At 44.3% G+C, this 144179-nt stretch overlaps 1 protein-coding gene across 2 annotated transcripts in view; it reads right to left on the reverse strand.

Moving 5' to 3' along the window:
• The window catches only part of LOC137411513 (3',5'-cyclic-AMP phosphodiesterase 4D), a 626580-nt gene extending 623005 nt beyond the window's left edge, over positions 1-3575 (reverse strand). The window contains exon 1 of one of the 2 annotated variants that reach the window (XM_078769745.1): positions 3438-3575. The gene's annotated coding sequence lies outside the window, so the exon portion shown is untranslated. The remainder of the gene's footprint in view (positions 1-3437) is intronic. The other variant, XM_078769746.1, reaches the window with a different exon arrangement.
• Positions 3576-144179: the final 140604 nt, after the last annotated feature.

Consider the following 144179-nt stretch of genomic DNA (forward strand, 5'->3'; position numbering starts at 1 on the left):
GCTTAATAGACATTTTTGTGATGCACCCAGCTTAATGTACATTTCTGTGATGCACCCAGCTTAATGTAGAATTTCTGTGATGCACCCAGCTTAATGTACATTTTTGAGATGCACCCAGCTCAATGTACATTTTTGTGATGCACACAGCTTAATAGACATTTTTGTGATGCACCGAGCTTTATGTACATTTCTGTGATGCACCCAGCTTAATGTACATTTCTGTGATGCACCCAGCTTAATGTACATTTCTGTGATGCACCCAGCTTAATGAACATTTCTGTGATGCACCCAGCTTAATGTACATTTTTGTGATGCACCCACCTTAATGTACATTTTTGTGATGCACCCGGCTTAATGTACATTTTTGTGATGCACCCGGCTTAATGTACATTTTTGTGATGCACCCGGCTTAATGTACATTTTTGTGATGCACCCGGCTTAATGTACATTTTTGTGATACACCCGGCTTAATGTACATTTTTGTGATGCACCCGGCTTAATGTACATTTCTGTGATGCACCCAACTCAATGTACATTTTTGTGATGCACCCAGCTTAATGTACATTTCTGTGATGCACCCAGCTCAATGTACATTTCTGTGATGCACCCAGCTTAATGTACATTTCTGTGATGCACCCAGCTTAATGTACATTTCTGTGATGCACCCAGCTTAATGTACATTTTTGTGATGCACCCAGCTTAATGTACATTTCTGTGATGCACCCAGCTTAATGTACATTTCTGTGATGCACACAGCTTAATGTACATTTCTGTGATGCACCCAGCTTAATGTACATTTCTGTGATGCACCCGGCTTAATGTACATTTTTGTGATGCACCCGGCTTAATGTACATTTTTGTGATACACCCGGCTTAATGTACATTTTTGTGATGCACCCGGCTTAATGTACATTTCTGTGATGCACCCAGCTCAATGTACATTTTTGTGATGCACCCAGCTTAATGTTCATTTCTGTGATGCACCCAGCTTAATGTACATTTCTGTGATGCACCCAGCTTAATGCACATTTCTGTGATGCACCCAGCTTAATGTACATTTCTGTGATGCACCCAGCTTAATGTACATTTCTGTGATGCACACAGCTTAATGTACATTTCTGTGATGCACCCAGCTTAATGTACATTTCTGTGATGCACCCAGCTTATTGTACATTTTTGCGATGCACCCAGCTTAATGTACATTTTTGTGATGCACCCAGCTTAATGTACATTTTTGTGATGCACCCAGCTTAATGTACATTTTTGTGATGCACCCAGTTTAGTGTACATTTTTGTGATGCACCCAGTTTAATGTACATTTCTGTGATGCACCCAGCTTAATGTACAATTTTGTGATGCGCCCAGCTTAATGTACATTTCTGTGATGCACCCGGCTTAATGTACATTTTTGTGATGCACCCAGCTTAATGTACATTTTTGTGATGCACCCAGCTTAATGTACATTTCTGTGATGCACCCAGCTTATTGTACATTTTTGCGATGCACCCAGCTTAATGTACATTTTTGTGATGCACCCAGCTTAATGTACATTTTTGTGATGCACCCAGCTTAATGTACATTTTTGTGATGCACCCAGTTTAGTGTACATTTTTGTGATGCACCCAGTTTAATGTACATTTCTGTGATGCACCCAGCTTAATGTACATTTTTGTGATGCACCCAGCTTAATGTACGTTTTTGTGATGCACCCAGCTTAATGTACATTTTTGTGATGCACCCAGCTTAATGTACATTTTTGTGATGCACCCAGCTTAATGTACATTTTTGTGATGCACCCAGCTTAATGTATATTTTTGTGATGCATCCACCTTAATGTACATTTTTGTGATGCACCCAGCTTAATGTACATTTTTGTGATGCATCCAGCTTAATGTACATTTTTGTGATGCACCCAGCTTAATGTACATTTTTGTGATGCATCCAGCTTAATGTACATTTCTGTGATGCACCCAGCTTAATGTACATTTCTGTGATGCACCCAGCTTAATGTACATTTCTGTGATGCACCCAGCTTAATGTACATTTTTGTGATGCACCCAGCTTAATGTACATTTTTGTGATGCACCCAGCTTAATGCCACAGTTCATCGCCGGGTCGGGAATCAAACCCAAACAAGGCAGCTCAAGGGTAAGTGCACCACCCGATATGCACTATCCCGTCCGACCTATTGTCATGCAGCGATAGCAGCTCAATTATTTATGTCCTGTATATATAAACACGACGAGGCCTTGCGACCAGCGAGCCGACATATGTAGCACAGCGATGGGAACAATATTCCGAAGGGAGAGACCATCAAAACAAAAGCTCTCTCCGAACAAGTACAGCAGAGAAACCAAACGGAGAGGGGAAGTGAAAACTGTGACGAGTTACAAAAAGATCAGTACTTTGGTGGTGGTGGTGGTGATGCTGGTAATGATGCTAATGGTGGTGCTGGTGGTGGTGCTGCTGGTTGTGGTGGTGCTGGTCCTGGTGGTAGTGGTGGTTGTGGTGGTGGTGATGCTGGTGATGGTGCTGGTGGTGCTGGTTGTGGTGATGCTGGTGGTGGTGGTGTTGGTGCTGGTCTTGCTGGTGGTGGTGCTGGTGGTAGTGGTGGTGGTAGTGGTGGTGTAGGTGGTGGTGATGCTGGTGATGGTGCTGGTGGTGATGCTGGTTGTGGTGATGCTGGTGGTGGTGCTGCTGGTGGTGGTGGTGCTGGTGGTGGTTGAGGTGGTGTAGGTGGTGGTCCTGCTGGTGGTGGTGGTGCTGCTACTGCTGGTCGTGGTGGTGCTGGTGGTGGTGCTGGTGGTGGGGGTGATGCTGGTGGTGGGGGTGATGCTGGTGGTGGTGGTGCTGCTGCTGGTGGTGGTGGTGTTGCTGGTGGTGGTGGTGCTGGTGGTACTCCTGGTGGTGGTGCTGGTTCGTATGCGGCCTGTGGCTGCATCATTTTTCTGGAGGTGCAGTTGTGCTGATGCAGTGCTCTCTGTTACCAGTAACCTGGCCCTCATTTTGCCGACATCGGAAAAGATGACAGGCTGAGTCAACCCATCTGGTGTTAATTCAACTCATCAGGTGCTTAAACTCAAGACCCGAGGATCTCAAGCCAGGCACCTTAACCGTTAAGCCAACAACAAGTTTTGACTTGGTGGTGTTGCAAAGGGGTGCACTTGCACCACTCCGACTGAAGGTCTCTTCTAAAGGGGATCGATAGGTCGGTATATGGAGACACTTGCTGAGCATGACGGTTGTTTTGGGACATCGAAAGGTAAACGGAGAAAAGGGAGGAATATCGCGAGTTCGGACGGGACAGAACAGGAGAAAAGGAAACGCGTGGGCTGAGAGATAAAGAGAGCAATTGTCCCCTTTCCACGTCCGAGAAGCCGAATGTCAATGTTCAACACCGCCCTACCCGAGGCACGATCTTCATCGGTCTTACTTACCCACGCTGGAGGAAGCGCTCTCAGTGGGCAAAACTTTTACAGCCAAGTGGGAAGTTTGCAGTTTGAGTGAACGCCGTTCCGCGCGCTCCACCTGTCCTCGCCGAGGCTGCCTGCTTTGCTTCCAGGTTGACCGCGAATGGGGGAGGAGTGGATTGGAGGACCGGGGGGGCTGGCTGTGTTTGGGGGAGGAGACACTGCGAGCCCGCACAAGTCGTACCGCGGTGGGAGTCGTCAGTCGTGCGCGCCAACTCTCGCGTTCACGAAGCGGCGCACGAGGAGAGCCAGGGCGCAAGTGCACCGCAACCGCAACCGCAACCGCAATCGCGTCCACCCGCAGCAAATTCAGCCCGAATGCTGGCCCTCTTCATGGCTTGCAGGTATCAATGACCCAAACCCGATTGACTAAGGAAATCCTGAGGTTCAGTACAGTACATATAGGTGTAGTTTGACTTTTCTTTTTGGGGGGGGGGGGGGGTGGGGCAGGGGATTAATATTAATAATGGGTCTGACTTCCAAAATCACCGTTTGTTAGTGAAGTTACAGTGAAGGTGAAATCACAAATACAGTTTACATTCATTATTTGATCATCCTTGTTTTTTGTTTTAGCCTAATTTAGCCCGTCCCCTGCACAGCGTGTGTGTGTGTGTGTGTGTGTGTGTGTGTGTGTGTGTGTGTGTGTGTGTGTGTGTATGTTTGTGTATGTGTGCTTATGTTTGTTTGTGTGTGTGTGTGTATGTGTATATGTGTTTATGTGTATATTTGTTTTTTGTGCGTGTGTGTGTGTGCGCGTGTATATGTTTGTTTGTGTGTATGTGTATGTGTATGTGTATTTGTTTTTTGTGCGTGTGTATATGTGTATGTGTGCTTATGTTTGTTTGTGTGTGTGTGTGTATGTGTATATGTGTTTATGTGTATATTTGTTTTTTGTGCGTGTGTGTGTGTGTGTGTGTGCGTGTATATGTTTGTTTGTGTGTATGTGTATGTGTATGTGTATTTGTTTTTTGTGCGTGTGTGTGTGTGTGCGTGTATATGTTTGTTTGTGTGTGTGTGTGTTTGTTTGTGTATATGTGTATGTGTGCTTATGTTTGTTTGTGTGTGTGTGTGTGTGTGTGTTTATGTGTATGTGTATTTATGTGTGTATGTGTATTTGTGTGTGTGTGTGTGTGTGTGTGTGTGTGTGTGTGTGTGTGTGTGTGTGTGTGTGTGTGTGTGTGTGTGTGTGTGTGTGTGTGTGTGTGTGCAGACCGTAACTTTTTTTACCATTTGAGTTTTGTCATCAAATTTTCAACAAAGCTTTATTGTGAGAATATGGAGAAGGCAAATTTATAATGTTGGTCAAAAGGTCAAAAGTTAGTATCACATAAAATTGTCAATTTTCATCTGATCCACCTGAAATTTTAAGAATTTGCATATTGGGTCACAGAATTGGTTCACCAATTGAAAGCAGAAACTGAATATTTTTTTAGATCCAAAGAAGAAAGGTCAAAGCTGCATAAAATCATCAATTTTCATTTTGTATTTTTTTTAAACTATTTTCATTATTGTGAGGTTCCGGAAGAAGAAGAGGACGTCGTCCGAATACAAGCGGATGGGACAGGCTTTGCAGTTTCAGATGCTTTCTCGTTTGACATGTTTACCAGCTACCACCCATATTACTATTAACAACAGATTCTTAGATTAAAAAAGAAATCAAGCACTTTATGGATCATGTCTCCCCGGTGATTCACATACATAAACATTGTCTTAATATAAATACTGTTCTTACCTTAATGACTAAAGTAGGGACAATCGTTTTTTCCCTTCGGTTAGTGTAAACGTCCACAATGTCCTCTGGAATCAGCTTCACAGGTAAATCACCTACTATGTGAATAAGGGTCAATGAAGAAAACCTCTCTTCAGCCATGGTTGAGCACAAAAAATTTCTAATCCGTCTCATTGCAGAAAAGCTTCGTTCCAAAGTGGCTTCATTTGTGAAAATCCTTCATTTGTGAAAAATCACAGTTTTCAAAGTTGTTAATCCGATTTGAAAAAGAATGCAGCCAATCACGTCACTCTACGGCTCTATGCAAATACCGCGATATCTGCTGTGGCTGGGGGAAGAAATCCACGCACTTGGGTTCCGTTTCGCTTTGTTACTCACGTTTAAATACGGGATGTATTTATCTTAATTGTAAACTACTGAAAAAAATTAGGGTAGGGGCATTCCTCCTCCCCCCCCTCCCCCCCCACCCCCCCCCCCCCTCCACCCCCACAAAACTCCACCAATGGTTCAGTACCTTCGCTCATTATCAATAGTCTCAAACTCGAAGTCCCAATTAACTTAGCAATGCACGGATTGCTGAGAATATCTTTGCAACATTTGTCAGCACTTATTTACTAATCATAGACAAGATTTTAAAAAGTAATGCTTGTTGAAGCAAAGCCAAGCTAAGATTATCAGTCAAATTGTTTTTGCCATTTAAGAGAATTGTTCAAAAAGTTTTCGGAACGCGATTATCCCATAAAAGACGCACGCACGCACACACGCACACACACACACACGGATGATTTAAAGCTCTTCTCGTCAAATGACGAAAAATTGACAGAACTAAAACTAGTAAAACCGTTCTCAGAGGACATTCAAATGGAATTTGGACTAGACAAGTGTGCCGAGTGCACATTTGTTCAAGGTGAACCAACAAAAACAGACAACACAAAAATTGACCTTGAAACAACAATACAACAGTTAGAAGACGAAGGATCGATCATACACATACCTCGGAATAGAAGACGGCCACCAAATATGTCACAAACAAATGCATAAAACAACCGTCAAAGAATACCTACGTAGAACGAAGCTGATACTGAAAACATACCTATCGCAAAGAAACGAAATCAAAGCCATAAACCAGCTCGCAGTACTAGTGTTCAATATAGCTGTCGAATAATAATCTGGCCCCAATCAGAAATCAACAAGTTAGACATCAAAACAAAAAAACTCCTTACCATCCACAAAATGTTTTACAAAAACCAGTGCATCCAGAGAATGTACCTGCCAAGACTAGAGGGAGGGAATGGCCTAATAGAACTCAACCAGGTGCACAGAGCGACGAGTGTAGGACTAGCTTAGTATTTGAAATACACAGACTATCAGATGCAATTTGTAAACAAATATGAACACAACAAACCTGAAAAAGTATCCCTAACTCACCTTGTAAATAATTTCCAAAAACAAGTGCGAATAGAAGATGCCGCACAGGAAAATGAAACAGCAAAAAAATAGTCCCAAATATTGCAAAAAAGACAAACTAGATATATTAAAAAGAAATATCAAGAAATATACACCAACAACTGGGAGATTGACAAAAGAGCAGGAAAATACAAAAAAAAGAATTGGACAGAGTGAGGATAGACAAAGAAGGCTCATTGGAATGGCTAAGAAGAGGTCAGCTCAACTGGGACGGCGAACAAATCATAATACAGTAAATGCCCAAGATCAAGGACACCACACCAATGGATTTTAAAAAATGGCGGAATTGAGCCAGACGGACAAGTGTAGATTCTGCAAGACAGAAACAGAAAGTACTAGTCACCTGCTCTAGGGATGCAAAAAACTCGTGTCAAAACAACTTTGCACGCAACAGCACAACAAAGTATGCAAAGTGATTCACTGGCATATCTGCAAAAATGTAAACATCCCAGCACCAGAAAACTCATGGAAACACAAACCAAGAGCAATCATTGAAAATGAGGAAGTCGTGCTCATGTACGACCTGATGATTCCATCGAGCGTGAACACGTCTTCCACCGAATCCTCTATGACAGTGTCTTCTACCGAATCCTCTCTGGCCTAGCCCCCGCAGCGCTGTCTGTGCTCTGTCCCCCAAATATTCCTACAGGTCGCACAAGATCTGCCTGCAACCCTCTTCTGGTTAAACTGCCAAAATCAAGACTCTCTGCTCACCTTCACTCTTTCATTCATCTTTTCTCCCGCCTCTGGAACAAACTCCCTCACTCTCTTCAATCTCACTCATCCCTCCAGGTCTTTAAAACGGCTGTTCACCACCATCTCTTATCTCCCCCCATCCAAAGCCTTGATCTTTTCTACCCCCGTTAATTCACCCCAGATCCACTTTTCTGAAAAACCGACTTCTTTCCTGGAAGTCCTTGCAGTGTCCATGTGTTTTTGTTTTTTTACCTCTCCCACCCCCCAACCCCCTTCCCACGCCTCCTCCCCCCACCTCCCTTCCCATGCCTCCTCTCCCCAAGCCCTCTCCCTCCCACAGATCTCCCGATGTCCCTGCTCTCAAATGTTGTACTTGTGTGCTTCCCCCTCTCTCCCCATCTTGTCTCCCGCTCCCAATATTTCGTCTCATGTGTCCGTTTTCTGTTTGTTTGTTTTTGTCATTAATGTTAGCTCTTACACGAGCTTCGATCTTGTACAAAAAAAAAACCAAAAAAAAAAAAACAGAAAACAAAGCATTGCGTCCGGACATTGTACTCAGCAACAAGAAGGAAAAGACAGCATCGACGATTGAGATATCAGTACCCAGCGATTTTGGCCGAAACACCCCAGAAAATAATAAAATGATCAAACACCAGGACATCAAAAATGAGATCAAGAGATCTTGGAAGCTGAAGAGCATCGAAATTGTGCCAGTGATAATTGGAGCAACAGGAATGATAAAGAAGAACCTCACTGACATTTTGAAAACCTTCCCCGGGAATATTACCACAAATTAACTACAACTGGAGGCAATCTGGGGTTTGGTGACGATCTTGAAGAGAGCCCTTGGAACAAAACTCTGAAAAAGTTGAACATCTTGGTCCATGAACCGTGATCCCTCATTGAGATGGAGATGGATCCTATGGGTCCTGGGAGGACTCCGTTTCACCTCCTGAAACTCGCAAATGAAGACAGCAACCAAACACACACACATCTTACTATAATTCACCAAAAGTCTGTCTGTCCGTCTGTTCCCAGGTACCCCAAAAACGGCTGAACCGATCGCAATGATATTTTGGGTGGGTAATCCTGGGACCCCCTGGAGTAAAATAGGCTGTAGTTTTTCCAATTTTCCAGTTTTTCCAAACACGATGGAATATTTTCCGATATGAACAGTGATGTGGCTTTTATTGAAATTCTACAAATACTGTTTAGATTTTGATGACTTGTGTGTGATATGATTTAACGGATGTTTATATAAATCGTTTAAAATAAAAAAAGCCTTCAATTTCTGATATTTTGCCTTTTCATTTGGGCCTCCCAATTGAAGCCCCACCCATAGGGTGGGTACCGTTGCTAGTATAAATAAATGTAAACACACACATACATAAATAAATATACACACACACACACTATAAGTTATTGGGGAAACTTATCCCAAAGTGCAGAATTCAAAACAAACCTATCTCGCATTAAAATGTGGAAATGAGTCAAATGTGGAAATGTGAGATCCGTAATAAAGTGGTAAGTTTGCCAATAATTACGACCCAATTGCATTCCTTTCGTAACGGCAGCGGCTCTCTCGCCGGACTGCCTGGGTTTGATGTGCGTTTACAATGACGTCACGCGCAGTGATGACGCAACTCCCATTTGAACAGAAGCCACCGCAGTCTGGCTGAAGTGCGTCTCTGCGAGATGGGCCACGAGTCCACGTAAAGCCTCGAAAATTCTTGCACAACACTCGACAGTCTAGTTACCAGAACGTAATCGAGTAACTAATTAACAACTTGTCATAATCAGTACCTGGCTTGACCTTTCGAGAAACCTCCTTCATCTGACCCGATAGGGCTTTGAAAGTATCGGTGAACCCCCTGATACCCCAGAGGCAGAAGCACCACACACAAAATAACAGAGCCAGCATGACGTATGAACATATTTTATTTCCATTCTTCAAAAAGACCGTCTTCAGACTTGATAACACATGCAAACGAATGACGCACGAAAGTAGCGCGGTTGGTTTGAAGCCCACGGGCGTGTGTGTGTGTGTGTGTGTGTGTGTGTGTGTGTGTGTGTGTGTGTGTGTGTGTGTGTGTGTGTGTGTGTGTGTGTGTGTGTTTCCCACGCGTTTCAACCTAACCCGAAAGTCAAAGCCGGGGTCACGCGCTCCAGCTGCTAACGACGTTCCGAGCACGTCGTGCACCACCCGAACGGACGAACGAACAAAACGAATTTGGTTCCGCAACTTGGGTTCTTGCGGCGGAATGTACGAGCCTGGATAATCACGTGTCTGTTTTCGCGCGCTCGCTGTCGACCACGTGCGTGGCTCGCCACGTGGACCGCACCAAGAGGAAACGAGCAGACGTTGAACTTGGTCCAGAGAGAGACCCACATCGACCTCGATACAAGTCAAAGTTTACTCATGGACGTGCTACCGGCATGTCTGGATATTGTCAATTTACTACGACTAGCAACGGCACCCGCCCTATGGACGGGGCTTCAATTGGGAGGCCCAAATGAAAAGGCAAAATATCAGAAATTGAAGGCTTTTTTATTTTCAAACGATTTATATAAACATCTGTTAAATCATATCACACGCAAATCATCAAAATCTAAACAGTATTTGTAGAATTTCAATAAAAGCCACATCACTGTTCATATCGGAAAATATTATTCCATCATGTTGGGAAAAACTGGAAAATTGGAAAAATAATATAGCCTATTTTACTCCAGGGGGTCCCAGGATTACCCACCCAAAATTTCGTTGCGATCGGTTCAGCCGTTTTTGGGGTACCAGGGAACAGACGGACGGACAGACAGACGGACAGACATTTGGTGAATTATAGTAAAGATTAATACGTTGACAGAAAACATAACATTTATTGCAACAATGTAGTTGAGAACATCCATTAAATGAAGGCATCAACAACTACACCGTTTAACTGCCCAGCAAGTAAGGTTGATAGGCTGAGGTCCACCGTTTTGACCATCGAGTGGTCTTCATCAGGCACTGCTGAGGCAGCGTCTGTCAGATGCTCAAAATATCCTCTCAAGTACAAGGGGACATCATGTGGCTACGTTCTGCAGCTGTATCTAACATCTTGCACAGGTCATACCTGCACAGGCCCAATCCTTGCTTGCTGGACAGCTGTACAAGTTAGGGGTTTATTTTTGGAATGACATTTAACATAATCATCAATGTGTATTAAGCCTGGTCCTGGGTCCTGGGTGTCCTGGGTTCGACCCCCGTCATCCCGTTGAATTAACACCAGGTGGGTTGACTCAGCCTGTCATCCTTCTAAGGTCGGCGAAATGAGTACCACTAGCTTACTGGGAGCAGGGGGGCACTGCATCAGTGGCAGCCACGCCCCCATAAAATGATGCAACCGGCAGCTTCAGGCTGCACACGAACCAAAAAAGCAATGCATTAACTGAAGAGTTCATAGAACACGATACCTTGGAAAGTTACGACATTTTTCAAATCATAATGATTTTAACAACAGTTTGAAAAATCCAAACGTTTAATGCTACTGAAGTCCCAAAAGCCACCCTTATACACCACCCCGAAAGCAGTCCCAAAAACCACCCTTATACACCAGCTGAAAGCATTCCAAAAAACCACCCTTATACACCACCCCAAAAGCAGTCCTGAAAAGAACCCATACATACCACCCCAAAAGCAGTCCTGAAAACATCACTTACACACCACCCCAAAAGCAGTCCCAAAAACCACCCATATACACCACCCAAAAAACACTCCTGAAAACCATCCTTAGTTATACACCACCCCAATGAACCTTAATTATTCCTCTACCGCCGTGGTTCCCAACCTGGGGGCCATGGTGTATTTCTCTGGGGGCCATGGGGTAATTTGAACCATACTAAAAATTCAATATTGTTTTGTTTTGTTTTTGATATTGTTTTGACTTTGATATTGTTTTGTTTTTTCCCATTACAGATTTGACGTTATGGCTTCTTGGCGTAAAAAAAAAAGAAAGTATCTTGACGAATACATAAAGCTTGGATTCACGTCCATTACCGTGTCTGGCCAAGAGAATCCACAATGTGTGCTGTGTCACAAGGTTTTGAGTACTGAATCCATGAGGCCATCCAAGTTGAAGTTGCACCTCGAGACGAATCACACACAACATGCAAAGCAGGATCCCAAATTTTTCAAGCGGCATGAAAGAAATTTAAAGCGACAGAAGTTGGATGAGGGAGGAGCTTTTCAACAACAAAATGTAGCAACTGTCCAGGCTTCTTATGAAGTTTCTCTTGAAATTGCAAAGAAGAAAAAACGCCCACTCGATTGGGGAGACACTCATCAAGCCTTGTACCCTCCTCATTGTCGAACGGGTTCTCGGCAAGGCAGAGGCTCGCAAAGTTGAACAGGTGTCTTTATCGAATAACACAGTGCAGCGTTGTATCCATGACATGTCGGAAGATGTGAAACAACAGATCATCAATGAGATTAAGGCGGCGCCTTTCGGCTTGTTTTCTTTTCAACTTGATGAATCGACCGATGTTAGTTCCTGCTTCCAGCTACTGGCATTCATTCGCTATGTCAAAGGAGATGATATCAAGGAAGAATTCTTGTTCTGCAGTGCCCTGGAAACAACGACAAAAGCTAACGACGTCATGGAAAAAATGAAGTTGTTCTTTGATGCGGGAGGAATTCAGTGGGAGAATGTATGCGGTGTCTGTACTGACGGTGCTCCTGCCATGCTTGGTTCCAAATCCAGATTCCAAGCAAATGTGAAGATACTGGCACCACAAGCGAAAGGAACCCACTGTATGATTCATCGCTACGCCCTGGCTTATAAGACTCTCCCTCTCTCATTGAAGAAAGTTCTTAAAGTCGTAATCAAGATTGTTAACTACATCAAGGCAGGGGCTCTCAACACCCGAATGTTCAAGAAGCTGTGCAAAGACATGAACGCGGAACATGAAACGTTGCTGTACTATACTGCTGTACGCTGGCTTTCGAAAGGGAATGTTCTGAACCGCGTCTTTGAACTTCGTGCGGAAGTCAAACATTTCTTGAATCTGCAAGGGAAACATGACCTCCTGCAGCATTACGACGAAGAATTGTGGAACGAACGACTTGCTTATCTTGGACATTTTCGAGCAGCAGAACCAGCTGAACCTCAAGCTCCAAGGAAGAGCGACTAATATTATTCTTTTCCACGATCATGTCAGAGGATTTGTTGCCAAGCTCCAAAACTGGTGCAGGAAAGTGAACACAGGAAACTGCTATGTTCGAAAGAATGTCTGAATTGCAAGACAGCATGGGAAAAGAGCTTGATCCCGTACTGAAAAATGACATTTTTGAGCATCTGCAGTCACTGGAGCGAGAATTTCATAAGTATTTTCCTGATTTAGATGACAATGAGGCAAAAATTGTGAGGATTCCTTTTTCCGTCAACCTTTGCGTGGAGAGCATGCCAGAGGCAATGCAAGATGAATTCCAGATCTCCGAAACGATTCATTTGCCAAAGACACATTCGAAGAGAAGAGCTTGACGGAGTTTTGGGTGGGAATGGGTCGCCACCCTAATATCAGCCAGATAGCTATCCGGGTGCTTCTGCCATTCTCGTCTACCTATCTCTGCGAAGCGGGGTTTTCCACGCCGTTGAATATCAAATCGAAACAGCGTAATCGGCTCCACGTGGAAGATGACCTCCGCTGTGCCCTGACTGTGACTCAACCACGGATACCTCAATTGGGAGCTAAAATGCAATTTCAGCCATCCCACTGAGTTTTTAATTCACTTTTACGGCGCATGCACCGCGTCCCTAGTTTTGATTACCTGAGTTGTTTTCGAATTGAGTTTCTTTTTGTGAGATTATAACACATTGCGTTAAATACAGACACAACAGAGGTTTTTAGTTTTCACATATTCTTGAATTGGAACCTTTTCATACTGTTTTCTTGTGTGACAGTTATATTTTATGCTGTCCATACGGTTGCAACTGATAATATTAAAATCTCATATCAAACATGCATCATTCGAGTGACGTTGCTTTGTTTGCTTCTTCCAAAAACGATGTAGTTGGGAGCCAGTAAGGCACAGAAAAAAACTATGGAACTAAATGTTCATGTTGGCTACTTGGAATTCCTCATTTTCTGTGTAATAATTTACCAATTTTCATACAAACAAAATAGCCAATTAAAGGAAAAAACACCTCTTAGAATGCACCACAGAGCATCTAGAAATCAAAATTTTTCTGGGGAAAATGCCCCCAGACCCCCCCTAGCCTGCTTACACGCGCTCCGCCGCTTGACCCTCACGAAAGGGAGGGGGGTGCTGGGGATGTGCTCTGGGAGCCAAGGGGGCCATAAAACAAAGAAGGTTGGGAACCCCTGCTCTAGCGGTTTCACCAGAGGGGATTATAGGTTTGCTCTCCAGCTGTCTGTCCATCCCACCTGCGGTATTTCAAACTTTTTTTCGATACCCTTTAACATATTGAACTGAAACTTGATAGAGTACATGGCTTTATTATGATAAGTTACAGAACAAGTTCGAAATTCAGGGCGTTTCGTCAATTTTTCAGTTATGCCCTTTTTGGACTTAGAAAATACAACAACAACAGGCATTTTAAGGCCATTTTACCTGCAAGAGCAGGGGTATCCTTGCAGTCCCCATTTGTTTTTGTTTTTTTTTTGTTTTTTTTGTTTTTTGTATACAGAGTCGAGGCTCGTGAAAGAGCGAACATTTATCAAACAAACAAATCAAACAAACAAGCAAACAAAGTATATAAAAAGGGGAGCGGTCGACAAGATGGGGAGAGAAGGGGAGGAAGCACACAAACACAACATTTGAGAGCAGGGACATCGGGAGATGTTTTTGGAGGGAGAGGGCCTGGGGGGAGGCAGGATAGGTATCAAACGCAAGGACACCAAGGACTTTCAGGAAAGAAGTCAAAAGTCACCTCAAAAAAGTGGATTTGGGGTGAAATTAGCAGGGGTAGAAAAGATCAAGGTTTTGGATTGGGGAAGATAAGAGATGGTGGTGAACAGCCGTTTTAAAGACCTGGAGGGAGGAGTGGGATTGAAGAGAGTGAGGGAGTTTGTTCCAGAGGCAGGAGAAAAGAGGAGTGAAGGAGTGAAGGTGAGCAGAGAGTCTTGATTTTGGCATGACAATCTTCTCCATTTTGCCCTATTTTCTGCATCTCCCCTTAACCCCCTTGCCCGCATTTCTTCTTCGACCATCTTTAGCCAAGTCTTTCTCAGTCTTCCCCGTCCTCTACTTCCTTCTACATTCATTTCCATCACTCTTTTCAACCAGTCACTTTCATCCTTCCTCAACACATGACCAAACCATCTCAAACTGTTTCTCTTCACAGCATCCATCACAGGCTCTATTCCCATCATCTTTCACAATTCATCATTTGTCCTCCCCTCTCTCAACGATACTCCGCACATCCACCGAACCATTTGCACATCCACCCTTTCCAGCCTTTGTTGCTGCTCTACGTTCATTACCCATGTCTCGCTCCCATAAATCATAACACTTCTCACACATGCATCATACACCTTTCACTTCAGCTTCAACGACACTCCCCTCCTCGTCAGCACGCCACTCAGTTCCCGAAACTTCTTCCATGCACATCTCACTCTAGCAACCGTTGCAGAGTCTGATCCACCTTCTCCATTCAGCATGTCTCCGAAGTCGAATCCCGGTCGATCGCTGAATTTACGCCAGGGGGTTGACTCAGCCTGTCATCCTTCCGAGGTCGGCAAATTGAGTACCAGTTCACTGGTAATTCCCTGTGTGTCGCAAGAGTCGACTAACAGGGTTGGTGGCAGGAAGGGCATCCGACCGCAAAACATTGCTTCAAAAAGGGGACCATGGTGCCCGAAAAAGGCCAACCCCTGCTCTGCAGGGAAAAATGGCCTCCAAAGGTGGTTCATAGGTCACGAGGTTTGGCCGCTATCTTGGAAAAACCTAAAAAAGTTGCACCTCTATATCTCTGAAAGTGCTGCATTGAAAAAATTGAGGCATGGCTCATTGCAAAGAACTCTCTGTGGGGAATAAAATATGTTAATGATGATGTCATAGGTAGCTCCATTATGACGTCATAATTCGACAAGTACAAAACTTCATCCGATCAAGATGAAATGTATTGAGCGTCATGTAGGGATGAATTGGCGGGCAAAAAAAATTTGAAGAAGATTTTAAAGAAGACAGCAGAAAGAATTGTCTGGAGGTGAGTAAAATGTTTTTCATTTGAAATTTGTGAAAATATTAATTTAGTTTTCATGTTTTATTTTTTTCAGGGTGATCAACAAAAGTTGAAGATAAAGGTAACAAGAATTACGCCTAGGTCCCCCATCGTTGAAGTGATGCGAGTTGACAAAGTGGAAGACGCAAGGCGGCCATCTTAGATTTTGACGTGGCGACCCAATTTTCAAAATCGTTCTTCCTTATGCCTGGATACACCCACACACCAGATTAGAAGTTGGTACTTCGCTTATTTTCCAAGATATTCCGCTCACAAGGTTCAGACATACATGGCGGCGGCCATCTTGGATTTTGACGTGGCGACCCAATTTTCAATAGCATTCTTCCTTATACGTACATACACCCACACACCAGATTAGAAGTTAGTAGTTCATTTATTTTTCAAGATATTCCGCTCACAAGGTTCAGACATACATGGCGTCAGACATACATGGCGGCGGCCATCTTGGATTTTGACGTGGGTTGCACCCACACACCGAATTAGAATTCGGTCCTTCGCTTACGCATGCACGCACGTAAGCACGCACGTAAGCACGCACGCACGCACACACGGACGGAGGGGAAAACCAAAGTCCCCCTTTCGCTCCGCGGTGCGACGGGGGACAATAATTGTTGCTCTGTTACAATTTATTTATTTTATGGTGCAGCTGCATGTGTACTTCATATGCTCAGATAATTTGCTGCTGTATACTTTTCATTTACTTTGTTGCTGTGTTTTACTTATTCAGTTATAGTTATAGAGAACTATATTATAGAGAACTTGATCTCTGATCATCAATTTGGTTTCAGACCAGGTCACTCTACTCTGGACATGCTGCTTCTGCTGTCTCAACAATGGATGGAGGTCCTCAATGCCAAACAGGAAATTAGAGCTGTCTCCCTCGACATATCACGTGCCTTCGATACGGTCTGGCACCCCGCTCTGCTCACCAAACTCTCCTCCTTTGGTATCCATGGAAATCTCCACACATGGCTGGCGGACTTCCTCTCTAGTCGTCGTCAACATGTGGCCCTGAATGGGTTTCTCTCATCTCCTCTTCCTGTTTGGCGTGACGGGTTCTCTCTCCCTCTCTCACAAACTCCAGGACTCTTTCTCTCTTTCTTAGTCCAACCCAGTCCAACAACTTCCTCTCTTGCTTAGTCCAACTCTTAGTCCCACTCTTCCTCTCTTGCTTAGTCCAACAACAACTTTCAGGCTTTCGCGCGCGCTCTATATCGCGCCTCAGGCAATCAAGCCGCTGGTGTCCAGGACACGCCCATCGGTCAGCTCGCCTCGGCCCTGATTGGTCGGCACGGCCCTCTGGCTCCGCCCTTGATGACGATGGGCGGGCATGCCCAGGAGTCGGCAGCTCCTCCCCCTTCTTCTCCAAGCCGACCTCATGGCGGATGGAGTCGCGGAGGGAACAGTTAATAATAATAATAATAATAATTCATTTATTTTGTATAGCGCTTTTCATGAAGCCCAAAGGCGCTTTGACAGAGTGCAAAACATAATGCATAACAAAACATGAAAACAACAATTGCAAAAAGACAAGAATCAATAGGGAAATATTTAAAGCAAAAGGAGGGAGAAGGAGAAGTGATAGTCAGGGGTTAAATGCTGTGGGTTGAATGTTGAATGCAGTGCTGAACAGGTGGGTCTTGAGTGATGTTTTGAAACAGTTGGCAATTGTTGGAAGGGGAATGTGAATGAAAGGGGATCTACTCTCATTTCACTTGGTGCAATGGAGTATTTAAATTAATGGAAGACAAATCCTTAGCCTAATACACATAATAAGGATATAACTACTAACAGGGATATATGGTGTCCTTCGTGTATGCTTTATGGAATTAACTACGGGAACACCCTTTGACCTTTATACAACAGACTGGAGGCAGGAGGGTCCAGAATAAAACAATAAAAAACAAAAAAAACACAATCCTCATATCCACAACAATATATATATATATCTATATATAATCGGGAGATTAAATCAGATGCAGACGTAGCTTCAGGACGTCGATCTTTAATTTGACAAGCTTTCGACCAACAAAGGTCTTCTTCTGAGTCGGCCCCAAGTTCAACGGAAGTCTTATGTCAGTGATATTTCAGTTTTTTCTTTTTAAGAAATTTGCAAAACTTTCTAAAATCCTGTTTTCTCTTTGTCATTATGGGGTATTGAGTGTAGATTGATGAGGGAAAAAATGAATTTAAACGATTTCAGCATAAGGCTGCAACATAAAATGTGAAAAAAGTGAAGGGGTCTGAATACTTTCTGAATGCACTGTATATAGGCTGATGCATGATTTCGGAACGCACATTTTGAAGAACGATACATGCAACAGCAACTAAGTTTATTATTGTTCTTTGGTGCAAAACAAAACATGATTATTCGTAAATGGATGTGACCGCTTCAACACGCACAGGCATCACGTGATACGCAAAAGGATGAGGTGCATCACGTGATATGGATCGGGGTGAGCATCGCTCACTTTGCTGCACGCATTTGTCTTTGCATTAATGCAGTTCATTGTGAATTTGACTCCCAAATATGACGGAGGATATCGTGAGACAGAAAATTTGCGCTGTACGCTTGTATTCTGTATCTGGAAATTCGGCTGAAGTTCACAGACAACTTGTCAAAGAATGTGGCACCGACGCAATTGACAGAAGAACCATCAACAGAATAAACAAGCAGTTTGATGAAACCGGCAGCATTCTTCCAAAACAGTCACCAGGTAGGCCTCGTACTGTTCAAACCGAGGAAAGCAGAGCAGTCATTCAACAACAACTCAACAGTAACACACCATTATCAACTCGTCGTTTATCAAACGTCACCAACAGAAGCCGATCATCGATTCAAAGAGTACTAAACGCCCTTAATGTAAAACCACACATTCCCAGATTAATTCACCAACTATCTGAGGATGATTTTGACCTGCGCGTTGAGGCATGTGAGACATTGCTTGGGTTAATGGATATGGACAATGATTTGCAGAACAGGATCTTGTGGTCAGATGAATCCAAGTTTACTTTATCTGGTTCTGTGAACCGTCATAACAGCGTGATATGGGCAGTAGACAACCCACGATTTACTGTTGAGCACAACATCCAGTATCAAGCTCGTGTGTCCGTCTGGGCAGACATTTCTTCTGGAAGCATTGTTGGACCAATATTTTTCGATGAAAATGTGAATGCTGCAAATTACCTTCTAATGTTGGAGCAGCATGTATTTCCACTCAATGATGGCCAAATGTGATTCATGCATGATGGTGCGCCTGCTCATTATGCTGCCAGTGTACACCAGGCCCTCGATTTGAACTTTACAGACAAATGGATTGGCCGTCGTGGTCCAGTTGAATGGTCACTGTGGTCTTGTGATTTAACAACACCCTGTGATTTCTTCTTTTGGGGTTTCCTCAAACACAAAGTGTATGCGAGGAATCTATGACCCTTGGAAACTTGAAACAATTCATCCGTAATGAGACTGCTGCCTTAACGACTGAAACATGCAGAATTGCGTATCAGAGTGTGTCAGAGTGCAGTTTGAACATTTGAACAGATCTGTTTCATATATATATTAGACTGATTAGACTGTTTAACGAGTAATCATGTTTTGTTTTGCACCAAAGAACAATATTAAACTTAGTTGTTTGTTGCAGGTATCATTCTTCAAAATGTGCCCAGGTTTTCTTGACCACTCTGTGGCTGCACTTGACCTTGACCAGGTTTTCTTGACCACTCTGTGACTGCAGTTTCTTGACCACTTGTCACAGGGTGAGCCAGAAATATGGTTATTTTTAACACTTGTGTAAAGGTAATAAAAAGTTGTATTTCAAAACAAATTTTTACAAGAAAGTGAAGTATTGCCATTTATTTGTGGAAAAGAACATCTAGGAGATGCACAACATTTCGTCTGACACATTCCTCTAATCTTGGACGCCAATTATTCATGACGTTCTGCAATATGGCCACGTCAATATCATTGATTTAGTGTCTGATGTTTTCCTTAAGTTCATGAGGACTTTGTGGACGGTTAACATACACTTTGTCCTTTAGATATGACCACAAGAAATAATCACATGCAGTCAAATCGGGTGACCTCGCTGGCCATGGAATATCGCCATTTCTGGAAATGTCATGCTTTGGAAAGAGCGCCCTTGCAGTATTCATGGACACTCTGGCGGTGTGGAAGGTTGCACCATCTTGCGGAAATCACGTCATTGGGCTCACTTCTGCAAATCTGTTTAACTCTCTGGAGAGGAAGTTAGAAACCATATCGGTATTTCGAGCTGCAGTATCAGTGACGGCATTTCTGTTGTCGTTCTCAAAGAAGTAAGGCCCTATGATGCCGAACGACGAAAGTGCACACCACACTGTGACTTTGGGACTGTGTGAAGGTTTCGTGTGCATTTCTCTTGGGTTTTCGGCTGCCCAAAAACTAGTATTTTGATTGTTGACAAAGCCACACAGATGAAAATGAGCTTCATCAGCCATGAACAAATTGTTAGCAATGTTTTGGTTTTCATTTTCGTCCATAAATGAAAGCATTCCCTCACAAAAAATATTGCGGGCAATCTCATCATCTTGGATTAATTCCTGGACAGTTTGAATTTAATAGGGATAAAAGTTTAAATCCTTGGGCAATATGCGGCGTAGTGACGTGTGTGAAATTCTTAAGGCTGATGCATGATTTCAGCTGGAGCGATGCGGACTTCTCAAAACTGACTCCCTTACACGCTCAATGTTTTGTGCCGTTCTTACTGATTTGGGTGCTCCCGGCGGTTTCTCTTTTAAAGTTGAACCGGTCCTCTCAAACATCTGAACCCATAACTTGATAGCACGAACAGACGGCACATTTCCATGACGTTGAACATTGAAATGGAGCTTGAATTGATGTTGTGCAGCAGTTACACCATCATTATTCTTGTAAAAAGCTTCGATAGCGAAAGCGCGTTCTTCACCTGACCAGTTTCACATGGTCACTCAAGTGTTTTGCCTGCAAAAAATAAAACTAAATCAGTAAAAAAAATGATGTGATTGATGCTGTGAAGAGGAACAGGTTGAGATGGTTTGGTCATGTGTTGAGGAAGGATGAAAGTGACTGGTTGAGAAGAGTGATGGAAATTAATGTAGAAGGAAGTAGAGGACAGGGAAAACCGAGACTTGACTAAAGATGGTGGAAGAAGAAATGCGGGCAAGCGGGTTAACAAGGAGAGATGCAGAAAATAGGGCAAAATAGAGAAGATTGTCATGGGGACCGCAAGGCTAACCCCCGCTCTAGCAAGGAAAATGGCCTTAAAATGCATGTTGTTGTTGTTTGTTGTTGTTACGTACTTAAATATAATGAATGAATTTATTTTGAAATACAATTTTTATTTCCTTCACATGAATTTCAAAAATGACCATATATATATATATTTATTTATATATATATATATATATATATATATATATATATATATATATATATATATATATATATATATATATATATATGTATATATATATATATATATATATATACATATATATAAGTTAATATTTTGGTATCCACATATGTCTTTCTTTAGTTTGCAGTGGAGCAAAACAAAAAAAAGCTGAAAAATTACTAAATCTTTGCTCATTCCACACAGAAATCCGAAATATGGCCCAGACAATATTATTGGTACCTTTTATAGGTTGTTAGAAATAATTGGATTTCAAGCAGGTGGTTCTCCTTTACTTTGGAATTGAACTCACCTGTGATGAGTTGCAGGTGCCTGCAATATAAAAATTACTCATTCAACCAGTTTGAATAGAGAAAAGGAGTCATTCTGCTGTTTTGTGTCACTGTGTGTACCATAATGAACATGGAGAAAATAAAGAAAACCAGAGAAATGTCTGAGGAGGTCAGACAACATTGTAGTCAAGCATGAACATTGGTGGAGAAAGCACCTCGATCAACTGCCAAATAGATTCACGCTGACCTTAAGACACAAGGTACGACAGTTTCAACTCGCACCAGCCATCATCACCTCAATGAAAGGAGACCCAGGAGGACCCCACTGCTGAGAGAGAGACATAAGAAAGCCCGACTTGAGTTTTGCAAAACACACCGGAACATGCCAAAATCCTTCTGGGAGAATGTCCTGTGGACAGATGAGACCAAATTAGAGCTTTTTGATAAAGGACATCATCTCTATGTTCACAGAAAACAAAATGAAGCCTTCAAAGAAAATAACACCTTCCCTACAGTCAAACATGGAGGAGGTTCAGTGTTGTTTTGGGGTTGCTGTGCTGCCACTGGCACTGGGTGCCTTGAATGTGTGCATGGCATCATGAAATCAGGAGATTACCAAGGCATTTTGGAGCACAATGTTGAACCCAGTGTCAGAAAGCTGGGTCTCCGTCAAAGGTCATGGATCTTGCAGCAGGACAATGACCCCAAACACACTTTTAAAAGGACCCAGGAATGGTTCACGACAAAACGCTGGACTGTTCTGAAGTGGCCAGCAATGAGTCTAGATCTAAATCTCACTGAACACCTGTGGGGAGATCTGAAAACAAAACTTGGGAGAAGGCACCCTTCAAATCTGGGAGAACTGGAGCAGTTTGCACAAGAAGAGTGGACGAAACTGCCAGTAGAGAGGTGTAGGAAGCTCATTCATGGATATAGGAAGCGTTTGACTGAAGTTATTTTGTCCAAAGGTTGTGCTAACAAATATTAAGTCTCGGGTGCAATAATTTTGTCAATGTCATTTCTATTTATTTTCTGATTTAAAAGGATATATTAAGTTCTGAGTCAAAAACAAAGGTTCTGTAATATTAACAGTGAAATGAATGAATGAATGATCGTTTTAAGGCCATTTTCCCCACTAGAGTGGGGGTTAGCCCCACTGCAATATTAACAGCGAAATAAAGAATTGTGGAGACCAAATACTTTTGTGAATCTCAACTTATTTCAACTCACAAAAATTGTGAGTTATTCGAAAAAAGTGCAAGGGTGCCAATATTTTTGGCCATGACTATATAGTGTGTGTGTGTATATATATATACATACATACATATATGAATGAATAGGATTATAAATACTTTAATTTATATATGTGGGAAAATTACATGCCCAGACCAGGAATCGAACCCAGGTCCTCTGGTGAACCACACCAGTGCTCTATATGTGGGAAAATTGCATACTTGCTCAGGGTTGCCCAGACAGCTCAGATGGCAGGGCAAGCCCAAGCTGTGAAAAATCACCACCTAATTTATCCCCACCACCCTACTCATCCCAGATTGACTAGAACAGTCATTACCCAGACTCCTCCAAGGAAAACTTGCTACAGGAGCCCCCATCCTCCCAATGAGGAAGTCCTATCCTAGCATCCTGCTTTCATGTTGGTGACGAAGTCCCGCATGTGGGTCGGTGTGCAAAAGACTTAATTACCCAGCGCGTGGTCCTCGATGGTGGGGCAAGTGCCAGCATTAGGGGTGGAGTAGGCTGACCATATCATGTGGGTGGCTTTTTCTTGGGGGGGAGGCAGCAGCTGTAGCTGTTGTTTCCTCAAGTTACGCTGGTTTGAGGTGGTCAATTGCGACCGTTTCGTGTCGGCCAAGGCGATCTATCACAAAGGTTTTGTTTGTTCTGCTGATTTCCAGAAAAGGCCAGTCATAAGGCATTTGTAGAGGTGGGCAGGCTGCATCGTGCCTCAAAAAGACATGCATGCTGATGGCAAGAGGGGCAGGCGTGGCGTGTGCACCTTTTGTCGACTGTGCCAGGCAGGATAAAATGGTTATAACTGCAGCAGCATATGGCTATTGAGGCAGTGTACAAATTCATCCAGCATGGAAAATGGTGTTCTTCATGGCATCACCAACTCACCAGGCAGTCGTTGTTGTCAGCCATAGACTGATTTTGCCACCGTGCAGTTGAGGTCTGCTTTGAGCTTAGAACAGAGTCTAAGAAGTATGATGGGGGAGTTCATCCATCCAATTGGGGCCATCTGGACTGACTGAAATGGCCTCCTTTAGCTGGCAGTGAAAACATTCAAAGATGCCATTTGGCTGTGGGTGGTAAGTCCTGTATCGATCTGTGCCTTGAATGTGGTTGAAGGTGCTCCTGAAGCTGGACTCAAACTGGCACGACTGGTCCGAGATGATAGTAGAAGGAAGACTGAAGCAGGACATCCATCCAGACAGGAATGTGTGGGTGCAGTCTTCTGTCCTCATAATAACCAAGCGTATCACCTTGGATCATCACGTAAACCAGTCGTCCATGTATGTGAACAGGTACCAAAATTCTCACCAAGATGTCAGTGAACCGACATTGTCAACGAGGATGTAGTGAAACCGATCTGACGGCTCGTCAAAGGGTATTGAAGGAGCTGGCAAATAGCAGTGTATTTTGAATGTGTGACAATCGATGCAGGACTGTGTCCATGTCCGGATATCTTTGTGGTTCCACACAAAATGTTATGGTATGAGGTGTTGTGTTGAGTGCATCCCCGGGTTTGACAGCTTATAGAGAGTGATGAAGATGATTCAGAGGAAAGCTGTTGGCACAACCAGACAAATGGCCCCTATAGAGATATCACAAAGGACAGTGAGGTCGCTACCCAGCAGAGAAACATCCTCTAGTTTCATAGTATTGTTTGCGGTCCACAATGCCTGCACAGTTTCATCGTTTGCTTGTGCCATCTAGAGCATGTGCTTGTGCCATCGCCACTGCCATCTGCCACATGTCAATATCTCCTCAATTAAGCATCCAGACTAGCTTGTTTCTCAAAATTACATCACGCAAATAAATCCATTTTTTCATGTCTTGCTGATTACCGCAATCTCACGAGATCATAATGCTCTCAAGATGTTTGAGCGAAGGGAAAGTGTTTTCCAATATGCATATAAAATTTTGGAAGAAAATGGGAACACAAAAAATATAAAGCTGTTTTTCTGTGGGGGTTTTTTTTTTTTTTACCTCTGCCACCGAAAGTTTTCTCACCTGTCTGTTTGTCTGTCTGGTTGTGACCAATAGATCTCAAAAAGTTGTGGACGGATCCAGACGAAATTTGATCCAAGGTTGGGTATGTGACACGGATGAAATCATTGGATTTTGGTGAAAATCCGCATCCGGATCTGGATCTGAGAATTTTTTAAATGATTCTTCACCATTGAGAGATATGGCAATAAAACGACATATAGCACGATATCTCAAAAGTTTTGGACGGATTCGGACGTAACTTGGTGGATAGGTTAGTTGTGTGACAAGGACGAATTTGAGTCGACTGTGGTGAACACCCGGATCTAGATCCGAGAATTTTTTATATGAATCTTCATCATTGAGAGATCGGGCAAAAAACGATATACAGTCACGTGAAAAAGTAAGTACACCCCATGTAAAGTTTTGACTTTTTGAACATATTTCAACATACAGCTATTTGATCTTCATTTCAACAATATTGATAGATAAACGTGATATAATATAACAAATATCATGAAACATTTACATTTTGTAGTCCATTGTATAATTTAAATAAACATAAAAGCAAATTTCGCATGTGGAAAAAGTAAGTACACCCCTATATTTATCACTACTTCAAATACCTAAAATTATAATCACGTGCAACAGCTCAGGTGCAAATGATTAGAACATCGTTGGAGAGGATCCTGGAGGAACCTGTCTTATTTAAACCTCAGACATTTCGTTTGGTTTGCTCTTTGTTGTTGGTGTGTGGCGTCACCATGCCTCGATCAAAAGAGCTCTCTGAGGCCTTCAGAAAGAAGGTTATAGATGCCTACGAGTCTGGGAAGGGATTTAAAAAGATCTCCAAACAATTTGAAATCAATCATTCGACGGTCCGGAAGATCATCTACAAGTGGAGAAGATTTCAAACAACTGCCAACTTGTTCAGGCCAGACCGCCCCAGCAAGTTCAGCCCGAGAGCAGACCGCAAGATGCTGAAAGAAATCTCGAAGAACCCCAGAATGTCATCACGGGACCAACAGGTAGCTCTTGCCACTGTTGATGTCAAAGTGCACGAGTCTACCATTAGAAAGAGGCTGCACAAATTTGATCTACATGGGAGGTGTGCCAGGAGGAAACCTTTGCTGTCCCGAATGAACATCAGGGCAAGATTAAAGTTTGCTAATGAATACCGAGGCAAAGACCAGCACTTATGGAACAATGTGCTCTGGACAGATGAGTCAAAGGTGGAGCTATTTGGCCACAGTACCAGAAGACATGTTTGGCAAAAACCAAAGACAGCATTTGACCACAAGAACCTGATACCAACTGTAAAGCATGGTGGTGGAAATATTATGGTTTGGGGCAGCTTTGCTGCATCAGGGCCTGGGCAGCTCACCATCATAGAATCCACGATGAATTCTTCATTGTACCAGAGGGTGCTTGAGGATAATGTGAGGCCATCTGTCAGAAAGTTGAAGCTCAACCGAAGGTGGACCTTGCAACATGACAATGACCCTAAACATACCAGGAAATCCACCAAGGAATGGCTGAAAAGAAAGAAATGGAGGGTTCTGGAAAGGCCAAGTCAAAGGCCGGATTGAAATCCCATCGAGATGTTGTGGGGGGATTTGAAACGAGCTGTGCATGCAAGAAACCCCTCAAACATCGCACAGCTGAAATAATTCTGCATGGAGGAGTGGGCAAAAATTTCCCCCAGTCGATGTCAGAGACTGGTAGACAGTTATAAGAAACGCCTACTTGAGGTTGTTTCTGCCAAAGGGGGCAATACCACCTATTAAAGCCAAGGGTGTACTTACTTTTTCCACATGCAAAATTTGTATTTATGTTTATTTAAATTATACAATGGACTACAAAATGTAAATGTTTCATGATATTTGTTATATTATATCACCTTTATCTATCAATATTGTTGAAATGAAGATCAAATAACTGTATGTTGAAATATGTTGAAAAAGTCAAAACTTGACATGGGGTGTACTTACTTTTTCACGTGACTGTATATCTGGACAGATGAGTTCTCCAATGGCTTCAGATGGGACAGATGAGTTCTCCAATGGACCCTTCTCCAATGGCTTGATCTCTGATCATCAATTTGGTTTCAGACCTGGTCACTCTACTCTGGACATGCTGCTTCTGCTTTCTCAACAATGGATGGAGGTCCTCAACGCCAAACAGGAAATTAGAGCTGTCTCCCTTGACATTTCACGTGCCTTCGATACGGTCTGGCACCCTGCTCTGCTCTCCAAACTCTCCTCCTTTGGTATCCATGGAAATCTCCATGCATGGCTGGCGGACTTCCTCTCTGGTCGTAGTCAACGTGTGGCCCTGAATGGGTTTCTCTCATCTCCTCTTCCTGTTCAGGCTGGAGTTCCCCAAGGTAGTGTTCTGGGCCCTGTGCTTTTTCTGGTCTTCATCAATGATCTCTCTGACTCTCTTGAAAATCCTCTCTATCTCTTTGCTGACGACTCTACTCTCTGTCGCTCCATTCCTCATCCCTCAGATCGGCAGTCTGCAGCTTCCTCACTCTCTGCAGACCTGGACAAAATCACAGACTGGTCAAACAAGTGGAACATGTCTTTCAATCCTGACAAATCTCACATTCTTACAATGTCTCTCCGAAAGGACCGACTGGACAACCCTCCCATCTACTTTCTCAACAATCCTCTCCAAGAAGTTCTGTCGCTCAAGCTTTTGGGTCTCACTATCTGCCATGATCTTTCTTGGGAAAACCACATTTCCAAGCTGGCCTCCAAAGCCAGTCGCCGACTGGGCATCCTCCGTCGTGCGAAGTCCTTCCTTGGCACACCTGAGCTCCTCACCACATACAAGGCTTTCATCCGCAGCTCAATGGAATACTGTTCCCCCCTCTGGGCTGGTGCTCCTGCCTCACACCTGGCTCGGCTTCACGCTGTTGAATCCAAAGCTTTCAGAATCATTGGAATCTCCCGCGATGAAGCTATCTCTGAGGGCCTTTCACTCACTCACCGCAGGCAGGTAGGTGGTCTTTCTGTCTTCTACCGACTCCTCTCCGGCCTTGCTCCCCCAGCTCTCTCTGTGCTCTGTCCCCCCAATATTCCTTCAGGTCGCACAAGATCTGCCTGCAACCCTCTTATGGTTAAACTGCCAAAGTCTAGGCTCTCTGCTCACCTTCACTCTTTCATTCCCCTTTTCTCCCGCCTCTGGAACAAACTCCCCCACTCCCTTCAATCCCACTCCTCCCTCCAGGTCTTTAAAACAGCTGTTCACCACCATCTCTTATCTTCCCCCATCGAAAACCTTGATCTTTTCTACCCCCGGTAATTCACCCCAGAGTCCTTGCAGTGTTCATATGTTTTAATCCTCTCCCACCTCCCCCCAAGTCCTCCCGATGTCCCTGCTCTCAAATGTTGTGTTTGTGTCCTGCCCCTTCTTCCCCCTCTCTTTTGTGTCCTCCCCCCTCTCTCCCCATCTTGTCTGCCGCTCCCCTTGTTTTTTGTGTTTTGTGTGTCGGTTTGTCTTTTTGTGTGATTAATGTTTGCTCTTTCACGAGCCTCGATCTTGTATACAAAAAAAAAAAAAAAAAAAAAAAAAAAAAAAATCACTATAACGTAAAAAACCTTTTGGACAGATTCAGACTTAACTTGGTGAACAGGTTAGTTGTGTGACGAGGACTAATCAATTGGATTTTGGTGAAGATCCGAATCAAGATATGAGTATTTAAATTTTAAAAAATTTTTAACGATTCTTCACCATTGAGAGATAGGCCAAAAACAATATATAGCATGATATTTCAAAAAGTTGTGGCCCAATTATGACAAAACTAGGTGGATAAGTTGGGTCAGTGACAAGAACAAGTCAATTAGATTTGGGTTCAGGTCCAGATCCCCATCCGGCCTGTATCATTGGGATACAAAACAAACTGTTCAGCCTGGTGGAGGTTTGCGCTCTACCGAGTGCCGTTCTAGTCTTCTTTTTGATGGTGTATTTAATCAACACACTTGAAGGCAAGACGAAGACACTTCTGCCATTTTGCAACTTTGTGACCACAATAAAATGCCCATTTGGCAAGGTGTGATGAAATTTGGGGGCATTATGACGTTTCATTAAGCCACTGTTGCAGAAGGGCCAACTGTACCCTTCTGGTTGTGCTGCGTGGGAATATCGAGCAGCCAAAGAGGTAAATTATAGACGCCCCATCCCAGGAGTCATCCTTGGCTCCTTTGGACATGAACACGTACTATAAACAAGACTTGTGTTTTCTCCACTCAGAGGATGAAATCCAAGTCAGCGCATCTTCCTTTAAGTTTCACTAAATGTACTGTATATATGTATTCAATTTCTGTTGTTCCTTCAATGTAAAACTTGCATAGTAATGTATTGAGAGGTTTTTTTGTTCACCATAACTCCATAATATGCTGGTATTACAGAATGTTTATAACAGTGGGAAGCATTTTCGAAGATAACAGTTTGCATGGAGGGAAGTTTTGAAGTTTAGATGTCACATGGCACTACGCTGCTTTCAGTCAGGGCTGCTTGTGTTTACCGCCAAGGCAAGACACTCACTCAGCATTACCTCATTATTGGAGGACAACAGTATATGCACCGAGACAATCTGGTTAGCCTTGTACAGTGAAAATGGGCAATTTGTGCAATTATTTACTGATGGTTGGTTTCATGTGGCATGGATGCAACTTGTGCACGTGTGGCAAACCGCGTCTGCCACTGCGATGTGGCACGATTCTCCAGTCGTAGCGCTGCCCTGCCACTTCATAACACCAAAATACACGACAGCCACACAATGGAACCCCTGAGGCTTGCTGCTGCAATTTTCATAATAGGGCTAAAGCCACTCATTCAGTGCAATCAGCATGGTGGTTCAGACGGTTTAAAAACAGCTTTGTCAGCTTCCATATTGTGCCACATCTGCTGGTGATGAAACGACAAGGCTGGGGATATTGACTCTGCCGAGGTTTCCTCAAATCATTCAATCATTTGTAATTAACCAATAATTGCAGCAATTCTTTCACCTTTCCAAGACCATGTTTCAATCTTCCATTCCATCTCTCTTCCATACTTTTCTCTTTGTCTTAGCTATTAACACAATTTCCTGTTGCTTTATTTAGGAAAATCTGTCGAACTTTCTTCATATGTATTTTCTCCAAAATACTTTGACATTGGTAAAAGCATCAACAAGCAGGATAAAATGAAAGTAAACAACAATAAAACAATAACAAGTCAGGAGACGACGATGGTTCATGAGCGAGCGGTATTCAATGACAAAGGACGGACTATAACCGAAACAGGCTCGGACTGGCCAGGCCCGGAAATGTCAAAACGAAGGTTTGCTGACCTAGAAATGAGATAGAAAATAATGTATAATCAGTTATGAGGTTAGTTAGCTACACAATACCGAAAATTCGGTTCGATTGACAACTCTGACCTTTGTGACCTTCAAAGGTCAAAGGTCGAAGATTCTGAAATTTGTTGGAAAACTTGTATTTCATGATGTATGTGACAATATAAGATCATGTACGACATTTCACCGTATCAGGAAGCGAACAATGTAATAAAACCATCAAAAATCGACTTTTCTAACTTTCGTGACATTGTGACCTTGACCTTGGGGCGAAAATGAAAAATCGAGCTCCGTGGGGCTAGACACATGACATTGGCCTAACCAAATACTGAAACCCCTGTCAGATTCCACCAAACCCCTCAGTAGAAGATGTAGCTTGAACTCGATTAGCCCCTAAAAAGACATTTTTCAGGCGTGGCTACGCCCACAATGGGCGCAATACGCCCACTCGAGGCAGGACACAACTAGATCATGATATCAACCTCCCACCCAAGTTTCATCAAGATCGGATGATATCATCGGGTAGTTATGCTGCGGACAGACAGACAGACACAGACAGACACACCCACGACGAATATAGTGGTCACTCTGTTTGATAACTCGTGAACCAAAAGGATGAAAGCCTCCCTGAAATGGCATTGAGAGGTGCTTGGCATGCAGACCACGTTTGATTCATAAGAGTCGGTTGATATGAGTGAGTATATATGCCATGGGGATCGAAACCACACTCGATAAGAGAAAGAAACGAGCTTTAGCTATTCAACATAACAGCCATCTGTTGTTGGCATTCATAACAATAAAAAAATTAAATTAAAATGTAGCTTCTTATTCTTTCATATACAACACATAGCTGCAAGTAGCTGGGGGCACAGCTGTGCACGCTCATGCAGTTCCCCCTGTAGGTTAGATCAAAAAACTTGTAATTTGTTCAGGACATTGACGATAACTCGCCTATACTTCCCGAAGGACACCATAGAATAGTTAACGTCCACCAACTAATGTCAGCTGACAGGACCCCATGTTTAACATCCATTTGAGGGACGCACACCCATTGGTGAATCACCCTGCCTGTGAAAGACCACGATGACAGTTTATAGCTGGGTCGGGATTGGAACCCAGGCCAGACAGATCAAAAGTGAGTGTGCGTACCTCTCGGCTATACTGCCAGTCCAGAAAATGTAACTCTCATCTTCTCACTGTTCCATGCATGTCCATTGATATATTTGGCCAACCTGGCGACATATTCTTTGCATTGAACACGTGCTCAACCAATCTGTTCTGCCAAAACCAATTTGTGGATCTGCCTTCAACCTGAAGAAAATGTCCAAAAATCCAAGTGACACGTATTGTGGAAAACGACATGTTTTAAACAATTCAATTGGGCATTTTCACATGAGTCAAGTACTGTATCACAAATGTTAAAATGTGTTATTACCTTCACCACCAGAGGTGGACATGTTTGTCTCTGTCTGTGAGCACGATATCTCAAAAAAGTATGGACGGATTTGGATTAAACTTGGTGGACAGCTTGGGTGTGCATGTGTGACGAAGACAAATTCGTTTTATTTTGGTTAAGATCCGGATCCAATAATTTTAATTGATTCTTCGCCATTGAATGATGGAGCCAAAAACAATATATACCACGATCTCTCAAAAAGCTATGGACGAATTATGACAAAACTTAGTGGATGAGTTGGGTCGATGACAAGAACAAGCCGATTAGATTTGGGTTCAGGTCCAGATACACATCAGGCCTGTCAGTGGGATACAAAACGTAAACTGTTCAGCCGAGTGCCGTTCTAGTTTCACCAGTTTGTCTGTGAGCAGGATATCTCAAAATGTTTTGGATGGATTTGGACAAAACTTGGTGGACAAGTTGGGTCTGTGAAAAGGACTAATTGATCAGATTTTAGTGACTATCCAGATCCAGATACGATAATATTTTAAGTGATTCTTCATCTTTGAGAGATAGGTCCAAAACCGATATATACAGTGCCTTCAGAAAGTATTCACACCCCTTGACTTTTTCACATTTTGTTGTGTTACCGCTTGAATTTATAGTGGATTGAATTGAGATTTTTTTGTCACTGACCGACATATCATACCCCATAATATCAAATTGGAGTGGTATTTTTTTCGAAACTTTTACAAAATAGTAAAAAATGAAAAGCTGAAATGCCAATTTCAATAATAACAAAATCACTTTCAAAATAGTCAAACAAAACATAATACAAAGTACAACAAAATAAAAAACAAAATAAAAAACAAAATAGCCAACACAAAAGTCAAACAACGTCAATAAGTACTCAACCTCATTTGCAATGGCACTCCAAATTGAGCTCAGGTGCATCCAATTTCCTTTGATCATCCTTGAAATGTCTCTTCAACTTGATTGGAGACCACCTGATGGCCAATTCAATTGATTGGACATGATTTAGAAAGAAACACCTTTCTACATAAGGTCCCACTGTTGACAGTGCATGTCAGAGCAGAAACTCCAACCATGAAATCCAGGAAACTGTCCATAGAACTCCGAGATAGAATTGTGAGGAGGCAGAGGTCTGGGGAATGGTAGAAAACAATTTCTAGTGTTGAAAGTTCCCAAGAGCACAGTGAACCCCATCATTAGGAAGTAATATGGAACTACCCAGAATCATCCTCGAGCTGGCCGCCCGCCCAAATTGAGAAACTGAGCAAGAAGGACCTTAGTCAGGGAGGTGAGCAAGAACCCAATGACCACTCTGACAGAACTACAGAGTTCCTTGGCTGAGATGGAAGAACTTGCTGGAAGGACAACAGTCTCTGTAGAACTTCACAAATCCAGGCTTTATGGGAGAGTGGCCAGATGGAAGCCACTCCAAAGAAAAAGGAACATGACAGCACTCCTGCAGTTTGCAAAAAGTCACGTGAAAGACTGAGCACGAGGCAAAATATTCTGTGGTCTGATGAGACGAAAACTGAACTCTTTGGCCTGAATGCAAAGTGCTACGTCTGGTGGAAACCAAGCACAGCTCATCACCCATCTAACACCAAGCCTACCACAAAGCATGGTGGTGGCATACTGGCATAATCATGTTATTGGGATGCTTTTCAGTGGCAGGAACTGGGAGACTTGTAAGGATAGAAGGAACAATTAAACTCCTCAAATCCAGATGTGCAAAGCTGATACTGACATGCTCAAGACGATTCGAAGCTGTAATCACTGCCAAAGGTGATCCTATGAAGTATTGACTCAGGGGGGTGAATACTTATTTAAATTAATGTTTTTTTGTTTGTTTTTGTTTTTTGTATACAAGATCGAGGCTCGTGAAAAAGCTAGATATTTCTAGAAAGAGCTAGATGCTCTTTTTTCTAGAAATATATATCGAGAAATATATATCTAGAAATATCTAGATATTTCTAGATATTTATATCTAGATATTTCGAGATGCTCGTGAAAGGGCAAGATGAAAGAGATATTTCTGTCTTTCATTTTTAATTATTTTGTAAAAAATTCTAAATTAAAAAAAATCCATATATACAAGATCGAGGCTCGTGAAAAAGCTAGATATTTCTAGAAAGAGCTAGATGCTCTTTTTTCTAGAAATATATAATCTAGAAATATATATCGAGAAATATCTAGATATTTCTAGATATAGATATCTAGATATTTCTAGATGCTCGTGAAAGGGCTAGATGAAAGAGATATTTCTGTCTTTCATTTTTCATTATTTTGTAAAAAATTCTAAATCAAAAAAAATCCACTTTGACATTATGGGGTATTATGTGTAAATTGGTGACCAAAAAAAGTCAATTTAATCCATTTTAAATAGATGGAACACAACAAAATGTCAAAAAGTCAAGGCGTGTGAATACTTTCTGAAGGAACTGTAGCATAATATATAAAAAAAAGTTATGGATGGAGTCAGACAAAACTTGGTGGGCAGCTTGGGTGTGTGACAAGAACGAACTAGAATGGGCACTCGGTCGAGCACATACCTCCACCAGCGTGAATAGTTTACCTTTTATAGCCCAGTGATAGGCCGGATCTGGAGTCGGCTGAAGTTTCGTCATAAGTTGTCCACAATTTTTTGAAACATCATGATAGATATCGTTTTTGGCACCATCTTTTGGTGAAGAACCGCTAAAAAAAATTAAGATTTATATTATCTTGTATACCGGATCTAGATCCTCACCAATCTCGAATCGATTCGTCCTTGTCACACGCACAAGCTGTCCATTCAAGTTCAGCCAAGTCTGTCCACAACTTTTTGAGATATCCTGCTCACAGACAAAGACAGTGGGGAATACTTAACACATAATGTCTCCCTGTACCTTCAAAATTGTCGGCAAAAGTCACGATACAGTTGCACACTTTATCAATACAAAGTAAACTGAAACATAACATAAAATAAGCAATTTTTGTTAACTAAAGTTAACTGTAGACACGAACTGAACACATTGTTATGTTGTTCTTAAACTTAGTTATGCGGAAAAGTTTGTAAACCCTTTATAATTTTCTGTATTTCTGCATAAATTTGACCTAAAATGTGATCAGATCTTCATACAAGTCTTAATAATAGATAAAGAGAACTTGATTACACAAATAGCACACAAAAAAAATCTACTTTTTCATTTACTTATTGAGCAAAATGATACAATATTCAATTTCTTTGTTGAAAACAAGTATGTGTACCTTTAGGTTACAGCTCAATTTAGGGGGTAATTACAGTCAGGTGTTTCAATCAATGGGAAGACAATCAGGAGTGAGTTTGGGTGACCCTGCCCGATGTGAAAAACATAAAAACTTTGTTCGTCACCATCAGAGTCTGGTCTTCACCACAAAGGTTTGTGGAAGCGTGTCATGCCCCGATCAAGAGATTTCCGAGGACCTCAGAAAAAGACTTGTCGATGCTCATCGGTCTAGAAAGGGTTACAAAATCATTTCTAAAGATGTTGGGCTCCACCGATCCACTGTCAGGCAGATAGTGTACAAATGGCGAAAATTCAACACCATTGTTCAACTTTCCAGGAGCGGTTGTCCAACGAAAATCAATCCAAGAGCAAGGCGTACAATAATCCAGGAGGTCACAAAGAATCCCAGGGTAACGTCTCAGGATCTGCAGGCCTCTCTTGTATTGGCTGTCAGTGTTCATGAGTGCAGCATCAGGGAAACACTGAACAAGAATGGTGTGCATGGGAGGACAGCAAGGAGGAAATAACTGCTCTCTAAGAAGAACATTCCGCCCGTCTCAAATTTGCCAAAAAACACCTGGATGATCCAGAAGGCTATTGGAAGAATGTGCTGTGGACAGATGAGTTAAAAGTGGAACTTTTTGGCTTAAATGAGAAATGTTATGTTTGGCGAAAACCAAACACCTCATCCCAACCATGAAGGATGGTGGTGAGAGTATCATGGTTTGGGGCTGCTTTGCTGCCTCAGGACCCAGACCCGGACGGCATTTTGCAGGAGAATGTCAGGTCATCTGTCTGTGAGCTGAAGCTTAACAGAAAGTGGGTCATGTAGCAAACCAACGATCCTAAACAAACAAGTAAATCTACAACAGAATGGCTGAAGCAGAAGAGATCTTGCATTTTTGAATGGCCAAATCAAAGTCCAGACCTTCACCCAATTGAAATGTTGTGGCAGAACCTGAAGCAAGCAGCTCATGCAAGAAAGCCCACAAATACCCGAGTTGAAGCAGTTCTGTAAAGCGGAATGGGTCAGAATTCCTTCATGCCGATGTGCAGGACTGATCAAGAGTTACAGGAAAGGTTTGGTTGAAGTTATTGCTGCTCGAGAGGGTGCCACCAGTTACTGAATGTAAAGCTTCACATACTTTTCCGACAAATAAATTGAATGTTGGATCATTTTGCTCAATAAATAAATTAAAAAGTACATTGTGTGTGTGCTATTTTATTTAATCAGGTTCTCTTTATCTATTATTAAGACTTTGATGAAGATCTGATCACATTTTAGGTCGAATTTTATGCACACATAGAGAAGATTCTTAAGGGTTCACAAACTTTTTCTCACCACTGTAGGTGTTCGAACTATAAATATATAGTTTGAACACCTACTACATATTCGAACTATACAAAATGACATGAGGCAAAATCACGACACAACTGTTTCGTGACGTTTGCCTCTCACTGTATAATATACTACATATAAAACTGAAAAAACATGGATGGACGGTGAATGAAGCCTCGGTGAATAAACCCTCTGTGAATGAAGCCTCAGAGGTGAGGCCTTGGTCAACCCACATGAATATGTCCATTAATTATAGCAAGGAGCGGTGGAAATTCCACATAATGTAAAATATGAGTTCAGTCCTCAAATCAGTGCTTTGAGGTAGCCATATTTGACCTGCATATGACAAGAAGCAGTGCCTTGAGGTTGTCATATTAGACCCCCATATTACAGGAAGCAGTGCCGTGAGGTTGCCATTCACTCGTGGGTTTACCGAGTGGTTCAGTGGGAACTTCATTTTCGAAGAACTTTGAACAATCAAATTCCCAGTAGATGCAGCACTACATGTGTACGTCTAACTTGTGTTGTTACTTCACCACACTGTCTTTTAATAACGTCATAATGCACCGTGTGCTTGGCAAAGCACTCGCGGGTCTCTTCCCACTCATTATGCACGACACGGGGTTCAACAGCTAATCCTCACAGCTCGGTTTATAAAGAAATATGCAATGCAAATTGCGTACGCACCGTTTTAAACAATGGCCACTCTCGTTCTTTAAAGCGGCTCTGGAGGATGCTGCACATGTGCAGTGAAGAGAAAACTCGTGTTACTCAACCTCTGTTAAAAGTGGGAAGGTTTTCTTATGATAACATTTTGCAAAAATCTAATATTTTGAATTGAAAATCGAGAAAGGTAAATAATGACCGAGAACAAATTTCGTATGACATGGGATGAATCTCTGCTTGAGAGAATGGCACATAGTTATTTGGGCGGTGTATAGGTTAACAGACCGCTGTCTCAATTGCTGAGGCCGATGTTCACAAGGCCCGTGACACCGATCGGCACAAAATCCTTTTAACTGTCACTTTGGTAGTTTACAATGAAGTGGAAATGTATAGGAATGCACAGCGATTGTAAATATGACAGCTCCTAAGCGTCTTTGCCTTTGTAAGATCACTGCTTCATTGTCAAGCCATGGCTGCGTGGCGTGCTCTCGCGAGATCTCACACGATCGATGGCACGATCTCACGAGATCTCGCATGATCCGTTCGAGTCACAAGGGCATACATATGGTAATTCACAAAACACAGAACCAAACACCCACATGGAGCAGGAACATTGCATTACATTACATCTCCTCTCCAGACCACTTTGACTTGCATCCGCATGGATCTCTACCTGTGCATTCATGTCATTAGTACCTCAGTACTCACTGCTGACAGAAGAGGTCCAATAGTTTAAGGAAAGCTTGGGCCTGTGTGGGTTGCCAGTCAGAAACACTATCAGCTCTGGTTCATCGATTTATCAAAAAGATCGAAGTAGTGCATCGACTTCACTCATTACTCCCGCCAAAGAGTAATGCATTCGATCGTGTCCGTCCGTGTGTGTGTTCGTGTGTTTGTGAACAAGATATCTTGAAAGGTTCTGAACGGATTTGGATGAAAGTTGGTGGGATGAATGCCCTTAGGATAAAGAAGAATTGATTAGTTTTTGGTGAAGCTCACGATATTATTCTGGATCCAGGAATTTTTTGAAGGACTTTTTACCATTGGAAGATAGGGCTCAGCAGCGGCCACCCACGGCGGGAGTATGCGCTTGACTGAGTGGCGTTCTAGTTTCGGAAATAAATTTAGCCAGATAAGCAACAAATCCAAGGAAACGCCGCACATCCTCTTATTCCGTGGAATCGGCATATCACGGAGGGCTTCAATTCTTGAAGGGTCAGCCTCGAGTCCGTCTGCAGTAAGTAGATGACTGACATAATGAACCTTCTTTTGGCAAACTTTGCATTTGTGCATGTTTAACTTGAGATTGTAGGACATAGCCCTCTCCATAACTTGCTTGAAAATGCTGTCATGATAAGCTCAATCTCATCTCACAATCAGGATATCGTCCATGATCGCTGTGGTTTCAGCAATGCCATCCAACATCTGATCCATGATACGCTGAAATCTTTCTGGGGCACATTTCAATCCAAACAGTAACCTCGGCCAATGAAAACGACCTATCGATGTATTGAAGGTCGTCAGTTGTGATGACTCATCATCCAGGAGGATCTACAGAAATCCACTTTTTGCATCCACTACCAAGAATAACTTGGCTTCTGGTATGTTGGAGACCACGTCTTAAACCGTCTTCATGGGATAGTGTTGACGTTTAATGGCCTTGTATTTTGGCCTTGAATAATAACAAATCTCTAGGATCCAAACATATTCCTTTGGCTGCCAGGTCTATTTTGATTCGGTAGACCCCAGGTAGGATACCTGAAGTACCAATGATATCGACAAAGTCTAGTAGCTCTGGAGGAACCGATTCACCATCCACTGACAGGATCCCCGCCAGGGAACTCACTGAGCAATGAGGCCAAGGTTCTCAGCAGTCTCCCCAGATATCATGTTCTCCTGATTTAGGTTGACCAGCTCACATGAAGCTTTTACAGACCTCCCCTTGGATTCCAGGGAAAGATCTGTGGAAGCAACCGGCTGAATGATATGGTTGGAGTAGGTTCTACGAATTATATTAGACTTGCGAGGTTCAGTGTTAATCGGTAGTCTTTGAAAATCCCTCAGTGCGAGTACATTGCACCTTGCACCTGTATCAATACGGAAGGTAATGTTCGCAATGCCACAGACACGGACAGTCTGGGACCATTTGTCACCTGCCAGAGGGCCGATGTTGCCAGCCTTATATATCTGAAGAACCTCTGAATTGTTTTCCGGTAGTTGTTCCTTGTTTTCTCCAGCATCGATTAGGTGCGTTTTCCCCAGTCGCTGCCGCATGCAGCACACTAACGTCCAGTGATTCAGGCATTTGCAATAAAAACAGGTGGAGTCCATTGCAGGGCATTTCCCTTTGTTCCACAAATGGCGCACATCTTTGCCACACTTACAGTACACTTTCAATTCGTGCGGCTACAATGACGAGGCACGAGGCTTGGGATGTGATTTCCTCTGAGCTGTAATGGCTCCAACACTCACACAATGCAAATCAAACTGCTGTCCAATCTCCAGAGCCTTTGCTCGTGTCAGTCCTTCACCTTGATCCTGTAACCTTTCCTGCGCCTTAGGTTCATACATCTCAGCTCGCTGTCTGAGCTATCTATCTTTGGGTATAGATCGCTCAGACAGCGAGCCTGCAAACACGACTTGAACATGGTCTCGAAACCGAGTGAATTCTCCAAATAAATCCGCTGCGTCCCAATCGATAGCTGGGTATTCAAAGTTCAGAAACGCCATACCGTATTTATGTATGGTCATTTGCAGGAAAGCAGCGAGTTTAGTTAACTTCTGACTTTATGCAAGATAACTGCTTTATTGTCAGGTCATTTTACATTTTACTTTTACACATTTATACCTTAATAATCCGACTTTTTAAGATCATTTATAACCCTTAAACTCCTGAAGACCTTTACACAATTTCGACTGCTTAGACCCCTCAACTCTTGGACCCGTTAGACCCATTAGACCCCCTATAGACACTTTAGATCCCCTTAGACGAATTAAACCTAATAGACCCTTTGGACCTCTAACTACTGTTGGAACATACCCTTTAGACCTTCAGATCCCTTTTACCTTTGAGACCCCTTTCGATCATTTGTACATTTTAGACCTCTTGGACCCTTTGGACCTTTTTTTTTTTTTTTTTTTCTTTCTTTCTTTCTTTTTTTTTTTTTTTTTTTTTTGTATACAAGATCGAGGCTCGTGAAAAAGCGAACATTAATCACACAGAAAGACAAACCGACACATAAAACATATAACATCGGGAGCGGTAGACAAGATGGGGAGAGAAGGGGAAGGACACAAACACAACATTTGAGAGCAGGGACCGAGAGACATGGAGACATCGAGAGATCTGAGAGAGGGCGAGGGCTTTGGGGGGGGGGGGCATGGGAATGGGGCGGTGGGAGAGGTATAAAACATATGGACACTGCCAGGACTTCCAGGAAAGAAGTTGGAATTTCAAACAAGGTGGATCTGGGGTGAATTAGCGGGGGTAGAAAAGATCAAGGTTTTGGATGGGGGAAGATAAGAGATGGTGGTGAACAGCTGTTTTAAAGACCTGGAGGGAGGAGTGGGATTGAAGGGAGTGAGGGAGTTTGTTCCAGAGGCGGGAGAAAAGAGGAATGAAAGAGTGAAGGTGAGCAGAGAGCCGAGATTTCGGCAGTTTAACCATCAGAGGGTTGCTGGCAGATCTTGTGCGACCTGTAGGAATATTTGGGGGACAGAGCACAGAGAGAGCTGGGGGTGCAAGGCCGGAGAGGAGTCGGTAGAAGACAGAAAGACCACCTACCTGCCTGTGGTGAGTGAGTGAAAGGCCCTCAGAGATAGCTTCATCGCAGGAGATTCCAATAATTCTGAAAGCTTTGGTTACAACAGCATGAAGCCGAGCTAGGTGTGAGGCAGGAGCACCGGCCCATAGGGGAGAACAGTATTCCATTGAGCTGCGGATGAAAGCCTTGTATGTGGTGAGGAGCTCAGGTGTGCCGAGGAAGGACTTCGCACGACGGAGGATGCCCAGTCGGCGACTGGCTTTGGAGGCCAGCTTGGAAATGTGGTTTTCCCAAGAAAGATCATGGCAGATAGTGAGACCCAAAAGCTTGAGCGACAGAACTTCTTGGAGAGGATTGTTGAGAAAGTAGATGGGAGGGTTGTCCAGTCGATCTTTTCGGAGAGACATAGTAAGAGTGTGAGATTTGTCAGGATTGAAAGACATGTTCCACTTGTTTGACCAGTCTGTGATTTTGTCCAAGTCTTCAGAGAGTGAGGAGGCTGCAGACTGCCGATCTGAGGGAAGAGGAATGGAGCGGCAGAGAGTGGAGTCATCAGCAAAGAGATAGAGAGGATTTTCAAGAGAGTCAGAGAGATCATTGATGAAGACCAGAAAAAGCACGGGGCCCAGAACACTGCCTTGGGGAACTCCAGCCTGAACAGGAAGAGGAGATGAGAGAAACCCATTCAGGGCCACACGTTGACGACGACTAGAGAGGAAGTCCGCCAGCCATGCGTGGAGCCATGCGCCAGCCATTTTAAGACCCTTTAGACCTGTTAAAGACTCCTGAAGACCTTCACACTCTTTAGAATGCTTAGGCCCCTTGACCCTTCGACCTTTTAGACCTTTAGACCCAGTAGATCCTCTTTAGACACTTCAGACTCAATCCAGTTAGACCCCATAGAGTTTTAGACCCTTTTAGCCCCTAACTACTATTGGAAATACCCATTAGATCTTTAAACCGCTTTCGACCTCTTAAGATCCTTCTGGAGCCCTAAAGACCCTTTGGACCACTTCGACCTTTTTTAACACATGAGTGAGCTATGGCTCACAATAGAGCTGACACTCATGCCCTCACATACATACCGTACACACAAACATAGACATACTGACGAGATGGGGGGTTGGTTGTGAATACCTCCCCTGTGAGTGATTCCAAGCGATGGCAAGCTATTAAACAATCCAGTGAGGAGAAAGCAAGCAGGCAGACGCACAGCCCTGGCATATAACTTCTTGGCACGACTCACCCGAGTGTCATTGGTAACCCGTCAAGCAACCGAAGCCCTATATCCTCTTGGGGAAAGTGAAATGGCTGGCTGCAACCAACATATGCCAAACAATGATAAATCAGTCACAGAAAATGACAAAAGGGACACAGACCCCTCATAGACTGAGGCTTAAGTCTGTGCTGCCACACCAAGCAGCCGGAATGGGTGCTGAAAAGGATAATGGCTGCACCTTATCCAGTGAGGAAGGGGATCCCTGCCTCACGATAGGACAGAGCTCTGCACAAAAGCAAGAAAAAAAAGGTGTCGCCTATCCTACAACCAACAACTACTAGGTTCCAGACAAATTGGAGAAGATTAAAGGAACAGAGCTGGAGCTTCGAGAAGGAAATCATCCTCCAGTGTAAAGCGCACACTACGCATGAAGCATGGGGGATTAACAGCAAAGGAAAAAGATTCCTGAATCACTTGAATCAAACAAGGCTGGCAACAAAGGTTAAAAGAGTTCCATTAGGGAACGTCATTGCAGTAGCATGAATGAAGAAACGATACTTCACTCAGGAAAGAATAACGGAAATAAATATCAAACAAAGCAAGACACAAAGCATTTGATGACATGAATCAGATGACCCAAGAAGAGAGAATTAAAATGAAGACAAAAAACTGGAGAAAATGAAAAATGGACCTTATTGTGGGCAATGGAGTATGCCAAACGAAGACGCGAGAAAAGAAAGGGTGAACACCTGGCAACAGATATTCCGAAGAATGTGCCCTAATAAAATCAATTTTAAATGGGCAACACTAAATTGAAGTTGTTCACTAAACTCACTGAATGCACAACTCAGAATAAGAGATGAACAAACTGATGAGGCAATAAGAAATAATTGGTCACCCATAGATGGTGCACTACCATCAACACCAAAATGAAATGAGGGGACATATATATGGGATGAGATTCCCAGAGTACAACTCACAAAGAAAAGGAACAACCAACAGAACTTACAGGTAATGAGCAGGAAGTAGAACAGTAAGAGAGGAGAGCAGAAGCAGATGGGATTTTAAGTTTAATCCCAATAACAGAGACAGAGATTGGGCAACAGATTGGAGAATTGAATCAGGAAACAAAATTGGAAACTCCACAACGTGATTAAAGATTGACAAAAGCAAACACTGCAGCAGCACCTCGAGAGAAGGAACAACTCAAAGTCACTAACAACTCAAATAGCACCTTTTCAAACAAAACAAATAAGAGCAACAAATATGGATCACAATGAGGAGGAGGAGGAGAATAATGGGTATCCTTAATAAATTGTATCCTTAATAAATGCACGCAAGTATACAAAGTTAACCCCAAAATAGTCACACTGATAGAGAAAGCCATGATGCTCTAGAATACAATGCTGATACTACCTCACTTGGAAGCAAAGATTGAAATCCCAGGAGTAAAGATACGATGTGGTATCTTACAAGGTGACAGCCTTTCCCCCCTCCTGTTTGTCTGGCTCTGGTTCCACTGAGTAACCTCATAAATGAACAAGGACATGGATACAATCTAACGTGCAACAGAAAAATGACCAAAATAACCTAGAAAGTTGACACATCTACTATACATAGACGATCTAAAACTGTTTGCACCGAATAATAACAAATTGGCAGATCAACTTAAACTAGTAAAGTGCTACTCGGAGGACATTCAAATGGAATTTAGTCTTGGCAAATGTACCAACTGCATATTTCTGTCTGGTGAAACAAAAAGAACAAAATATCTCAATCGATGAAAGTACAACAAAACAGGAACTAGAAAACAAAGCATCCTACAAATACCTTGGAATAGAAGGCCCCCACATACAACACAAAAAAATGCGTAAAATAATCATCAAAGAGTACCTGCACAGAATAACACCAATTCTGACGTCATCCCTCTGTCCAATGAACAAAATCAAAGCTACAAACCAACATGTAGAACCGGTATTCCAGTATAGCTGTGCAATTATAAACTGGCCACAATTGGAGATCAACAACTTAGACACTAAAACAAGGAAACTTCTAACTATTCATAAGCTATTCTCAAAAAACAATACATCCCCAGGTTTTACTTGCCAAGATGAAGAGGAGGAGGAGGAGGCAGTCTGATGGAGCTTCACCAAGTGCACAGAACAATGTGTGTTGGATTAGCGGAGTATGGGAAAGGCTCAACAGACTATCGAATGGGGTTTGTGCACGAACAAGAAAACAACAAATCAGAAATGGTATCCTTAATCCATTTAGCAAAAAACTTCCAAAAACAGGTGCAAGTGCAGGATACTACACAGGAAAATAAAACAAACAAATACAGCCCCAATTATTGCAAAGAGGAAAAAGGAAAAATACAAAAAGAAATATTAGTCTAGTAGGAAGACTAGGTCCCTCTGCACCCCCCGGAGATATACTTCTAATCAGTGTTTCTAGATTGGAAAAAATGTGTAGAAAATGACTAGCTATGGCCCCAAGCTGAAAAAATGTCCCACATACCATTTTTATGCAAATTACTGCTGCAAATTTTATGCAAAATTATGCAAATTTTATGCAAATTTTTGATGAGGAGTAGAGTTGAGGGGTCTTTGAGGGCTTCATCGAGGTGCTCTCGGTTGCAAGACTGGGTCATTCTGAGAAGCACAGCAGGGTCAGAGATCATGATGTTCTCCTCCTCAGTGAATCTCTCCATCAACAGCCTCTCCATTGCCTCACACACTGTTTTGAGGCAAAAGAGGGACTTTGCGTAGGCCTTTCCACTGAGAACACCTTTGAGAGATCCACTTGTTACTAGTTGTGCCTCAAAGAGAATCTCTGCATATCCAGAACCACGCATCTTGTGTCCAGTGAGCATCCCGATGTAGTTCATGGATGTGTGGAAGGGTCCAATCGTTACTACATGACTAGCAAATTCATTTGGCCAGCGCCAGATGATGGGAAGGGCTTTCATGCAGACACCCAGATCAAATGTATTCAGGACCCATCTCTGACCCACCTCAGCAGTTGCTGCCTCGGAACGCTTCAGTAGCTCACGAACAACTGCGTTGTCTGTGATCGGTTGGTGGATAGGCGTGCAGTAGTCGACTGTTGATTTGCTGGGTGGGGGAGAACCAGTTGCAGAGGTGAAACCCCCTAGCCCAGGCACAGGCTGCAGGCCATTGCCATGCCATGCAGGCACCAGGCACAGACCGATCACAGACAACGCAGTTGTTCGTGAGCTACTGAAGCGTTCCGAGGCAGCAACTGCTGAGGTGGGTCAGAGATGGGTCCTGAATACATTTGATCTGGGTGTCTGCATGAAAGCCCTTCCCATCATCTGGCGCTGGCCAAATGAATTTGCTAGTCATGTAGTAACGATTGGACCCTTCCACACATCCATGAACTACATCGGGATGCTCACTGGACACAAGATGCGTGGTTCTGGATATGCAGAGATTCTCTTTGAGGCACAACTAGTAACAAGTGGATCTCTCAAAGGTGTTCTCAGTGGAAAGGCCTACGCAAAGTCCCTCTTTTGCCTCAAAACAGTGTGTGAGGCAATGGAGAGGCTGTTGATGGAGAGATTCACTGAGGAGGAGAACATCATGATCTCTGACCCTGCTGTGCTTCTCAGAATGACCCAGTCTTGCAACCGAGAGCACCTCGATGAAGCCCTCAAAGACCCCTCAACTCTACTCCTCATCAAAAATTTGCATAAAATTTGCATAATTTTGCATAAAATTTGCAGCAGTAATTTGCATAAAAATGGTATGTGGGACATTTTTTCAGCTTGGGGCCATAGCTAGTCATTTTCTACACATTTTTTCCAATCTAGAAACACTGATTAGAAGTATATCTCCGGGGGGTGCAGAGGGACCTAGTCTTCCTACTAGACTATATCAGCAGATAGACTCTGACAAATGAGAGAATGACAAAAGAGCAGGAAGATTCAAAAAAGAGTGTCACAGAACAGTGATCGACAAGGAAGGATCATTGGAATGGCTAAGAGGTCAAATCAATGAGGATGGAGACCGAGTCATCATAAATGCCCAAGACCAGGGACACTACACTAATGGCTTTAAGAAAACTAGCAAAGGTACCGGTCCTACGGGCAGGGCTTCAATTGGGAGGCCCAAATGAAAAGGCAAAATATCAGAAATTGAAGGTTTTTTTATTTTTAAAACTGTTTATATAAACATCCGTTAAATCATATCACACGCAAATCATCAAAATCTAAACAGTATTTGTAGAATTTCAATAAAAGCCACATCACTGTTCATATCGGTAAATATTATTCCATCGTGTTTGGAAAAACTGGAAAATTGGAAAAATTGGAAATTGGAAAAAAAATTGGAAAAACAATATAGCCTATTTTACTCCAGGAGGTCCCAGGATTACCAACGCAAAATGTCGTTGCGATCGCTTCAGCCGTTTTTGCGGTACCTGGGAACAGACGGACAGACAGACAGACATTTGGTGAATTATAGTAAGATGGTGGAATTGAGCCAATCAGACAAATGCAGGTTTTGTGGAGTAGAAACATAAAGTACCAGTCACCTCCTTCCAGGATATTTAAAAAAAACTCATGTCAGAACAGTTGTACACAGAAAGACATGTCAGCATCTGTAAAGTAATCCACTGGCACATCTGCAAACATTTCAACATTCTGGTTCCAGAACAATCATGGAAACACAAACCAAACTCGATCTCTGAAAAATGAACACATCGTGCTTACGCATGACAAGATGATCCCATCATTGCAGGCATAGCATTGCATCCGTACATAGTGCTCAAACACAAAAAGTAAAATACAGTACTTTTGATTGGGTTTCAGTACCCAATGACTTTGGACTAAATGCTTCAGAAACCAAGAAAATGATCAAATACCAGGATCTGAAAACTGAGGCCAAGAGGTCTTGGAGAATTGAAGAAAGCTGAAATTATACCAATCATAGTCAGAGCAACAGGGATGATCAAGAAAACCCTTACTGGGCACTTAAAAAGCATTCTGGTAAATATCACTACAAACGAGCTACAAGTGAAGGCTGTCAGAGGTTCAGTTAGGATTCCAAAAAGAGCCCTTGGAACAAAGATATGAGAATGAAGTTTCACAATCTGGTTCATGAATAATGATTCTTTACCGAAAAAGAAGGTGGAAATTTTGACTTCTGGGAGCTTCCACCTCCTTAAACCCACAAATGGAGATAACAACCAACGAGACTAACACTTGTGCTAGCTCAGCCACTGAGCTTGGGGTTTTAGGGTTTTATCAAGGCGGGGGAGAAGGTCTATCTCAATTCATGAGGGGTGCTAGCTCGGCTACTCGTCATGCTCGCCAACTTGTGTGAAAAAAAAACGGATCAAGGAAAGGCAAGAGGCTAAACAGCAATTATACGATTACAAGCACAAAGTTGACAAGCCCTCAAAGTTGCTCAGCCCCTGCCACACGTGCTCATGTATAACCTGACCCCTGCGGTACACCTGTCCTTGAGTCTGTTCAAATTAACGTGAGTGTTGAGGATTTGATTTTTTAGCCACAGTAAATAAAGGCTCCAAACGTTGCACCTTGCAGCTGCTCTCACTAATGATAAATATCACAGCACGACAACAAGCACTTCGAGTGCACGTGTGGCGTATAGAAAGAGCTCACCTTGTGCCAACAGGTGAGCCGAGCAGGACCTGCCTGGGTGTGCTGCACGCCGGCACGGGTTCACGATGCGTTCGGTGACTTTGCTGTACGCGAAGGCGACGAAGCACCAATTTGCTTGCACCAGGCTTCGCTCACTGCACGCAAAACGGCGCTCCTCGCCTTGTCGGCAGTCCCAGCACCCTCCCTTTTGCCCCCCCCCCCCCCCCTCCGAGTAAACCCCACCACACTCACCCTCCCACAACCTGTAACTCAAGCTTCTCTCCATTCTATGCTGCCTATTAATTTATCTCTTAATAACTCGTCCATAATTTTTCTTAATATCATGTTATATCGCTTTTCTCCCGATCCCTCAATGGTGAAGAATCGCTTAAAATTAAATAATCCTCGTATCCGAATCCATATTCAGATCTTCACCAAAATCGAATCGATTCATCCTTGTCAGACACCCAATCGGTCCACCACGTTTCGTCCAAATCCGTCGATAACCTTTTGAGATATCCTGCTATGTATCGGTTTTATACCCACCACTCAATGGTGAAGAATCACTTAGAAATTAAATAATTATCGAATCCGAATCCATATTCAGATCTTCACCAAAATCAAATCGATTAGTCCTTGTCACACACACACAACCTGTCCACCAAGTTTCGTCCAAATCCGTCCACAACTTTTTGAGATATTCTGCTATATATCGGTTTTGGCCATATCTACCAATGGTGAAGAATCACTTTTAAAAATTCTACTCGCCGGATCCGAATCCGGATCTTCACCAAAAATCGAATAATTTCGTCGTTCTCACATACGCTACTTCTCTGCCAAATTTCTTCCGAATCCGTCCACAACTTTGAGATATTTTGTTCACAGACAGACAAACAAACAAACAAACAGACAGACAGACAGGGGTGAAAACATAACCTCCATCCACCTTTGGTGGCAGAGGAAACTAGAACGACACTCAGTAGAGAGTATACCTCCGCCTGGTTGGTCATATCACTCAATGGTGAAGAATCAAAATTGTCAAAAATTTAATAATTCTCATATCGTAATCCATATTCAGATCTTCACTAAAATTGAATCGATTCTTCCTCGTCACACACCCAACCGGTCCACCAAGTTTCGTCCAAATTCATCCATAACTTTTTGAGATATCCCGCAATGTATAGTTTTTGGCCCCATCTCCCAATGGTGAAGAATCACTTCAGAAATTAAATAATTCTCATATCCGAATCGATACTCAGATCTTCACCAAAATCGAATCCATTTGTTCTTGTCAGACTCCCAACCGATCCGCCAAGTTTCGTCCAAATCCATCAATAACTTTTTGAGATATCCTGCTATGTATCGTTTTTGGCCCCATCCCCTAATGGTGAAGAATCACTTAATAGCTGGATCCGAATCCGGATCCTCACCAAAATCTAATCATTTCGCCCATGTGACATACGCTACATCTCTGCCAAATTTCGTCCGAATCTGTCCACAACTTTGAGATATTTTGTTCACAAACAAACAAATGAAAAATCAAAGACCGAGGACTTGCCGGAATGTACTTTTTTTTTTTATCGGCCATTTTGGATCAAGTTTTTCGGTTTTTCCAAGATTGCGGCCGAACCACGTGACCGATGACGTCATCGTTATTTGTTTTCTAAACTAATTTATTCCTAGATTATGCTCAAGAAATTTCATCTTAATCAGATGAAGTTTTGTACTTGTCGAATTATGACGTCATAATGGAGGCCTTTTATTTTTTTTATTTTTTTTTGTATACAACATCGAGGCTCGTGAAAGAGCTAACATTAATCACACAAAAAGTCAAACCGACACATAAAACGCAAAATAAGGGGAGCGGTAGACAAGATGGGGAGAGAGGGGGAAGGACACAAACACAACATTTGAGAGCAGGGACATCGAGAGAACTGTGGGAGGGAGAGGGCTTGGGGGGAGGTGGGAGAGGTATAAAACACAAGGACACTGCAAGGACTTCCAGGAAAGAAGTTGGAATTTCAAAAAAGTGAATCTGGGGTGAATTAGTGGGGGTAGAAAAGATCAAGATTTTGGATGGGCGAAGATAAGAGATGGTGGTGAACAGCTGTTTTAAAGACCTGGAGGGAGGAGTGGGATTGAAGGGAGTGGGGGAGTGGGGGAGTTTGTTCCAGAGGCGGGATAAAAGGGGAATGAAAGAGTGAAGGTGAGCAGAGAGCCTAGATTTTGGCAGTTTAACCATAAGAGGGTTGCTGGCAGATCTTGTGCGACCTGCAGGAATATTTGGGGGACAGAGCCCAGAGAGAGCTGGGGGAGCAAGGCCGGAGAGGAGTCAGTAGAAGACAGAAAGACCACCAACCTGCCTGCGGTGAGTGAGTGAAAGGCCCTCAGAGGTAGCTTCATCGCAGGAGAGTCCAATGATTCTGAAAGCTTTGGTTAAAGCGGTAGAGGCCTTGAGCCAAGAGAGTTAAAAAATGGGCACAGTCTATTCCAGGGCAAGACAAATATGTGTGTAAAGTATGGCGATTATATGTGCAACGGTGTAGACGTAGTACTGCGCACAAACCGACAGACAAACAGACAAACCAACCAAGCAACCAACCAACTTGCCGGAATCTTTTCCAGCAAGTAACAAACAGGGGTGAAAACATAACCTCCATGCATCCACCTTTGGTGGCGGAGGTAATAATCTCCCATCTTGCATTGTTCGATCGACAAGGCGTGATGGATCATGTCCAACTCATGGTCGGAAGGTTGGTGGGTTGAGGTTTTTGAGTCCCGATACATGTCTTCGCTTTATCCTCAAGCTTCCTTTTGGTCAAGCAATTTTTCTTCTTCAACGGGGTGGCATGGATGCGTGCTGGTAGTTCGGGCCGAGGGGTGCATGCACAAGGATGCAGGGAATAGGTGGTGTATGCAGGGGTGTATGCAGGAGGTGTATGCAGGGAATAGGTGCGAAAAGGGGTTGGGGAGGGTACATATTATGATCAATCATGCATTCATACACAGAGATAAACAAGAACAGCCTACACACCGAACTTTGGTGCAGGAGGAGACTCGGCTTATCATGCCTGCAATGCACCAATCCCAATATCATCACCCATCCACGCACAAGCTACCTACAGTACACACACAAAAATATTCCCATACACTTATATCTCCAATTCATACAGGTACCCATCAAAATCCCATTTAAATGTATCCACCCCTCCACTGCCACTTCCTTTACAGGAAGACCATTTCATGCATTAACCATTCTCCAACTGAACGACCCCAGCCTGAAAACTGCCGTAACTCTCATGCTATGGACCCTGGTCCAGCACTGTCCACTCCGCTGTAAAACTCCACTGCACCTACCATGTCTGGTCCACATAAATCATTATTTTAAACATCTCAATCAGATCCCCTTGCAATCTCCTCCTTTCCAATGCATAAAGGGAGTCCTATCTCCATCAAACGTTCATCATAGCCTCGCCCAGCTAGCCCTGGAATCAATCTAGTAGCTCTCTGCTGGCTGTACTCTACGCTATGGCAGCCCTAACCTTCCTCAGACATGGTGACCAAAACTGCACACAATATTATAGATGGCCTTATTAAATTCCCACAAAGCATTATTAAACACAACCTCTTATGTTATAATTTATCCCTCCAGAAATACAACCTAAAACCCTGTTTGCTTTACCAAGAGCTGCCTGGCACTACCCTGTCTTCTTAACCCTGTATATATTACCACCCCAGATCCTTTTCTTGTAGGACATGCTCCAAGACTCTCTACTTGCATCATGTAATCGCTATTTTAATTATTCTTACCCGTCCCTATTTTTCATTTTTAGCCCCGTTGGACTTGGTCCGAAACGGGGGCTTATGGATTGGGTCCAGTCCATCCGTGCGTCCACAACCATATCTCGGAGATTTGTGGACCAATTTTGTTCATAGTCCATGAGCTAGAGGGGCCCACCTAGCACCCGCCCACCCCCCCCCCCCCCCCCCCCACCAATCAACGAAACTATATTTTTTTGAAACTTTGAAATGTACTGTTCAAGAAATTATATGTTAACATGCGATAAATTGGGACTCAGTATGGATTTTGAGAGACTGAAAGTTGCTATTTCCTCTGTTAGGATGGTATATTGGTTATACTGTTAATCTGTTATGTATATATTGTTATATTGTTATGATGGTATATTGGTTATACTGTTATGTATATATTGTTATATTGGTATATTGGTTATACTGTTATGTATATATTGTTATATTGTTATGATGGTATATTGGTTATATTGGATGTTATGATGGTCATACACGATGGTATACATAAGCAGCAGATTTTGTTTTTTAATCCAACCAAAGATGGCTGACTGGCGGCCTTTAACTACAGTGCATTCAGAAAGTATTCAGACCCCTTCACCTTTTTCACATGTTGTTATGTTGCAGCCTTATGCTAAAATCGTTTAAATGCATTTTTTCCCTTATAAATCTACACTCAATACCCCATAATGACAAAGAGAAAACAGGATTTTAGAAAGTTTTGCAAATTTATTTCAAAAAAAAAATTGAAATATCACATTCACATAAGTATTCAGACCCTTTGCTATGACACTTGAAATTTAGCTCAGGTGCCTCCCATTTCTCTTGATCATCGTTGAGATGTTTCTGCACCTTGATTGGGATCCACCTGTGGTAAATTCAATTGATTGGACATGATTTGGAAAGGCACACCCCTGTCTATATAAGGTCTCACAGCTGACAATGCATATCAGAGCAAAAACCAAGCCACGAGGTCGAAGGAACTGCCTGCAGAGCTCAGAGACAGGATTGTGTCGAGGCACAGATCTGGGGAAGCCTACAAAAAAAATCTCTGCTGCATTGAAGGTTCCCAAGAGCACAGAGGCCTCCATAATTCTTAAATGGAAGAAGTTTGGAACAACCAGGACTCTTCCTCGAGCTGGCCGCCCGGCCAAACTGAGCAATCTGGGGAGAAGGGCCTTGGTAAGAGAGGTGACCAAGAACCCGATGGTCACTATGGCTGAGCTCCAGAGATCCTGTGTGGAGATGGGAGAAACTTCCAGAAGGACAACCATCACTGCAACACTCCACCGATCTGGGCTTCATGGCAGAGTGGCCAGACGGAAGCCAAACAGTTCAATCTTGGTTTCATCAGACCACAAATTCTTGTTTCTCACAGTCTGAGAGTCCCTTAGGTGCTTTTTTGCAAACTCCAAGCGGGCTTTCATGTGTCTTTCATTGAGGAGAGGGACAAAAATCCACTCATCACCTTAACAGCTACTATCCAAAAACAGTCGCCCTGGTAAATCAAAAGGACTGAGAACATATACCTGAGAACTTATACCCCCCCTCCCCCCCAATGTACATAATTAATACTCACTTGTACATATATTGATGCACGTACTGGTTGTTAACTGTATCAATAGGAGTGGGTTCTACTCTTCTATTTGTAGAATTGTTTCAATAAAAATGACATATGTAAGATACATGGGTTGATTGTTTTCACCAGTTTAATCTTAACTCGTTCCTACAACTCTACACTCGATCTGGGTGAAAATGTACGTTAAATTAATTTTTGGGGATAGTGGCCATATTGGTAATATGCAAATTAGAGTGCTCTAGATAGATTCAATCATATCAATCTGAGTACTCCAATGTGTTTGTAATGCTCAAAAAGCATAAAATAGACACCAAGTTTGCCAAGAGTCAAGTTATGGTAAAACTCATTTTCGGGTAGTCGCCATCTTGGAAATATGCAAATTAGGGGTCCAGACACACCCAATCGTAAAGATAAGCATTCCAACGTGTTTCTAATGGTCAAAAAACATAAAATAGACACCACGTTTGTATTTGGAGCTCATCTGGATCAAAAGTTATAGCCGAAACGTTGATCGGGCGGCGGCTATATTGGATTTGGCCACCATGGTGACCCCGGGGGTCGCCGGCTCGGGCGCTCTCGCTAAATCATTAGAGCATGCCCTGAGTTACATCTGGGCCAAATTTGGTGCTTTTAGAGTGATTTGCACGAAAACATCCCTCAGGCCCTCGACTACATGGAATGATTTTGTTCAAACTTGGCACAAGCACAGTATATGATGGCATACACGTGCACCTTAAATTATTTTGCGTTCTGAATAAAAATGGTAGCCTGGTGGCCATTTTAGTTGTAAAAAAAAAAATCGATATTGAACACGTCCTCATCCATTTGTCAGGCATACATTTAGTGATCTTCTTCAATCTTTGCACACAGATCATGAACTAGAACGCCACTCAGTAGAGCGCATACTCCCACCGTGGGTTTAGATGGAATAATACGTTTTGTTTCACATCCCCTCTCTCCAAAACAATAAATGAAAAAGAAAGTAGGCCCGAACTGTCAGAGAATTTATTTTGATACATCTCGGAATTAGAGGAGAAAAACATCATTTAAGAATAAGAATAAAAGCTTTAATGCAGTAAAACAGAAAAAATCTTTCCCAAAAAAATTTCCTGGATCCAGAATAATATCCTTCAGCTTCACCAAAACTAATCAATTCTTCCTTATCCCAAGGGCAATCATCCCAACAACTTTCATCCAAATCCGTTCAGAACTTTTCCAGATATCTTGTTCACAAACACATGAACATACGAACGAACACACACACACACACACACACACACACACACACACACACACACACACACACACACACACACACACACACACACACACACACACGCACACACGCACACACGCACACACGCACACACACGCGAATGCATTACTCCCTGGCAGGAGTAATAAACCTGAAAATCGCAGAGCCAGAACCAGAATTATTTATTTGGTCTGGGAAGCCCACACGAGGTTTCTTCTTCTTCAGCCTCCCACAACCCTGGGTGAATATGCGATCTTTTTTTAAAAAGTTGTAATTTTGCCAAATCTGTTTTATTCATTTGTTAATATACCTCAGCCATTGACAAATCTGGAACTAAGTCTTTATAAGTTCATCAAATACTGACACCGCGATTGACATTCGCTGAGCTAAATGTTGATATCTCTTTTGAGGTAAAAAAAAAAAAACCAAAAAAAAAAAAACAGTTTTAAAGCATTATATGTATCAAACGATACATTTTATGAAATGGGGAAACCTAATACACACTTTGGTGGTTTTAAAATGACAGAATATGTCTTTATTAGAAAAGAAAATATTAACATTGAAGACGACGCTGCTAAATAAAAATACACCGCTCTAACGCATAACCACGAGTTTAAACTACATTTACAACAAATATGAAAACTATTTTCATATCACAATGTTAAATATAGAATATATAGAAGATAATGTTGAAAAAAATGAGCCCTATCTTCCAATGGTAAGAAAAATCCTTCAAAAAAATTCCTGGATACGGAATAATATCCTGAGCTTCACCAAAAACTAATCAACACACACACACACACACACACACACACACACACACACACACACACACACACACACACACACACACACACACACACACACACACACACACACACACACACACACACACACACACACACACACACACACACACACACACACACACACACACACACACACACACACACACACACACACACACGAGTGAATGCATTACTCCCGTACATATGCATGCCATTTGTTTTTCGAGATCAGATCAAAGATGGCTGACTGGCAGCCATTTTGTTACTTAATCGTGTCCCTAACAATTTCTCGACATGCATGGACCAACTTTGTTCAAACACGGCACAAAGACAACACCCTTAATGGTTCTATCTTGTTCTTGAAACATTAGGCTTTAATAAATAATTTGAAACTTTTTAATTTGAAATAAATAATTTGAAAATAAATAATTTTAATAAATGAATAAACGACACACATATGAAACGTTAGGCGTTCGGCTTTAATAAATTAATTTCCTCCCCGGTGTGCTACCTTTTACTAATATACTGTACACACACACACACACACACACACACACACACACACACACACACACACACACACACACACACACACACACACACACACACACACACACCACCACCTTCTAAAAACCAAATTATGGAGATAATAGTCGACACACATACACAAGTAAAAGGACGGAGAACATTTGAAAATGGCCTAGATTTGTCATATAACAAGTAAACAAAAAAACAATTCATTTGAGGTTCCGGGAGAAGCTCTGGGTTTTCACCCACAAATTGAGGATGGCAACATAGACAAATGAGCAAGCAAGTATTTGTTTTTGTGAAGAGACACTGATTTTGGAACAAAGAGAATCAAGAGACATTTTTCATTTGTGAAGCTCTTATCAAGGAAATTGATCAACATGAAACAGCCAGCGTGAAGCATAAAAGGCCAACATATTTGTATTCCCAGATGGAAACAGTTGTGATCAATATGTGAGAGATGGTTATCCATCATCCTACCAGTCTCGGCGGACCCCAGTCCTAAATTTTGATGTGATATTTCTTTATTAGTTGCACAATGTATTTCATGAATTCGTTTGTTTACCTATATATGCCAGTAATAAATTTGCATGACGTTTTAAGATTTGTCTGCTGAACCAGTCCACTCAATCAAAACATAAGCTGCAAGGTCATTGCTGATTTAGCTCCTCTTTGTTTTCACTTTAATTTGCACTTGCTGGAGCAGACAGACTCAGCGGGGAGTCTTTGCTCAATATACCCCAAATTTTTGTTTTCCACTTATTATTTATTACCTACTTTATTTTGTTATTTATTCTTTCCCATCATAGGCCATTTCACAATAGGGTAAACGTCCCTCAAATGCAATTTCCATGCAACAAGAATGGGGATTACTTGAAATCAATTTATATGAGTTCCAAATACTTATGCGAGTCAGAATCACCTTATCCCCACATGCACTCTGTGCTCATAACTATTTTTAATGAGTGGTTTATGAAAAGTCATAGAAACAACTGGAAAATGGCCAATATGGAAACCATACTTGTTACAAAATGTTATATTTGAATAGTTAAATGGCTGTCGAAGTGGTTGTGTGGAAGTACTTTTCTACTTTATTTATGACATAACCTGGACAAAACTCAACCAAATTCATTTCATATGACAAAAAGTAGTTCATGGTTTTTCGAAAATGGAATGAATATGAAAATATTTCATTTTAAAAAGTGTAAGAGACGTGTTCGGCTTGAATTAAAATTAAATTGTTGTCTTTTTAAATTGGGAATATGTAACATAAAAGTTGTTGATTGTTTTTAGGTCATCTCGTCTCAATTCTTGAAGAGATGAGCTTATAAAATGGGTCGCTATGTCCGGATTCCTGTCCGTCCAGTCGTCGGTATGTTAACTTTTTGCTATTTTTGCTACTCCTCCCTTATCATCTGGCTGATTGTTCTGAAACTTGACACATGAATACAAGACAGTAGCCCCCACAATCGCTCAGGCTTGGATTTTTCGATTTCAGATCATATGGGCTCCTGGGTGGGAGAGTGGAAGCGGGTTAGCCATTGAAACTTCGGATCCCGACTCATCCCTTATTTGCCAACCGATTGCTCTGAAACCCGACAGCCCTTCTTCTCGATGGTCCGCAGGATCGCTCGGTGTTCGATTTTTTTTTTTTTTTCTATTTCGCATTTTTCGAATTTGGATCACGGAGGCTCCCGAACTGGAACTAGGGATCGCAGCACGTCCCTTATTTACCAAACAATTAATCCGAAGCCCGATATATCCATTCCACTCGAAGGTCCACAGGATTGCCCAGTCTTAGATTTTTTGATTTCGGATTTTTCGAATTCAGATCATGGGGCGCCCAGGAGAGAATCTTGTTTCTCACAGTCTGAGAGTCCTTTAGGTGCTTTTTTGCAAACTCCAAGCGGGCTTTCATGTGTCTTTCACTGAGGAGAGGCTTCCGTCTGGCCACTCTACCATAAAGCTCAGATCGGTGGAGTGTTGCAGTGATGGTTGTCCATCTGGAAGTTTCTCCCATCTCCACACAGGATCTCTGGAGCTCAGCCAGAGTGACCATCGGGTTCTTGGTCACCTCTCTTACCAAGGCCCTTCTCCCTTGATTGCCCAGTTTGTCCGGGCGGCCAGCTCTAGGAAGAGTCCTGGTTGTTCCAAACATCTTCCATTTAAGAATTATGGAGGCCACTGTGTCTTGGGAACGTTCAATGCAGCAGAAATTTTTTTGTAGGCTTCCCCAGATCTGTGCCTCGATACAATCCTGTCTCTGAGCTCTGCATGCAGTTCCTTCGACCTCATGGCTTGATTTTTGCTCTGATATGCATTGTCAGCCATGAGACCTTATATAGACAGGTGTGTGCCTTTCCAAATCATGTCCAATCAATTGAATTTACCACAGGTGGACTCCAATCAAGGTGTAGAAACATCTCAAAGATGATCAAGAGAAATGGGAGGCACCTGAGCTAAATTTCAAGTGTCATAGCAAAGGGTATGAATACTTATGTCAATGTGATATTTCAGTTTATTCTTTTTAATAAATTTGCAAAACTTTCTAAAATCTTGTTTTCCCTTTGTCATTATGGGGTATTGAGTGTGGATTGATGAGGGAAAAAATGAATTTAAACGATTTCAGCATGAGGCTGCAACATAACAAAATGTGAAAAAAGTGAAGGGGTTTGAATACTTTCTGAATGCACTGTATATATATATGTGTGTGTATGTATATATATATATATATATATATATATATATATATATATATATATATATATATATATATATATATATATATATATACAGTGAAACCTTGACTTACGAGTGCACCAACTTACGAGTTTTCCGAGATACGAGCCGTCGCTCGGGCGGTTTATTGCTTTGAGATGCGAGCCAAGATCTGAGTTACGAGCTTACGCCACCCGCCACCAAGTGGGTTCCGGTCACGTGGTTATCTTGCCGTGCAAGCATCTCTGCCGTATATCGCTGCTGCTTTGTTTTCGCATTTTGGTTATTTTGGAGCTTACGCCACCCGCCACCAGGTGGGTTCAGGTCACGTGGTTATCTTGCCGTGCAAGCATCTCTGCCGTATATAGCTGCTGCTTTGTTTTCGCATTTTGGTTATTTTGGAAAATTTCTTAGTTTTAACCATGGGTCCTAAGAAATTGAGTGCCAAGGGCAGTACTGAGAAGAAGAAGAGGATGATGTGCTTGGATATAAAACACGCAATCGTCGAAAAACATGAGCGAGGTGTGCGTGTTGTCGACTTGGCGAGGCAGTACGATCGTAGTACTTCTACGATATGTACGATTTTGAAGCAGAAGGAGTCGATAAAGGCTATAACGCCAGCCAAGGGCGTTACGATTATTTCAAAGCTCCGGACCTCTATCCATGAAGAGATGGAGAAGTTGTTGTTTGTGTGGTTGACGGAGAAGCAGCTCGCAGGAGATACCGTGACCGAGAACATCATGTGTGAGAAGGCCCGAGACATTTACGGGGATTTGGTGCAGCAGGCGGCGGGAACATCAACGGACGAGGCATCGGAAGTCATTCAAAGCCAGTCGGGGATGGTTTGATAATTTTAAGAAGACGACCGGCATTCACTCCGTCGTCAGGCATGGTGAGGCAGCAAGCTCAGATGTGAAGGCAGCTGAAGATTTTATTATAACTTTTGCCGAACTGATAGAAGCCGAACGATACATCCCCCAGCAAATCTTCAACTGTGACGAGACAGGGCTCTTCTGGAAAAAGATGCCGAGGACCACGTATATAACGGCAGAGGAGAAGAGCATGCCAGGCCACAACTTGTTCAGAGTGCCGGCGATAGCTCGCCTTCTCTTTGTGGAAAACACGGTGAGATCCTTAACATCCAACAACTAATGGGACGCAAACGGGGCGCCCAGTTTGGCGGTACACACATTGATGAATCACCCTGCCTGTGATTCACCCATGACAGGTTATAGCTGGGTCGGGATTCAAACCCAGGCTGGACAGTTTAGAGTCAAGTGTGCGTACCTCCAGTACAGGCCATCCTGCCAACTTGTATGCTGCATACAGGTGAAATATAAAGCGCGAGATATTTTTATATATACTGTATATTTAAAAAAAAATTGGTGTGGTTTTTGGCGGGCTGGAACGGATTAATAGCATTTCAATGCATTTTAATGGGGAAATTTAATTTGAGAAACGAGCAAATTGAGTTACGAGCTCGGTCACAGAACGAATTAAACTCGTAAGTCAAGGTTTCACTGTATATATATATATATATATATATATATATATATATATATATATATATATATATAGTAACGGATTTGGGAAACCGTGCACTGTGTGTAATTCATTGTAAATATACCCCCATTGTAAATAATGTAATGATTCCTGTAAATACCTCCATTCATGTAAAGATCAAAGGTCATCCTTTAGTTAGTCCATCGCACACATGTAGGCCACCATAGAACCTCTCTATAGTTATTTCTTTATTATGTGTATCAGTTAAGGCCGTCTCCACTAGTTGACCTTGCGCTGCACCAAATGAAATAAGATAGAGCCCCATTGCCAACTGCATTGCCTCCATTGCCAACTGAATTGCCTGCATTACCAACTGCATTCGCCGCCATTCAACATGTGCTCCAACTCGGAGAAGAAGGGCGTGGCCCCACCTCGTCATCAAGGGTGGAGCCCCCGAATGACCAACCAGAGATCAGGGGTATGGCTTGAGAGGCGTGACCAAGAAACATCGAGCAGGTTCGTGAAGATTCGAGGGTGTGGCCTATATAACCCGTTGCGTGGAGCCCCCACCGGAGTTTAGGAGTTCCGTGGCAAGCAGTTCTGCAAGAGAGTTTGGGGGAGGTGCTTGCCCAAGTGGCGGTCCTGCTGAGAGCTTCGGAGGACGTACGAGGCCTGAGAGACGCTGCCCCTGCACGTGAAGCCCTGACACGCAAAAACCTGCTGTGTGAACCAGATTGCGGGGGAGTCGGCGGCCGTTCGCCTCCAGCCTGCCGTTCTGCCCGGACCTGAACCTTCCTCTCCTTCCAGCCATTCGTTCCTGCCTTCATTCCCCATTCGTGTGAGTCTGTTCGTTTGTCCTGTGGGTTTAAGTAAAGCTGTATAAGTAAGAATGCCCTGTGTATCTGCTTCTTCCTCTTCCCTGTAAATTGCTTCGTTCTTCTTTTCTTCTTTGGGTGTGTAAATAATAATAAATATCCGTTCCTCCATTCTTTGATTTCTTTTTTCTCATCGGATCGCTTTAGAGATTTCCCAATTGAGTTCCTGTGGTGCGATTTCGGCCAACGCTTTATGAATCGGGTTTGGTCCCTTGATAAACGGCTCGAACCGCAGGCTGCTAAAACCGCTCGGCAAAATACCATCTCGTCCGTGGTTTCGAGCAGAATTACCCACCTGCCTTGTGGAGGGATTGGCGGGGGTGTACGGGAATCCCTTGACCAATCGCCTCGGCCAATCCCACCCCACAGGGGAGCTTCAGGATCGGAGACGGCCAGTGCAAATAGAAGGGGGATTAACCTCGCCCCCCCCCCCCTTGCTAAGGGGAGCGCCGTCCCCGTAACAATATATATATATATATATATATATATATATATATATATATATATATATATATATATATGTTTGTGCGTCCATGTCTGTATTGTGTATGTGTGTATATATGTGTGTATATATGTGTGTGTATATATATATATGTGTGTGCATATATGTGTGTGTATGTATGTATGTATGTATGTATATATATATATATATAGATATATATATAGATATATATATATATATATATATATATATATATATATATATATATATATATATATATATTGTTACGGATCTCTACGTCGGCCTTTTTCCCCTTACCAAGGGGGGATTAATCCCCTTGTCTATGACTGACCGACGTGAGTCCTGAAGTTGCTCGGCTCCCTTCGGAGAGGCAGGTGAGCAACCCCGTTCGCGACCGCGGACAAGATGTTAATTGCCGAGCGGATTAGCAGCCGCGGCACGAACCATTAGTATTCACTAGACCCGATTCTTAACCGTTGGCCAAATCGTGCCACAGGTGTTCAATGGGGAAATCACAAAGACGACCGGACGAGCATGAAGAAGAAGAACGAAGGTAGGAAATAACAGGATTTATTACTACTATTATGTACACAATCAAAAAAACCAAGGAGAAGGAAAGATACGAAAATAAAGACAGAAAGATGGAAGGACCAGAAGACACAGTGCAAATACTAGCTTATACAGTCTTACTTAACCCCCAGGACAACATAAAAGACGGATGACAATCAGACTTACACGGTGGGATGATGATCGGGATGAATGGCACGAATGGCTGGAAGGAGAGGAAGGTTCAGTTGGAGCAGGAGAATGGTCGGGCCGGGAGTGAGCAGCCGCCGCCCCTCCTCAGGCGTGTTCGCACGGCGGCGTCGCTTTGTAGCCGCGGCCGAAACCGCTTTCAACGCTCAAAGCTGCGGTGGTCAAAACTGCGGTTGGTTCAGCTCCGGTTGGTTCAAAAATCAAAGCTGCGGTGGTTCAGCTCCACGCTGCTGCTCCTCCTCCTCCACTGGGCTCAACTCCACTCTCGGTGGACTGCTCTTCCTCCACTGGGCTCAACTCCACTCTCGGTGGACTCTTACGCACTTCTCTGCTCCTCCTCCACTGAAGTCTGAACTCAACTGGTGGACTGCTCTTCCTCCACTGATGGACTGCAGTACTCAACTCAGGTGGGGGCACCGCGTGACGGGTTTTATAGCGCCACACCCTGGAACCTTCGCGAACCTCCCCGATCGTTCTTTCTCCGCCCTCTCAAGCCAAACCTTTCGTGCTTGGTTGGTCGGCAAGGGCTCTCCTGGCTCCACCCTCTGATGACGAGGTGGAGACACGCCTTTCTTCTCCGAGCTGGAGCACATGGCAATGGCGGCGAATGCAGTTGGCAATAGAGGCTTTGGGAATGGAAGCTTTGGGGAATTTGAAAAGGGAACTATCTTATGTCATCTGATGCAATGCAGAGTCAACTAATGGGGAACACAGCCTTAAACTAATACACATAATAAGGAAATAACTATTGAAGGGTATATGGTGGCCTCCGTGCTTGCGATGGAGTAACTAAGAGGACGACCTTTGACCTTTACACACAAACGGAGGTATTTACAAGAATTACTTACACTAGGGCATGCCCGTACTATATATATATCTAAAATTATATCCCCCCCCTCTATTTACATGAAATGGTTTGGTCCATTCGCAAAGCCAAAGCGAACGGCTTGCGAGTACGGTGGCAATCCCCCCCCTCTATTTACATGAAATGGTTTGGTCCAAAGCGAACGGCTTGCGAGTACGGTGACAATCCCCCCCCTCTATTTACATGAAATGGTTTGGTCCAAAGCGAACGGCTTGCGGAGTTTGGTAAAGAAATCGCCATAGCTCGGTAACTACTTCTCCGATTAATATGAAACCTTGAAAAGGCACATCCTCGGGTCCCCAGCAATATACCTGGCAAGTTTCAAGTATATCGGACCCGTGGTTGTCGAGAAACAGCGGTCACAGACAAACACACAGACACACAGACACACAGACATTCACACAGAGATTACTGGAATTATAGATAGATTACTAAGGGTGATCTTTACACAAAAAACACAGGATTCTCAAATCCGCAACAATATATATATACATATATATATATATATTCGGAGGGTTCTCTTGAGAGCTTGACAGGCAGAGCGTATGTACATGGCAGTGACGTCATTACGTGCGCTCATTGAAAGCTGGAGAACTGAAGATATATTTGGATTGGTTGCTCCCGGCTGCATCCAGGCGATTCCATATGAGTGGATACCAGAGATAATGTGCCATGTGGCAGATGGTACTTATCGCTCCCATTAAGGTACAGCATAGCTGGATGGGATACCTTAATAGCGGTTCACCACTGATGGTATGAAATCGCATAGTAACTGATATATATTGTATATATATATATATACAATCGCATAGTAACATAGTAACTGAATCGCATAGTAACTGAATCATTCCGTTTCCGGTCCGGTCGTGAGAGGACGCTGGCGTCACTTGCTCGCCGCTTCTCTGACTGGACCATTGTCCGTATCTTGCTTTCCTGGTGGTCGTGGCGGATTTTTGGCCATTGAGTCTGCCCTCTGCACGGTCCCGGCTCTGCTCTGCTGCTCCTGGCTTCACCTGCTCGGCTCCTTCGCTGTTTCCTCAGGCTCACTCTCGTGGGTTGTGCCCATTGTTTGAAGCGGCGGTGGTGGCGGTTTGCCGCCGTGATCTTGATTAGCGGCGGTGGTCGTTTGCCGCTGCATTTGCCGCTTTGCCTCCTCAACCTTGGCCTCGTACTCGTCTCTTCGCTCCTGTCTGCCCTCTGCATGGTCCCGGCTCTGCTCCTGGCTTCACCTGCTCGGCTCCTTCGCTGTTTCCTCGGGCCCACTCCCGTGGGTTGTGACGATTGTTTCGCCTCCTCACCCTTGGCCTCGTGCTCGTCCCTTCGCTCCTGCTGGCATGGCTCTGCGGTACTCCGCCGCAAGGCTTCTCCTGCTTAAAACCCGCTCCACCCCATCATGCATCTCTGCAATCAAATCGAATGGACTCCTGCGTCGACCCAGGTACATTCACCGTGGCTCCGGTCGTAAGTTTGTAAATTTACAATCAGGTCACTCCATCCCCATCCTCTGGTCAGCTCAGCGCACTCCCACTCATCGTCCCAACACACCTGGTCACAACAACGCACAAAATCGCACCTCCTGTCTGCGAACCCTGGCCAAATCACCTGGATTCATACCCACCGTACAAAACAACATCAAGCTCACCCTGTTCAATACCCGGTCCCTCAACAACAAATGCCTCATCCTGAACGACTACATCCTGGAAAATAAACTGGACTTTCTCTGTCTCACTGAGACCTGGCAACAACCACTGGACTACTACACGCTCAACCTCACCACACCCAATGGATATTCTTACATCAATAAACCACGCTCGGAGGGCCGAGGTGGTGGAATTGCCGTTATTCACCGACAAGACATCAAGACCAACCTCATCTCCATCTCATCTGCTCCATCATTTGAACACCTGGCTTTTAAACTCTCTGGTCACACACAGTCAGTCATGGCTGTTGTCTACCGCCCTCCCAAACCACACCCATCATTCCTGTCTGACTTCTCCTACTTTCTGACCCAGCTATGATCCCTCTCCCCCTCAATCCTCCTCCTTGGTGATTTCAATATCCACATGGACTCCACTGACTCCACGCTAACCACTGACTTCACTGATTTACTCACCTGCTTTAACCTCACTCAACATGTCAACTTTCCTACCCATAACCGTGGTCACATTTTGGACCTTGTCTGCTCTACTGGACTAATTTTGCACCATCTCTCTGGCTCCGACCTCACTCTCTCTGACCACCTAGCCATCACTCTGACCATCAACATCCCCACCCCAGCACCAAGGCATTATCGCACTATCAACTTCCGTAAGCTAAACACTCTTTCACCTACCTCATTCTCATCGACCCTCTCTGAAAAAATGTCCACTTCTCCCTTCGTTGACCTCCACACCCCTTCTGACCTCACTGACTACTACAACCACACTCTCTCCTCCTGCCTTGACCAACTTGCGCCTATAAAAACCAAAACAGTTTCTTTCACCCATTCTGCTCCCTGGTTTACCCCTGAACTCCGCCTGATGAAAACTCGTGCTCGCCAACTTGAAAGACTCCGCAATAAAACAGGTCTCACAGTTCACTCCCAGGCCTACAAGGACCACATACAACACTATAAAGATGCCCTCTCCCGCGCCCGCTCCGCCTACTACTCTCAAATTATCCACTCTGGCTCCGGAAACCCAAAAGCACTCTTCTCTACAATAAACAAACTCCTCAGCCCCCTGAACACCACCACCCAGTCATTCACAATAGACAACTGCATCTCCTTCCTTTCATTCTTCCAACGCAAAATTGAAAACATCTACAACAGCTTGACCACCGCTGCACCTGCTCCCCCTCAAACCACCTGCCCCCCCCTTATCCTGCCATCCCCTGTCTCAATTCTCCCCAGTCTCCCCTACTGACCTCTCTGAACTCCTCATCGGAATGAAAACTGCCACCTGCACTCTTGACCCCATCCCCTCCAGCTTTGTCAAGGCCTCCCTTCCTGCTCTCTCTCCACTTATCATTGCAACAATAAACTCCTCCCTGTCTACAGGCATCGTCCCACCATCCCTCAAAATTGCTGCTGTTACCCCCATTCTGAAAAAACCTGGACTAAACCCTGACACCCTAAATAACTTCAGACCCATCTCCAACCTACCCTTTCTGTCAAAGGTTTTGGAACGCGCTGTAGCCACTCAACTCAAGCATCACCTCTCTGCCAATAACCTGTATGAAACATTCCAATCCGGATTCCGCTCCTACCACAGTACTGAAACTGCTCTCCTCAAAATCACCAACGACCTTCTCCTCTCCTCTGACGCTGGCAACCTCAACATTCTCATCCTCCTCGACCTCAGCGCCGCCTTTGACACCATCGATCACACCATCCTCCTCACCCGACTTGAAACCACCTTTAACATTACCGGCACTGCCCTCTCTTGGATTAAATCATACCTCTCTGACAGACGTCAGTTCATCTCCATCAATAACTGCAAATCCCCCACTGCTCCCCTCCCCCAAGGTGTCCCCCAAGGTTCAGTTCTTGGCCCCCTCCTCTTCATCCTTTACCTGTCCCCCCTCGGTCACTTAATCCGCCGTCATGGTCTCCAATTCCACTGCTTCGCCGATGACATCCAGCTTTTCATCTCCACCAAGTCCATCTCCACCGCCACCCACTCTATCCTGACAAACTGCATCACTGAAATAAAATCCTGGCTTCAAATCAACTTCCTCAAACTTAACTGTGATAAATCTGAAATAATCATCATTGGCCCAAAAACGCTCACCAAGTCCACCCATAACTTTGCCCTCAACATCGACGGTTTCCCAGTATCCACCTCCCCTCACATCCGGAATCTTGGCATCATCTTTGACCAAACCCTCTCCTTCGACAAATACACTAAACAGATCACAAAGACAGCCTTCTTTCACCTGAAAAACATCGCCCGTCTCCGTCCATCCCTCTCCTCCGTGGCTGCAGAAACCCTCATCCACGCCTTCATCACTTCCCGTCTGGACTACTGCAATAGCCTCCTTTATGGTTCACCCTCAACAATCACCAATAAACTCCAATACATTCAGAACTCCGCTGCCCGTCTACTCACCCATTCCCGGACCCGTGACCACATCACCCCCGTCCTTTACAAGCTTCACTGGCTCCCCATCTCCCAGAGAATCCAGTACAAAATCCTCCTCTTGACCTACAAAGCCCTCCATAACCTGGCCCCATCCTACCTGGCTGACCTCCTCTCCAGACACACTCCCACCCGCAACCTCCGCTCTGCTGGTACCAACCTCCTGACCCCCCCCCCCCCCCCCCCCCCCATCCGGACCAAATTTAGATCCTGGGGGGACAGGGCCTTCTCAATCGCTGCTCCCACCCTCTGGAACTCGCTACCTCACACCATCAGAGACTCCTCCTCACTCACCACATTCAAAACATCACTCAAGACCCACCTGTTCAACACTGCATTCAACATTTAACCCACAGCATCTAACCCCTGACTATCTCCTCTCCTTCTCCCTCCTTTGTGCTTTGAATATTTACCTATTGATTCTTCTTTTTTGCAATTGTTTTTATGTTTTGCTATGCATTATGTTTTGCACTCTGTCAAAGCGTCTTTGGGCTTCCTGAAAAGCGCTATATAAAATAAATGCATTATTATTATTATTATTATATCAGTTATATATATATATATATATATTTCTGTGTGTGTTTGTGTGTGATGAACAGGAAACCATGATGCTGATATTCATGCTGTTGGTCAGACAAGAACTGACAGCAAGTGCTATTGCCAATTTCCCATGTGATCTTTCATTCGACAAGATATTGCAATAAATCAATGCCTGACACTTCGTCTAAAACTGGGTAACCCCATATCAACAACGTCTGTGGACCACTTTGTGGCAGAAAGGCATCGTCCGTGGAATGGCCTTCTTTTTGAAGTTCAAGGTGTGCGCTTGACGGGTGATCCCACAATAGTGAAAGACAAAACGTTCCGCACATTATGAGCAAAAGGACTGAATTTCCGAGAGAACAGAATGATTAGCCCGAATTTGATAAACATCACATAATACCAAATGCACAAATGTAATCAAGGCAAGTCGTGGTGGAGAAATGCATTCAAAGTTTAAATAAATAATCCAAACAAAGATACGTTTTGATCGTTCGAAGGCAAACGTACGGTACTCAAAATGCCTCAGTAACCTTGCACAATGGAAGTTGATCAAAAGTGATAAATGATGCATTTTCAAACCGTGAACAAGAAAATGCTAGTGGAAAAATGAAGAGTTTGCAAATGGTTGCCAAGGCTATCAGAATACAAAATCCAGCCTTCATGTGTTTGTGTAAATTCATTCTGGATCAGAGATCACTCCGAAACGATAAGTGATAGTGAACAGAACATTAGCCACACAAGCAAAGCTAAATATTTATCAACTTATCGTTTGTCTGTGTTGTGTATATATACACTGCACAGGACAATTAGCTCAGATGCACTGCAAAGGACAGCAGATAAAGCTTTTTAATACCAAAGGGGGTTTCATTTACACTGCAGTCTACACTGCACTGCAGTTTATACTGCAGTGCAGCCCTCTGGAGTCTACTACGATTATTAATTATTATTATTATTATAATACCCTCTGGAGTCTACTATTATTATTATTATTATTATACCCTCTGGAGTCGACTACTATTATTATTATTATTATTATACCCTCTGGAGTCTACTACTATTATTATTTATTATTATTATTATACCCTCTGGAGTCTACTATTATTATTATTATTATTATTATACCCTCTGGAGTCGACTATTATTATTATTATTATTATTATTATACCCTCTGGAGTCGACTACTATTATTATTATTATTATTATTATTATTATACCCTCTGGAGTCGACTACTATTATTATTATTATACCCTCTGGAGTCTACTACTATTATTAATTATTATTATTATACCCTCTGGTCTACTATTATTGTTATTATTACACCCACTGGAGTCGACTACTATTATTATTATTATTATTATTATTATACCCTCTGGAGTCGACTACTATTATTATTATTATACCCTCTGGAGTCTACTACTATTATTAATTATTATTATTATACCCTCTGGTCTACTATTATTGTTATTATTACACCCTCTGGAGTAGACTACTATTATTATCATTATTATTATTATTATATATTATGCATATCGAATCCAGGAGGCGGTAATTGCGCGGTAAATTTGAATGCGGTTAGAGCCGATAAATTCGGCTTGTAGACATTTCGGCGCATGCGTGAAGCTGATAGAATCGGCTTGTAGACTCCAGAGGGTTAAAAAGATGTGTAAACATCAACTAGATGTCGATGAAACCAGACATCACCTGGTCATTACTGCGTCATTCAGCGACTTCCGTAAATTATCGGTGCATCTCAGTGAATAAGTAAATTATCGGTGCATCTCAGTGAATAAGTAAATTATCGGTGCATCTCAAAATCACAGACTGGTCAAACAAGTGGAACATGTCTTTCAATCCTGACAAATCTCACACTCTCACTATGTCTCTCCGAAAAGACCGACTGGAAAACCCTCCCACCTACTTTCTCAACAATCCTCTCCAAGAAGTTCTGTCGCTCAAGCTTTTGGGTCTCACTATCTGCCATGATCTTTCCTGGGAAAACCACATTTCCAAGCTGGCCTCCAAAGCCAGTCGCCGACTGGGCATCCTCCGTCGTGCAAAGTCCTTCCTTGGTACACCTGAGCTCCTCACCACATACAAGGCTTTCATCCGCAGCTCAATGGAATACTGTTCTCCCCTCTGGGCCGGTGCTCCTGCCTCACACCTAGCTCGGCTTCACGCTGTTGAAACCAATGCTTTCAGAATCATTGGAATCTCCTGCGATGAAGCCAACTCCAAGGGCCTTTCACTCACACACCGCAGGCAGGTTGGTGGTCTTTCTGTCTTCTACCGACTCCTCTCTGGCCTTGCTCCCCCAGCTCTGTCTGTGCTCTGTCCCCCAAATATTCCTACAGGTCGCACAATATCTGCCAGCAACCCTCTTATGGTTAAACTGCCAAATGTAGGCTCTCTGCTCACCTTCACTACTTCATTCCTCTTTTCTCCCGCCTCTGGAACAAACTCCCCCACTCCCTTCAATACCACTCCTCCCTCCAGGTCTTTAAAACAGCTGTTCACCACCATCTCTTTTCTTCCCCCATCCAAAACGTTGATCCTTTCTACCCCCGCTAATTTCACCCCAAATCCACCTTTTTGAAATTCCAACTTCTTTCCTGGAAGTCCTTGCAGTGTCCATATGTTTTATACCTCTCCCACCTCCCCCCCAAGCCCTCTCCCTCCCACAGTTCTCTCGATGTCCCTGCTCTCAAATGTTGTGTTTGTGTCCTTCCCCCTCTCTCCCCATCTTGTCTACCACTCCCCTTATTTTGTGTTTTATGTGTCAGTTTGACTTTTTGTGTGATTAATGTTAGTTCTTTCACGAGCCTCGATCTTGCATACAAAAAAATAATAATAATAAATAAATAAAAATTCGATTACGTGTCTTTCAGCGACTTCCGTTAATTATCGGTGCATCTCAGTGAATGAATGAAAGAAAGAATTTTCAGTCACGTGTCTTTCAACGACCCGTTAATTATCGGTGCATCTCAATGAATGAATGAATTCTCAGTTACGCATCATTCAGTCACTTCCATGAATTATTGGTGCATGTCAGTGAATGAATGAATGCTTGGTAAATGTGTCATTCAGTGACTGCCATGAATTATTTGGTGAATCTCAGTGAATGAATTTTGGTCTCTGTGTCATTCAGTGGTGGTGGTGTGCAGCCACCCAGCTGCTGGTTGCATCATTTTCAGTGGGCGCTTCTGCCGCTGATGCAATGCCTCTCTATAACCAGTTATCTGGTACTCATTTTGCCGACCTCGGAAGTATGACAGGCAGAGTCAACCCCACCTGGCGTTAATTCAAGGGGATTCGAACTCAGGACCTCAGGATCCCAAGCCCACCACCCTAACCAATAGGCCAACACCAGGTGATTGTCATTCAGTGACTGCCGTGAATTATGAGTGCATTTCAAAGAACGAATGAACTCTCGGTTACGGCGTCATTCAGTGACTTCCGTGAATAAAACAATGACTCTCAGTGAATGAATGAATTTTCGGTTACTGTGTCATTCAGTGACTTCCGGGAATTTATCGGTGCATCTCAGTGAATGAATTCTCGTCAGTGACTTCCGTTAATTAATTATCGGTGATCTTGTTCAATTTTTTTTTGTAATTGTTACTTTTGAGAGCATTTGCATGATCTTTTTGAGTAGATCCTAACAAGTAAAATACTTATAATACTATAATAACAAACAAACTTGTTAAAAATTCCCATGATCCTCGTCTCCACCAGGGGATGGATTTAAACAGGTCCCACTGCCACAATTGAACGACAAAATAATTCAATGGAATGCAAAAAGTTTAGCAGTTCGTGGTGATTAATTTTAAAAGTTCATGAATTATGGTGGTATTGGGAGTACATGAATATTAATACATGCATGATGACCCGGAAAGGATGAGGCGTACCCGGCAGTGACGTGAACGAGCTGCGATAAGGAGTGGGAAAGGAGACGCCATTAAACGTTTGAGCTGAAGAACCTGTGTGTGGGCTGTCATTGTTATGCAACAATAATCTAACACCCCGGCCTGACATCATATGTATTCAGGAAACCTGGCTAAAAGTCCCAAGCAATTCCGGATCCCTGGTTATACCTTCATCCGCAAGGATAGAGTGAGGGGAGTGGAGGAGGTTGCGGGGTTTTTATTAAGCTCGGTATTTCCTTCGAGGAAATGGAATGTGTTGCCAAACTGGAATTTGATTATCAGGATTCCTGGCTTGAGGGAAGGTCTGTCGATCATAAACCTCCATAACCCCTGCAAATCACTGAATCTCGGTCTGCTCCAGTAGGTGCTTAAGAAGTGTGAAGGGGTTGTAATCTGGTGTGGAGACTTTCTTTGGGGCTCCAATATCACAGATAAAAATGGTGAATATATCGAAATACCAATGATGAATTTGACATGGTGCCGTTAAATGATGGCAGTGGGACCTGTTTTAATCCATCCATGGGGAAAACCTCCCCTCTTGATCTCACCTTCATCTCTTTGTCTGCAGCGGCAAGATGCAAGTTGTAGGTGCATGGTGATAATCTGCAGAGCGATCACTTTCCAGTGTTCACAAACCTTTTATTTGAAAGGGACATTGACGCCTACGGTGGCCCTCCTTCCTGGAATTTCGTGTAGGTGGGAAGCTAGAGAAATGGGTCTAGACTCCTTACCTGTAAGTCCATCAACAAAGTTCCAATCTGGCTCCCCTGGACTCTTACCATGCCTCAAATCCACCTGGATTTATGGGGGAAAGTCGACAAGGATAACCCTTCTGCATCCTGCATCCAGGCGATCGAGTTCATCCATTCGGTTTGGAGTCAATCTCTCCACGTTTACAAGGATGGTTCTAAAGTCCCTTCCCTTGGGAGAACTACGGCGGCAATATGCATCCCTGATGTTAAGGTGACAAATGCCAAGAAGTTATCTGATCATCTTTCTGTCTTTGTAGCTGAACTCTTTGCTATCGTTCTGGCACTGAAATAGATAATCGAGTTCAATCCTCTCAGTGCCATGATGATCTTTTCTGATTCCCTCACTACACTAAAGGCACTGGAGTCTCTTCAGGAAGGATGTAGATTTGACCTGGTTCTCGAAGTACTGCACCTGACCATCATTTTGCCAGTTGGAGAGGATCTGTGGTCAATCTGTGCTGGATCCCTATGCATGCGGGCATCGGGGAAAATGAGGCCTGCGACCTTGCAGCCAAGTGTGCACTCACATCCAAGTACGTCACCCAAATCCCTTTGGGACCGTCTGAAATTGTGAATGTGGCAAAGGACAAGTTTGTTAAAAAAAAATAAAAAATGGCAATCCTTGTAGGACACCACCACTAAGGGAGGTTTTGTTACAGGGTGAATCCAGAGGTGACCCCCCTGTTAGGCTCCCACAGTTGTTCTGCAGAGACCAGGTGACTCTCTCCAGGCTAAGACTAGGGCACTGTCACCTTAATTTGTATCTTCACATGATAGGGTGTCAACCTATCGGGACCTGTGACACCTGTAGGAAACCTGAAGATTTAACCCACTTGTTTCTGGAATGCCACCTATATGATGAACCCAGGTTGCTCCTATTTAAAATCATTAGAGAGGCGGGGGTTGGTGTTTGTCTGATCTGCCGGTCATTTTTGGTCATCCTGGTGTTGGGCTAGCGGCTAGGGTGCCAGCTTAGGATCCTAGGATCCTGGGTTCGAATCCCGGTCGATCGCTGAATTAACGCCAGGGGGGTTCACTCAGCCTGTCATCCTTCCGAGGTCGGCTAATTGAGTACCAGTTCACTGGTAATTCCCTGCTTGTCGTAAAAGGCGACAAAAAGGGTTGGCGGCAGGAAGGGCATCCAGCCGTAAAACATTGCTTCAAAAAGGGGACCAAAAAACAACAACAACCACGGTGCCCGAAAAAGGCCAACCCCCGCCTTGCGGGGAAAAATGGCCTCTAAACGGTGGTTTTTAAACCAGAAGCATTCTCGACTTTGCACGGTGGTCCTAAGTTTGTTTTTTTTAAAGCGAGCGGGAGGCCCATATAGTTTTATGGATCTCCTATAAGCTCTTTTTTTTTTCTTTTTTTCTTTTTTTACACCAGTTATGTCCAGGAGCGTGGCCTGTATAGAGAGACCCTCGTGGCTCTGAAAACGCCATAAAACTTAAAATAACTCTCCACCAGTTCTGCCATCTTCATGCGTACCATGTAATGTGGCAATTGTCGATGAGGCGTCATGCTAATCGACATTTAAACCTCGACCTGAGACCAGTTTGTTATCGTACCATGTCCATACAGCTGTTGTAATAATGTCATCGCCTGGGGGGTGAGTGTTTGGATTGACCCTCCTACGGCATGATACACGTTTCTTTAATTGAATTGAATGTTTTGCCCGTTATTGTACACCGCTCCTTTTCTATTCGATCTCCAGGCACTGCATGACCTCATCGCCGGGCACCGAAGGGGGCCCTGCGATGACGCACTCCGAAAGGGAGTACTCAACTCCCTTTCGATATAATCGGCCATCCTTTGAACGAGATAGCTGATATTTGTACACGACAGTGACCAAGTGATTTGGCTCTAAAGGGTATTTTAGATTTTTTGATTTATCAATTATTGATTTATTTTTTCTATTAATTATCTAATTAATTTTCAAAAATTACAGATTCAGATGAAACGGTGGTGGTTTAGGTATGCTATTAGCCAATTGTTTAAGAAATTAATTATTTTCAGATTATTATTTATTTATTTTAATTATTCATCACTGATCTATTTTCTTCCTCATATGAGCAATATCTCAGGCACCTTTGGAGCTCGGAAGCTGATATTTGGACACAACAGTGACCAAGTGATTTGGCTATAAAGAGTATTTTTGATTTCTTGATTAATCAATTAATTTTTTTTTCGATTAATTACTTTTTTTACTTAATTTTTAAAAACTTAGATTCGGATTAAGCAGTGGTGGTTTAGGTATGCCATTAGCCAATCGATTTAGAAATTAATTATTTTACGATTTTTATTTATTTTAATTGCGCAATTAATCAATCAATTCTTCACACCACTCCCTTCCAATTCTGTCTCCATGCGCTGCATGGTGGCATTGCTGGGCACCAAAGGCACCCTGTCTATATCTCACGCTGGAGGATATGTTATTTATTTATTTGGCATGTGGGTGGTGTACTTTGAATGTATCTGTACTTGTTGATGTAATGTTGCATGGCTACAAAAATGCAAATTGCTCACAGAATTATATCATACTTGTTCTGAGTCTGGCTATACTAACCCAACTCATACATTCAGTAACTCGCAAAATACCCGGCATTGCCGGGTAACAATGAGTCGCTTCCTGACGGGAATATGAAGAGAGGGGAGAGGAGAGGAGGGAAGGAGAGGGGGGGGGGGGAAAGGAGAGGAGGAAGGGGGAGGGGAAAGGAAAGGAAAGGGAGGGGAGGGAGGGGAGGGTTAGTATAATCGCACAAAAATGGTAGTCAATAAAAAAAATGGGTATGTAAAAACAAAAAGGGAGCTCTGTCTAATGTAACGCCATGGCTTGCAAAATCAGCCTGAATAGCATTCACCGCAAGCGATAGGAAGCCGATTGCTTCTGGTTGAAATGGCTGAGGAATTTTAAAAACAGATTGCAGGTACAGTGGAGTAATACCCTATCCCATGGAAGTATGAATCAAGTTAAAAATTATTATCAAGTTAAATTTTTTTTTTTAACTAACCCCAGAAGGAGAATGACAGCCTTGCTTAAATAAATGAATATATACACTTAGTTATAAAAATCGCTAGGTATGGTAAATTTTGACAGATTTCACTCCAGATTTGAACATTTGTTTAGTCTCCAGCATCCAATCCTCATATCCGAATCCAGATATTGATGATATGCTTCAATTATGTAATGATAAATCAATCGTGTTTCCAAGACGAGGCACGTTTGAATAGGCCGAAACAAAATGGCAGCTTAAGAACCTAGCACGTGGCGTTGGGCTGACCAAGATGGCGGGCCGCCATATTGGTAAGGCTTTTTCGGGTTTTTTCTTATGAGCACCTCGTCAATAATCTTCAAAAAGGGTGTTATAACACACCCAAAAACCCAGTTTTCATCATTGCAATCTGTTGGAGGTCCAGGTTTATGCCTGCAAAGTTTGGGGGCGCTAGGTTTCATGGTTTTGGAGTTATGGAGGAGACAGACAGACAGACGGACACTGCCTTTTATTATTATAGATAAGGAGCATCATGTGTATTGTATATCATATATTGGAGAACAATATTGCTATTAGTTATTTGTCGATTTACTGTAATATATTTACTGGTCAACTATAGAATAATTGTAGTCATTAGTGAGGTTGGAATGTTCAGTTGTTTATAAACTATAATGTATTTAATGGTTCATGATAACATTTTTATTGGTTAACACAGGAATTAATGACAAAAGGTAGTTGATCTGAATTGTTCAACTGCTAGTAGATTGCATTAGTAATACATTTACTCTTGAACTATAGTTACAGTCCATAGCACGAGAAAGAATAAACTAACATATGCGAGGAGATCTTGAGATTCATTCATGATTTATTAGTAAACTAGAACGACACTCGGTAAAACATACCACCGCCAGGCTGAACAGTTTACCTTTTGTATCCATTGATAGGGCGATCTGGATCCAGACCTGAACCAAAATCTAATCGGTTTGTTTTTATCACCGAACCAACTCATCCACCCAGTTTTGTCAGAACTCGTCCACAACTTCTTGAGATGTCATGCTATATATCGTTTCTGCCCCATCTCTCAATTGTGAAGAATCACTTTTTAAAATCATATCCAGATCGGGATCCAGATCTTCACCAAAATCTATTGAATTGGCCCCTGTCCCGCACTCAACATGTCCACCAAATTTCGTTCAGATTCGTCCATAACTTTTTGAGATATCCTGCTCTCAGGCACACAGACAGACAGATAGAAAGGGGTGAAAACCTTCAGTGACAGGGGTAATAAAGACCTCATATCACCAAATTTAAGCCCTCCTTTTTACGGCGTAGCCCATAGGGCAAAGCCATCTAGAACAATATTTGTCCGTCTGCATGCATGTCCCCTGAAACATATACCAATCAGAGCTGAGGATCTGGTCACATGACAGGGTGATGTGATTACGTCTGATGTCATTATGGCGGTATGGTGGCTGACTCCACGCACCTCCATTTCAATTCCAATTTCGTTCAGGCCGAACATATCGTCGAACCTGTCATATGTCACAATCACCCTGCTCTACATTGACGTTTTTCATTCAGTGTGAAACACAAACAAACCGATTGTTAAAATGACCATGAAATATCGAAAGCATCAGCGTTGTCTCTTCCAAAAAAAAAAACAGTACGTATAGGCCTTAGGCCTCACCTTCGGGCCGTTTCGGACAAATTAAGCCCAGGTTTAATGCAGTAGTGTAATGTTTCAGTCGTATAGTTTTCGTTATAATAATAATAATAATAATATAGTAAACAAGCGTTACGCCTAGGTCCCCCGTCGGTGAAGTGATGTGATTGACAAAGTGGAAGACGCAAGGCGGCCATCTTGGATTTTGACGTGGTGACCCAATATACAATAGCGTTCTTCCTTATGCCGAGATACACCCACACACCAAATTAGAAGTTGGTATTTCGCTTATTTTTCAAGATATTCATCTCACAAGGTTCAGACATACATGGCGGCAGCCATCTTGGATTTTGACGTGGCGACCAAATTTTAAACAGCGCTCTTGCTTGTGCCTAGATACACCCACACACCAGATTAGAAGTTGGTACTTCACTTATTTTTCAAGATATTCAGGTTACAAAGTTCAGACATACATGGCATCAGACATACATGGCGGCGGCCATCTTGGATTTTGACGTGGGTTGCACCCACACACCAAATTTGAATGCGGTCCTTCGCTTACGCACGCACGCATGCCCGCCTGCACGCACGCACACACGGACGGACGGAGGGGAAAGCCATAGTCCCCCTTTCGCTACGCTGTGCGACGGGGGACAAATATGACCATAACACTTTAATCCCAATGTCGTGAATACAAAGTTAATGGATTGACGCGGTGTATGGTTTATGAATCAATCATAAGCAGTGTACAGTACTAACAACCGTGGAAGTAAGGAATTTGCCTTGGTTTTTTGATAGCATGTTATTAACTCAATCCTTGTGGTGTATATAGATTACAGTAGATCTTCCCTCGGTTCTGTAAGTAAAACTTACCTCACGGATGTTGAGATTCCTCCAAATTTCTTTGTTTAATGTTATAAACAGCATGAGCGACTGTTTAAAAAGCTAATAATATGTGTTTGTGGTTTATAATATTTTACAAGCCCGGCTACGCCGCTGTTAGACTTTTGGTATTGTTCTTCTATCGCCAATGTATCCTTGTATTTTTATTCACTTGATGAAAGCAACTGTTGGAAATAGAATATGAGAAAGCTTTTATGCTATTTTGAACATCCTGTATTCAGACGATGGAATCTGTCCAGGTTGGATTTTCCACTCATAGTGATGACATAAGCAGGAGTACATCTTGTTACGGTACTGTCTGAAATTCTGTTTACATAACATGGCATCTGGTTTGCACGATGGATAGTGATGGTTCGGAAAATATAGAATACATTATTTTGAGCTGAGCCCACAGTCCAGTGCAGTATTTGAAGCGAATACAGAGGAGGCTGTATCATCAGGTATTCAGGCCGAACAGTTTGAGTTGTATCAATGGGAAAAAAATTATAGTACTGGTGATTCTGACTTACACAGTGTACGGCATTGTTGCCTTTTTATTTTTGTATATAGTCAAGGCACATTGAGAAGAGGCAGAACACAGAACGGATCAGGATGCAACATAACAAAAGGAACAGCGGAAAGAGAGAGCCAAGGGACAAAATAGGTGGAGACAGTCAAACAAGGAATGTGGGTAACGATGAGGGGCAAGGGGAGAAAGCAGGGGGTGGACAAGATGGATACAGAAGAAAAGAAAAAAAATTGGAGGAGGAGGGATTAGTGGGTGTAGGAAAGACCATGCTTTTGGTTGGGGGATGATCTGAGATGGTGGTGACCAGCTGTCTTGGAGACCTGGAGGGAAGAATGAGATTGAAGACCTGGAGGGAAAAATGCAATTGAAGAAAATGTGGAAGTTGGTTCAAGTGAGTGGAGGTGAACAGTGATTCTGGATTTTGGGAGTTTCACTAGAAGGGGGTTGGTGGTGGACCACATGCTTTCTTCAGATACCGGGGAGGTGCCGGGGAAGGGGGTGGGGACAAAGCACAGAGAGGGCAATTGTACCCCGTACAACATAGAAACACATCAAAATACTCCATGATGCATGGACCTAAAAACATTTATGAAAACAAGAAAGAGCAATCAGAGATTGCAGACCCTCACCAGGATGTGTTTCAGTGTTTTTTAAGGCTTTTGTGTTAAAACAAATATGGCGGCCGAACCACGTGACCGATGACATCATTTTTTTTCCCCTCCACCAATTTATCCCGAGATTATGCTCAAGAAATTGCATCTTGATCGGATGAAGTTTTGTACTTGTCAAATTATGACGTCATAATGGAAGCACCTATGACATCATCATTAACATATTTTATTCCCCATAGGGAGTTCTTTACAATGAGCCATGTCTCAATTTTTTTCTATTCAGCACTTTCGGAGATATAGAGGTGCAAAGTTTTCTGGTTTTTCCAAGATGGCGGCCGAACCACGTGACCTATGAAGTCATAAATATTGTTGCGGTTTTGAGAACCCACACAGGTAACATCATTAAAGGTTAAAGGTTGCACCCCATAGATAGGCCACAAGCAACACGTAGGTCACCTTAGGACGTTAGTTATTTCATCGTATGTGTTTAGGATAAGGCCATTCCCAATAGTTGCATCTGCGTTGTGTAGAACAAATAAGAGTAGGCCCATCCGTCCATTTTGCAGCCTCCCTCCAAGCTGGTAATTCCCTGTGTCGCAAGAGGCGACTAACAGGGTTGGCGGCAGGAAGAGCATCCGGCCATAAAATATTGCTTCAAAAAAGGGGACAACGGTGCCCGAAAAAGGACAACCCCTGCTCTGTGCGGAAAAATGGCCTCTAAAGGTGGTTGTTCTTCTTCTATTCTTCTATTCTTCCTCCTGGACCCCACACAGTCCTCTTGCATTTCTGGTGTCCAATCGGGATAATCACCATAGCGCTCACACCTTTTGTGCATGTTCCATTCATCTTCACTTTTCTCAAGGAGAATAGGGTGACATCACTCGATGCCAAGACTTAAAATGAATGTAATGGCAGACTGGTTCAGTGGACAAGGATCAGCTTGTGCTTGCTTGTGACTGGTTACCTCTACCACCGAAGGTGGATGGAGGTTATGATTTCACCCCTGCCTGCCTATATGTCTGTCTGTCTGTCTGTCTGTCTGTCTGTCTGTCTATGAACAGGATAACACAAAAAGTTGTGGACGGATTCGGACGAAATTTGGCAGAGATGTAGCGTATGTGACAAGGACGAAATGATTAGATTTTGGTGAAGATCCAGATTCGGATCCAGCTACCAGAATTTTTTTTAAGTGATTCTTCACCATTGGGAACTCCTTGGTTCGAAAAAACCAAAACCTTGGACCAAAAACCATACATAGCAGGATATCTCAAAAAGTTGTGGACGGATTCGGACGAAAGTTGGCAGAAATGTAGTGAATGTGACAATGACGAAATGATTAGATTTTGGTGAAGATCCGGATTCGGATCCGGCTACCAGAATTTTTTAAAGTGATTCTTCACCACTGGGAGATAGGGCCAAAAACGATATATAGCAGGATATCTCAAAAAGTTTTGGACAGATTTGGACGAAACTCGGTGGAGATGTTGGGTGTGTGACAAGGACGAATCAATTCGATTTTGTTGAAGATCTGAATTTGGATTCGGATGAATATGAATGAATGATCGTTTTAAGGCCATTTTTCCCCGCTAGAGTGGGGGTTGGCCTTGCAGGCCCCATGACCTCATGGGGCCCTGTTTGAGGCAATGTTTTTATGGCCAGATGCCCTTCCTGACGCCAACCCTGAGTCGCCTCTTACGATGTGCAGGGATCCGGTGTACCTATTCTAAATCGGGGTACACACCGGATCATTCATCCCAGCAAGCTGGTACTCAATTTGCCGACCTCAGAAGGATGACAGGCTGGGTCAACCACCCTGGTGTTAATTCAGCGATCGACCGGGATTCAAACTCAGGATCCTAGGATCCCAAGCTAGCGCCCTAACCGTTAAGCCAACACCAGGCTAAGTTATATTAAGATACGAGAGTTATTTAATTTTTAAGTGATTCTTCACCACTGAGAGATCGAGTAAAATATATATATAACCACCTTTAGAGGCCATTTTCCCCCGCAAAGCGGGGGTTGGCCTTTTTCGGGAACCGTGGTTGTTGTTGTTTTTTCGGTCCCCTTTTTGAAGCAATGTTTTACGGCCGGATGCCCTTCCTGACGCCAGCCCTTTTTGCCGCCTTTAACGACAAACATGGAATTACCAGTGAACTGGTACTCAATTAGCCGACCTCGGAAGGATTACAGGCTGAGTCAACCCCCCTGGCGTTAATTCAGCAATCGACCGGGATTCGAACCCAGGATCCTTGGATCCTAAGCCGGCACCCTAGCCGCTAGCCCAACACCAGGGCTCACTGAGAGATCGAGTGAAAAGCGATATATAACATGATATTTAAAAAGTTATGGACGAGTTAGGGCTAAACTTGGGGGACGAGGTGGTTAGGTGACAAGAACAAGCCGATTAGATTTTGGTTCAGGTCCGAATCCAGATCCGGTCCATCAGTGGATACAAAACGTAAACCGTTATCCTGGCAGAGGGAGGTATGCGTTCCACCGAGTGCCGTTCTAGTTCTGTGCAAGGATCAGCTTGTGTACGTGCTTGTAACTGTTTTTTATATTATTAATCCATGCAATGTGCACGTATCTGGAAGTTTGCATTTATTCACATTTAATCTTTATCCTTTGTTGCTTTAATAATATATCTTACAAACGAATATCCATATAATCACACCTGCTTAAATGCTTTTGCAGAGATATTGGTATCCATGCTGGCTCACTTAACACGCCACATTTTTCTGTGCAATATCAATTGAATGCAGTAGTTTCAAACATTCTGATCAAGCCTCAAAGCTAAAAGAAGGAAATTGCATTACACCTAATAACAATAAATGTAAATTGCTTTTCTAGAATTATTTACCAAGCATAACAACATAATGCAGAAACATTGTCGCATGGATGGCAACAACCCAAAATGGGCACAAACAAAATCAAGCGGCTACCAACCAACGACCATGCTGGAGTCCAATCTCAAAGGATTTCTCAACTATCACGGTTATACACGGACCCATGCCAAGCGATTAGTGGAGGCCCATATTCAAGCGGGGCCCGTCACCACACCGGTCATTAATCAGGATTATTTTAAATTAAATCCTCCAGGTATCCCAAATAAACCCAAACGTTGGCACAGAAAAATGGCGGTAACACAAGGCACACACAGTCTCTTAAAGAATAAATAATTTATTAAACACAAGCTACGGTTGAATGAAAATTCTGGAAGCCAATACAAAAAACAGTCGGGAATAATACAAGAAAACTATACTAAAGAAACTACACTTCCTGTGGCACCATGGACACCAATAGTCAACCACTCAAACCAGGCAAGAGGTGTAACGACACAGGATGCACAACATTTTGCGGCAGTACTCGTGTCTGCTGCTAATGAACTAGAGCCCTGGGAAAAAAACCACAGCAGTGGGGCTAAACAAAGCATCCGCATCCGCATCCTCCTCCTCCTCCTCCTCCTCCCAAAAAAACACACAGAAAGGAACCTGAATCTGTTCCAGGTGCTACAGGGCAGAGCAAAGAAGACACCAAAATGACGAAAGCTTCAAAGTAAAGACGACTTGCCAATCACCTTCCTCTACATACTGGTAGGTCACAGGCACTCTAAATATGGACTGGCCCACTGACGTAGTACACAAATCACATCCAGTGCACCGTTAGCCAGAAGCCACAACAAATATAAACTATAAAGCATCTGAAAATGCAAAGCCCATCCACATCTGCTCTTGTCCTTCTTCCGTATGCTAAACATGACTAGAACAGCTAAAAAAAAATACACAATGAATCACAAATAAAGTTCAAAGTCTATGTAAACACACATGGTTGGGTAAGTCCAGCTGCTCCCTCCCACCCCACAGACATAACAATACATATCCTGGTATTATCATGAAGGAATCATAAAAGCTGCAATATATATATTAATGCAGTGCCGATTAGGAAATTTGACTATAACCGACGAGAAAAAAATAATCTGCCGATTATAATACCGATTCCGATTTTAAAAAATTAAATAATGACGTCATTTCGCACGTTAAGTGTTTATCGTGCTTGATGGGTGCCATGACCGGATTGACGTATTGACGTTATTTAGTGGCTATGAATCGATACATTTTAAATCCCTTCTCTAATCGATTAGTTCATCAAACAGAACAGCATTCTGTTATTTTTAAAACGAACAATAAGGAACAGTGTGAGGTAATGTTCATCCGATGAAGCAGCGGCAGGAAGGAAGGAAGGAAGGAAGGAAGACAGAAAGGAAGGCAAGAAAGAAAGAAAGGGAAGAAAGAAAGAGGCTCATTCGATAAGTTATTGACGAATATAAAACGAATCGTTTCCTGTTTGTCTAATCGTGTGAAAATCAACTTTAACACAAAATATGAAAATGCAGGAACAGGGAATCCTCGGGTTACAAAGGGATTCCGTTATGAACAATTACTAATTAATTAAATTAATCGATCACCTGTTCACTCAGTGTTATAAATGGTGTTATCAGCGCGCGAGTGTAGGAACTCACCTGGTGATTTCACAAGGTTTGCGTAAGAAGAACCGAAACGAGGAAAATTCGGCATCCATGGAACTTGTATTTGTAGGCCTACCACAGGGAAGCCGCCAGTAGCATTCAAATCACAAATGGAGTTGATGAGAGAATCAGCGACGAAATGCAAGTGATGGACACGAGAATGGAGGGGAAATCAAACGTGAGATGGGCGAAGCGATGGGCAAGGAAATGGCGCCTCTTCGGGGGGAGTTGAAGGAGAGTGAAGCCAGACTGGCGGGAGGTGTTGGGAAAGTGAAGGAAGTAGAAGGACTCGTAAAGGGGGTAGAAGGACCGACGATATGGCAAAATGAATGAAACAAACAGATTAAGGTAAATACCGAAACAATAAAATAATTAAAAAATACACAGAGGAAAAAACCAAGGGGCTGAGGGGATCCATAAAGAGGAAGTGAAGAACGCGGCATGATGAGGTGATAAAGACGGTGAAAGAGATACGCGAAATGATGGAGGTGATGGAGGTGATGGAAGTGATACCGAAGGAACGGCGAATGAGTGAACACAAACATAATGGAACGTAAAATGGAAACGGTTAAGGTGGCGTTTGGAGGAGGAACTCGTAGAGGCGCACCGGTAATAACGAGGCTAACAGAGGAGGTAGAATAGGTTAAAAACGAGGTAATCGTTATTATATGAAGGAATAAATAGCCCTCCATGTGTTTGGTGTCTTAAGGTCACGTGAGATTGCGTGAGATGACGTCACAGCATTCGGTCTAACGAATGAAGCAGTTATTTTACAAAATTCATGTAAAATGTGCCTCATTTTCCTCGGGGACTGGGAGCCAGAATACTGTGAGCACCTTTGAAATGTGCAAAAATTAATTTAACGGACAGTTTAATGCACGCCTGGAACGTATGACGTCAAGACGTACTCTGCCTGGCACTTGGCAGCCAGGAAGAGCCATCGCGTTTCGCATGGTACAGTAGGAGCCGGCGCGTTTTACTTTGTACTCGCAACTGTTTCTAAAGCAATCGGTGCAACGTTGATTTCTCCAATTTGTTTATTGAAATTCACACTAAACAAGGGTGAAAGCTACTCAAGGTTTGGGGGTTGTATTGAGTACAGTACAACTACAACTTTAATCGGTCATCGGAACTGTACAGTGTACATCTATCTATAATTCCAGTAATCTCTGTGTGTATGTTTGTATGTTTGTATGTTTGTATGTCTGTATGTCTGTATGTCTGTGACCGCTGTTTCTCGACAACCACGGGTCCGATATACTTTAAACTTGCCAGGTATATTGCTGGGGACCCGAGGATGTGCCTTTTCAAGGTTTCATATTAATCGGAGAAGTAGTTACCGAGCTATGTCCAAAAAACGATTCAACCAATCAGAGAGCAGCGAGCTATCACGTGTGCCGAACGTGGCGAACAGACTCTGCCTCGGACGGCACATTTGAGAGCGTATTCATTTATTTCACGTTGGAAAACTATGTTGCCGTTAAACTATGTTTTAAAACTAATTAAAACTAATTTGCGATTCATCGTAACTGCGATTTGCGACCTTCCGGACAGTGAAGACTGCACTTCCGGCAGCCAATCACAGAACGCGTTGTTGCGTAGGCGTGGCCGATGTGAGAGCGAGCCGAGCCGAGCGCGTGCGCCATTACGGTTCGTAATTCGATTTCTTCCGGAGAAAATAATAATTTCTCGATTTCTTATGCGCATTATTTCTCCCAATTCAGTCAGAGCGAAGGGCGGAAGCGAAGAGCGTTGTTTTTTTTGTTTACGGGCGTACGGGCGGGGTAGAGCGTACGGGTAGCGTTATTTTTTTTTTTTGGCAAGGAACGGGCACCCACGTACGGGCATGCCCTAGTCTATCTATAATTCCAGTAATCTCTGTGTGTGTGTGTGTGTGTATGTGTGTATGTCTGTGTGTTTGTCTGTGACCGCTGTTTCTCGACAACCACGGGTCCGATATACTTGAAACTTGCCAGGTATATTGCTGGGGACCCGAGGATGTGCCTTTTCAAGGTTTCATATTAATCGGACAAGTAGTTACCGAGCTATGTCCAAAAAACGATTCAACCAATCAGAGAGCAGCGAGTTATCACGTGTGCCGAACGTGGCGAACAGACTCTGCCTCGGACGGCACATTTGAGAGCGTATTCATTTATTTCACGTTGGCAAACTATGTTGCCGCTATGTTGGCGTTAAACTATGTTTTAAAACTAATTAAAACTAATTTGCGATTCTTTCGCTTTCCTGCGCGTTTGTGCACGCTATGGCGATTTCTTTACCAAACTCCGCAAGCCGTTCGCTTTGGACCAAACCATTTCATGTAAATAGAGGGGGGGGGATTGTCACCGTACTCGCAAGCCGTTCGCTTTGGACCAAACCATTTCATGTAAATAGAGGGGGGGGGGATATAATTTTAGATATAGATATAGTACGGGCATGCCCTAGTTGATTATAATCTGCAGTACAGACGACCGAAAAATAGCCGATATCGGCTTGTTCCGATTGCCGGTTCCGATATCGGCACAGCACTAATTTTATTTATATATATATATATATAAATAAAATTAGTGCTGTAATATATATCTCTATCTGGATATCTATCTGGATATCTGGATAACAACAGGTCTGCAGAGAGTGAGGAGGCTGCAGACTACCGATCTGAGGGATGAGGTATGGAGCGGCAGACAGTGGAGTCGTCAGAAAAGAGATAGGGAGGATTTTCAAGAGAGTCAGAGAGATCATTGATGAAGACCAGAAAAAGCACAAGGCCCTGAACACTGCCTTGGGGAACTCCAGCCTGAATAGGAAGGGGAGATAAGAGAAACCCATTCAGGGCCACACGTTGACTACAACCAGAGAGTTGGCTAACCCCCGCTCTAGCAGGGAAAATGGCCTTTAAAATGCATGTTGTTGTTGTTGTTGTTGTTGTGTATCTGGATATATATATATATAATCAGCTACGATAACAGAAATATCATGCACTCGATCACAAGGATAAGTCTCAGCAACCTGGTGGGGAATGACACTGACTATTTATTGACACTTATTGACACAAGGTATTGACACTGACTTTAATTTATGACTAAATATAATGAGCAATTAACTGAAAATATTAAGAAGATCGCAGCAGATATCATTGACAGTCCTAGACTAGAACGGCACTCAGTAGATAGAATACCCCCGCCTGGGTGGCCATATCACTCAATGTTGAGGAATCACTTCAAAAAATTCTACGAACTGTATCCGGATCTTCACCAAAATCGAATCGTCCTTGTCAGACACCCAACCGGTCCACCAAGTTTCGTCCAAATCCGTCCACAACTTTTTGACATATCCTGCTATGTATCGTTTTTGGCCCGATCTCCCAATGGTGAAGAATCACTTTTAAAATTCTAGTAGCCGGATCCGAATCCGGATGTTCACCAAAATCGAATCATTTCATCCTTGTCACATAAGCTACATCTCTGCCAAATTTCGTCCGAATCCGTCCACAACTTTTTGAGATGTTTTGTTCACAAACGGACAAACAGACAGACAGACAAACGGACAGACAAACGGACAGACAGACAGGGGTGAAAACATAACCTCCATCCACCTTTGGTTTCGGAGGTAATAATGCCACGAATTTCCAGGAACATTATCTTGTATTACAAAAAGGAGACACATCCGTCCATGTGTCACACAAAAAAGAGAAAGTAGGAGCTCAAGCTTTAATAATAATAATAATAATTCATTTATTCAATGTAGTGGTTCCTGTTGTCATAGAATGATTTTTTTTTTAATGGTCGTGTTGGAAAGCTAATAATTGATTTACTTGGAACAAAAATTTGTGTCCGTTTAACCATGATCATTACTGTGTTAAAAGCCTCTATCTGGATTGAAGAAGAAGCCGGACTTGCGGGGGGGGGGGGGGGGGTTACAACCACCGCGAAGAGGCATCCCCGATAGTTGCTGGGTTTTAGATTGTATTAGTAGGGGGGTAAACTAGAAACCAAAAGATGTCGTGTTAACGCTGTATATGAACTTGGTGCAGGCTGTCTACAACATTGTGCACAGTTTTGGTCACCAAGTCTCTGGAAGAATATAGCTGCCATAGAGAGGGTACAACTATGGGATACTAGATTGCTTCCGGAGCGAGCACATCTAAGGTATGAGGAGTGGCTAAAGCCTGAAGGAGACAGGACATTAGATGGAGAGGATTTGATTGAGATGTTTAAGTTATGTGCGAGATTGAGATGTGAAGGACATATATACAAAAGTGCAGAAGTTTTTCAGCAGAATGGATAGTGATAGGACCAGGGGCCACAGCTTGAGAGGAAAGAAGAGGAGGGTGAGGATGGTTGTATGGCAGGGGCCTTTCACTGAGAGTAGTCAATGCAGGGAATGGTCTCTCTCGAAAGGTAGTAGCTGCAGAAAGAGTTCAAAGGTTTGGATTGGAATTATATAGGTATCTAGATGCATTGGAGAGGGAGGGGTACAGATATATTGGCAGGATTTGTCGGTAGCTTGTGTGTGCATACGTAATTTGGTTTCTGTGGTTGGTGTAGCACAAGCATTATGGGCCGAATGGCCTCCTACACCAGAGTTCCTTGTATAATCCCTATATACCCTTGTACAGTGCCTTCAGAAAGTATTCACTCACACCTCTTGACTTTTTTCACATTTTGTTGCGTTACAGCCTGAATTTAAAATGGATTACATTGACATTTTTTGTTACTGATCAACACAAAATACGCCATAATGTTGTGGATTTTGGATTTTTGGATTTTTTTTTTTTGAAAATTTTACAACATAATTTAAAATTAAATACAGAAGTATCTAATTTACATAACTTGTTATGAATTTTGGGGTAGGGGGATATATAGATCCAGGTAGATCTGCATAGGTAGGCTGGTAGGTGCTTCGACTGTCGTGCTAGGCAATCTCGATGTACTAAGTTTTGTAGCGCGGATGTCGGATAAGTTGGATATGTCTCCCCGCCACGAGGGGGCGGGGAATGTTAAGTAGTTGTAGGGATTAAGCTAATTCCCCGGTGTGTCGTTCCCTCTGTGATCATTCCATTGTCCCGTATTGCAACGCACATAGACATTAGTTAGGCCCAATAGTAACACCACACAAACACGACTTAAATCCCCCCTCCTCCACAATAACCATAAAACCCACCCCACCGGAAGCCAGTTCGGGGCACTGCCGATGCAGCTACAGCCAGCCACATCACCAGCTTGCATAGTAACACACACTCATGCAAGCCAGGCAATAGCCACGCACAAAAGGACTCATGATTGGTCGAGGGAGGGGCAAGAATCAGGCTGCCAATTGGCCATTGAACGGATGGCATTAGAGAGAGGTGACGCGGCCATTGGTGGAGGGTTGAGCCTGTAATGTTGGCCGGCAGGGATTGGCAGAGAGAGAGAGAGATGACGTCAACAGAGATTGACAAAAAGGGAAAGAGACCGACATTTTCTCTCTCTCGTCCCTGCTCGTTGAGGTGCCTGGACATCGCTCATTCTTGCCCTCACGCCTTCCTTCACCTCGACTCTCTACTTTGCGACCCGAACGTTGAGTGCATCGCAGCTTCGTGCCGAATCCAGGAGGAGATTGCCCGGTTGTGGAGGCGGGTTGCACGCCCGCTCGCTCGCTTGGCGTGAGAGGTTTTATCGAGGCCTGGTGAATGGGGGCGCATCAAGGCCTTTCTTCCCACCGACCGGAGCCGCGTCGGACGACGCGCTCGGAGCCTGACCATCCCGGACAATCCCTGATGAAGACACACACTGCCAGACAGAGCTAAGCCGCACCACAGAACACAACGGTTTATTTGATTAATTCTTCCCCTGTGCTTTATTTGAAGTGAGGTGTGTGGGATCCCAAATTAGGATCATATATTATTTACCGTCGCGTTCTTGTTCTCGGGGTCTGGCAATAAAGCCGTGTTTATTTTTGTACATAAATTCAATTTTCGTGTGATTCATTAATTTGCAGGGTGAAGACGCCTGCGTGCGGCGGCCGTACAGCTGAGTCGGTATTCTTCATTCTGTCTCGCGTATAATTCGCCATCAGTTGGAAAACGCATCAAAGTAAGCTCGATTGCCATTCGTGATTTCCCGGTATTAACCGAGGGGACTCACGCGATAGTATTCAACCCCCAGAGTCAATACTTCATAGAAGCGCCATTGGCAGCGATTAAAGTTTTGAGTCTTCTTGGGTATGTCTCTATCAGCTTTGCCCATCTGAATTTGAGGAGTTTCTTCATTCTTCCTTGCAGATTTGCTGGAGCGCTGTCAAGTTGGATGGGGAGCATCGGTGAACAGCAATCTTCAAGTCTTTCCACAGATTCTCAATGCGATTCAAGCCGGGGCTTTGGCTGGGCCGGGTCACTCAAGGACTTTAACATTATGCTTTTGTAGCTATTCCAGAGTTGCTTTGGCTGTATGCTTGGGGTCATTGTCCTGTTGGAATGTAAATCTTCACCACAGTCAAAGGTCTTTTTGCACTGTGAAGCAGGTTCTCTTCAAGGACTTGCCTGTATTTGCCTCCATTAATTGTTCCTTCTATCCTTCGGTCTCCCCGGCCTTGCTGCTGAAAAGCATTCCCATAGCATGATGATGCAACCACCAAGCTTCACGGTAGAGATGGTGTTAGATGGGTGATGAGCTGTGCTCGGTTTCCGCCAGACGTAGCACTTTGCATTCAGGCCAAAGAGTTCAATTTTCGTCTCATTGGACCACAGAATAATTTGCCTCATGCTTTCAGAATCTTTCATGTGCCTTTTTGCCAACTTCAGGCATGCTGTCATGTGCCTTTTTCTCAGGAGTGGCTTCCGTCTGGCCACTTTTCCATAAAGCCTGGATTTGTAGAGTGCAACAGAGACTGTTGTCCTTCTGGCAGATTCTCCCATCTCAGCCAAGGAACTCTGTAATTTTGTTAGAGTGGTCAATGGGTTTCTGCACACCTCCCTGACCGAGGTCTTTCTTGCCTGGTTGCTCAGTTTGGTCGGACAGCCAGCTCTAGGAAGAGTCTTGGTAGTTCCATATTCTTTCCATTTCCGAATGATGTAGCTCACTGTGCTCTTGGGAACTTTCAACACGAGAAATTGTTTTATACCCTTCCCCAAATCTACGCCTCCTCACAATTCTCTCTCAAAGTTCTATGGCCAGTTCCTTGGACTTCATGGTATGGTTTCTGCTCTGACATGCACTGCCAACTATGGGACCTTGTATGGAAAGGTGTGTTTCTTTCTAAATTATGTTCATTCAATTGAATCTGCCACAGGTGGATTCAAATCAAGTTGTGGAAACATCTCAAGGATGATAAAACGAAATTGAATGGGCCTGAGCTGAATTTGGAGTGTCAGGGCAAAGGGGTTGAATACTTATTGACTCAAGACATTTCAGCTTTTATTTTTTAATTAATTTGTAAATATGTCTAAAAAAGTTACGCTTTGACATTATGGCGTATTTTGTGTTGATCAGTGACAAAAAATCTCAATTTAATTCATTTTAAATTCAGGCTGTAACACAACAAAATATGAAACAAGTACACCTACATTCAAAGTACACCACCCCCATGCCAAATAAATAAATAATATCCTCCAGTGCGGCATTGCCAGGGCGCGCTCGGCGCCCGGAAATACCGCCATGCAGCACATAGTGACAGTATTAGGAGGGAGATGTGTGCAATAATTGATTGATTAATTGTGAAATTAAAATAAATATATAATAATCGTAAAATAATTAATTTCTTAATCAATTTGCTAATAGCATACCTAAACCACCGAATTTCATCTGAATCTGTAAGTTTTCAAAAACTAATTGAATAATTAATTAATCAAACAAGCACATGCTCTCGATGGCACAAGCAAACGATGAAACTGTGCAGGCATTGTGGACCGCAAACAATACTATGAAACTAGAGGATGTTTCTCTGCTGGGTAGCGACCTCACTGTCCTTTGTGATATCTCTATAGGGGCCATTTGTCTGGTTGTGCCAACAGCTTTCCTCTGAATCATCTTCATCACTCTCTATAAGCTGTCAAACCCGGGGATGCACTCAACACAACACCTCATACCATAACATTTTGTGTGGAACCACAAAGATATCCGGACATGGACACATTCCTGCATCGATTGTCACACATTCAAAATACACTGCTATTTTCCAGCTCCTTCAATACCCTTTGACCAACCGTCAGATCGGTTTCACTACATCCTCGTTGACAATGTAGGTTCACTGACAGCTTGGTGAGAATTTTGGTACCTGTTCACATACAGTCACGTGAAAAAGTAAGTATACCCCATGTAAAGCTTTGACTTTTTCAACATATTTCAACATACAGCTATTTGATCTTCATTTCAACAATATTGATAGATAAAGGTGATATAATAAAACAAATATCATGAAACATTTACATTTTGTAGTCCATTGTATAATTTAAATAAACATAAATGCAAATTTTGCATGTGGAAAAAGTAACTACACCCTTGGCTCTAATAGGTGGTATTGCCCCCTTTGGCAGAAACAACCTCAAGTTGGCATCTATCTATAATTCCAGTAATTTCTTATAACTCTACCAGTCTCTGACATCGACTGGGAGAAATTTTTGCCCACTCCTCCATGCAGAATTCTGTCAACTGTGCGATGTTTGAGGGGTTTCATGCATGCACAGCTCGTTTCAAATCCCCCCACAACATCTCGATGGGATTTAGATCCGGGCTTTGACTTGGCCATTCCAGAACCCTCCATTTCTTTCTTTTCAGCCATTCCTTGGTGGATTTACTGGTATGTTTAGGGTCATTGTCATGTTGCGAGATCCACCCTCGGTTGAGCTTCAACTCTCCGACAGATGGCCTCAGATTATCCTCAAGCACCCTCTGGTACAATGAAGAATTCATCGTGGATTCTATGATGGTGAGCTGCCCAGGCCCTGATGCAGCAAAGCTGCCCCAAACCATAATATTTCCACCACCATGCTTTACAGTTGCTATCAGGTTATTGTGGTCAAATGCTGTCTTTGGTTTTCGCCAAACATGTCTTCTGGTACGGTAGCCAAATAGCTCTACCTTTGACTCATCTGTCCAGAGCACATTGTTCCAGAAGTGCTGGTCTTTGCCTCAGTGTTCATTGGCAAACTTTAGTCTTGCCCTGATGTTCTTTCTGGACAGCAAAGGTTTCCTCCTGGCACACCTCCCATTCGACGATAGGGCATGTGGTCCTAAGAGCTTGTCTTGTGGTCTCCATCTCCCGACTAAATAAAACTTATTTTATAATTAAGTTAAATATTTTTTATGAATTATTATCGTTCATATTCCCGCGTCATCGGTTGGAGCATTTTGTCGAATTTTAGGTTAGAATAACTAATATTTCGTCGGTAAAATAATTATCACGATCTCGATATTTATCCAATCAAATTGTACGTTTCATTTATCAACGTTGCTGCGATTTTTCATTTATGCGATTGGTCCGGAAAATATCAACATGGGCCTCATATAGCAAAAGGAGCCAATCAGCAACATCGTACGAGAGTGCTGCGGTACGGCGAATAGCGGGTCACGTGTGTAAACAGATGCTGTTTGGTGAAAAGTATCGGTGAAAATGGCATCAGTTGGTGTCAAATTTGGTGTAAAAAATAGGTGTTATGCACATGTTCCAGGTGCCGGTGGTGATATTGTGCCATTTACCGAAAAAAGGTGGAGAACATTCTTGAGTGCTGTAGATATTTGGAGCGATTTGGTGGGAAACCAGGCCGATTTAGCGAGGTCTTTCATCCGCGATCATGGGACTACACCGCAGCGCATGTGAAAGTGCATTGCCGGTCCCTGAAACTGGGGGTTGCCACGCAGTGTGTTACCGGTATTTCACCGATTCTACCAAGCAAAAACGTGCCCAAATTGCTAAACAGAAGCATCAGAATGTCACCCAATCATCCGGTAAGTTTAAAAGTAGCCTACAAATACATCACGAATGAGAAAATTGCATGTACAATCACGTAGGGAGGCCTATGAAATTGGGTCAGGTCAGTCCCAAATGTTGTGATTTGTGTAGTCTACATGAATCGTAAAATGTGGGACTTTTGTTTTTACATGTAGTAGATCGATTCCATATATCTTCGGGCTTTTTCAATATTCTGACATAACCCTGCCCTACAAAAGGTAGATGCCTACCATAGATATCCCTGTTGGAGGATTTATAACACGGGAGTCTAGGGAGCCAACCTGCACCCTGCAAGACCCCGCAAAATGTTTGCTACATGACTTGATAGAAGACCTTTCCAAATGTATTCTACCAACTTAATCATTAATCATAATAATTTTTTCCTCCCTTGTGAATGATTGTTTAAAATTCATCAGTTTTGATGTAATTTAGAGTGTGCAATTTCTAACAGAAAAAAAAAAATGTGTGCAGTTTTGAATGTTGAAATTTAGGTTGGTATTCCTTTACATAAAAATAAGAGTCAGTTGGGGGAGGGCAAGCAAATGTTTTGAATTTTTTTGTTTTTTTGTTTTTGCCTAACATGTGCACTGTATTTATCTGGTAGTCCATGTTAGTGCAGTAATTATAACTGCAGCAAAACTTGACAATTAAAAAAAAAATCTCAACAGTAGAGATACTAATACCAAAGAGAAAGTTCTATTTAGAGAAGAAATATATTTCAGTAGGTTGCCACATACACTTTTTGATTAGTTTTTAAAGGAAAGTACAGCATTTTGGGGTTTGAAAATCTCGTTATTTCATTTTAAAAATACAGAGGAAAAATCTTCCAAGGAGCCATTTGCTTTAGAAAATTAGTTTCTTTTTAAATCCTTTATAGTGCTGCACAAACTTATATTTTTCCCAATTTAACCTATTTTATAATTGAATTGACCATTAATGATTTGATCGTAATTTTTTTAAGGTTGTGAGTGGGCTACATCCATGAAAGTTGGCACAATTGTTGATTGTGTTATGTACTGTGATCTAATGAGAGCATTTTTGGAAAATATCTTTAGTTCAGAATTTATGGTAGTCCGAATAGTTCATCAGCAAGAAAAAAATCACAAAATTTGGCAAACCGTTGCCATGGCAACATGCAAAATATTTTTTCGAAAAACTCCATTAGATCACAGCTTGCTAACCTATAAACAACTTGGTGATGTTACAGCATGTTTTTAATTTTACCTTAGCCCAAATTTAAGGTCATTGACATTTGACCTCGGGTCACTAACAAGATTGACCTTGACTTGCGCTAATTAATGTATTTCTTAAAACTAGACACTTATATGATTATGTTGATACCAAACATGGCATCATTTGTCAAAACATTGGCAAGATAATACCTCTTGAATGTAGTCAGGTCTTTTTGACCCATAGTACCCCCTTAAAAAACATTACTTGTTTGACGCATTATTTTTAGGCGGGAATTACTAATTAATGCTCCACTTTTGAGCGTGGGAACAAAGGGGATATTGATAAGACATGCAATACCTATATTTTAAGACATAATATATGTAGTTCCAATGTGGAGACCACAAAAAGCACTTTCTGAAGGGATTTTGACTACATGCCCTATAGTCTACATGTAGATCAAATTTGTGCAGCCTCTTTCTAATAATAGACTCGTGCACTTTGACATCAACAGTGGCAAGAGCTACCTGTAGGTCCCATGATGACATTCTGGGGTTCTTAGAGACTTCTTTCAGCATCTTGCGGTCTGCTCTCGGGCTGAACTTGCTGGGGCGGCCTGGCCTGAACAAGTTGGCAGTTGTTTGGAATCTTCTCCACTTGTAGATGATCTCCCGGACAGTCGAATGATTGATTTCAAATTGTTTGGAGATCTTTTTAAATCCCTTCCCAGACTCGTAGGCATCTATAATCTTCTTTCTGAAGGCCTCAGAGAGCTCTTTTGATCTAGGCATGGTGACGCCGCACACTTCAACAACAAAGAGCAAACCAAACTAAATGTCTGAGATTTAAATAAGACAGGTTCCTCCGAGGTCCTCTCTAACGATGTTCTAATCATTTGCACCTGAGCTGGTGCACCTGATTCTAATTTTAGGTATTTGAAGTCGTGATAAATGTAGGGGTGAACTTACTTTTTCCACGTGCGAAATTTGCATTTATGCTTATTTAAATTATACAATGGACTACAAAATGTAAATGTTTCATGATATTTGTTATATTATATCACCTTTATCTATCAATATTGTTGAAATGAAGATCAAATAGCTGTATGTTGAAATACGTTGAAAAAGTCAAAACTTTACATGGGGTGTACTTACTTTTTCACGTGACTGTATATATATATATATTGTTACGGAACCCAACGTCGGCCTATGGTTCCCCCTTGAGGGGGGATTAGTCCCCTCGATTATTGCTGACCGACGTGGTCCCTGAAGCTGCACCGCGGCCTCCGGAAAGGCCGGTGCACAGCCCCGTTCATGACCGCGGATAAGATGTTACTGGATTGCCGAGCGGATGGCAACCGCAGCACGAACTGTTACCAAGACTAACCCGATCCTGAAACGTTGGCCAAATCGTGCCACAGATATTCAATGAGGGAAAAGACAAAGACGACACGGATGTGAAGAAGAGGAAGACGGAGGCAAAAAGGTTTGAAGTACAAATATGATTTATTACTATTTACAGGACCAAAAGAAACCAAGGAAGAAGGAAGGATAATAAAATAATGCAGAAAGAGGGACGGACCAGAAGGACACAGTGAAAATTCTAGCTTATCTATTACAGTCTTAATTAATACCCAGGACAGAACAAACAAAAGGCAGACTCACACGAATGGGCAAATGAAGGCAGGAACGGATCGCTGGAGGTGGATGGCTTGGCGGGAGAGGAAGGTTCAGCGGGGATCGGTCGGGCTGGAAGCGGACAGCCGTCGTCAATATTCGAGCTGCGATCGCCAAACCGCCGCGGTTCCAAACTGCGCGGCGAAGCTCCTCCTGTGCACCGTGCGCTCTCCAAAGCTGCTCCTTAGAACTCAGAACTTTGACGCAACCACCTTTGACTCTGGTGGACTCTTCTGCTTAACTGGCGCAACTCTCCGTGGGGATCCCTTCCTCTCTCTCCGTCTCTGGCGCAACTCTTTCTTGGAACCTCTTAGTACTCGGAACCCAGAACTCATCACTCATCTCAAAGGCTTCCGCGCGCGCTTATATAACGCGCTTTTAGATCCACCCGCGCCACGCCCGTGATGGTATTTCCCCAGCCCTGGTTGGCTGGTCAGGGCTCGCTGGCTCCACCCTTTTGATGACGATGGGCGGGCCACGCCCTGGATTCGGCGGCTCCTCCCCCTTCTTCTCCGAGCCCACCTCGTGGCTAATGGAGTCGCGGTGAAAACCGCCCAGCAGCTGCGGCGAATGCAGTTGGCAATCGAGGCTTTGGGAATGGGGCTTTGGGAATAAAAGGGGATCGATCTATTTGAATTCGGTGCAATGGAGTGTCAATTAATGGAAGACAAAGCCTTAGCCTAATACACAGAATAAGGAAATAACTACCAACAAGCAGGGAATCTATGATTGGCTAAACGTGATTGTATATGACCTAACTACGGGACGCACTTTGACCTTTATACACAACTGGAGGACGGAGGGTGATATTTTACAATGTACTTATACAATAAAAAAACACAATCCTCATATCCACAACAATATATATTGTTATAGATCGCGGTTAGATGTTATAGACCGAGCGGTGGTGTAAGACCGCGACCTAACAAAACTCACCCGATTCACCCAGACTTTGGCCGTATCGCACCCCAGCTGCTCAATGAGGGAAAAGACGAAAACGACGCAATGCAAAGAGGAAAACGAAGGCAAAGAAAGGTTTGGAAATACGACTGAATTTATTGACTATTTACACACAAGCAAAAATAAAGCAGTCACGTTTATTTACAAGCACATAAGACGCAGGTGACACAGGGAAAATACTAGCTTATACAGACTTAATTAACTACCCAGGACAAAACAAACAAAGACGACTCACACGGGGAATTGCAGAGTGGATTGGCTGGAAGGCGGTGCGTGGCTGGAGGGGGAGGACGGCACGGAGCTGGCTGGAGCTTGATCCTGCACGGGACGTCGGGCGGGACCTCGACGGCCGCTGATGCCTCCGATCCTGTCGTGTGCGTGGGATCACGGGTCGGATCACGGGTCGGGTCACGGGTCGGATCACGGGTCGGATCACGGTCAGAGCCGACGCGCTGGTGGGGGGTCTGGCGTGACGGGTTCTCTCCTCTCTTCTTTTGTTTGGTCCAACCACTCCGTCTCCAACGCAACCCCTCAACGCAATCACTGAACGCAACCACTGAACGCAACCACTGACGACCAACTCAGCTCTTTGTGACCCTCCTTGTCTCGGCTCAAAAGTGCATCTCCGTTTCTGCTTCCAAGCTCGACTCTGTAAAAACGCATCTCCTCCTTGGACACGCCCTGCCTTGGGTTATATAGGCCCCTGCCCCTCAACCTTTGCGAACCTCCCCGACCGCTCTTCCTCCGCCCTCTGTAGCCAAACCCCTGGCTCATGGTTGGTCGAGCGGGGCTGGTTCACTCCTCCCCCTCTACGACGGGGTGGAGACACGCCTTTCTTCCCCAACCCGGCCTCGTGGCCAATGGCGGCAATTGGATCGGAGGTAACTGGTGATGGGAATGGAAGGGAATCTATCTCTTTCACTGGTGCAATGGAGTATTTCTATTAATGGAAGACACAGCCTTACGCTAAAACACAGAATAAGAGATAACTATCAACAGGTATATTCTATTACTTGGCTGACGTGTATGCTTGTGGACTATGGGACGCCCTTTTGGTCTTAACACAGCTCCGGAGGCAGGAGGCACAGAATAAACAATAATCACAATAATACAGCACACAATCAAAAAAAATATACAGTCCTCATATTCACAACAATATATATATATATATATATATATATATTGTTACAGACGTGGCTTAGATGTTATTTACCGAGCGGTTTGGTATGACCACGTCTGCACAAGTTACCCGATTATACCCGAACGCTGACTAATCGCGCTACGCTAGGTCAATGAAGGAAAAGACACACGGCTGGGATTAAAATGACACACCAGGGATACGGTTCTCAAGACCTCCGGAGGAGATTATATTCGTTCGGAAGGTCAGATTACAGGGACGAGAGGTACAGCATAGAAAGACAAGCACTTAGACACAATCTTATATTAACCCCAACAGACGACAGATAAACGGGACAAAAGGCTGACTCACACGGGGATTGATGGCTAGGAAAGGCAGGATCGATGGCTCCAGGTGCACCTGGGCTCAGGGACAGAATCGGCTCGGTCCGGTCCAGAGATGCAGCATGCAGGGAGGTCTCACAGCGCTCGAGGTAGTGACTTGCTCTTCTCAAGCTGGGGGCGCATCTCACCTCACATCCGGTGAGTCGCTTCGTATATCCGGCGGGGAGTGACACGCCCTCGGCTCGTTAGCTCCGCCTCGTGGAATCGGCACGTTGCTTCTCATTGGGTGCGTGCGGGGGGTTTACCAGGCTCCGCCCTTGACGAGGAGCTGACAGCCAGCCCCTTCGTGGTAACCCCGTGGAGCGCATGGTCCGGAGCGCATTGTCAATGGCGGCTAACCGAGCCGGTGTGATGACGCACACTCCCCCGCGCAGCGTCGTTGTTGTTGTAATTGTTGTTGTAGTTGTAGTTGTAGTTGTTGTTGTTGTTGTTGTTGTTTGGGGAAGAAGACGGGAGGAGGCATGGGAAAGGTCCTAAACTCACTACTGGTGCCATATAATCACATTCTGGTGCAACGAAGAGTCATAATTAATGGAAACGAGTCCTTAACTGACATAGACTAAGAATAACTAGCAAGATGTCCGAAAGTTGTCTACGTGTGATGCGGTGGACCTGGGCACGACATTTAATGGGGGAAAAAGGGGAAGGTCGGCTCTACTGATTGTTGTTTACAGACAATGGGACTAGGGAATGGGGGATTGGGGATAGTTGGGGAGTATTGGGGAAATAGGGGAATATTTACAAGCGGATATGGAGGCCAAATTCCATATTCGCAACATTGCACCCTTCTCTACCCTCGGGGCGTCCCGACCCGATAAATTTTTACCTACTTTAGTGTGGCACGCAATGTAGTTCCCTCTACTATTAACTCTACCCTGAGTGCGACAGTTTTACAGATATTCACAAATGAGTAAATATGTCCCCCTGCGACGTTGCACCCTTCTCCTCACAGAAACACACCCACAGGATAACCGAATCCGGAAAGAATCCTCAAACTAAACATACAGCCGGTAGGGAGCATTATTTACACAAGACTACGCTGATATTTACACTACGATCCAGGACCTGTTTTTGGAGGAACACATGCAGATGTTATGCATAGAGAGAGCACGCATGCTAGCATCGATACACCAACCCACGAGTGCTCTGTGGCCTACGGCCTTTAATAAAGTGCAGAGCACCCCTTCCAAGCATCAAGCACCACCCCATCACACAGTGAGCACCATCCGGTGCACCAATAAAGTGTCTATAAATCATTGTGTGGTGTCGCAGCCGGCCGATGTTCTGCCGCTGGTCTTGCCTTCGTGTGGTGCACTTGGTGTTCTTACTTCCTTAGAAAAATAAAGAAAGGCGCCAACCGCGTCCATTTCTTTATTGTGGCCGTCAGGGGGCCAACTGTTAGTGGTTCACCTTGTATGGCATAGGTGCCACGTTGACCCATAGGTCCATCCATGGGTGGTGCTTGGCCGCAAAAGAACTGCGGTCCATTGTGGGTGGCCACATACATTGCGGTCCATATGGTGTATCGATCCAGGCAGCAAACAGCGAAAGTGCAGGCCCACAACTGCGAAGCCAGCACCTCTCTCTCCTCTCTCTCTACCCCAAAGCCAGATCCTCGGAGGTGGGAGACAAAAGAAGCAGACAAGTGAGTAAGGTGGTAAGGGCGCAAAAGTGCACGCAATACAAGGTGATGCACACTGGGGGCACATGGGAACCAGGTGAGACAGGTACGTTCCTACCGTACGCCCCCCCCCCCCCCCCCACCAGGTAACCTACATGGCCCCTCCCTTACCCCTTACTGTATCCACAAAACACAACACTACCCATAAACATCTACTTTACAAATCAACAAACATCCCTACTGTCTTCCCCGTTCCTCCCATAAACCAAATTCGTCTTCTCTCCCTCCTAACCAATCAAATTTGCTATTTCCAACTTTCCTCAAAATTTGCCATCTCCAACTCAACATCATAATTTGCCATCACCAATTCATCATCAGTCCCTCCTAGGGAGGGAGAGATGGAATCACCCCAATGTCTCATCCACGTCGTGATGCGTCTCACAAATCCAACAGCAGTCCTTACTTCCTGCAACAGAACAAAGAAAACACAGGTGTGGAGTCATCATCATCACCACAGGTAAGTGGCTGCGTATGGTGCGACAGGTTCATCAATCCTAACTATTTCCTAAATGACTTTAACAACTTTACACTACCCGGGGTCTTTCTCCGGCCAAACCATTGGCCCTCTTACACTATGGGTTCTAAAAACCAATTCCCATTGGCCAAACTGTGGTGCTCTTCAATTTGGGGTCTCACTCCCCCGATTCATCTCCCGGTGCCCTCGTACAATTTCTGGGCTGCGACGTGTACCTCTCCCAGCGGGTCTACCCACCTGCACACCTCCACCACTGCAGTTGCCTCCGAGCTTACCTGCTCCTTACTCGAACCTAACTACCTGGGGAAGGCCCTCTGGCGCTCTCCCCACTCGGTGCCCTCTCTGGCACTGGGCTGCCCGATCCACACCCGGGATCCTCAGGCACCCACTCACAACTACCGGCTCCCAGAGCCCACCTGCGGCCTCACCTGGCCGACATCCTCACAGTGGTGGAGTGCCCAACCAACTACACACACTAACAGGCTACACGCCCAGCCATTTCCACAACACTAATGCACCCATCCAAGTACCATTCTGCAACCGCACCACAGATGCCAATATCCAACCACAATTTACCTGTACCCTCTACCTAACACTTACACTACCCGCCCCGGGTACTCGTGAAAAGGGTCCACTCTTCCCCCATCCACACCTTCACACCATGCACACCACTCCGTACCACTTACTCCAACTCTCTCCACACACCTGTACTTGCACACCTGTGCTCTCACACCTGGTGCCACCTGCACCCTTCTCTCCCCAAGCGCATTCGCGCTGATCTACAACACTCACTACTCATACACTGCTCCACACACCTGTCCAGTTGCACACCTGTGCAATCACACCTGTTCAATTCTCACACACACGGCATCATCTCAGCTAACTACTCCCTTCTGAAACTTGCGCTTCCCAGTCGTCCCTTTAAACTATTGCGCTCCCTCGTCATTATCATCCACACTAATCTACCTGCGTCCCCACTACAGGTATCAGTCACTAACTAAACTTAACGTTACCTAATGTCATCTTCTAGGGCCCTATCAATATAACCTAACCCACCCGGGCTAGTTTTCACTGCCATACACCCCATAATCTATTGCGCATTTGCCCCCACTTGGGAAGGGTGGCAGGGATGCCAGCCTTACCCACCGGGCCCATCGTTCACTACCAATTTTGCACATCAAATTTCAACAAATTAAAAATTTGGCCAATCACTACCCATCAGCTGCCAATCACTACTGCCAATCCCTTGCCAATCATCAAATTTTGTTTTTCTCTAATTTTGGGGCCAAAACACTAACCTCATCACCCAGTCTACTCACTAATACCTCTCGGTGCGCCAATCCCTGTCCAAAGCCCGGCTTTGTAAAGCCAAGCCATGAATGCGGGTTGTTCTGTGCCGGCGGCTGGATGCGTCCGGCATTCGGGGCAGGGACGGGGGCTTACCCGGGCCGAGATCCCACGCACCATCTCGGCGCGGAGCCATCCAATGTCCCGATCTCGACCTGCCGGACTGCCTCAACAAAAAGTGGTCGCCATGACGACCCTTTCTATCGGGCTGCCCGCTCCGCCTAGTGGAGCACGGACGCGGCCGTTAAAAGCGAGGCCCAGCACGCACCGAGGGCCCGATTCGGCTATAAGTCGTTCTAAACTCTACCCCGTCTAACGTCGATGCTTCACCCGGACGCTTACACCCCGCAGCCCGTTCCTTGCTCACACATCCAGCCGTGCCCATGCTCGTACCTTTCCTAACACACCCAGGTACACCCATTCCACTCACAGCCTTGGTCACACACCTGACCACCGAACACTTTGGCACACATTCGTTGCTCGCACACCTCACCAATACACCGCTTCGCGCCCCCTCCTCGGTCACCTCCTCTGTGACAATCACAGGTGTGCCCTCATTCGCACACCCAACCACGTGCCTCACCACCAACTCCAGCGTGCATTCCCACTCACGCTCTACCATTCCAGGTGTGCATCCTTCCATCCCAGGTGTACATCCTCGCTCACCTGTCACAACTAACTCACGCTCCATGTCACTCTCACTACTTTCACCTCCATTCTTGACAGCGCACTCACCCTTACTCTTGACAGCGCACTCTTTCCTCATGCACCTGTCCGTCACACACCTTTCTCGCGCACACTCTCCAGTTACACCCTCTGTAACACTCACCACAGGTGGACACTCTTCCTTACTTCTGACAGCGCACTCTTCCCTCATGCACCTGTCCGTCACACACCTTTCTCGCGCACACTCTTGCGCACACTCTCCCGTCACACCCTCTGTAACACTCACCACACCGCGCTTCCACATGCTCCCTCGCACACGCGCTACGACCGACTCACTCTCGCCAGCACACTCACTCCTTGGCACGCACTTTTTCCTCACACACCCCAGAGTCGGACTTTCTTGCACACCTCCTTTTTCGCACACCAGACCGGTCGCACACTTCACCAACGGCCTCTCACGAACACCCGGGTCTATCTCGACCCCCAAACTTCTTAAATCCCCTGGCGCATCATACGCACGACCATATTGGTCACCACTTACACCGGGTCCTCTTTCTCTTCGCTTCTCCTCCATCACCTGCGAATCCCTCATCCGGTTAATGAGCACATCATCACGATCCGAACACAGACTTTGGACCAATTCTTTTACTTCCTCCTTTATCTCTTTCTTATCCTCTCTCCGTCGCTTCTTAATTTCGCTCATCCCTTCTTCCACTTCTTCTAGTTTCTGCTTCACCTCTTTCATTCCCCGGTACGTCTCCTCAAGCTCATCCTCTAAGGCTACCTTGACCGTTTCCAGGTGCGTCCTCACCTGCCGGTCCTTCGTCTCCATTACCTCTACCACCTCGTCCAACCTCGTTGTCAGTCCCTCACGTACCATCTGACATTCCCTCTTCGTCGCTACCAAGTCATTTTTTAGGTCATTTTGTGTCGCTTTTAACCCTCCTATTACCGCTGTGTTCTTCTTTACCTGGTCCGTTAGTTCTTTTTGTCCCTCCGTCAGCTGTTCCACCTCCTGCGTCAGGTCCTCTATGCCCCCTTGTAACTTTACAGTCCCCTTTCTCACCTCCTTCTCCATGTGCTCCTTACAGTGCCTCACCTCCTCGCGCACTCCTCCGACCTCCTCACTCACTCCTCTTCTGATCTCCTCTCCCATCACTTGCATCTCCTGCCCAGATGCCACCCTCATCTGCTCCATTTCCTCCCTGTGAGCATCCAGTTTGGCTTCTACCCCCATTCTGACCCCCTCTATCTGCTGCCCCATTTGGTTAACTTCCCTTTCCGCTTGGTCCCTCATGTCCCTCAATTTGCCTTCCATGGTGTTTTCTAACCCCTCTAACCCATTTTTCACTCCCTCTATCTGATTCTCCTGGGCAGCCATTCTATTTTCTACCCCCTCTAACCCCTTTTGCATCCCTTCCATTTGATTCTCTTGAGCGGCCATTCTGTTTTCAACCCCCATTAACCCATTTTTCACTTCTTTTATCCCGTTGTCTAACCCCTCACCGGTACCCCTCGCTTCGTCCCTCATTACCCCCATTTGGCCCTCCAATCGCTCACTATCAGCCCTCAATCCCACAATTTGGTTTCCCAATTGCTGACTATTAGCCCTCATCTCGTCCTTCATTTCTTCACCCGACTTAACCATAAAGGCCTTTATTTGTTCCATAAATAGGCCCCAATCCATCGGCGGCGCTACCACGGTCGCGGGCGCGGTGACCAGCGAGGCGCCATTTTGTGCGTCTGCTACCCTCGCTGCTTCGCTCTCCTCGCGTCCCTCAATTTGGTCCTGGACCGACCCTGCCTCACTCTCCCCTACCGGACCCCAGCTGTCTTGGTCTGCCATAGCGCGACTTTCAAAATTCGGGTTTTTATTTTCGTATAACAAAATCAAATTTCGCCGTTATAATTTCGTGCGGGAAACGCGCTCCGAATCGATTCTAATTGTTACAAATTTGGGCCTAATAAATTTAGTCCCGGGTTCGAATTCCACTCCTCGACACCAATTGTTACAGACGTGGCTTAGATGTTATTTACCGAGCGGTTTGGTATGACCACGTCTGCACAAGTTACCCGATTATACCCGAACGTTGACTAATCGCGCTACGCTAGGTCAATGAAGGAAAAGACACACGGCTGGGATTAAAATGACACACCAGGGATACGGTTCTCAAGACCTCCGGAGGAGATTATATTCGTTCGGAAGGTCAGATTACAGGGACGAGAGGTACAGCATAGAAAGACAAGCACTTAGACACAATCTTATATTAACCCCAACAGACGACAGATAAACGGGACAAAAGGCTGACTCACACGGGGATTGATGGCTAGGAAAGGCAGGATCGATGGCTCCAGGTGCACCTGGGCTCAGGGACAGAATCGGCTCGGTCCGGTCCAGAGATGCAGCATGCAGGGAGGTCTCACAGCGCTCGAGGTAGTGACTTGCTCTTCTCAAGCTGGGGGCGCATCTCACCTCACATCCGGTGAGTCGCTTCGTATATCCGGCGGGGAGTGACACGCCCTCGGCTCGTTAGCTCCGCCTCGTGGAATCGGCACGTTGCTTCTCATTGGGTGCGTGCGGGGGGTTTACCAGGCTCCGCCCTTGACGAGGAGCTGACAGCCAGCCCCTTCGTGGTAACCCCGTGGAGCGCATGGTCCGGAGCGCATTGTCAATGGCGGCTAACCGAGCCGGTGTGATGACGCACACTCCCCCGCGCAGCGTCGTTGTTGTTGTAATTGTTGTTGTAGTTGTAGTTGTAGTTGTTGTTGTTGTTGTTTGGGGAAGAAGACGGGAGGAGGCATGGGAAAGGTCCTAAACTCACTACTGGTGCCATATAATCACATTCTGGTGCAACGAAGAGTCATAATTAATGGAAACGAGTCCTTAACTGACATAGACTAAGAATAACTAGCAAGATGTCCGAAAGTTGTCTACGTGTGATGCGGTGGACCTGGGCACGACATTTAATGGGGGAAAAAGGGGAAGGTCGGCTCTACTGATTGTTGTTTACAGACAATGGGACTAGGAAATGGGGGATTGGGGATAGTTGGGGAGTATTGGGGAAATAGGGGAATATTTACAAGCGGATATGGAGGCCAAATTCCATATTCGCAACAATATATATATATATATATATATATATATATATATATATATATATATATATATATATATATATATATAAATATATATATATATATGTAACATATGGTAATAATTATGCATGAGAATCTCTATAGGAACAAAGTAAACATCTCATCTATACAAGGTGTCCATAAATTCCTTGTGCAACTTTGAGCTTTTATAACTTTTGATCTACACATCATAGAAACAAACCGTAAATGGTTCATGAAAGCACAATTCATAAAGCTTTTACTGGACATAGGCTGGATATTTAGACTTCAACATAACCATCATCTTTCATAATACATCTTTCAATCTGATTTTCCAACTTGTTGACAACATTCTCCAGTTGCTGCTGAGTAATCTCATGAATTGCTTTTTTGATGTTCTTAGACCTAAGTTCATCCATAGAATGTGGTTTTGATGAGTAAATAATAGTTTGACATAACCACATAAAATGTAGTCCAACAGGGACAGTTCGGGTGAACGAGGTAGTCAAACAATTGGTCCATCTCTTCCGGTCCACTTGCTTGGGAAGACAACATTCAAGAGCCGTCACACATTTCAGGTATAGTGGAAGGTGATATATGAAATGTTTATTCATTGTACATGAACCTAATGCGGTAATTGTGGTTGTTGACTTTTCCACTGATGTATAAGTTGCCTCATCAGAAAATGTCAACTCATCAAGAAACCCAGGGGAATTGTGGATTTAACGACAGCAATATCAACTTTCATTAAAACTGCGAGCAGTGATTATCCGGGGACCAAGACACCCTACCCTGATTGGACAAGTGCGCACCAGTCATTGACAATGGCAGCCCGGATCCGATTGTTTAAAGTTTGAACTGAATCGATCGAAAAATTAAGGACGAGATGCATTTTATTAGTTTGCATGAAATTCAATATGGCCACTAGGTCACATGACGTATGACGTCATATTGTGGATTACGTATCCAATCACATGGCGTACTATAAGTGGTCAAAGTTTCAACTCAATCGATCGAAAAATATTGGCAGAGATGCATTTTAAAGGTTTGCATTAAATCCAGTATGTCCAACAGGTCACATGACCTGTGACATCATATTTAGGATATGCATCCAATCAAGTGACATTCTATAATTGGTCAAGGTTTCAAGTTCATCTGACTAACGGTTTGGCCTGTAGGGCTATACAAAATTCATGGAATCATAATATTAATTTTTTTTAAAATGCTGTCAGCACTTTTTTTGGGCGCCTTACACCAATTAGCAAAAAAAATCAAAGATCGGAGAAAGGAGCGTTCTTTGCCTTGAGGTGGACTATATGTATGCCAAGTTTCAACTCAATAGGTCGAAAAATGAAGGAGATAAATCCTCAAAATCTTGTGTCCCAAACCCATCTCTCTCTGTTCCCACCTTACCCAGTCAAATCCAACTGCTCCTGGACTCTGTGTCCTTCTCCTGACAAGGTGGAGAAGTTTTTGTCAAACCTCGATTCTGATTCTGCAACTGGACCAGACGGCATTAGCCCACGGGTCCTAAAATCCTGCTCTGTGCCGCTCTATCTCACCCTCTCTCTAGGGTCCTCTCTCTTTCCTCTTCTCCAATGGCTTGATCTCTGACCATCAATTTGGTTTCAGACCAGGTCACTCTACTCTGGACATGCTGCTTCTGCTGTCTCAACAATGGATGGAGGTCCTCAATGCCAAGCAGGAAATCAGAGCTGTCTCCCTTGACATATCACATGCCTTTGATATGGTCTGGCACCCCGCACTGCTCACCAAACTCTCCTCCTATGGTATCCATGGAAATCTCCACGCATGGCTTGCGGACTTCATCTCTGGTCATAGTCAACGTGTGGCCCTGAATGGGTTTCTCTCATCTCCCCTTCCTGTTTAGGCTGGAGTTCCCCAAGGCAGTGTTCTGGGCCCTGTGCTTTTCCTGATCTTCATCAATGATCTCTCCGACTCACTGGAAAATCCTCTCTATCTCTTTGCTGATGACTCCACTCTCTGCCGCTCCATTCCTCATCCCTCAGATCGGCAGGCTGCAGCCTCCGCACTCTCTGCAGACCTGGACAAAATCACAGACTGGTCAAACAAGTGGAACATGTCTTTAAATCCTGACAATTCTCACACTCTTACTATGTCTCTCCGAAAAGACCGACTGGACAACCCTCCCATCTACTTTCTCAACAATCTTCTCCAAGAAGTTCTGTCACTCAAGCTTTTGGGTATCACTATCTGTGGAAGGAAGTAGAGGACGGGGAAGACCGAGAAAGACTTGGCTAAAGATGGTGGAAGAAGAAATGCGGGCAAGGGGGTTAACAAGGGGAGATGCAGAAAATAGGGCAAAATGGAGGAGATTCTCATGGGGACCACAAGGCTAACCTTCAAGCACTGACAATGCGCTCGCTCTGGCAGGGAAAATGGCTTTAAAATGCATGTTGTTGTGTGTGTGTGTGTGTGTGTTGTATCTGCCACAATCTTTCCTGGGAAAACCACATTTCCAAGCTGGCCTCCAAAGCCAGTCGCCGACTGGCATCCTCCATTTATGTGAAGGCCTTCCTTGGCACACCTGAGCTCCTCACCACATACAAGGCTTTCATCCACAGCTCAATGGAATACTGTTCTCCCCTCTGGGCAAGTGCTCCTGCCTCACACCTAGCTCGGCTTCACGCTGTTGAAACCAAAGCTTTCAGAATCATTGGAATCTCCCGCGATGAAGCTACCTCCGAGGGCCTTTCACTCACTCACCGCAGGCAGGTTGGTGGTCTTTCTGTCTTCTACCGACTCCTCTCCGGCCCTGCTCCCCCAGCTCTCTCTGTGCTCTGTCCCCCAAATATTCCTACAGGTCGCACAAGATCTGCCAGCAACTCTCTTATGGTCAAACTGCCAAATTCAAGACTCTCTGCTCACCTTTCACTCTTTCATTCCTCTTTTCTCCCACCTCTGGAACAAACTCCCCCACTCTCTTCAATCCCACTCCTCCCTCCAGGTCTTTAAAACAGCTGTTCACCACCATCTCTTATCTTCCCCCATCCAAAACCTTGATCTTTTCTACCCCCGCTAATTCACCCCAGATCCACTTTTTTGAAATTCCAACTTCTTTCCTGGAAGTCCTTGCAGCGTCCATGTGTTTTGTTTTTTTTACCTCTCCCACCTCCCCCCAAGCCCTCCCCCTCCCACGGATCTCTCGATGTCCCTGCTCTCAAATGTTGTGTTTGTGTCCTTCCCCCTCTCTCCCCATCTTGTCTACCGCTCCCCTTATTATATGTTTTTTGTTTTGGTTTGATTTTTTGTGTGATTAATGTTCGCTCTTTCACGAGCCTCGATCTTGTATACAAAAAAGAAAATAAAAAAAATCCAATATGGTCGCGAGATCACGTGACCTATGACGTCATACTTAGGATATGTATCAAGTCAAGTGGTATACCATACATGGTCAAAGTTTCAAGTTGCTAAGATGAACGGTTTGACCTGTAGGGCACCAACAAATTTCATGGAATCAGAATAATCTATCTATAATTCCAGTAATCTCTGTGTGTATGTTTGTATGTTTGTATGTTTGTATGTTTGTCTGTGACCGCTGTTTCTCGACAACCACGGGTCCGATATACTTGAAACTTGCCAGGTATATTGCTGGGGACCTGAGGATGTGCCTTTTCAAGGTTTCATATTAATCGGACAAGTAGTTACCGAGCTATGGCGATTTCTTTACCAAACTCCGCAAGCCGTTCGCTTTGGACCAAACCATTTCATGTAAATAGAGGGGGGGGATTGTCACCGTACTCGCAAGCCGTTCGCTTTGGACCAAACCATTTCATGTAAATAGAGGGGGGGGATTGTCACCGTACTCGCAAGCCGTTCGCTTTGGACCAAACCATTTCATGTAAATAGAGGGGGGGGATTGTCACCGTACTCGCAAGCCGTTCGCTTTGGACCAAACCATTTCATGTAAATAGAGGGGGGGGATATAATTTTAGATATATATATAGTACGGGCATGCCCTAGTAATAATAATAATCTTAGCAATTTCAAAAGGGCACCAATGGTCCCCAAATAACAACATTAACAACAACAAAACTTGATGCATTATACTTTTGCATGTCATTTACAGTTTGTTTCTACCATGTGCACATCAAGGGTTATAAAAGATCAAAGTTGCACAAGGACTTCATGGACATCCTGTATTTAAAAGGCTGGCTCAATTGCTCAAGAGGTACACACACTCACCTCTAAGCTGTCTAGCATGGGTTCGAATCCAGACCCAGCTATAAACTGTCATCCTGATACTTCACAGGCAGCTGGGTGATTCATCAATGTGTTCCATCTCTTTGGATGAATGCTAACATGGGTGTCTCCTCTGCCAGCATTACTTGGTGGACGCTAAAGATCCCAGGGCACCATTCATGAAGAGCAGGTGAGTTTGTACTATCACCCTTAACAAATTAAAAATTCCTGCTCTAACCTAAGGAGGCACAGCCATGCTCCCTGGAATGATGCAAAGCAGCAGCCACATGTTGCACATGATTGTGCTGATGATCTATAATTATAGAGTCCTTAGGAAGTGTTGCTACATTGCCATATTGACTGTTTGGAAACTACGTGGATCCACCATTTGGAGGCAGGTAATGGGCTGAAAGTGTTACAGGCTTTAGGAAGAATGGAGCCAAGATTATTATCCAGACATTTGGAAAATGAATCGATGCATTACAGATTACTCAAGTCAGCAAATTAGTTATAAAACTTTACTACCCAAGCATGAAATCTGTATTGACATTTGCAATTGCATGAATTTTAAGACCTAGTGAGTTTTATTAGTAAGACATTTTTTTAATGGTCATGTGATTCTTTTTGAGGTCCATCAATACTATAAAGCATGAATAGTCTGAGTGTTTTCTTTCTAACTCCTCCAGTTGTGGGCTGATCTCGAACAATGCACTATGCGTACTCAGGTACCAATAGGTGGATGTCCAAGGGTGGTCACCATCACGATCCAAAGGAGATCAAACAACATTGATTATAGGAAAAGTGTCGAAGGACAACAGCCTCCAAATTCTGCCAAGGCTTAATGTCATAAAAATGGGTATGACAGTTCAGTTTATGAACCTTTTTGGTGGAATATCTACATCAAGACGTTTGCTTTTATATGTGCATTGATATGAGTTGGGGGAGGGATTCAATTATAAATTCCGTGTGTGTGATCTGATTTAGTGCCATCGTGATGGCAATTATATATGGTGACTATACCCGAATTTTATTTCAAGTGTCTACAGTGTGTTCCAGAAGAAACAATCACTTTGTGGAAATATCACCACTTTAAATTGCCCACCGGTGGGCCGATGCTGGTACTTGTAATTATGGTTCCCGGGGATGTAGGGGAGAGGGGGAATTGGGAGGGAGAAGGGTTTCGTCTTGGTGTCCTGCCTTTTGAAGAACAACCCCCCAAACAGACCAATCTTTAATGTCCACCAACTCAGGGTATCAGATAGGACCCACAAAATTCAGACGAGCCAGTTCAAAGGCCAGACTAGCTAAACTAGCCAGTTCAAATGCTCGACGAGCCAGTTCAAATGTCAGACGAGCTAGACTAGCCAGTTCAAATGCTGGACTAGCTAGACTAGCCAGTTCAAAGGCCAGACTGCTCGACAAGCCAGTTCAAAGGCCAGACTGCTCGACTAGCCAGTTCAAAGGCCAGACTGCTCGACTAGCCAGTTCAAATGCCAGACTGCTCGACTAGCCAGTTCAAATGCCAGACGATCTAGACTAGCCAGTTCAAATGCCAGACTAGCTAGACTAGCCAGTTCAAAGGCCAGACTGCTCGACTAGCCAGTTCAAAGGCCAGACTGCTCGACTAGCCAGTTCAAATGCCAGACTGCTCGACTAGCCAGTTCAAATGCCAGACTAGCTAGACTAGCCAGTTCAAATGCCAGACTAGCTGGACTAGCCAGTTCAAATGCCAGACTAGCTAGACTAGCCAGTTAAAATGCCAGACTAGCTTGACTAGCCAGTTCAAATGCCAGACGAGCTAGACTAGCCAGTTCAAATGCCAGACTAGCTAGACTAGCCAGTTCAAATGCCAGACTAGCTAGACTAGCCAGTTCAAATGCCAGACTAGCTAGACTAGCCAGTTCAAATGCCAGACTAGCTAGACTAGCCAGTTCAAATGCCAGACTAGCTAGACTAGCCAGTTCAAATGCCAGACTAGCTAGACTAGCCAGTTCAAATGCCAGACTGCTCGACTAGCCAGTTCAAATGCCAGACTAGCTAGACTAGCCAGTTCAAATGCCAGACTAGCTAGACTAGCCAGTTCAAATGCCAGACTGCTCGACTAGCCAGTTCAAATGCTAGACTAGCTAGACTAGCCAGTTCAAATGCCAGACGAGCTAGACTAGCCAGTTCAAATGCCAGACTAGCTAGACTCACCAGTTCAAATGCCAGACTAGCTAGACTAGCCAGTGCAAATGCCAGACTAGCTAGATGAGCCAGTTCAAAAGCGAGACTAGCTAGATTAGCCAGTTCAAATGCCAGACTAGCTAGACTAGCCAGTTCAAATGTCAGACTAGCTAGACTAGCCAGTTCAAATGCTAGACTAGCCAGTTCAAATACTAGACTGCTCGACTAGCCAGTTCAAATGCCAGACTAGCTAGACTAGCCAGTTCAAATGCTAGACTAGCCAGTTCAAATGCTAGACTAGCTAGACTAGCCAGTTCAAATGCTAGAGTTGTTGTGTGATCTAGAATGCTAGACACATGAAAGCCCATAGAATCTTGTTTCTCACAGTCTGAGAGTCCTTTAGGTGCTTTTTTGCAAACCCCAAGCGGGCTTTCATGTGTCTTTCACTGAGGAGAGGCTTCCGTCTGGCCACTCTGCCATAAAGCCCAGATCGGTGGAGAGTTGCAGTGATGGTTGTCCTTCTGGAAGTTTCTCCCATCTCCACACAGGATCTCTGGAGCTCAGCCAGAGTGACCATCGGGTTATTGGTCACCTCTCTTACCAAGGCCCTTCTCCCCCGATTGCTCAGTTTGGCCGGGTGGCCAGCTCTAGTAGTCTGGAGGCACTTCCAGGAAATGTGACAGTAGGGGTACACTCATGTTACAAGCTGGCAACAATGTTTTTCTGAAAGCCCAGACCTCTAGGAACCCAAAAAGTCTTGTTGCCAGCTTGGGAAATGGTTTGGACCAGATTTGTGGCCATTTTTCAAAATGGCCGCCTACATTTTTGGTGTTTTCTAATATTTGAGCTCTAGAACTTATATCTGGCTGTCTTAAAGGTCTCTAGGGTTATGACCTTATAACATATAGTCATACAACAATCCTCACCCAAATTGGGGTGCATGGCATATCTATAAGTGGTTTTATTGAAGCAAAAAGGCAAAAATATGCCTGAAAAACGCCTTCATTTTGATTTTTCCAAATCACTAAATTGCATAATGTGAAGTTGTTCTTTGGTCAATTTCTTTCAAAATAGTTTTAAAATTTGCCCAGATCCCTCCTCTTCATTAGCAAATCTTCAGGAATATACCCAAGTTCTCAGAAAATATGTTTTATGCATGATCAGCTACCCCTACCCCCTAAATCACAAAACGTGCCAATTTTCAATATTTCCAGATTCCAACCAATATCATTGTTGTATGACTTTTTCTCATCATGATAGGTCCAAATTAACTTACTCTATGTGATTAGGTGTTAATAAAAATTGAATTTCACACTTTAGTGAAAATCCAAGATGGCTGCCAAATGGCCAATAAAATATAATATTTCACATTATGACGTTAAGTTAAGGTAATGTAGTCTACCATTTGATACCAACACATTTTTGAGACATAATATATTGCAATAATGATGCTTTCCTTTGTATCCTTCCTCAGGTCCTGCCCGAATCATCATTTTAACATAATTGTTGTGTTAACAATGTACTATAACATATTGCTTGTTGCATGTGCTGTAAATAGCTTTCAGTGTTGTGGTAGACATAGTCTTTGTCTCTTTCCAGATATGAATGAAGATGGAACCTGTAGCTGTGATAGGCGGGAGACGGAAGAGAGAATCAGTTGCACTGGACATCGACTGGAGCACATGCTTCATTTGCCAAGGCAACAGAAAAAATGAAAAGACAACCAAGCCCACAGATGTTGGTCTCGAACGCTTTAAAGACTGTGTGATTACGAGACAGAAATACCATGACCATGAGTACATCTCAACACTTGACAGAATACAGAGTATTGACCTTGATGATGAAAAAGAACACATAGTATGGCACAGGGGCTGTTATTCAAAGTTTACACATGCCAACCATATTGAGAGACTGAAAAATCGGCATGAAAAGGAAGCAAAGGACTCGTGTGACCAACCATCTACATGCATTCGCCCCTCTTCTAGAGCATCAGTTGCTTCAGTGTCCTGGGACAAATGTATTTTCTGTCAGGAGGATAAGGCAGGAAAGCAATTGAGGAATGTAGCCACTTTAGAGACCTCAGACAGAATACTAAATGATGCTCAAAAGAACAAGATTATGAGATGCCGGTTGGCAGGAATAAGTGACCTAATAGCTGCTGAAGGGAAGTACCACCTTCCTTGTTATGTAACCTTCAGGAGGAAGTCTGAGTCAACTGTGGTAGAAGAAGGCCCAGAATATCCACCAGATGTTTGTTTCAACAAAATGATCGAGGAGGTGGATGCTGGGCTGTCTGGAGGAGACATCTATACCATGATCCATGTTTGCATCCATGTTTGCTGTTGAGGTGTCCAAGGACAAGAAGAAAAAGGGTACTGCTATTGTCAAAGCAGATCGCGATCTGTTTCAACGACTGATTGTTGTCATGGAGGCAGGCAGAGATATTGACATAGATTCACTTCTCACACAAGAACTTTGCCATGTACCTTTAGCTCTAGCCAATACTGATGGGACCCTCAGACAAACAAACAAGTCACAGTTGCTACCTCTTCTAGAGAAAGATGGTGTGTCTCAGGCAAATGCCCCAGCATCTAACACACCAACATGCACAATTGTTGATGGAATGGCCTTAGTTCAGGCATTGGGAAAGCCAAAGGACACAAAGACATTTGGAGACTATGCCAAGAGGGTCGTAGCTGCAGTGTCAAACAACTTCAAGGAGCCCTGTAACCGTGTGGATGTGGTCTTTGACTGCTATGAAAAGCACTCAATCAAAGATGCAACAAGAAAGAGGCGGGTTGGAAAGGGTCGTGGCATTAGATGTGAAATAAGCAACAGAGATCTCAAGCTACCACAGCAATGGAAATCTTTCATGGATGTCAATGACAACAAAGTGGCTCTTACAAAGCTTCTCAAGGAAGAACTACTTGAACATGAACATGAAGCCACACAGGAATTGGTGGTTAGTGGTGGAAACAATGGCATGGCTGCCTCTTCCACAGGCAGGAACATGGAGCATCTCTGTTCATCACAAGAGGAGGCAGACACGCGTATGATTCTTCATGCTCTGGAAGCAAAGGCTAGAGGATATGAGAGGATCGTCATCACCAGTAGTGATACCGATGTATTATTGCTTTTGATGGCCTTCCAGCCCCAAATGCCAGAAGAGGTATGGATGAAATCAGGGACCTCTAAATACAGGCGCTACATTGCTGGCCACAAAATTGATTGCACTGATGATGTCAGGGACAGTCTTCTAGCTTTCCATGCCATTACAGGATGTGACAGCGCCAGTCAACTCGCAGGCATATCAAAGAAGGCAGCATGGAAAATATTTTGTGAAGTTCCTCACCTACTCTCCCAGCTAGGGGTTGCACATGTTCCAAGTGAAGAGATTTGTGCAAAGGCTGAGGAGTTTGTCTGCCGTCTTTACAACCCGAAAGGAGACGCAAAGGAAATCCAGGCGCTGAGATGTTCCCAATTCAGAAAAGTTGGTAAAAAGCCAGAGAACATGCCACCAACAGAGGATGCATTGCACCAGCACATTTTAAGGGCACATCATCAAGCCCTTGTGTGGCGAAATGCCAGTGTGCCAAATCCAGGAATCCCCAATCCAACAACATCCGGCTGGTACCTTGAGGACAACCAGCTGATGCCCCGTCTCATGACCAAGGAAGGGCTCACAGCAGAATGTGTCAAAATTGCGACGTGTGCATGTACCTCAAAGGCCCGTCCATGTCTAACTGGCAGGTGCAACTGTAGGAAAAATGGATTGCGGTGCACATTGGCATGCAAATGTGTAGACTTATGCAGGAACCCCCTCAATGACTCTGATAGTGATTAGATGACATGCATGGAAACTTGAGTATATTCCATAATGTCATATTGTTACTATGCTGGCTGTATTTGACGTAATGTAACTAGTCTTGCTTCAGCTCTGTTCCACCAATGTATTACTAGTCTATGATATGACTGTATCCCACATTCTGTCACTTATGTATGAATAGCCAGATTAGCTTGTTGGGTATGACTTTGTTAATTCAGTGCCAAATATTTGTTTAGTTTAAAGGTGCAAGCATTGCATTGACGTTTGTATTGTTTGGATCAGTGTAACATAATAATGTTTGCATTATGTATACAAGTTATGTATGTTTATTTTTGTTTTACATTAAATAATATAGCTTATATTTTACAATCTTCTATGTCTTCATTTATGTAAGTGCCTTGTTTGTCAGCTATGTTGGAACTAATATACTCCGCAAACAAGGCACTTCCAAATCCACACTACTTTCCTGAAATTCAAATGTTATAAAACATAAATTTTACATAAAGTCCCCCTCTAAAATAATACATCTTCAACTCATCAAGACTCTTTCACATACATGTGACCTATAGAATAGTAGTGCCTCATATATTTAGTATAAATGGAACATTTTAGAAGTGCCTCTGAATGAAATTGCAGTCTTATGGTCTCGCGCCACCAAATATTCTATGGCCATTTGGCAGCCATCTTGGATTTTCACTAAAGTGTGAAATTCAATTTTTATTAACACCTAATCACATAGAGTAAGTTAATTTGGACCTATCATGATGAGAAAAAGTCATACAACAATGATATTGGTTGGAATCTGGAAATATTGAAAATTGGCACGTTTTGTGATTTAGGGGGTAGGGGTAGCTGATCATGCATAAAACATATTTTCTGAGAACTTGGGTATATTCCTGAAGATTTGCTAATGAAGAGGAGGGATCTGGGCAAATTTTAAAACTATTTTGAAAGAAATTGACCAAAGAACAACTTCACATTATGCAATTTAGTGATTTGGAAAAATCAAAATGAAGGCGTTTTTCAGGCATATTTTTGCCTTTTTGCTTCAATAAAACCACTTATAGATATGCCATGCACCCCAATTTGGGTGAGGATTGTTGTATGACTATATGTTATAAGGTCATAACCCTAGAGACCTTTAAGACAGCCAGATATAAGTTCTAGAGCTCAAATATTAGAAAACACCAAAAATGTAGGCGGCCATTTTGAAAAATGGCCACAAATCTGGTCCAAACCATTTCCCAAGCTGGCAACAAGACTTTTTGGGTTCCTAGAGGTCTGGGCTTTCAGAAAAACATTGTTGCCAGCTTGTAACATGAGTGTACCCCTACCACCTTTTCTAGGCCACTTTTGGGGATATGCCTCCAGACTATAGGAAGAGTCCTGGTTGTTGCAAACTGCTTCCATTTAAGAATTATGGAGGCCACTGTGCTCTTGGGAACCTTCAATGCAGCAGAGATTTTTTTTGTAGGCTTCCCCAGATCTGTGCCTCGACACAATCATGTCTCTGAGCTCTGCAGGCAGTTCCTTCGACCTCATGGCTTGGATTTTGCTCTGATATGCATTGTCAGCTGTGAGACCTTATATAGACAGGTGTGTACCTTTCCAAATCATGTCCAATCAATTGAATTTACCACAGGTGGACTCCAATCAAGGTGTAGAAACATCTCAAAGATGATCAAGAGAAATGGGAGGCACCTGAGCTATATTTCAAGTGTCATAGCAAAGGGTATGAATACTTATGTAAATGTGATATTTCAGTTTTTTCTTTTTAATAAATTTGCAAAACTTTCTAAAATCCTGTTTTCTCTTTGTCATTATGGGGTATTGAGTGTAGATTGATGAGGGGAAAAATGAATTTAAACAATTTCAGCATAAGGCTGCAACATAACAAAATGTGAAAAAGTGAAGGGGTCTGAATACTTTCTGAATGCACTGTATGAACAATAACTTTCTACTTCGAGTCGTGTGTTTTATGCATCAGTCTCGCGGTTGGCCATTCAGACGATACCGCATTGACGTCATAGTCAAGACCACAACTGGTAAAAGCCAATTCATCAGAGGCTCCAAATGTCACAAGATGGCAGGATTAACGCCATCACTTTAATTTGCAATGACAAATGCAAATTACTCTCCGCGAATGGCTTGGTGGTTCAGCTAGGAATTGACCCTCATGAATTGTATGTTGCCTGAGATTGGATTTTAAATGTGTTCCACGAGCACAGCGCGGTTCCCTTATGGATATCAGTCATTTGGAGGAATGTACTGATATATACAATGTTGTCATATTAATGTGTACATCAGGTGGGTTGTTATTCCTAAATTTAAATTCCATTAAGTCATAAGATTTAACAATGTTGGTCATACAGTGCACGCACACACAGCGTGTACACACGTCTTTGTTTCATTTCTGGTCCTCATAATTCTATCACACACACACTGGGATTTTTTTTTTTTGTATACTGAATCGAGGCTCGTGAAAGAGCTGACATTTACTTCACAAACAAATCAACCAGACAAACAAAATATATAAAAAGAGGGAGCGGAAGACAAGAGAAGGGGAAGCACACAAACACTTGAGAGCACACAACATTTAAGAGCAGGGAGATGTGTGTGAGGGAGAGGGCTTGGGGTGAGGAGGCGTGGGAAGGGGAGGGGGGGGGTGGGAGAAGTATAAAACACAAGGACACCAAGGACTTCCATGACAGAAGTTGGTATTTCAAAAAAGTGGAATTGGGGTGAAATTAGCGGGGATAGAAAAGATCAGAAAGAATCGAGGGATAGAGAAAGATTAGCGGGGATTAGCGGGGATAGAGAAAGAATCATAATAAATGCCCAAGATCACCAAGGACGTTATACCAATGATAACAAAATGGTGGGACTGAGTCAACTGGACAGCTGTAGGTCCTGCAAGATAGAAAGAGAAACTACGAGTCACCTCATTTCGAGATATAGAAAAACTCATGTCAGAATAACTGTACACACAAAGGCACAACATGGTATGGTATGTATATAGTAATCCACTGCCACATCTCCAAAATGTTATAAAACACAAAAGTATAAAACACATGGACACTGCTGGAACTTCCAGGAAAGAAAAAAGTCGGTATTTCCCCAAAAAAAAAAAAAGTGGATTTGGGGTGAATTCGCGGGGGTAGAAGAGATCAAGGTTTTGGATGGGGGAAGATAAGAGATGGTGTTGAACAGCTGTTTTAAAGACCTAGAGGGAGGAGTGGGATTGTAGAGAGTGGGGGAGTTTGTTCCAGAGGCGGGAGAAAAGGGGAATGAAAGAGTGAAGGTGAGCAGAGAGCCTAGATTTTGGCAGTTTAACCATAAGAGGGTTGCAGGCAGATCTTGTGCGACCTGTAGGAATATTTGGGGGACAGAGCCCAGAGAGAGCTGGGGGAGCAAGGCCGGAGAAGAGTCGGTGGAAGACGGAAAGACCACCAATCTGCCTGCGGTGAGTGAGTGAAAGGCCCTCGGAATTAGCTTCATCGCGGGAGAATCCAATTCAGCATGGACATAGAAAACACAGCATTCCGACTGGATTTCGTACTTGGGTACAAAAAGTAATAGAAGGCATTGCTAATTGAGGTATCATTCCCCAGTGATTTTTGGCCTTAACAACATAAAAAGAAATCAAGTCCAAGACAAATCAAGACCAAATACCAAGATCTCAAAAATGAAGTTTAAAGATCCTGGAAGCTGAAGAGCACTAAAATTGGGGTCAGTGATTATTGGAGCAACGGGAATGATAAAAATAGCCTTACATAGATCTTAAAAACCATCCCTGGGAACATTACCACAAACAAACTACAGCTTGAGGCTGTACGGGGCTCCATGACGATCCTCAAACAATCCTGAAAAGAACCATCGGTACAAAACTTTGAGAACAAAAAAATCTTCAGCTTGCTCCATGAATCATGACGCTCCTTACTCAGATCCCTGGGAGGACTCCATTCCACCTTTTCAAACCCACATACGATGTGTGTGCGTGTGTGCATGTGCATTTCATCTTTCCTCTACAGCTGGCTTTGTACATGCTGAACTGTGTACAAAGCCTTCTTTCCAAAGCAGTAGTAAATCCAAAATGGTTTTCATGTTCCCACGAACAACTCTGGCGGAAATGTTTCTTTGGATAAGCTTGATAATATAAACATGAATTCTTTGAACAGTGGGTTACATTACAGTGGGCAGTGCTCATATTAATCTTGTTACAGTTCATTAGGCAAGGTGTACTGATCTTTTGCCAAGGCTAGACCCCCCCACCCCCAACACACACACTCCTGACCTCCTCAAGCTACTTCCTGATCTAGTGTCCATCTTTTTCCATTGCTTGTTTGATTATGGGCTCTCACCGTTTGTTTCCATGCCAACATTCCATTGCCCTTTGCAAAGGAGTGGAAGGTTGTTTGGGAAAAAAAATTCCCATGTTTTCCCTTACCAGCAAGTTGTCAAAATAGATCTGCTTTTCATAGTCGGCATTTCTTCAGCTGAAGGCAAACGCTACCAGTTTGGTTTTAGTGTACTACTGTATTCTCATTTTGTAACCCTTCAAACAAATAATTTGCTCCTGAAGTTATTTAGGGTTCATTAGGCATACTGATGCAACTGAGAATGATCTGATTTTCTCTGTTAATCAAACTTATTCACATTTTATCTGCATCTTTATCACTTTGGAGTAGTTTGTGAAGACTCTATACAATAAGTTTGATTTAAAAGCATCATGAAATAAGCTCAGATGGCATCAAAATGTGAAAACTTTGGAGGTGGGTGAATACGTCCGCAGGCCAGTATTACATTAAGCTAACTTTGTGTTCAAACTTCACAACTGAAATTGAAATTCGGAAATGGGTAGAATGGGGTAGGATGGAGAGAGGAAGCAAATGTTGTAACATAAGTGTTTTGTCCTTTGGGTGTTCTGTCCACAAGTACATTTTTGCAATGCAAAGACAAATGATAATTGACAAAGAGCGATAATAAAATGACATTTTAAATGAGTGCAACTTTAATTGATCCGTTCACATTTGAGGCACTTGCTGGATTGTGTTGCCTTCCCTGTATACTCCTGATGAGTATAATAGAATATTGCTTGTCAGGAGCTCAATTGAGTAATGCTCTCCCCTACGCCACCCCAGGATCACATCCATCTCTCCTGGATTCTGTGGAATCTAAAGCTCTCAACGTTATTGGAATCTCCCCTGATGATGCTGAAAAAACTAGAAAAACAGAAACAAGTCAGTAGTCTCTGTGTTTTTTTTTTTACCCCCTCTTCTCAAATAATTTTACCCCCTCTTATCTAATAAATTTTACTCCCTCTGCTCTCTCATTCATCTGACCCTGCCCAACAATTCCTGGAGGAATGTGTTCTTCCAGTAACTCTTTCCTGGTTAAACTTGTAAAATCCAGGCTGACTGCACATCTTCAATCCTTTGCTCCTTGCTTCTCTCATCTATGGAACCCCTTTCCAGGGGCCGTTCTTTCCGCTCGGCCGCTTAACGCTTCAAAGCGGGCAGTGCACTGCCATCTCTTGTGTCCCACATGCTAACCCTTGATCTATATCCCCATTAACCCTTTCAAATGCAGTCCTCTTACTTTCTGGTTTCAGTGTTTCTTTATTTCTGTCTGTCTCTTTCTATTTTTTCCTTACCTGTTTGGTATCCTCTTGCTTGTTGTGCCAAATTGTTGTCCGTTCTGAATTTATCTTGCTCTTACATGAGCCTCTCTGGTAGGGGAAAATTTCAAGCATTGGAAGCTATTTTATCATGTGTTCTCTTTATTCTTTGCCTGGGTTAAGGTAACACCTGCTATATGAGGCCTGAACAATCCCAGCTTCCCCGGTTACAATATTTGACAAGGAGCATCGATGCATAAGCTAGCATGTCTTTAAATATTTTTGTAAAAGCACCTCATATGCCCTGGTCTGGATCCACCGTGGAATATAAAATCGCATTGGAGGAAACTACACTATTCAACTGACCTAGAGGCGTGAACCTAATCAGATTCAAGGTACTTATATTGGTCAGTTTTTGGTGAGGAATGAATGCAAGTTGGCTTTATCAAAGCTTGTCACATCACATATACCACCCCCAGCCCCCCCCCCCCATCCCCTTCCCATGCCTCCCCCCCCCCCCCCCCCAGCCCTATCCCTCCCACATATCTCCCGTTGTCCCTGTTCTCTGCTGTTGTACTTGTGTGCTTCCCTCTCTCCCCATCTTGTCTCCCGCTCCCTTTATTGTATGTTTTGTGTGTCCATTTGTTGTTTTTGTGATTAATGTTAGCTCTTACACGAGCCTCGATCTTGTATCCAAAAAGAAAAAAAAAGTGCAAGGATTGAAAAAGTTAGTTCTTACATTTTCATTGCATTAGTTGTAACTCTTTTTCCAACAAACCCGCTGCAAGGTGGCTGTTCATCGCCATCTGCCGTCGAATCAGAAGTTGCTGTGTGACCCTTTCAAGATCATCGGAAAGCTGCAGCAAATTGAGCGCCTTGGTTAATTACAAATTGCGTAAGAGACGTGGGAAGAATAAACAAGTTGAGAGAGGCCTGCCGGTTCAACTTTAGTTGCGTCTTTCGCGTGCGTGTCGGACTCCAGCTCGTAAACAGACCATTCGATTTTCCATCTCCTTCGGTCCCAAAACGGTGCAAATTGAATGCTTGTGGGCTGGGAATGGTGTCACACAAGTGAAAAAAAAGTTTCTTGGGAATAACAGACGCAATTGAAAACGCCCGATGCTTCTCTTTTAAAAATCGTCCACTACTGTCTATTTTCATTGACCGTCTATGTTAAGGCTGCAGACGTTAAAGATCCCACGGATCCCAATGGGGCATTAGGTTGTGGGTACCCTAGGGTCGCTTTACCTGCCTGGGGACGTTAAAGTTATAAAAGTTGACTATAAGAACGGGAAGACGAGTAAAAATAGATAAATTAAGCACATGTGTGCCAAATGGCCATGTATAGGTGGATTACAATCTTCCCTGTGCTGTGCCAACATATAGGAACAGACCTTCCTTCTAAGGAATGTGAAGGCGTCTGTTTGTCTGCCAATATTTATTTGAAGGCATTAAAGTTCCCTTTGTGTCTTTTGAAATGACGAGGTGCCTTAGGATCAATTATGATCTGATAATGATAAGTGGGTAGTATTAAAAAGTGAATCCGACATGGTGGTGGTGCAGGGGTAGGGCATGTACTTGTGAGCAGTCTTTTATGGGTGTGATTCCAGATCCGACTCAACTGTCGGACTGGTGCTTGCAATCACAAAGCTGCAGCTTGGGCATTGCATCTGAAAGTGTACCGATTCTCAGATTACCGTTAAGCTGCTTGTTCAATCTGCTATCATTAGCTGGTGGACGTTAAATATCCCATGGTGTCTATAAAAAAGACTAGGTCTTTTGCAAATGGAACGCTGGACAAATTTCTGCACTGACTCGGGGGGAAAAAAAATCTCAATTTAATCCATTTTAAATTCAGGCTGTAACACAACAAAATGGGAAAAAGGTCAAGGGGTGTGAATACTTTCTGAAGGCACTGTAGATGTATGTACATACGAGCAAGCGTTGGTCCACCTGCTGTGGGCTATTTAGAGTGGTGACATTTCCCCAAAGTGCTACTTTCTTCTGGAATACACTGTACACTTGAAAAAAATTGGGATATATCGCAACCATATTTGGCCTTGCAGGACCATACTGTAATGTTTTTGTGCTATTAAATAACAAGTGATCAATTTTACGTTTTCGTCAAACATACAATGCCTTCAGAAAGGAGTCACAGTTCTTGACTTTTTCACATTTTGTTATGTTACAGCCTCAATTTTAAATGGATTAAATTGAGATTTTTTTTTGTCACTGATATGCACATAATATCCCATAATGTCAATGTGGAATTTCTTTTGAATTTTTTCAAATTTATTGAAAATAAAATGCAGACATATCTAATTTACATAAGCATCCAACCCCCTGATCAATAAATACTAAGTGGAAGCTCCTTTGGCAGCGATTACTGCTTCGAGTCTTCAGTTTACTCAAGCTCTGTCAAGTTGGATGGGTATTGTCGGTGAACAGCAATCTTCAAGTCTTTCCACAGATTATCAAGGGGATTCAAGTCTGGCCTTTGGCTGGGCCACTCAAAGATTTTCAGAAATAAGCTAGTTATAATCCAATCGAAAGCAACCCAATGGAACACAAAAGATCGGTGGTGCATACCCTCTCAAAAAGAGCACGTGAGTTACCATCTACCTTTGAAGACAGGATGAGTGAGGAGGACCATCTTCAAAATGTGTTGAGGGCAAATGGTTATCCTGATAGCTTGTTACCCAACAGGAAAACGATAAGGGCTTCCCCACACAACAGGCTGAGACCGAGAGAACAACCAAAGGGTTTGTGTGTTCTGCCTTTTGTACCGGGGGTTTCATAGAGGATCGGCAGAATTTTGAAATCGGCAGGAGTGAGGGTTAGTTTCACACCGGTTTTCACCCTTCGCCAAGCTCTTATGAGGGTCAAGGACAAGCTTCTGAGGAAGGATAGGTCAGGGGTGGTATACGTAGTGCCCTGTGGTTGTGGAGCTGAGTATGTGGGTGAAACCGGGAGGACTTTAGGTCAATGTATTGCTGAACACCAAAAAGCATTTGAATGTAATTATCCCAGCAGATCTGCTATTGCCAAACACGGCCTTAAGGAAGGCCACACACCTTCATGGGATAGGGTTAATATTTTGGGTTCCACACCCAACAGAAACAGAAGACGTGTTTTGGAGGCTTGGCACACAGAAGAAACTGTTACCTCGATCACACAAGAGGTAGTTGACTTACCGGTAGCGTTCGTTTGATCCACTCTTGTGTAAACGAAGCAGGCATTCCATACTTTGAACAACGAGTCCACATAATATGTCAGACAAGGTTTTTATTCGGACAATTTGCCCCCTCCCCCTCATCCCCCCCGAACCACCCCTCTCCCAACCACCCCCCTCCTCCGCTTCCACCCCCCATCCAGTCCCCCCCCCCCCATTTTTATCCCCCCTATTACCCTCCCCTTCCCGCACTCCCCTTTACCGCATTGGGCCACATGTGATGATCTTGATATTGTTACAGACGTGGCTTAGATGTTAGTTTACCGAGCGGTTTTGGTATGACCACGTCTGCACAAGTTACCGATTATACTCGACGTTGACGAAGCCGCGCCACGCTGGCTCAATAAGAAAAAGAAGACACCCGGCTGGGTTATAAAATGACGACACCAGGGATACGGTTCTCAAGACCTCCGGAGGAGATTATATCCGTTACGGAAGGTCAGATTACAGGGACGAGAGGTACAACATAGAAAGACAAGCACTTAGACACAATCTTATATTATTCCCCAACAGACGACAGGCAAACGGGACAACGGCTGACTCACACGGGGGTTGATGGAAAGGACAGGCGGGTAGCGATGGCTCCAGGTGCACCTGTGCTCAAAGGTTAGAATCGACCCGGTCCGGTCCAGAGATGCGGGAGGTTTCACAGCGCTCGGAGGGGACATTCTTTCACAGGCGGGCCTTTCTCTCTCAGCGCTCGCAGGTCCTTCTTTTTCCAGCTCGGGGCGCATCTGACGTCACATCCGGCGCGGGGCCGCGTATATCCGGCGGGGAGTGACACGCCCTCGGCTCGTTAGCGCCGCCCCAGATGGAATCGGCACGTTGCTTCTCATTGGGTGCGTGCGGGGAGGGGTTTACCAGGCTCCGCCCTTGACGAGGAGCTGACAAGGAGCCCCTTCGTGGTAACCCCGTGGAGCGCGTGGTCAATGGCGCTAATCGAGCCGGTGTGAGGACGCATCCTCCCCCGCTCCGCCGCCATCTCCTCTGTTGTTGTTGTAATTGTTGGGGAAGAAGATGGAAGGAGGTATGGGAAAGGTCCTAAACTCACTACTGATGCCATATAATCACATTCTGGTGCAACGAAGAGTCATAATTAATGGAGACGAGGCCTTAACTGACATAGAATAAGAATAACTAGGAAGATGTCCGAAAGTTGTCTACGTGTGGTGCGGTGGACCTGGGCACGACATTTAATGGGGGAATAAGGGGAAGGTCGGCTCTACTGATTGTTATTTACATGCAATGGGACTAGGGAATGGGGGATTGGGGAAAGTTGGGGAGTATTGGAGAAAATAGGGGAATATTTACAAGCGGATATGGAGGCCAAATTCCATATTCGCAACAATATTATGGCAATTTTATTTTATCTTAAAAAATTTTGCTTTAATATATTTACAGTTTTAATTTAATTTACAATTTAATTATTTACAAGTTTAACTTCTAATAAAATGTAATGATTGTTCCTGATTTTCTAAACACTTGAGTTATAATCCAGCATTGCTTACAGGATTCTTTTGAGCTGTTAATATGCGGTTGATTTTTGAATTTGGTCAGTAACGTTCTCGGTTCACGAGAGCGGTGTGATACGGTTTCATTGGCTGTCCAGCTTTGCCCACCCCACTTTGCATATACCCCGCCCACTTTGCATATAAGGGGATGTTGAGATGATTTTATCACTCTTGAGGAAGATTAACGGAGGCTTGTGGCTTTGTCACATGTTGTTAATCGAAACGTTGTCATTGTTCAATTAAAGGTTGGCGATCTTACCATGGAGTCATTTGGATTTACTCCCAACCGCAAATCTTTGCTTATAATTATTGGCGAAAGCCATGGGTAGGACAATAGGACATTGCCAAGAGATGCCGTCATGACACCAACCTTGTGGAGCGGACCGAAGTAACGAAGGCACATCTTCGGTTTAACCATCTCTGTTTGGAACAGAACATTCTTCCGAAGCCTCTACGTTTCAGACCTCCCATGCCGGGTTTGAAAGCTAAGCAGATCATGCAGGTAACAGGACGGAGGTTTCTTCGTTTGCGCATTTCAAACTGCCACCATCGCCTCGCTAAACGGTATGACTATGTGCAACGGTTGGCTTGTACTATTGCGCCAAGACTACCTGGCGAGTTATGGGATCGAGTACAACGGAGAGCTCACACTTTCGCGGAGCACACTAGGACATCGGTGGGGAAACGGCACCAACGAAAGTTCACAGCATTGGTTGATGAAACCACCCATCGCATGACTCCCGTCGTTGACGTGAACATTCTTCGGAACCGGTGCGTGGTTAACCGGTCGAGTACGCAGCTCTCGGAGGCACAAACCAGCTTATTGCAGAAGGGCCTTAATTTTGCCATCACTCCCCGATTTGTTCCGAAAGACACCATTGTATCACGGGTGGAATCTGCGATGATGAATCTTGATAACGCCACCAAGAACAAAATCAGATCACGTGTGGCTGCTGTTTTACTTCGCCCTCCGCAATTTTCACGCAATAATTTCAATTTGGACCCGAAAGAACAAGCTTTACGAGATTTACGCAACATGGATGATGTGGTGTTCTTACCAGCGGACAAAGGACGGGCAACGGTGCTCATGGATCGTCTTGTATACACCAACAAAATGCAGGATATGTTGGCGGACCAAAGTACTTATGAACGGTTAACCGCAGATCCAACTAAGAAGGAGGAACGAAGGTTAAACTCAATGCTTGCCAGAATAAAAGCGACTGGAAGACTATCAGCTGCGGCGTACAAACGTCTGTACAGCAGTAAGGGAGTGGCTCCCAGGGCCTACGGGCTACCGAAAGTGCACAAAGAGGGATTTCCGCTACGGTTAATCGTTTCCTGTATTAATGGTCCGTCATATGCTCTATCCAAGTTTTTGGCAAACATTTTGAAGTATTTGGTGGGGACAACAGAGAGAACCGTACACAATAGCACAGCATTTGCTGAAAGAGTGAAACAGCTCACCGTCGAAGCACATGAGACCATGGTTTCGTTTGATGTTGTGTCTTTATTTACCAACGTGCCCATAGCCCTGGCGATTGAGGTGGCAAACCGGCGTTTCATGGAAGATGATCGATGGAAAGAGACTGCGGGAGTTTTAAGCCCGATGGATGTGTGTGACATGCTTTCGACATGCCTCTCTTCCACCTCCTTTGTATTTAATGAGGTATATTACAAGCAGGTTTATGGCACCGCTATGGGTTCCCTGGTATCGGCTGTGATTGCTAACATGGTGATGGAGGATTTGGAGGAACGCACCATTCCAGCCCTGTTCGTGGGACTACGTGTTTGGTTCCGGTACGTGGATGACACATTTGTCATCTGTCACTCTGTTGAGGTGGGCATCATACATGAGACCATAAATAAAACTTTTTCCTCCATTAATTTCACCATTGAAGAGGAGAAAAATGGAGCCCTTCCCTTCCTGAATACACTCGGAGCAAGGGATCCCAAAGAAGCCTTAAAGGTAAAGGTGTACAGAAAACCAACACACACTGATCGCTACCTTGATTTCAATTCTTGCCACCCAATGGAACACAAAAGATCGGTGGTGCACACCCTCTCAAAAAGAGCACGTGATTTACCATCTACCTTTGAAGACAAGATGAGTGAGGTGGACCATCTTCAAAATGTGTTGAGGGCAAATGGTTATCCTGATAGCTTGCCACACAACAGGCTGAGACCGAGAGAACAACCAAAGGGTTTGTGTGTTCTCCCTTTTGTACCGGGGGTTTCACAGAGGGTCGGCAGAATTTTGAAATCGGCAGGAGTGAGGGTTAGTTTCACACCGGTTTTCACCCTTCGCCAAGCCCTTATGAGGGTCAAGGACAAGCTTCTCAGGAAGGATATGTCAGGGGTGGTATACGTCGTGCCCTGTGGTTGTGGAGCTGAGTATGTGGGTGAAACCGGGAGGACCTTAGGTCAATGTATTGCTGAACACCAAAAAGCATTTGAATGTAATTATCCCAGCAGATCTGCTATTGCCAAACACGGCCTTAAGGAAGGCCACACACCTTTATGGGATAGGGTTAATATTTTGGGTTCCACACCCAACAGAAACAGAAGACGTGTTTTGGAGGCTTGGCACACAGAAGAAACTGTTACCTCGATCACACAAGAGGTAGTTGACTTACCGGTAGCGTTTGACCCACTCTTGTGTAAACGAAGCAGGCATTCCATACTTTGAACAACGAGTCCACATAATATGTCAGACAAGGTTTTTATTCGGACAATTTGCCCCCTCCCCCTCATCCCCCCCGAACCACCCCTCTCCCAACCACCCCCCCCCTCCGTTTCCGCCCCCCATCCAGTCCCCCCCCCCCCCATTTTTATCCCCCCTATTACCCTCCCCTTCCCGCACTCCCCTTTACCGCATAGGGCCACATGTGAGGATCTTGATATTATGGCAATTTTATTTTATCTTAAAAAATTTTGCTTTAATATATTTACAGTTTTAATTTAATTTACAATTTAATTATTTACAAGTTTAACTTCCAATTAAATGTAATGATTGTTCCTGATTTTCTAAACCCTTGAGTTATAATCCAGCATTGCTTACAGGATTCTTTTGAGCTGTTAATATGCGGTTGATTTTTGAATTTGGTCAGTAACGTTCTCGGTTCACGAGAGCGGTGTGATACGGTTTCATTGGCTGTCCAGCTTTGCCCACCCCACTTTGCATATACCCCGCCCACTTTGCATATAAGGGGATGTTGAGATGAGTTATCACTCTTGAGGAAGATCAACGGAGGCGTGTGGCTTTGTCACATGTTGTTAATCGAAACGTTGTCATTGTTTGTTCAATTAAAGGTTGGAGATCTTACCATGGAGTCATATATATATATATATACACACACACACACACACACACAATGTCTCATACATGGATCTCATACGTGTCGTACACAATGGCCAATGTCTCCCTACGGCAACTCGAAACTGCCGGAGATAAAGTCCTCCGAGTGTGGAGGCTTTACTTTAAATTAAAAAGCGCCAAGTGGCAGCTCAGAATAACATTAAGATCTTTAATTTACTTGCATATACCGAGAACCTAATGCGTGTGTGTGTCTCCTGGCAATTTACTCACTAACAGTGAGAGTGATCCAAACCCAGGAACCAACAGGAATAATAATTAATTCTGTTTATTTCTGAAGTGTATGTACTCGTAGAAACCAGGGACAGGAGCAAACCAAACAAACTGTTAAAGAAATCTAAAAAGAAGAGAATGTCACAATCAGAAAATACATCACGCTTAAAAATCATTAAAATTATTGGGCTAATCTACTTAACCTATTCTTAAAGCACAGAATCTAGGATCTAATGTAAAACAGTTGGCTAAACTAGAAGAGCACTCTGCGACGTCGACCAATATGCCTCCTCGGCCACATTACATCATATACATACTTATACCAAGTTTGATTGAAATCCCTTTTACCCAGGGGGCAAAGTGGGTTTGACTGACATGGGATGTTATGAAGGGCTGTAATGAAATGGAAAACCAAATACTATATTGGAGTCATCAGAAGGAACCCGAATGAGCAAAGATCTCCCTCCTGTTCTATCCAGGAGTCAATGTCAATTCTATCCAGGAGTTCCTGTTTTATCCAGGAGATGACCAACTATCCAGGTTCCTCCTGATGACTCCAAACATCAGGAGGAACCTGGATAGGATTTGGGTTTCAGCCACTACTCCACAACCCTCAAACCCATCCAGGTGCAGCCAAGTGAACCTTCCAGAAAAATCTCTGCAAGAATTCACTTCTGCTTGGATGGATGGAGACATAGAGAGAGATAGAGAAAGATAGAGATAGAGATAGAGATAGAGATAGAGATAGAGATAGAGATAGAGATAGAGAGAGAGAGAGAGAGAGAGAGAGAGAGAGAGAGAGAGAGAGAGAGAGAGAGAGAGACACAAAGAATTGGAATGAATAAAGAGAAATGTGAAAAAGTAGAAAGAAATGTGAAAGAAACTCATATATGAAATTTATATATACATACATCTGGGATCACACTCTGGACCCACAACCTTGGCAACAAGCTGCAGGAAGTCTGTGGGCAGCCCCTAACCAACATGGCCGTATCAGCAAAAACGGCCCTTTTTGCGGTCATCACCGATCCTGGTTTATCTGCGTCTCTCAAGCATAAAACAGGTTTCTAACAACCCAAATATATCATAAATGAGGTATTATCTGTCTGAGCCACAGGCAACACCAAAGCAAGGCATGTGGTGTGGCAACTCAGTAAATACTGATTTAAAAGACTTTTTGTGAATGTATTCTTCATTTTTAATTACAATGTTAACATTTATATTATAGATCCCCAAGTTGAAAATGTTTTGCTTAACCTCGCCAGTCTGTCTTCTGTATTACGTAATCAAATGTATCTGCGTTTGTAAAATGAATAAAAGTATAGGGAAGTGCTGCTAATTGTATATCCGAGTGAACTGTTAGTTGTCACTGTCTGACTCACTGCTGCTTTCATCGGTGGCAGCGCACCCTGCTCGACTGCACTTGTTCCTGGATCCCTCGCAGTGATTGCCAACATAGCAGGGAATGTTCTTCCTGTTACCAACACTTTTTGTTGCAGCCATTTCTGCACCCACAGGATATTGTCTTTGTCATCTGCTGTGACCAGGCTGGTTTTGTGGATGGCACTGGTACGAACTTGCCATCATCCAGTCTTGACATGGTTTTATGCTAGGCTTTTTTTTCTTTTCTTTTTTTGTATACAAGATTGAGGCTCGTGTAAGAGCTAACATTGATCACAAAAAGACAAACTGACACATAAAACATAAGATAAAAGGAGCGGAACAACAAGATGGTGAGCAGGGACATCGGGAGATCTCTGGGAGGGAGAGGGCTTGGGGGGAAGAGGCATGGGAAGGGGGGGGGGGGGGGGGAGAGGTTAAAAAAAAAAAAAAAAGCACATGGACACTGCTCGGACTTCCAGGAAAGAAGTCGGTATTTCAAAATAGTGGATCTGGGGTGAATTAACGGGGGTGGAAAAAATCAAGGTTTTGGACAGGGGAAGATAAGAGATGGTGGTGAACAGCTGTTTTAAAGACCTGGAGGGAGGAGTGGGATTGAAGAGAGTGAGGGGGTTTGTTGTGAGAATGTTAAAATTGCTAAAATGTTTAAAAAAAAAAAAGTGCGGCCTGCTAATATGTGCGGTCCTGTCCAACACAGTCGCCAGCGCTGTGCATCACAGATGGATGGGCAGCAGCTTTAGCAGCGTTGATTTATTGTTCAGAAACTTGTACACCCTCACCTTGCTGAGCTTGACACCCATTAAGTCATCATCTTTGTTGATATAGACGGCAACCACAAAGCCCTGGCTGATGATGACCTCAGGTGTAATGCAAGGTAGACCTTCATCTGGATCTACAAACGCCACTATATAGTGCAGAGATTTATGTTGCCTTGCTCTGGTTCAGCCATATCTACTTCCCAATGAAATATAGGTAACTATAGTGGCGTTAGGCCCACCGACTCTGTGTATGAATGGCAGTGCTCAATATCGTGCAGGTCCCAATGCGGTCGCAATACTGTGGATTAGAAGATAGTTCTTGGGTGCATTCTGCACCCACAGTTCCGGTTCCAAAGTCTTTCAGCAGGGTTTCTGCATCGTATACACATGTAATGATGATGTCCGTGTTGTTGGCATGGATGATTACTCACTCGTTCCACCCCTTAATTTTGGACACTGTACACTGAATGCAGTATAACTCTGGTATCGGCTTCTTCCTGAGTGGGCTCCAGCGTAACAATGTCTGTCACTGAACCATTTCATATCATCACACTCCTTGCTTCTTCTTTGAAGCCACCACCCAAGTATAAACGAGTCAAACCCATGGATGGTGGTAGCTGCTCATTGTGGATCCATGTCTTGCACAGAAGGTTTAGGAGTCCTTCTTTGTTGGCAGACAGAGAAGAGCGCCTGTTGGTCTGGAGCTTTCTCCTGTTCACTTACTTCGAACAGCCTTGCTGTTTTGACCGGGCTTCTCCAAAGCTGCTTCTCCAAAGATTTCGAGCCGAATGAACTGTATCGGTCACAGCAGAAGTATACAATCTCTGCAGGTACATCCTTCAGATGATTGTGCAGGTATTGCCTTGTGATGTCTCCAAATATTTCATCATTTTGGAAGCTCCAGTGGTGTACATCATACATTTCATCTACCACCATGCTGTCTTGCACTCATCTTGTGTCAGATGAGGGACACTGCTTACCTTGGTCTCCTCTTTCGGGGCTTTCACCAGTCTAGACTTTGTACCTGCAGCCCTCATGCTCCCATCCTCATTGAGTAATGATGGGGGTGCTTTGCTGCACTCATGGTCACCAACAAGGTTGACTATGTCAACATGCGAACCACCGGCAATGATCTGCGCATCCGAAGAAGGCAGCAATTTCATCACTCATGCCTGGAGCACTGTACTTCTACTTGGACTTTTTGGATTTCTGGTTCTGGGTGTGAAAGGTCTTTACCATGACAACGATCGTCTTCTTCTGACCACCTGAGATGGAGTCAGAGCCTTGTGACCAACTTCCTTCACATATTGAGCAGGTGATCTTTCACTACAGGATCTGTGCACTGACCAGTTGCTATATTGACCACAGAAAGTGTTGTGGACGTGAATGGGTTGTACCCCTAGCTGCCATCACTTTGAGAACCATGTCTGCATCTCTTCACGTGCATTTATGATCGGATTAATGGTGAAGATTGGCAGTGTTGAGATGTAGCATTGACTTCAACTCAGCAATATCCTATGGGTGCAGAAGGGGCTGCAACATAAATTGTAGGAGCAACAAGAACAACATTCCCTGCTATATTGGCTATCACTGCCAGGGATCCAGGAACAAGAGCAGTCGAGCACGGTGTGCTGCCACCTATGGAAGCAGCTGTGAATCAGACAAGACAAGATTAAGCAAAACATTTTCAACTTGTGGATTTATAAAATAATTGTTTCAACATTGTATTCAAAAATTAAGAATAAATTCACAAAAAGTGTTTTAAATAAGTATTTCATTACTTGCCTTGCTGTGGTGTTGCATGTGGTTCAGACAGATAATACCTCATTTGTGATAAATTTGGGTTGTTAGAAACCTGTTTTATACTTGAGAGACACAGATAATCCAGGATCCGTGATGACCACAAAAAGGGCCGTTTTTGCAGATACGGCCATGTTGGTTAGGGGTTGTCAACAGACTTCCTGTAGCTTGTTGCCAAGCTTGTGGATCTCGAGTGTGATCCCAGATGTATGTATATATAGATTTCATATATGGGTTGCAATCTTTTATAACATCCCATGTCTGCTTTCCCCTAAAAGTTGGGTTTGCCCCCTAGGTATTCAGCTGTTCCCAATTATCACATTTTTACCTGACATGACCTCTGACCTTCGACGCCGAAATCTAATCAGTTCATATTTACATCATAATATATACTTAAACCAACTTTCGTGAAAATCCCATCAATGGTTCACAAGTTAGTGCCTGTTAGTTAGTTAGTGCTGTATGTCTGGTGTTATTCCTCAACAGTGAAGATGGCAGACTTCTAAGATATTAGCGTTTTGATTCACGCCATTAAAATAACACTAGGTGGGTTGACTCAGTCTGTCATCCTTCTAAGGTTGCCAAAATGAGTACCAGCTTACTGGTTACAGAGGCACTGCATCAGCGGCACAGCTGTGCTTCCAGAAAACGCAGAAATCTGAACAGTTCAGCTTTGCATACTTCTCTCAAGTTTGGTGAAAGGCTCATCACTGGTTCACAAGTTAGTTCAGCAACATAATTTTTACCTAAAGCGACCTTTGACCTCTTCACACACTATGAGACGGGGTTTTTCAATCGTGTGTGTGTGTGTGTGTGTGTGTGTGTGTGTGTGAGTGTGCTTATGTGTGTGTGTGTGTGTGTGTGTGTTTATGTGTGTATGTGTGTGTGTGTTTATTATGTGAATGTTTTTGTGTCTGTGTATATGTGTGTGTGTGTGTGTGAGTGTGCTCATGTTCGTGTGTGCGTGTGTATGTGTGTGAGTGTGTGTGTTTATTACGTGAATGTTTTTGTGTCTGTGTGTGTGTGTGTGTGTGCGCGCGTGCGCGTGTGTGTGTGTGTGTGTGTGTGTGTGTGTGCGTGTGTATAGAGGCTGGTGTTAAAAACAAACGAAAAGATGCCTTTTATTCTTTACGTATGCAAAGCTGCTTGGCTAGTCTGTGGACCAGTTTGGTAGGTGTGGAGGGGAGCGGATGAGCAGATTACAAAGCCCGAAACAAGTGTGTGTCCACCCTCAGGAGAGCCAGGAAACAATATCTCTCCGTTCTCAAGACCGAACTCTCTTATCTGTCTCCCTCTTCCAAATCCTGGTGGCGTCTGGTCAAATCTGTTTCTGGTGTTTGTTCCCCCCTCCATCCCCTCCCTTACCTCAAACGGCCACACAGCTGACTCCGCATGTGAAAAAGCTGAATGCCTCAACTCTGTGTTTGCCTCTAAATCTTGTGTCCCAAACCAATCCCTCTCTGTACCCGTCGTACCCAGCTGCTCCTGGACTCCATGTCCTTTCCTCCTGACAAGGTGGAAAAGTTTCTGTCAACCCTCGACTCTGATTCTGCAACTGGACCTGACGGCATAAGCCCACGGGTCCTAAAATCCTGTTCTTCCGCTCTTTCACTCCCTCTCTCTGTTCTCTTCACCCTCTCTTTTGCTCAAGGTCAACTGCCATCTGCTTGGAAATCAGCCAACATCACCGCTTTGCACAAAAAAGGTGCAAAAACAGATCCGAGCAACTACAGACCAATCAGCCTTCTCCCAATTATCAGCAAAGTCATGGAATCCATCATTGCTTCGGATATGAAATCTTTCCTCTTCTCCAATGGCTTGATCTCTGATCATCAATTTGGTTTCAGACCAGGTCACTCTACTCTGGACATGCTGCTTCTGCTGTCTCAACAATGGATGGAGGTCCTCAATGCCAAACAGGAAATTAGAGCCGTCTCCCGCGACATATCACGTGCCTTCGATACGGTCTTGCACCCCGCTCTGCTCACCAAACCCTCCTCCTTTGTTATCCATGGAAATCTCCACGCATGGCTGGTGGACTTCCTCTCTAGTCATAGTCAACATGTGACCCTGAATGGGTTTCTCCCATCTCCTCTTCCTGTTCAGGCTGGAGTTCCCCAAGGCAGTGTTCTGGGCCCTGTGCTTTTTCTGGTCTTCATCAATGATCTCTCTGACTCTCTTGAAAATCCTCTCTATCTCTTTGCTGATGACTCCACTGTCTGCCGCTCCATTCCTCATCCCTCAGATCGGCAGTCTCCAGCCTCCTCACTCTCTGCAGACCTGGACAAAATCACAGACTGGGCAAACAAGTGGAACATGTCTTTCAATCCTGACAAATCTCACACTCTTACGATGTCTCTCCGAAAAGACCGACTGGACAACCCTCCCATCTACTTTCTGAATAATCCTCTCCAAGAAGTTCTGTCACTCAAGCTTTTGGGTCTCACTATCTGCCATGATCTTTCCTGGGAAAACCACATTTCCAAGCTGGCCTCCAAAGCCAGTCGCCGACTGGGCATCCTCCATCGTGTGAAGTCCTTCCTTGGCACACCTGAGCTCCTCACCACATACAAGGCTTTCATCCGCAGCTCAATGGAGTACTGCTCTCCCCTCTGGGCTGGTGCTCCTGCCTCACACCTAGCTCGTCTTCACGCTGTTGAAACCAAAGCGTTTAGAATCATTGGAATCTCCCGCGATGACGCTATCTCCGAGGGCCTTTCACTTACTCACCGCAGGCAGGTTGGTGGTCTTTCCGTCTTCTACCGACTCCTCTCTGGCCTTGCTCCCCCAGCTCTCTCTGGGCTCTGTCCCCCAAATATTCCTACAGGTCGCACAAGATCTGCCTGCAACCCTCTTATGGTTAAACTGCCAAAATCAAGACTCTCTGCTCACCTTCACTCCTTCATACCTCTTTTCTCCCGCCTCTGGAACAAACTCCCTCACTCTCTTCAATCCCACTCCTCCGTCCAGGTCTTTAAACCGGGTGTTCACCACCATCTCTTATCTTCCCCAATCCAAAACCTTGATCTTTTCTACCCCCGCTAATTTCACCCCAAATCCACTTTTTTGAGGTGCCGACTTCTTTCCTGGAAGTCCTTGGTGTCCTTGCGTTTTATACCTATCCTGTCTCCCCCCAGGCCCTCTCCCTCCCACACATCTCCCGATGTCCCTGCTCTCAAATGTTGTTTGTGTGCTTCCTCCCCTTCTCTCCCCATCTTGTCGACCGCTCCCCTTTTTATATACTTTGTTTGCTTGTTTGTTTGATTTGTTTGTTTGATAAATGTTGGCTCTTTCACGAGCCTCGACTCTGTATGCAAAAAAAAAAAAAATGTGTACAAATGAATCAGTTGGTGGACGTTGAAGATCGCAGTTTCCTTAGCGAAGAGTAGGCGAGCTATCTCCGACACCATGGACCAAATTACAGATTACACAATTCTGCCCCAACCTCATGGAAGGCTAATGGTAAAACACCCAATACAGTCACATGAAAAAGTAAGTACACCCCATGTAAAGTTTTGACTTTTTCAACATATTTCAACATACAGCTATTTGATCTTCATTTCAACAATATTAATAGATAAAGGTGATATAATATAACAAATATCATGAAACATTTACATTTTGTGGTCCATTGTATAATTTAAATAAACATAAATGCAAATTTCGCATGTGGAAAAAGTAAGTACACCCCTACATTTATCACTACTTCAAATACCTAAAATTAGAATCAGGTGCACCAGCTCAGGTGCAAATGATTAGAACATCGTTAGAGAGGATCTTGGAGGAACCTGTCTTATTTAAACCTCAGACATTCAGTTTGGTTTGCTCTTTGTTGTTGAAGTGTGCGGCGTCACCATGCCGAGATCAAAAGAGCTCTCTGAGGCCTTCAGAAAGAAGGTTATAGATGCCTACGAGTCTGGGAAGGGATTTAAAACGATCTCCAAACAATTTTAAATCAATCATTCGACTGTCCGGAAGATCATCTACAAGTGGAGAAGATTCCAAACAACTGCCAACTTGTTCAGGCCAGGCCGCCCCAGCAAGTTCAGCCGGAGAGCAGACAGCAAGATGCTGAAAGAAGTCTCTAAGAACCCCAGAATGTCATCATGGGACCTACAGGTAGCTCTTCCCACTGTTGATGTCAAAGTGCACGAGTCTACCATTAGAAAGAGGCTGCACAAATTTGATCCACATGGGAGGTGTGCCAGGAGGAAACCTTTGCTGTCCAGAAAGAACATCAGGGCTAGACTAAAGTTTGCCAATGAACACCTCGGCAAAGACCAGCACTTCTGGAACAATGTGCTCTGGACAGATGAGTCAAAGGTAGAGCTATTTGGCCACAGTACCAGAAGACATGTTTGGCGAAAACCAAAGACAGCATTTGACCCCCAGAAACTGATACCAAATGTAAAGCATGGTGGTGGAAATATTATGGTTTGGGGCAGCTTTGCTGCATCAGGGCCGGGGCAGCTTTGCTGCATCAGGGCCTGGGCAGCTCACCATCATATAATCCACAATGAATTCCTCATTGTACCAGAGGGTGCTTGAGGATAATGTGAGGCCATCTGTCGGAAAGTTGAAGCTCAACCAAAGGTGGATCTTGCAACATGACAATGACCCTAAACATACCAGTAAATCCACCAAGGAATGGCTGAAAAGAAAGAAATGAAGGGTTCTGGAATGGCCAAGTCAAAACCCGGATCTAAATCCCATCGAGATGTTGTGGGGGGATTTGAAACGAGCTGTGCATGCAAGAAACCCCTCAAACATCGCACAGCTGAAAGAATTCTGCATGGAGGAGTGGGCAAAAATTTCTCCCAGTCGATGTCAGAGACTGGTAGACAGTTATAAGAAATGCCTACTTGAGGTTGTTTCTGCCAAAGGGGGCAATACCACCTATTAGAGCCAAGGGTGTACTTACTTTTTCCACATGCAAAATTTGCATTTATGTTTATTTAAATTATACAATGGACTACAAAATGTAAATGTTTCATGATATTTGTTATATTATATCACCTTTGTCTGTCAATATTGTTGAAATGAAGATCAAATAGCTGTATGTTGAAATATGTTGAAAACGTCAAAACTTTACATGGGGTGTACTTACTTTTTCACGTGACTGTATAAACTGTAACATTATTTTTCAGCTGTTGGTTATGTGTGATAACAGTTTTCTCGATCAACTTCCGGTTATCCAATTTTGATCACTAGCAATGGTACCCGCCCTATGGGCGGGGCTTCAATTGGGAGGCCCAAATGAAAAGGCAAAATATCAGAAATTGAAGGCTTTTTTATTTTAAATGATTCATATAAACATCCGTTGAATCATATCCACACGCAAATCATCAAAATCTAAACAGTACATGGCGCCCATTTTGAAAAAAGATTGAATTCTGCAAAACGGAAGCGGCCGCTACACGTCTTTCTCAGTCGCACGTTTATGTGTGAAGAGTGCACGCCGAATCTGTGACACGGAAGCGGCCGCGACACCTGGTTCTCAGTCGCTTTGCACCACGGACATATATAAAAAACCTGGACCCGCAATGCGTCTATCGCTCCCATGCGAGCTAATGAAGTCACCGGAAGCAGTCTGGCGGCCATGTTGGTGTGACACTCCCGCCGCCCCGCGAAACTTGAAACGAGTCAGTTCGTTCATCAGGTGTTCAATTCATCATCATGTACGATGATGTTCAAATGTTCGTTCATCATCATGTGTGTGTGTGTGTGTGTGTGTGTGTGTGTGTGTGTGTGTGTGTGTGTGCTTATGTGTGTGTGTGTGTGTGTGTGTTTATGTGTGAGTGTGCTCATGTTCGTGTGTGCGTGTGTATGTGTGTGAGTGTGTGTTTATTACGTGAATGTTTTTGTGTCTGTGTGTGTGTGTGTGTGTGTGTGTGTGTGTGTGTGTGTGTGTGTGTGTGTGTGTGTGTGTGTGTGTGTGTATACAAATGGGTCATATCTCAAAACGTTGTGGACGGATTCAGCCGACATTTGGTGGACAGGTTGGGTGTCTGACAAGGACGATTCGATTCGATTTTGGTGAAGATCTGAATATGAATTCGGGTATGAGAGTTATTTAATTCATCAGTGATTCTTCACTATTGAGAGATAGGGACAAAAACGATACAAAGCAGGATATTTCAAAAAGTTGTGGACGGATGATTTTGATTAAATGTGATTCTGTGTTGTGCTTTTCTGGTCTACTCTGGGATACAAAACGTAAACTGTTCACCTGGCGGAGGTATGCTCTCTGCTGAGTGCCGTTCTCGTCTTCCTTATCTTCCGAGAGTCGCGATCGAGTTTATTAATTATTACCTCAGTATAATCAGCTGAAATTACCTCAATCTTGATCATCCGTGTTAATCATCCAGTTATTTCATGTTCGACTCGAGTCCGTCAATGTGTTAACTTTAAAATTAAACACAATCAGTTGTGGTGGTTTCCCGCTCATCAACGCAATTACCTGAGTCCATCGACCCAGCACGGATCTCAATGAGGGTCTGACGGACCAAGTGTTCCAATTCAACCTTAGAAAAGGAGAATCTCTCGGAACAGATTTTCAAATGGATAAAGATGGAATATGATAAGTTTGATGCTCGAGTTCACAGATCCGACATTCTATTCTTCTTCTTCAGTCGCCAACTTCGACGCCATGTTTGACGAAATGAACAAACGTGTGAATATTTTGAAGAAAATATGCTTCCCTGACCTATGCATCCACGTTATCACGTTGGTTTGTTTACAAGCGAGTGTCACACAAACATGGCCGCCGACCTACTCGCTCTGACTTCAGCCAATCAGGTGCATTGCGGGTCCAGGTTTTTTATATACGTCCGTGCTTTGCAGACGCTGCCACCTTTATATAGGAAGAGTTCGTCAGGAGTCTATCTACTCTCTCCTGGTACGTAGAATAAACAGTATTTGTAGAATTTCAACAAAAACCACATCACTGTTCATATCGGTAAATATTATTCCATCGTGTTTGGGAAAATTGGAAAAACAATATAATGTGGCGGGCACAAGGGGCAATAATTCCGCGCACCAGTGGGTGGCGTGAGCGCCCAAGCGGGGACCGATGGCACATGCCCCGCCCTTCGACCGATCGGCCACGCCCGGGGACTAGGCGTGGCCTCGGCACATATATGCGGGCTCTAAGCTCGAGCCCGCTCAGTGCTGCAGTTCGAGCTTTCGAAATAAAGACTTTTGTTTTAACAAACGCGTTGTGGCTTACCCGATTGGTTCAGCCGTCGCTGACCACTGAACGCGCCATGGCCACCAACACCGTCGCAGTAAAACTCCCAGAGTTTTGGGAAGCACAGGCCGACGTGTGGTTCGTGCAGGCCGAAGCTCAATTTCAGCTTCGAGGCATAACGGCGGACGAGACCCGTTACTACCACGTGGTCGCCTCCCTCGGGCCCGGCACTGCCGCCCGAGTCGTGTCCATCCTGCGGCACCCGCCGGTCGACCACAAGTACGAGGCGCTCAAACATCTCCTCATCGCCACGTTCGGCCTCACGGAGATCGAACGGGCCGACCGCCTCCTGGACCTTCCCGAACTCGGCGACACACGACCATCCGTGCGGATGGATTTTATGCTGTCGCTGCTGGGTGACCAAGCCCCGGATTTCTTATTCCGGGTGCTTTTCCTACGCCAGCTACCTCTACATGTACGCCTCACGCTGGCGGGTTCCGAAATAAAGGAACCCCGTGCCCTGGCCGTAGAGGCCGACAAGTTTTTCGCGGCTTGCGACATGCGGTCGAGTTACGGTGCTGCCGTCGTGGATCCCGGGGCAGAGGCTACAGCGTCCCTCGTGGCCGCTGCCGCGCCCACCACCACCGCCGCCGAGAACACCGCGGCCACCGCCGCCCCCGCCGCCGCAAGCCTGGTGCTATTTCCATGCCAGGTTCGGCCACAAGGCTAGGACGTGTCACCCGCCATGCTCGTTTGACAAGTAGGGAAACGACCAGGCCGGCGCTCATTAGCGGCCCTGAGCGTCGGCCATTCCGGCAGCCTCCTGTTCATTACGGACACCTTGTCCAGGCACCGTTTCCTCTGCGATACAGGAGCGCAGGTAAGCGTCATCCCCGCCTCCACGTCCGACAAGCGAACCGCGGGCCGGGGCCCCGCGTTGCTTGCCGCCAACGGTACACCCATCCGCACATTCGGGAAGCGCTGCCTCTCCCTGCGGTTCGGAGGGCAGCACTTTCAATGGTCGTTCGTGACCGCCAGTGTGCCAATGGCATTGCTTGGTGCGGACTTCCTATGTGCGAATGGGTTGTTGGTCGACGTGAAGCGCAGACGGCTCGTCCAGGCCGAAACCTTTAGCTCGCTCGCTTGTTCGCTGAGCGGCTCGTTGAGCGGCTCACTGAGCAGCTCACCGAGCGGCTTGCCAAGCGGCTGGCTGGAAGGTTCCGTCCCGGCGAGTTTAGTTTGCACGCTTCGGGCAGCTGACGACTTTACCCGCCTCCTCGCCAGTTTCCCGGCCCTCACGCAGCCCACCTTCTCAGCGGTGGCCATTAAACACAGGGTGGAGCATCACATCCCCACGGTCGGGCCACCGGTCTATGCCCGGGCACGCCGACTCGAGCCCACGAAGCTCGCCATGGCGAAAGCGGAGTTCGCCACGCTGGAGCGGCTGGGGATCGTACGGCGCTCCAACAGTGCTTGGGCTTCTCCGCTGCACATCGTGCCGAAGCCCGGCGGGGTATGGCGGCCGTGGGGGGACTACCGCCGGCTCAATGATGCCACCACCCCCGACCGCTACCCGGTCCCACACATTCAGGACTTTTCCGCCCGGTTGGCCAACACGACAGTGTTTTCTAAGGTGGACCACATCCAGGGCTACCATCAGGTCCGCCGTCACGGGCCTCCGCATCACCGAGGTGCCGTTCGACGCCGCGGGCATGGCCCTCCTATGCGACGTCTCCCTCGGCCGGCCTCGCCCCATCGTGCCCGCTGGCTGGCAGCGCCCAATGTTAGACGCCATCCACGGCCTGTCCCACCCTGGCGCGAGGGCATCCCAGAAACTCGTCGGGGCGAAGATCGTCTGGCATGGCCTCAGGAAGGACGTCCGCGACTGGGCCAGGACGTGCCTCGCGTGCCAGCGCGCAAAGGTCCACCGCCACACCCAGGCACCGTTGGCCCCGTTTACGGTGCCAGAGCGGCGGTTCGACCACGTGCACGTCGACTTGGTGGGACCTTTGCCCCCCTCGCGAGGGTTCACCCACCTCCTCACCATGGTCGACCGCACCACACGGTGGCCGGAGGCCGTCCCATTGGCTGAGGTGGCGCAAGCCTTTATCGCCACTTGGGTTGCCCGGTTCGGTGCCCCCTCGGACATCTCGTCCGACCGCGGCCCCCAGTTCACCTCGGAGCTCTGGGCCGCAGTGGCGCAAGGGCTCGGGGTGAAACTACACCGCACCACGGCCTACCACCCCCAGGCCAATGGCCTGTGCGAGCGCTTTCATCGCTCCATGAAGGCCGTGCTCCGGGCCAGCCTCTGCGACGGCGGCTGGGTCGACAGACTCCCCTGGGTCCTGCTGGGCCTCAGGACGGCGCCCAAGGACGACCTGCGCGCGTCCTCGGCGGAGCTGGTCTTCGGGCAACCACTGCGGGGCACCACCATCGGTGGTGCCCCGGGTACCGGGTGAATTCATCCCCGACTCCACTGCTCCTTGGTCCGCGGCGCAACAGCACTCCGCCCTTCAGGAGACCACCCGGAGGTTCGCCCCGGTGCCAACGGCACACCACGGTTGCCCGCCTTCCCACGTCGCCCCGGAGCTTCGCACGGCAAAGTACGTGTTCATCCGGCACGACGCCCACCGGGCACCGCTACGGCCCCCGTACGATGGGCCCTTCCGCGTGCTGGAGACTGGGGACAAATTTTTCACGGTCGACATCGGTGGTGCCCTGGATCGCATTTCCATGGACCGCCTCAAGCCGGCCCACCTCGATCCGGACCACCCCCCGCCAGCAGCTCTGCCTCCGCGTCGAGGCCGCCCCCCGGTGGTCGGACCCCCGGGACCCCCGCTAGCAGCTCTGCCTCCGTGTCGAGGCCGCCCCCCGGCGGTCGGACCCCCAGCACCCCCCAGCCTCGCTACCCCCCAGCCCTGCACCCATCGCCAAGGGGCGTTTCGGCCGGGTCATCCGGCTTCCCCGCAAACTCACCCTTCAGGTGCGTGGGAATTCTGGGGGGGCGCGTGTGGCGGGCACAAGGGGCAATAATTCCACGCACCAGTGTGTGGTGCGAGCGCCCAGGCGGGGACCGATGACACATGCCCCGCCCTTCGACCGATCGGCCACGCCCGGGGACTAGGCGTGGCCTCGGCACATATATGCGGGCTCTCAGTTCGAGCCCGCTCAGTGCTGCAGTTCGAGCTTTCGAAATAAACTCTTTTGTTTTCACAAACGCGTTGTGGCCTACCTCTTTGGCAAGCAAGTTGTGTGTGCGCAGCACCACACTTCAATAACCTATTTTACTCGCAGGGGTCCCAGGAATACCCACCCAAAATATCGTTGCGATCGGTTGAGCCGTTTTTGCGGTACCTTCGAACGGACGGACGGACATTTGGTGAATTATAGTAAGATGACCAGGGTATCAGCCTATCTCATGAGGTTGCATTAATCAGGATTAAATGACTGTCACCGCTGCACATGAAATGCCTCTATTTGAGTGCTGCT

Source organism: Myxine glutinosa, chromosome 1, assembly GCF_964187855.1.
Source record: "Myxine glutinosa chromosome 1, kmMyxGlut1.1, whole genome shotgun sequence".
In the NCBI taxonomy this organism is placed as follows: Eukaryota; Metazoa; Chordata; class Myxini; order Myxiniformes; family Myxinidae; genus Myxine; species Myxine glutinosa.